The following is a 144,179-nucleotide window of genomic DNA, read 5'->3' on the forward strand; positions in this document are numbered from 1 at the left end:
GAGGGTCATTTGGCAGTGGCTTTGTTTTGTGTTTGACGTTTGTGTGTGCAACCATGTGATGCGCCAATATCTATCGATTTAAGGGGTAAAACTTTGGTCAACAGATCCCCATTGTCTTCCTACTCCGTGAGAAATGAGTATTTCCTCCGGGGGTGGGTGGTAGGTTTGCGCACCGAGTGACCGTGAGGTGGTTATTACTGTCTGGGATATTCACACATTGCCGATTTCTTTTGCATATCACATCAGTTAATCTGGCATAAATGGGTGACCTCGATTGAATGAGGAGTGTTACCCATTCGTGGAGGGAAGTTATTGAGGCCTCATTTCATATCTTTCAGTGTCAACAACTGCCAGTATTGATCGCCGAGAGCCGTGGTTTGTGTCTTCAGCGATGTTTGCAGAAGAGCTAGGGCCTGAAATCCCATTCTCCCGGGCTTGTAAATTGACCAGCTTGGACTTTTGCGGATCAGGATTTGGTAGTAATCTTTTATTAAATGAAGGTATTACCATTATCTACTTTTACCCGTCGAAGCAAAAAATCTTTCTGATTTGCTATCATTCTCCGGTCTTTTTCCTGAATGGCAGCTACTTTTTCTGATAATATGTTTTGAAATTGATTATGCGGCTTATTAAAATACTTTGTCGAGCTATAATGTCCTCTTCAATACACCGGCATCAAGCAAATCAATTTTTACTCATTGCTTGGGCCAATATTTGCTTTATTTCACAGTCGTGGGATAATGAGATACAATTATAACCCTCTTTCTATAGTTTGTGGGTGGAGCGTAACACACCTTATGTGGAACTAGGGAAAAGAATGACCATATGAAGATGGATACGGGTGGTGATTATAGGTAATCATGTGCATTGTTATCGATGTAAACCTACTTTACCGAGCATATTTTTTGAAGTAGCACTGTGCACGGGTAATTAATGGAATAGATAAATAACATTTTTACTTAGAACTCGCTTCACTTGCCCTGTAACTGAACCACACCCCGCAGTAGATTTCTCGCAGGATTTCTCCCTCTCTGCTTTCCCCACCCTCCTTCTCCTCCTCCCTCCCCACAGTAATACTACTCTCCTCTCTCTGCTGTGTTTTGGGGGAGGGAGGGAGAGGGTGAAGATACTGAAGGGTATGTAATAGGGGTTCATCTCTCACTCTCCTCCGCTATAGCCTCTTATTCGTCTTTCCCCTCGATCCCCACAGCTCCCAAATGCTTCTTAATCGCCACTTTCCTCTCTTGCCATTTGAGCCGAAAGATTTTTTTCTGGATCACATTTTTGCCTGTATCTCTCTTTGAGTAATTTTCTCTTTTTTTCCGTTTGGCCACTCACTTATTGGTTCCCTCTCCCATCCTCGTTTGAATATCCACCGCATTCCGCCGGTGCCCGGTCGTTTTATTTGCAGAGACCGACTTCTTGGCCTTCTCTTTATCAAATTAAATTTCTCTCCTCCTATCTTTGGTCTATTATTATCGCTTCATCCACGTTCAGGGTTTGTAAATAAATCCTATTCTTGAATTATATCCAGTAATGTCCTAACTTTATTTCCCTCTTGTCAATATTGTCAGGTGTAATTCGGATTTTTGTGCATTGCAATGCTTCTGTTTTAGTCTTTTTGTTTTTTCATAAATTCCTTGGGATAGATAATCCACTTACATCTCTGAGTTCCAGAAGGAGACAATTATTTAAGTCTTGTTTTCTTTACTAATCTTAATCTGCAACATTTTTCTCTCTATTAGTGCGGATGCTATTGGTCTTCACTTTCCCCAATCCATTGGGAATTGTGTGACGCTTTCTTCAATGCTTTCTCGTCGTGTTACCTGTCGTTATTCTTAGTTAAATAGGCATCCGTGAGCACACCTTGATAAGCGTGGTTGACAATTAGGCGCATGAGCATCTTCGCTGCTGTTTGAGACTTCCGGTATAGTCCTCATTGAAACGAGTTGCTATACGAGAGAATAAAATGGCGAGTTTCGTGGCTTGGACTCTTTGATCGTGTGTCGTCCTTTGCGCTTTCTAGCGTGGGACTCCATGCGCTTGGCTTTATGTCTGTCACCGAACTTACTCCCCTTTGTGTGCGACGTAGCCCTTCCAACTTTCAATTCAGCGGGTTCTCGAGGTTTTCTTCACGCTGCTACTCAGACCTCAGGGTATACGTCCCCTCATCCCCCCATAGTAATGCTACTGATTAGACGTTTACTATGCGTAGGTAAAAAAAACTCTTTCACCTCTTGAAGCATATAGTTTTCCTAAAGTAACATTTTTCCTAGCCTGCTCTATTTTGCTCCATGCCTTAGTCTTTAGATTAGACCTGAGTCTTATTGTGGTCGACATTCTGCCGAACTTTCAAACATTAGTTCCTCATTACTTACTCTGTCAATACATTTTATCTTCATCATTGTTCGGTGGCACACATTTCGAATTCTTCCACTCTTGACTTCTCTGTGCTGCTGTCGACGTCCAAGCTTCGCTTCCATAGAGAAACATATTTCATATGAATCATCTGATGAATTTTTTTCTCTCCCCATAGGAGACTTTGGAAGATTGTTCAATTCAAATGCTCTGAGTGTATTGCTGATGGGTTACGTTTCAGAGCCAACGACAGTGGTGTACAAAAGTGAATTTAAAAAACATTCTGAGTCATGTCTTTAATATTAAATTCTAATAAAGCTTTCCGAGGACAGTTTTTGTGTGCAATGTTAAACGTTCAAGTCCTTGAGTTTTGGTCATTACGGAATAAAACAATAGGATAGTTTCCTTAATCAAATAAAACGGAAGGCATTGATTGCGATTCGTTACCTACCATTAGTGTATTCATTTAATACAAACTATTTTGTTTTAGAAATCCCAGTTTAGAGAAATTGTAATTTTCAATTTTATCCTCATTAGAAAATGGCTAGCTATTATTAACTTTTTATTAGCTTTATTATCAAATATCATGAATATTAAATACTTTTTTATGTATGCCATTTACCGTGATATATTAATTACAATATTTGGAATTGTTGTAGTTAACCAACAGATATTTTTGCAAAAATTCGTTTAGTGAATCTTCAACGGTCTTGACCCTGGTTAACTATAAAATATTGTTCCATATTTTTTAACGTTCGGAATAATATTGCGACTTTAAGGGATATTTTCCGACAGTAAAGTCACCCATATGGATCGCAAATTTTCGGCCGAACTTAGACTTCAATGCACCTTGACCTTAAAAAAGTGTGTAATAAAGAACGTAAAAGAAGTGTAAAAGAACTTATCATTGACCTACCACTCCTCTTGTAACTTCTTTCTCTTCCCAAAACAAAACTTGTTGAGTCCCGGACAAAAGTCGAGAGAAAGATAAAAAGTAACATCGGGTCACTTTGGAAGAAGATATTAAAAAGAGCAGTTTATCAACATTGGAAAAAAACTTATGAAGGAGTAATTGAAAGGCGCAAAATTTATGCAAGGGATAAATTTATCCCAGGGTAAAAACTTTGGACAATCCTTCCTCAATTTTTATGCCATAAAGCTTTCATTTTCGAACTTTTTCTCATGGATAAAGGGTTAAAAATTATGCAAATCAATCTTCTACGCCGATTTTTAAAGGAAAGAGATATATTCTTTGAAAACCAAGGAACTGATGATTTACTGTTATCCTTAATATTTCAATAAATCCTCTTGTATTTGTCGTACACAGTCACAATAGGACGTTGAATAATATGGTATTATGTTTTTACCGAGTTAGAATTGTCTTAAAACTCTAGAGCTTAATATTAATATTTTGGTTTAACATAAAGTCACGACCTTAATCAGTAATTTACATTAAAATCAAATAAATATGATTTCCTTAACAATCAGCGACAAAATTATTTATATTTGTTATTCCCTGCAATTAGTTAGTACGAAAATTTTACCTTTATTTTAAGATGGAACCTAATGATTTTGAAGTAGAAGCAATCATAAGATAAGATTGGGAAATAAGACTACATAATCAATAGATATTCGATGTTTTTTTCCGCTTACAGTCACAGACCATAATGGACCTGGTATAGTCTATCTCTAGGATAGCTTGAGAAAAGACTTATAAATTACAAAGAAAGTAACGGCTACATCGGAATTAACTATTCTTCTTCCAACGTAAGGAGTAAAATACTAATAAAAATTTCATTTCGTAAAAAGTGATAGTAGCAAGAAATCCAATAACTTTTGCTACGGATTAAGTTATTCCAGGCTAAAAACTTTTGACGTAACATTCCTCAATTTCTATGCCCAAAACACTTTCATTGTGGAAATCTTTATCTTCGATAAGAGGTAAGAAAGTTATGCAAGGATAACTTCTGTACCAAACTTATAAAGAGACGAGAAATATTCTCTGGAAATCAAGGAATAGGTATATATATCATGTCAAAAATCCATTGCAATTTAATATCTTTATCATTGTAGTATCGATGGCAAGGAATAGATCAACCTAATTAAATCCTTTATTTAGCCCTTAACTGCTGGCGCGGTTTTTTGAGCGGTTGGCACTGGCTTGGGGACATACCAGATTATTTTTAAATTTCTTAATAACTCTTTGTATTTTGTCAAATTTTGTCGTTTTTGAAAGTTTATATTACTAAAATAAATGTTTCCTGAACAGTAAATATTTTTCTATCTATCTCACTATCCATATTTCTCCATTAAAATCACCATGTTAACCAAAATTCTATTATCATTTGAAATCGACGAAATTTGATTTTCTTTACAAAGGATGAGGATACTATTTACATCTGTATCACGATATCCTAAAGAGTATCCCAAAAATAACCCCACCCAATTTTTAAAAAATCATCATATTCATAAGTCAGCGATATTAAGATTTGTGTGAGGTAGCTCTCCATTTCCCTCTCCTATCCACTTGTCTTTTCATAGCGACGTATCTCTTCTCTATTACACCGTTTATAACTTGTTAACCAATGCACCTCATTCATTTCATCATACCTTATTCATTCATGCATTGTCCTATGTAAATTATTCAAGGCCGTCCCTTGCCCTTCTTCCCTTCCACCTGTCCTTCTACGATTATCTCCATCAGGCCATCATGTCTCATAATGTGGCCAACTAAGTTGTCCCGTCTTCTGCGTAAGGTTCTTTAAAAGACTTCTTTTTTCTCTCCAATTCTTCTTAGCACTTCCTCATTACTTACTCCACGGTCGATCTGTTTTATCTCCATCATTCTTATGTATAGCACCACATTTCGAATGCTTCCACTCTTGACGTCTCTCCTACTGTCAACGTCCAAGCCTCGCTTCCATTGAGAAACATGCTCCATATCCATGGCTAAGTTTAACGACACGTATCTCAAAAATGGCAACTTTTTAGGAGAGCAAAAAAAGGCAATTAATTTCATTTAATTGTACACTCAAATTTAAAACCAAAAGTTCATAAAACTGAAAAACAAGCATTCATTTGCTAACCAAGGGTTGTTTTTTTGTTGTATTGTAATTTTTTAAATGTTATTTCACTTCGTTTAATATACCTACCGCAAACCGGCCGAATTTGAGATTCGTGTTGTTAGAACGTAGCCATCGATTAGTATCATCTGATTAACTGTTTCCTTACTTCTATGATTCTATTCTCAACTGTTGGAAGGTTCTTGTTTTTGTAGAAAGGGTTCTTCAATTTTTGTTTTTTGCGTAACAAACGTCGGGCACCTTTGAAGTACTCTTCGTAGATGCTGACACATCGGTTCCAACTTTTTCTCGACCTTGCGAAACAGGGTTGATACTCGTATGCCTTTCAACGTCACCTTCGATTCTATTTTCTCCAATTGGATTAAGCCAAAAACTCAGACTGCTGTCAAAACTTAAAAGAAAATCTAAGATTTTCGTTGGGAACTGTTTGACTACACACCGTACAGTCTTTATCCTGCACCTAGCGACTACTTCCTCGTCCCCCGATTGAAACAACGGCTCGGTGGACGCCATATCGAAACCGAGGGGGAACTCTATAACGGCGATGTCTATAGGGTGGTTTCCTATTTCTATTTAATAGGGTAGTGCCCTTTAACAAAGAAATCGAAAGCCTTTGATTGCGTTTCGTTACCCACCATTAATGTATTCATAATATTCAAATTATTTGGTTTTAAAAATCCCAGTTTAGACGAATGTTCATGGTGAATTTTTAACCGCATTTGAGAAAGACCAAATTGGCGCCCATAGCTCTCAAAGCCTCGCCTCAAGGTAGCGGAAACCAGAAATACGTCACACGGACTTTTCCCATCATTCCTACTTGGCCACCGCGTTTTCGTGCCCTTGTAAATTTTCACTTTTCATTTAATAGCGAAAAATAGATGTCGTCATTCGAAAATCTAAGAGCGTGAAATTCGTAGTGAAATACATACTCCAGGAGTATAATAACCTTTCGATTTAAGCAATTAAAAATAAAAGGAAACCACCCTGTTGCCTATATGGAAAGGTTATTACTCCTGGAGTACGTATTTCACGGTTTTAGATTTTTAAATTACGACATCTATTTTTAGCGATTAAATGAAAAGTGAAAAATTTCATGCGCGCGAAAATGCGACGGCTATGTAAGAATGCTGGGAAAAGGCCGTGTGACGTCTGGCTAATGCTGTGTGAGGCCAACTGGGGGCGAAGCTATTAACGCCGCTACGATGCAGGCTGCTTGATACCGACCATGGTGGTAGCGTTGAGGACCCTGCTAGCAGGTAGCACTTGGCTTGAATAAGGATTATTAATACCCTATCAAACAAAGGAAACTTTCCGACAGCTGGTTTGGGGGCAAGCCCCCACGGACCCTCCTCCACCCCCCCCCCAAGGATTAAAGTGTTGGCTTGTTTCCTGGGGGCCGCTTTTTCATTGTGTATCTCTTTGCGTTCTTCACACTCTTTGTTTGCCCAAATGACCGCAATCGTTTGCCCAGCTGTACCCTCCTCTACCCGTGGATAGTATCATCGGAATGAGTGTTTCGCTTGTTATTTGAGATGTTAATTTCCAATTCATATTTTCTTTTCAATATTGAACATGCAGTTTCTTTAAACGTAGGCCACATTTCTTTCGTTACCATAGTTCTTTTGCTTAAGGTTAAGTCGTAGCTTTTAATTTTTGTTAGTAATTTTTTTCTCTCATGTCCAAAGGTATTGCACTCAGTTAATACGTACCAATAATCTTCTACTGCTCGTAGGCAGTGTCGGTAGATTTCCGTATCAGTAATGGCGAATTGGTGTAATTTTTGTACAAAATTTCCGTGCCCCGTTAGGAAATGCACGGTATGTTTGTCCAAATCTTTGTATCTCATCTTTAGCCTATCTTTAATATTAGGGAAGTACCGATGAGTTATTCTTCCTTTAGAACTCCTGGTCCATCGGTGTTGCCATTTAGTCAGATTATTTTCTCTGATCTCCTGTCTTTTATTCTTCGTATTCTGGTTCTGGACTTAAAGATGGTGGATCTGCATTTTTTCATTAATGACTAAGTCCAAAGGGAGTGCTCCAGTTTCTACACAAAGGCCATCTGTCGATATGCTTTGCTTATTACCAGTAAGGCAATTCGCTGAGCTCTTATTATCGACATTATGGATTTTTTTCTAAGTTGTAACTCCTTCTCCCATGTCTCGCATCCATATGCAATACTCATCACAGGAAATAGCCGAAAAGAACTTGAAACTACTGGTGAAAACGCAATACGAAAACTATTAAAATGGGGCCAAGAAATGAAACTTATGAGAAGCAGTTATAGGTTTTTTAGCAGTTTAGAAGCAGTTATACGAGTTATTTAACATTGCGATTATTCATTCTGATGGTTGGTTTACGCTTTAGTTTTCCCTTCATAAGCATTATAGTTGTTTTATTTTCGGAGAAGGTAAGTTTCATTTCTTGGCCCCATTTTAATAGTTTTCGTATTGCGTTTTCACCAGTAGTTTCAAGTTCTTTTCGGCTATTTCCCGTGATGAGTATTATACCATCGTCCGCATATGCGGCCGTGGAGGTGTTTTCCCCGTAGTCTATTTCAAGGAACTTGTTGAACAAAATGTTCCATTAGGTAAGACCAAGTATTGAACCCTGGGGGCAACCCATAGTTGCTCTTTTTATTGCTTTTACTCCTTCCATATCCAAGGAGACAATTCTATCTTTGAAGTAGTCTTTACTTTAGTTGAATAGGTAGTTGGAAAAGTTCCTCTCTTGGAGTGTTAATAATATGCCGGGCCACCATGAATTGTCAAATGCACCGGCAATATCCAGATATAATCCAAGTACGGATTTATCTTTCCATTCAAGTATCTTTTGGTTTAAATTTATTAAGGCGTTTGTAGTGCCTTTGCCTTTTACGAAACCGTATTGGTGTTTATTAAGTAGATTATTTGCCTCCAAGTGTAAGGTTATTCAGTCACAAATAATCTTTTCTGAGATATTACCAAGGACCGGTAGTAGAGTTATTGGCTGATACGGCTTGGGATTACAGGGATCCTTCCCTGTTTTTGGAAATACTTTTACTATTCCTCTTTTCCATTCCTTTGGTATTAGGCCCGTTTCTAGAAGTTCGTTTATTTTATTCAATAGCCTATTATTTATTCTGGAATAAGCCCTTTATACCATCTACGATTTAACTCCATCATGTCCCGGCGCTTTTCTATTTTTAAGATTGTGAACGACAGCATCCAGTTCAGATTCGGTTGCATAATTTATTTCTGTCGGCGTCGTTGAATTTTAAATTCTATCTCTGATTTTACCGAGTAAATCCATTTCATAGGTCATACAATCGTCGGGTAGTAGTGTATTAAGAAGTAAGTTAGCCTCTTCTTTGAGACTTGTTGTAAACTCACCATAAGGCAACCTTAGAGTGGCTGGTATGGTAGCTTTTTGTTTATTTGCAATTATTTGATAAGCCCTGCCCCAGGGATCATCTTTGCAATCGTCGATTGTCTCGATCCATATTTTTCTTTCGCTATTTTAATAATTTTATTGTAAATGTTCCGTAGAGTGGCGAATTCTAGTTTTTGTTTTCGGACCATGGCAGTTTCTCCTGATTTTTTAAGTTTCCTACCAGCTTCCATTTTTTTCGCAGTCTTCTTCTCTCGCTGTCAAGGTCTTCGTTCCACCACCTGACCTTTTTTTCTTGTCCCGTTGCTTTCGGAATTGCGGACTTGTAAGCATGAGTTATCAATTCCTCTAAGTTTCTTCTTTCATTATTTTCACTTAAGGTACTTTTCACTTCCAAAAACTTTCATTTTTCATCTTTGTATCGTCTATAAAGTGTAGGAAATATATGCAAAGTGAGTTCTTCCTCCAACTGTTTAAGGGAAGATATATTTTCTTTGGAAAACAACTAATAGATGAGCTTCATTTATCTTTCACATTGATTCACAACTTTTTTGTTAAGTCGTACAGGGTCATAGGTCCAATTTTTATGCATTCGTGTTCAGATTATACCGTTGAAGTTATGTCATAAAGTCAAACTAACGGCATATCAAAACATTAGTTTCCCTTAGTATCACCATATTAGCAGACTAAGTCTCAAATTTACTTTAATACCAGCGAAGTGTGAATTCCTTGATACCCGGTTAATATTAGTGTGTGCGACACCATATCCATCCTAATGGGATGTGTAGATCAGTGTTATGTTTTTATTAAAGTCAACATTATGGATAAAATATCTTAAATTTCCATTGAAATCAATCCCATTCGTTCAAGTCCCTTACATAAAAAGGAGGATTAATTTTATTGAAGTATACCGGAACTAGCCACGGTGATAACTTTTACGGAGTTACCCGCATTGCACAAATTGTGCGAGAAATCCACAGTGGAAAAATCAATCACCATGTGCGGTATAGTCCACAAATTTCCACAGGGAATAATGACGCCTCGGTAGCTTAACTGGCTAAAGCTTTCGGCCGGAAATCGAGGGATCTGGGTTCGTATCCCGGTCAAGGCGAATCATTTTTCCTCTGTAGATTTTTCGCACAATCGAAGGCTTAAAAATATACAGTGGGTCACTTTGAAAGAAGATGCAGAAAATATGAGATTATCAGCTTTAGAAAATAGAATACGTTCGAATGATTCAAAGAATAAATATATAATGCAAGGGATGTATTTTTTCCGGGTTGAAAACTTGGAACATTACCTACCACCATTTCTTATTTAATGATGGTAATTTTTGGGTGTCAGAACTTCCATTTTTTAATCATTTTTGTTAGAAAAATAGAAGAAAATATCAAGCATTACTTTTACAAGTCCAAGTTTAACGCTGAAGGAGCATTTTTTACCTTCTCTGTTTCAACACAAGTATTTGATTATGTCCTGTGGGGTCGTTCTGTCCCCAAAATGAGTTGTTATTCGGTTTTACCCCGTAAGGTTTGTCTGAAAATCGATAGATGTGTACATCAATGTATTTGTTTCCCCTAAATATTGTTACGGAAAATTCGCAATTTTGCTCTGAAATAAACTAAACATTACTTCCTTGACAACCATTGACGATAATATTAACATATGTATCACCATTTACTTTAATTTGAGTTGATTAGGATTAATTGTATAATCATTTCTCTTTATCAGTAAAACAGGAAGATTTCCTATGTACTTACATTAATGTGTGGATGAAAATTGTATAATTGAATTGAGTCCTTTTGGAATGACGTACGAAACAGGACAGTCTGAGAATAACTTCCGATGAATAAATGGAAAGGCGAAGATTTTCTGCAAGAGATAAAGTTCTCCAGAATAAATACTTTTGGATATAACCTATCCCAATTCCTTTTTAATTTCTGCATATTTAATCCTGGTAACTTTCCAATTTAAACATTTTTATTTTCGCAAAGGATGCGAGAAATTGTGAAAGGATAAACTGCCGGCCAAATTTTTTAACAGGTAAACAGGTAACAGGTTTTATCACTTGGGAACTATGTGGTAATTAAATACCATAAATTATTTTCGCCAAAACATTTTAATGACAATTAAAGCCATTCAGCCGCAAAGAAGGCATTACTAATTTGATTGCATTTAATTTTCATGTGGTAAATAGTGGAATTGTTTTCATCCTCATTAAATCCTGCGAGCCACCTCTAGGGTGCTTGGCAGGGAGTGATCAATACCAATATGCAGGATGCAAATAACCACCTCTTGCACACCACATGGTAATAAAAAAGCTAGCCTTAACAACTAAAAAATACGTTCACCTTCACGAAATTGCAAAACTTGTCAACGGAGGAATTCTACATTATATCTATGCAAGGTTATGACAATGGTAAAAGAAAAACTACGCCGTAGCGAGTGACGTAATTAATTTTATTAATAGGGTAGCTTCATTCCATCAATGAAAACTGAAGACCTTGATTGCGATTCTTTACCCAGCATTAGTGTATTCATAAAATGCAAATTATTTTGTTTTAGAAATCCCAGTTTAGACGACTGTTAATGGTGAATTTTTAACCTCATTTGAAAAAGGCTAGATTGACGCCCATGCGATGCCACTCCACGTTTCGTAGAAACGGGGCATAGTTTCTATACGAGTAGATAGGATTTTTACATCGTCTGAGGTTACCAATGCATGCATGAGGCACAGAGCTCAGGGAAACATCTCTAAATAAGCCCCTATTAAAACTGCCTAAGGTCGGAAAGTTTCCTTCGTTTGATAGGGTATTAACAATACTTATTTAATCCAAGCGCTACGTGCTACCAGGGTACTCTTCCACCTCCTAGCAGCCTGCATCAAAGCGGCGCACATATCCTCGCCCCATGGTCACCTCACATGGCGATGCCGGGAACCAAAATGACGTCACACAGGCTTTTGCCATTATTCATTCTTAGCCGTCACGTTATCGTACACTTGAAAATGTTCACTTTTCCTTAAATGGAGAAAAAAAGATAACGTCATGTAAGTATTTAAAAGAAAGAAATAAGTATTCCCGAAGAAATCCTTCGATTTAGGCAGTGAAAAAAATAATAGTAAAGCACCCTGTTGTATAGTTATTTCATGCACAAGAGCAGATGTGGCGTGAACTTTATAATACTCAGAATTTAATCCTTTTTGGCATCAACCTCTTTTAAAACAACTGTTTGATCACCTCACAAAACTAGCTTTCCTCCATTTTTCTAAACGAACGAAAGCTGTTCACAACAATCGGCAGCAACAATAAAATTATCGCATGGATACAGCTGAAACAATGACAGCTGACTATTCAAAAGTGCTGCTTTCTGAAAAAAACAATATTTTTTTATCTGTAGAGTGCATTCTCTAAGAAGTTCTAAGGACTTATTGAACGACGTATTTGTCGAACGAGAATTAAAGATTACGAAATTGCATCTATTCCTTGGCTTACAGAAAATATTTATTTGTCTACCCTTTAAAACTTCTGAGGATAAGTCATTTCTACATAAAATTTTTTTTAACCCTTTATCGATGATAACAGTGCGAAAATGAAAGTATTTGGGCACAAAAATGGAAGGAGGAAGGTTATGTCCAAAGTTTTTACCCTTGCATAAGTTTATCCCTTACATTAATTTTGTATCTTTAAATTACTCATTCTGAAGATTTTTTGCTATAATTCGATGAAGAAGTCACCCTTACGTAACTTTGTTACACATTTTCGAAGATAAAGGTTTCCACAAAGTTTTTTGGCCATGTAAATTAAGGCAGGTTCATCGGCATCATTGGTCAACAATCCTAGGATTGGTTTGACGCAGGTCTCCACTCTATTCTCCTATCAGGTAATCATTTCACACCTACGTATATCTTCTCATTCAAATCTCTCTTTACTTGTTCCACATATTTTGTTCGGGGTCTTCCTTTTCCATTCTTGCCATCCACTTGTCCTTCGACGATTGTCTTCATCATGCCATCATGTCTCAAGATGTGGCCTATAAGGTTGTTCCGTCTTTTTATTAAGGTTTTCATGAGGCTTCTCTTCTCTCCTACTCTTCTCAGGACTTCCTCGTTACTAACTCGGTCGATCCATTTTATTATCATCATTATTCTGTCGCACCACATTTCGAAGGCGTTTATCCTTTCTTCCTCCGCTGCGGTCATTGTCCATTAGGGCGGATCGGAAAAATCGATTTTTTTCAAATCCATCTGGCCCAATGAAAAAAAGTTGTGGGACCGATCAAAAATAAGGCCTGAAAATTTTGAGACCTCTAGGTGAACCCCTGACCCTCGCTCAAATGCAATTTAGGGGGGAAGGTCGAAATTCGAAAAATGTAGTATTTAATGGTCTTTTCCTATAGATTTTGCCGACTTACTGCCCTTCTAGAACAAAAATTTCGTGCATTTTGACGTATCTGCCATTGTTTAGCCACAAAATGCCTAATTTGAGTCCGCGCCCGCGAAGAAAATATTCCAACGCCCACGCAGCGTCGCGGATACAAGAGCCGCAGGCCGATCCCCTCCCCTCCCCGCTCGCTTCTACCCCTCCCACGCCTCCAATACAGCAAAATTCATCCCGCGTATGCTGCTAGGAGGTCGTTTATCTTTGATAATATAAATCGGAAGATGGTAGAAGGTAATAAAGGAAGCTTAGTGAGACGACTTGTCCCTTATTAGGCGCCTCGTCGGGGTTAAACAAATCGATGTTACCAACTTTAGAGTATTCTACCGATTAAGGTAGGTTTCCATGGAGTACGCAAGAAGTGATCTGGGAGCCTCCCTTTCCTTCCAGCACTGCCTTCTTTAACTCACAGTAAGGCCTACTCTCTTTCAATCTATCTAAAAATCCTATTCTTTTCCTTCCCCTCCCTCGTTTCCCTAACATTCTACCCTCTAACACCATTTTCAACATCCCTTCACCGCTAAGCACTAACTCCATCCATACCTTCTGTCTCCTCCGTATCTCATCTAAATGCTGCCTCTCCTCGCCAACAATATCCAGCACTTCGTCGTTCCTTTTCCTCTCCGTCCATTTCACCCTCTCCATTCTTCTCCATACCCACATCTCGAATGCCTCCAATCTTCTCTCGTCTTCTTTCCTCAGTTTCCACGTTTCCGCACCGTAGAGAGCTACACTCCACATCAAACTCTTCACTGACCTTTTCTTTAAACTCTTACCTAACGATCCTCTGATAAGCTCCTTCCTGTTCATGAACGCCTCCTTCGCTAATGCAATTCTCTTCCTGATTTCCTTACTGCTGTATTCGTTTTCCTCTAAAGTACTGCCTAAATAGTTGAATTGCTCAACCTGCTCAAGTTTTTCACCACCCACCTTTATCTTGAGTCTCACATTCCTCGCTCGTGATGCTCTACAAAACCGCATAACCTTAGTTTTCTTGTGATTAATCCTCATCCCATACTCCTCGCAACGCTCGTATAACGCATCCACTAGAGCCTGAAGCCCCCTCGCTGACTGGCTAATCAGCGCCTGATCATCCGCGAATCTCACTGAAGTGATGAAATATTTTTAGATCCAAGAACGCAGGAAAGGAGCCTACGGTCCATGAAAAGCCCTCTCGAGTGGCTATAAAGGTGTGTTAACTTCGGATATGTGCTCCAATTTCGGCTTTGCCGGACAGATGGGATTAAATGGATTTTGGGCGAAAGCCGCTCGCGTCCCCTCCCCGCAAGCTTTTCCCACGCGCCAAATGCACCAAAATTCACACCAAGTGCGTCATACTTCGTTAGTCTAAATATTTAATGTTTCAGTGTCGTCTGTGGAGGAACAATCACGAAAGAATTTTTCAATCACCTGCTTTCCAATTTGTATTTCTTATGTCAGTGTCATTCTTCGTCTTCCGCTCTTGTCAAAAAAGTTTTGGTGAATTTCTCCACGAATCTCTCGTCCGTATGTATAATAAAAAGAAATATTTAACTTCAAATTTGAAAGTTCATCAATAGATTTTTGAAAATCCACAGTACTAAGGTCAGATGTAGCCGGAGGTAATGTGGTCTCTCTCCAATATGTCATCAGCGAGTAGTCCTTAAAGTTGATATTAAAATCCAGCACTTTAAAAAATCTCGGATCGGCCGCCAAACACATACTTGCAACAACGCAAATTTGGTCCTTAAATTGCCCTCCCAATGTTTACGCCACAAATCTAATTGTAATTCAACGTAGTGCAATTAGCAAATAGACCTCTGTAAGGGATGAAATATGATTTGATGCTTTCCCGGCGAATGATGTGGGTAAACTCTTCTCGGGATTCAACAAAATTTATCCCTGATGATGAGCCCCGAGTAAGAGCTTGAAACGTTTGCCATTATGGAAAAATTAACCCGACGGGAATCCCGAGAAGAGTTTACTTACATAGCAAGGGATGTTGGCATTATGCTTGTAGCATAGGGATGATGCCTCCTTTTTGGGCGGTATTCACCATCGCATTGAAATCCTTTTTATTTTTTTGTATCTAATTTTCACTCGGAAAAGAATTGAGAATCGCAGATTTTATAACTTTTGCTAATCCTCCGACGGGGGAGGCAAACCCAAAAGTGGGACCCTGTTTCTTCAACTAACATCGCACATTCCCCTCTAAACTTGGATTGATAAGTGCTCTTGCCTTTTTTCATCAGCCAAAAGTATTGTCTTTCACTCCATAAAAATGTAGCCCTTTGATGACACCCTTTGATACCTCTCTTTTCGTATTCACAATAATTAGCATCTTTTTCTGTCTACGTAAGTAATTCTTGCAATATACCTTGGATGTTTCTTACGAAGTTATGATTTTTGCGTCAACTAAAGTTGCGGGGACGATCATTGCTGTTTCTTGGTTCTTGTATATACCTCTATCACATTTGGCAGACGCATTTTCCACGCAGAAGTTCCAGTTTGAGTTTAGTCCTGAATTTATATTTGAAGAGGAACGTAGAGATAAAAATCGGATGATTTCTCTTCAGTTTAATTTTCTTCGGATGAATTGATGAAGAATATTTTTGATACTATTTTCCCATACAAGAATTGACGATGTCGACTCAACACTCAACGACGATTCTCTTTTTTTCCCTCTGTTGTCGAGTTTCTTTAGGATTCAATCCAGCAGCCATCACCTTTAGTTTCGTCCGCTGGTCTCTCAACATACTTCTTCATTGGGGGGAACATTATGCTCCTTCTTGCACTTACACGCAAAAATATCGCATAATTTCAAATGTTCTTTCAAAAGTGCTTGAGGTTTGTACTTCAGCAAAAACCTTACTTTTGGCCTATTCGCATTTACTGTAAGTTTTAGTACTTCCTGTTGTACCGCTAAATCCCTTTAGTCACACATAATGGAAGGGAAGCGTCACCATAGTTCGCACACCTTTATAGCAACTCGAGAGGCCTTTTCATGGACCGTTGGCTCCTTTCCTGCGTTCTCGGATCTAAAAATATTTCATCACTTCTCTAAAAGTTGGTAACATCGATTTGTTTAACCACGACGAGGCGCCTAATAAGGGACAAGTCGTCTCACTAAGCTTCCTTTATTACCTTCTACCATCTTCCGATTTATATTATCAAAGATAAACGACCTCCTAGCAGCATACGCGGGATGAATTTTGCTGTATTGGAGGCGTGGGAGGGGTAGAAGCGAGCGGGGAGGGGAGGGGATCGGCCTGCGGATCTTGTATCCGCGACGCTGCGTGGGCGTTGGAATATTTTCTTCGCGGGCGCGGACTCAAATTAGGCATTTTGTGGCTAAACAATGGCAGATACGTCAAAATGCACGAAATTTTTGTTCTAGAAGGGCAGTAAGTCGGCAAAATCTATAGGAAATGACCATTAAATACTACATTTTTCGAATTTCGACCTTCCCCCCTAAATTGCATTTGAGCGAGGGTCAGGGGTTCACCTAGAGGTCTCAAAATTTTCAGGCCTTATTTTTGATCGGTCCCACAACTTTTTTTCATTGGGCCAGATGGATTTGAAAAGAATCGATTTTTCCGATCCGCCCTATTGTCCATGCCTCACTTCCGTATAGGAGCATACTCCAGATAATAGGTTCTTATGAATTGTTTCTTTACTTCCATATTTAAGTTTCCCGCTGTAATCAGGTCTCTCTTTTGGTGGAATGCTCTCTTCGCCTGGGCTATTCTGCTGATAATTTCTTTCTTGCTTCTCCCGTCACTAGTTATCTTGCTTCCCAAATAACATAATTCATCCACCTCTATCAGTTTTTGCTTCCCTATTTTAATGTTAGTCTTGACTTCTTCTCTTCTGCTGCATACTAAGATCTTGGTTTTCTTCTTGCTTATTTTCAGTTGATATCTACCCATTACCCTATCCATATTAACCAGAATATTTTTCAAATCCGTCACTGTTTCTGCTATAACGGCTATGTCATCGGCAAATCTTAGCATGCTAATTTTTTCTCCATGAATATTCACTCCCAATGCCTTTTCTTTGATTCCATTAATGGCTTTCTCAATGTAAAGATTGAAAATTACGGGTGACAATGAACAGCCTTGTCGCACTCCTTTCCTAATTCTTGCCTCTTCACAACTGGGCCCTGATTTTATCACCGCTACTTGGTTTTTGTGTATGATTGTGTGTGATTCTTCTGTCATTATAAAGAACCCCAATTTCCTTTAGGATTCCAAGCATTTTGCTCCAATCCACGCTGTCAAAAGCTTTCTCTAAGTCCACAAACGCAACGAACGTTGGCTTGTCCTTTTCAATTCTCTTCTCTATGGGGCATTAGAGCCAATATTGCTTCCCTTGTGCCTTTGTTTTTTCTGAATCCAAATTGGTCCTCATCCAAGAACTCTGCCGCTTTTCGTTCTATTCTTTTATAGATGATCCTTGGCAGTATCTTTGACGCCTGTGTAGTAAGGCTAATGCTGATAAAATCTTCGCACTTCTCCGCTCTTTTCATCTTAGGAATAGGGATTATAATGTTCCTCTCAAAATCCTTTGGTATCTCACCTGTCGAATACATTTCAATAATGATTTTGTATAGCTTGTTCAACGTCTTCTCTCCAAAATATTTAATTACTTCTGCAGGAATGTCATCAATGCCAGACGCTTTATTTATCCTGAGGTCTCTTACCGCCGCATCAAATTCCAATCTTAATATTGGGGCTCCCATGTCATCGGCATCCATTTCCCTCTCGTTTTCGATAGCATTTGTTCTGAGGCTGCTTCCTTTGTACAAATATTCAGATATTCCTTCCATATCCTCCCTTTTCTTCGTTTTCAATCATTATTTCTCCGTTTTTGTCCCTAAGGGTATTACATCTTACGCCCCTTTCCTTAAAGTGGTTCCTCACTATCCTATAGGCGGCCTTTACTTTTCTATGCTTAAGATTGTTTTGCACGTCTTCACAAATACTTTTCATCCACGTTTCTCTAGCCTTCCGCGCTTTACGACATATTTCGTTCCTTATTTTCTTGTAACGATTCTGTCCTTCCTCTGTTTTCGCAGCCTTGTATTTTCTTCTTTTTTCAATGAGGTCTAATACTTCCTACGTGATCCATGGTTTTTTCATAACGACTCTTTTTTTTACCAAGAACTTCCTCAGCTGCTGCCTGCCGACCACTTGTAATAATTTTCCAACTCTCTTCCATTGGTTTGTTGGTCGTATCATCCCCTATTTTATTTTATGCAACCTCTTTTAAAGCCAGTTGATGCTGAACCTCCCTCAATTTTTCAATCGGCCATATGTTTCTCACGGCTTTCTTCAACTTTTAAATTTAAGGTTGCATTTCATCAAAACTAAGTTATGATCACTATCGATATCTACCCCTGGATAACTTTTGCAGTCCTCTACCTGGTTCCTGAATCTTTGTTTCACTAGAATGCAGTCGATTTGGAATCTTTCAAGGTCTCCTGGCATCTTCCACGCATATTTTTTTCGCAGGGGATTTTTGAATGAAGTGTTGGCAACCACTAGCATGTGCTCCGTGCAGAATTCAAGTAGCCTTTCTCCTCTTTAATTTCGGTTACCTAACCCATATTTCCCAGTTATTATTCCGTCTTGACCTTCGCCGACGACGGCGTTTCAGTCGCCTAAAATAATAAGATTTTTTCCCCTCTTACCTGCTTGATAACTTCCGCTATATTTTGGTGGACATCTTCTACTTCTTCATCTTCAGAATTTGTCGTAGGAATTTAAATCTGTACCACTACAGTAGCTACGGGTTTAGTATCTATCTTCCCCATTACTAACCTTTCATTAAACTGTAGGTAGCTTTTATCACGCATCCCGACGCTCCATCTAAGCATTATACCTACTCCAGCATTATCATTTAGCGATCCTGTGTGTATCGTTCTTTAGCTTCCACTCCTAAGGTCTCCTTCCTGGGGCCACTTCATTTCGCTAATGCCTAATACATCGAGGTTCATTCTTCGCATCTCCACCTTCAAGTTCTGTAGTTTACCGCAGGTGCGAGGCTATGAACGCAGCTACAATGCAGGCTGCTTGTGCCGAGGATGGCGGTAGCGTAGAGTACCCTGCCAGCAGGTAGCGCTTGGCTTAAATAAGGATTATTAACACCATATCAAACAAAAAAAAAATTCCGACCATATTCAATTTTAATAGGTGTTTATTAAGAGATTTTTCCCTGATCTCTGAGCATAATGCATGCATTGGTAACCTCAGACTGTAAAAATCCTGACTACTCGTATAAAAACTAGGTCCCTGTGACGTCTCGTGGAGTGGCATCACATGGGCGCCAATCTGGACTTTTTCAAATGAGTCATTCGTCTAAACTGGGAATTCTGAAACCAAACAATTTGTATAATATGTATGCAGGAATGGTGGGTAAAGAATCGCAATCAATGACTTTCGTTTTCTTTTATGAAGAAAACTACACTATTCAGTGCCCTGTGTAAAACGGCCGTAAGAATCGATGTCTCCTTCGAGAATTCGTCGTATAGTATGTGGTTATGGTTGCCGCAGCCGCAAGTGAGGTGACCTTGGGGCAAGGCTTTGAGCGCTGATGCGACACAGGATGCTAGCAGGTAGCAGAGTGCCCTACTAGCTGGTAGCGCTTATCTTAAATAAGGATAATTAATACCTTATTAAAAGAAAAGAACATTCAGACCTTAACCATTTATAATGGATGATTATTAAGAGATGTTTCCCTGAGCTCTGTGCCTCATGCATGCATTGGTAATCTTTTACGATGTGAAACTCCTACCTACTCGTATTGAATCAAAACTGGATCCCTGTGACGTCACGTGGAGTGGCATCGCATTGGCGCCAATCTGGCCTTTTTCAAATGACGATAAAAATTGACCATTGCCATTCGTCTAAACCGGTATTCCTAGAACACATCTAATTTGTATAATATGAATACATGGTGGGTAACGAATTGCAATCAATTTTATCCTCATTTGAAAAAGGCCAGATTGGCCCCCATGCGATGCCACTCCACGTGACGTCACAGGGACCCAGTTTTTATTCAATACGAGTAGGTAGGTGTTTAGCACAAACGTGAAGTATGCGGTAAAGGTAACCGTTAACTTGGATTTGTTAAAAGAATTCTCGGTAAATGCCCAAAAAAGGTGAAAGAAATAAGCTACCTGACTCCGGTGAGGCCTCACTTGGAATATGCTGCTAGCGTGTGGGACCCTTACGAGGTAGGAATAATAGGTGAATCGTTGATAATGGCTTCCGGGTGCAGCTGCGTGTTGCGCTTTGTCGTGCGAGCTTTCGCGACCGTTGCAGGACGCATCATCGGGCGATGAATGAAATTACGGAATTCGGTGGTCAATTAATATACTCGTCCACCTCCCCCATCCACCGGAGTAGTGGGGGGAGGGGGGCGGAGTTGACGTCAGCAGAACTCTCACCCCTGTCCTTGAGCGACGAGCGGACTCTTCTTGTCTAGCGAATAACCTTGCTGGTAACATATTTGTCGTCTTCTCTTTCGGAAAATCGTTTTCCACGTCTGGCTGAGTTTAACGCCGTCCACTCTGTTGAAATTTTGGGGGCATTTTTCAATTTCAATAGCCTCCCGAATTAGTCGTCGATGATAAAATTTTTCTTGGGCTAATACCTGCGTCTCGTCGATTAAAATTCGATGTCCATCTTCTGAGTAGGCATGTTCCGCTATCGCCGATTTCTCCGTGTCACGATGTAATATCGCCCGGCTGTGTTCTTTGAGACGAGAAGTCACGGAGCGCCCTGTCTGCCCGACGTAAGATTTCCCGCATTACGTCGGGCAGACAGGGCGCTCCGTGACTTCTCGTCTCAAAGAACACAGCCGGGCGATATTACATCGTGACACGGAGAAATCGGCGATAGCGGAACATGCCTACTCAGAAGATGGACATCGAATTTTAATCGACGAGACGCAGGTATTAGCCCAAGAAAAATTTTATCATCGACGACTAATTCGGGAGGCTATTGAAATTGAAAAATGCCCCCAAAATTTCAACAGAGTGGACGGCGTTAAACTCAGCCAGACGTGGAAAACGATTTTCCGAAAGAGAAGACGACAAATATGTTACCAGCAAGGTTATTCGCTAGACAAGAAGAGTCCGCTCGTCGCTCAAGGACAGGGGTGAGAGTTCTGCTGACGTCAACTCCGCCCCCTCCCCCCACTACTCCGGTGGATGGGGGAGGTGGACGAGTATATTAATTGACCACCGAATTCCGTAATTTCATTCATCGCCCGATGATGCGTCCTGCAACGGTCGCGAAAGCTCGCACGACAAAGCGCAACACGCAGCTGCACCCGGAAGCCATTATCAACGATGCCCCTCGCTGCGGAAACCTACGTTCAAAAATAATAGGTGAAATCAATCGAGTACAGCGCAGGGCGGCCAGATTTGTGATGAGTTGTTCCGACAAAAAGTGCAGCGTTTCAAGTATGTTACGCGAGTTAGGATGGGAATATTTACAGGAGCGAAGATCGAAGCATAGGCTTAACTTACTTAGGAAACTCGAAGAAGATATTTTCTCATACGACGTGAATCATATCCTTTGTTTACCATCGTACTATAGTAGACGCGATCATGAGAAAAAAATAAAAGAAATAGACTGCAAAACAAAGAGATTTAAAATGTCATTCTTCCCTCGTACTATTAAGGATAGCAACGTTGTCTCAATTGAAAGGATTAATGGCAACGCTCGCTAGGATCACCCATTGCATGTTTTTTCGTAGTTCTAACCTTGCATGTATTTGCTCTAGGAATTACTAACCATTGGAATTTTTTTATGAATAAGCATGTATATTTTTCTAGTGTGCGTAATATTTCTATGACCGTGCGGTGTGCATGTGGCGGTCCTCTTGCATGCTGCATGTTGGTGATTGGTCACCCCCTGCCAAACACCCTATAGGTGGTTCGCAGGGTATCATGTAGATGTATTGCGAGGTATTTTTCGCAATCCATGGCTTTATTTTTGACACCCACGACAGCTTATAAATGGAGTTTATTCAACGTCCTGCGGAGGACATGTACCTCTGATTATTCGCTCATAGTAAGTTCCAGTCCCCAGTTATAGCTAATCATATGAACGTTGTTTTAATCCGATTGTAAAATTTCGAAATAGGTGACAGCGTCGTCAGTGATTGAACATATTTCACTGCAAATTCGGGAGTAGGTAACTCATGAATACATTGGAGAAAAGGGGGCCATTATCTGTAAATAATTTTCCCGAAGGAAAGCCCTCAATTTCCTCCATTGTTAGGGACTTTTTTGAAAACTAGTAAAATGTTTTCAGACGTTAAAAAAAACTTCTAATATAGAAAAAACATTTTGTAAGAGTGTGTGTGATCGTTTATTTTAGAATTTGCCCGAAAATACCCTATTTTCAGCGTGTATAAAAAACATCTGTTCGCAGGAGAATGTTTGAGTTAATCAAACGGATTGAGATGGAAAACTGTTTTGTGTCATTCTTTTCGCATGTTGTTGTGCGCCAACGTTTACGTTTTATATGCTCTTCATTCCTGAAATAAGAAACTCCGAACGAAAGATTCCTACTTTCATAAATGTGTCTCCACTTTTGCGTCAACTTATCAGCGGGTAATATTTAATTGCCTCAATTAACCCTTAGGTGCATGCACCTGCAAGTATAGCGCCAGTGCACGCTAGCGGCTTTTTTGCCGCACTTTTACATTTTTGATTTTTCTAAATATACATTCAAATTTGAGGGTGTTTTAACGTATTTGGGTAACTTTTATTAAATCAAAGCACTTGAAATATTTTTTCCATTCATTTATAAACAAAAGTATGGCATAATTATATGAAAATTTCTTGATAAATACAATAATTTTTTAAAGGAATTGCACACGATAATCTAGACACTATCAAGTCAAAAAACACACAAAAAAAGGAAATTGATATGCCAAATCGTTGATGCAATTATTAAAATTATAAAAATAACAAACTTTAGAAAAAAAATTAATTTTTTCAACCTTATTGACCATCACTGTCTCTGTAATGACATTCATGGCATTTTTTGACGCAGGTGAAATGATTATTGCATATAAATCGAAAACATTCGTATATTTGCTGTTTTATAAACTTTATATTTTCCACGTTTAAAACAATCACCCGCCCTACATTGAGTTTCACCTGTAGAAGCAGATACTTCAGGAATTTTCCCAAGTCTCGTTGCTAGAAAAGCCTTTATGTCTGCTGGAAGATTACCTTTTTACCCTGGACTTCAGACGGTCATCTACAGAGCTTAACGCGAGAGCTTCCTTGAACTCCATTCTTGATCTTCGATGGATTTTTTCAATATTATTAGCTACAAAAATCACGTGTTTGCTAAGAGTAGCCATATAAAATAACCGGAGAAATTGTGATAGAGTCCACCTTCGTGTTCGTCTTGAAGGGGAGTAATTTACACACTTCTGGTCCACGGAATCGACACCTCCCTTGGTTGAGTTGTAGCTCAGGATCATTTCAGGTTTCGCAGTTTCTAGATCGATGTCCACATTGCAGTGCAACATAGAAAGCAGAATTTCACATTTGTTTGGTTTAGTGAAGTACGAAACAAGTGCAGGTATCCTGGAAACTAAGAAATGAAGTTCCAGCCTATAGAATTTTGCAGGGTAGAAACTCTCTGCGGATTTAAGGTTTTTTTTTCCACGGTACCTAAGAAAGTTAGACCATTTTATAGCAAATATATATCTAAATCAAGGCTTGAATAGTAATGTTGTGCTGTTATTTTCCCATTCGAAATCCTGTATTCCCGTTGCTAACCCGAACGCTCTTCTGCAAATAATTGGGCCTGTTCCATCTGTTTTACAGGCTCTTCTCTAGCATCTGTCTAGCAACTTTTATTTACAGAGAGAGTGTTAATTCCAAATAAAGATATTATTTCTACACGGGCAGTATTGATGCAATATCTGATTCTCGAGTACATATGAGATACCAGTTTTCCTTCAATATACAATTTGGTATTCTCGACACTTTTTTCAATCACGTTCAGTGAAATCATTTTCTGCAACAATTCGGTTTCAGTTGCGGCATTCTTAGGAAATGATGTTGGCCCTAGTGAAACACGAAAAATGTCTTTAGCTTTTGTTTTGGTGTTAGCAAATTGTATCTAAGAGTTCAGCCAAAACGTTTAACCGTTTCCGTTGAACTAGATAGACGTTGAAATTATGTGGGTGGCTAACAATATTATTATCATAAGACTGCTAACTATCGCTGAATTGTAATGCATCTTCAAGAAAATTCTTCCTCCCCTTTACTTTCATGTGAGAAATCAAAAAAATATTCTCCATATCGTCGTTGACCTTCCCTTCCCTCCCATCTTCATTATCAAGCTTTTGAAGCACTCGTTTGAACTCATCAGGGTAATAAATACGTTCTAACCTCAGAATATCATATACTCTACATTAGTCACCACCGACTCAATTTGTTCAGAATTCAATAAAATCATAATACAATTTACGCCCATAAGGAGGTTACGATTCCTAAATCTTTTTATAATGCCTTTGCAGCATTATGTTCTTTTCCCGCGGGTAGATACACCAAGTGCCGACTCTCTGCTTTCAAAATCCAATGCATAATACATTATAAATAACGTGCATAACTTATTTTTCGGTCACTAGTAAAGTGTAAATAACGCATTTTTACACAAATGTAATTCATATTTGAGTATGAAGATGAAATTTTTAAATTACGACATGTGGTTTGAGGTTGAGATATGTTATATAAATAATAATAACAGCAAAGTAATACTGCAGATGTTTACAAAAAATATAATAAATACGAGACAACATATTAACATATTATTGAAAAAAGAATTATGCTTCCAAGTTTCCACGGTAGCGACAGATAATCATAATTTCCTTAGTATCGTGTGAACGCCATCTAGCGGCAAATCACCCGAAGTTGTCGTCGTTCTCACTTTGTAAGATTCTAACGCAATAGTTGGTCGTCACACTGACGCAAACATATGTTCTTGTTAGAGGGAAAAGCACAGAAATAGAATACCAAAATGTACCACCAGTGATCCATGCGCAATAAACGCGCTATTTCGAATTTTTGAAAAATGCAGCAAAATCCGCGCTTAGCGTGCACCTAAGGGTTAATGGAACCCAATAAGTTACACAAAGTGGCTTACCTCTTCCGACAAAATACTATAGACGTTATTATCTTTCAAATTTGCCTTTGTGCCAGTACCGTATTGCGGAAGGCTGCGGAACTTCGTCTAAGGACTCATTGAGTCTCACATTGCTGAATATAAAATTCTCTAAACTTGATTGTTTCTGGATTTACTTTGTGAAAATCCATTCTTAATAATAAAACGTTATTGTACTTTTCCACACGATTTAATTAATACGACCGGTTTCGTCGCAGAGGCGACATCATCAGGTACAGAATCCGTTATAATAACAGTTATTTTGTTCTTGTTTATCTGGTTGCTATTACGTTGGTAGGGGAGGGTTGCGTTGGGGTTGGAGCGTCACTCAGCTTCAGGGGAATCTCCAAGAGCGGGGAATAGTTTACAAAAATATTGTTATTATACTGTTATTATAACGGATTCTGTACCTGATGATGTCGCCTCTGCGACGAAACCGGTCGTATTAATTAAATCGTGTGGAAAAGTACAATAACGTTTTATTATTAATAAAATTCTCTGTTAAATGAAATAAAATAACTATGTTTTATTTCATTTAACATGAAGCAATTCCATATAATAACGCCTGAGACCTTGTCTTATATTGAAATCCTCTGAACGTCCATTCGATATTTGTGCGTATCTCCTCCCAAAATTTCATCAAAATCCTTGGAGGTCGAGTGGATACTTCCCTGAAGTTTTCTCACTGATAGCGTATTCGTTTAGTTTATCAATATAGAACAAAATTCCCTGGAGGAATAAGACCCGGAATGGAGAAGCATTCAGAATTTAAGAATTTGTTCTTTCGGACTGATGGATAATATTTTTGCGGACGCGATGATTAATTTAAGGTTAGATTACATAATTTTGAGTTTTCAATAATGAAGGATGCTTCATTTTTCACTTGTAACCATCAAATTGGGGGTCCCGGTGCCATGAAAATTTTTTCTCTCCTGCCATCGGACCACATTCTTTGAACTGTATGAGACTTTTTCAACAGTTATTCACAGCTGCATGTTGTAAAATTGTTTTCAGTAGTAACGGGAAGAGCCAAGCAGAGAGAAGAGGGAAGGATTCGTGGAAGACACAGCTCGCCTGGCGATAAAAAAATCCCTCCTATCCACGCTTCTTTTGTCCCAACAGCTCTCTCCCACACACAGCCCGATCTGATTTCATCTCCCGTCGGACAGAGGTGTCGACGGTGTCGACTGTTTTTGGATGGGAAAGAGGGGAGGGAGAGGACCCAAGGTCAGCTTATGCCCCGTTTACACAACGATCGTCGTGACGTTGATCCGTACGATCGTAACCTCAAAACGTCGTGTAAACGCGCAGAGTTACCATCGTAGGCCTTAGTACCTAACACTGCCGAACTTACGATGGTTAGCGTTAGTGTGCCAAGAAAAAAAGTTAGGAAATGAAGATCGAAGCATATACGATTCTTTCGAGCCGTTGCAATCTTGATACAATAATTGATATTTCATAATTAACTCTAATATATCCAAGATATATGGCAACGATTGAAGACATTATTGAGCAGGTAATGGATGGACGTGTGGGGAAAGTTTTTTCTGCTGTTCTATTTAGCAAATGATATCGGATATTCTATACTATACCAGTTTTATGTATTTCTTTATTTACAGGTTAACCCATAACCATTGACCCTTGCATTATACTTCACAGATGGTGTAAAATAACAAACATACTCAAAATATTAACCGATTGAAATCGATGTATACAGGGTTTCACGATAAAATTCGCCACATATATCTATAACATTTAGACGAAGACATGGAGAAATCAATACATGTGCCGAATTAAGACGAAATCTTAGCCTTTTGTTGTTAAATACTAAGTGCAATGTGTACTGTCTTTAATGCGTGAATATTCTTAAATTTTTTGACGTATTCTCCCGAAGAATCTAGATTCTTATAGGCTTCACGGACTGTTATGACTACTTATAGTTAGTTATAAATCATCATTCTTAATAGCTGGGAGTTGAAGACATAATTTACTCCATGGTAATTAAAAACGAGCAGGTGAGGATTTGTGTACTTATGACGGGATCCATTCAAATTTACTAATAAAGGAGATAAGAACAATCTAAATTGGCATTGATAATTGTATAGAGGAATAAGGCGTTGTAGAATGATCGTATGTCGTGCAAGAGTTTTCACATTAACAACGGATTGAAGATATGAAGTGTTGTAATCAGACAGTGAGATCCCTATATCGTAATTATTTAATTTGAGAAATTTATTTTGGACACGTTTAAGCCGGATTGAGTCGATTTTGTAATAATATGACCAGTTGATATATTCCAATTTGGAACGTAGCAAAGCGACATATCTACTGTCTTTACCGCATGAATATTGTTAAACTTTGGACAGATTCCCATAATGAATCCTACATTCTTTAAATTTTTACCGACAGTTCGGTCTAGCTTTAGTTTTAGCACATTAAAACATTAATATTACGCACTTCTCGTAAAAATTCCGAGAAAAAAGCAATTAAGAAATCGTAAAAAATGAAAGTACGCAATATGACCTGTTTTGAACACGCTCTAAACGAAAGGCGCCAAGGGGACCACGGCTTAACGTCCCACCTGGAACGTATGGAACGTCCCAACGTATGGAATATAAGACCTGTTTTGAACACCTATGTTTACCGAGTGGGCGACAGCCCAGTGGATACGGTATCCGACTGTAGAGGAGAAAGTAGCGAAATCGATGCTCACTCAGGGAACTTTTTTTGCGTTAATTTTTAAGAATTTTACTGTTAAAAATTTTAAAGGTCGTTTTCTTATCTTCTTTGCTACTATGGAATATATTTTTAAAAGAGTTTTTTTAATATTTAAATCAGGAATGGATCAGCTTGGGATTAGGAACTGAGGATGAAGGGTGGATAGAGACCCGGCGACGGAATTAGCCTGCTCTAAACGAAAGGCGCCAAGGGGACCACGGCTTAACGTCCCACCCGACGGACGGAGTACTGCACAACTAGAATAATCCACATTACACGCAGGGATTGAATTTAGGAATGCCCCTTAATTCTTTACCAAGATTTGGATGTGGAAGGCCAGTACACTGCCTCACCACTCCAGTTAATCCTTTATTTGCAATTTTCAGGATGGAACTCAAGCCATGCAAAGCAAAGTGATTTGCGGCACCACGAACAAGCAGAAAAGGCGTTTTTTCCACAACCGCAACGACTCTCCATAATTTTTGAAGGAAAACACACGTCATTTACAGTTACGAAAAATTGTCTCGTGCAAGCGAGCTTCGAAGCAAACTATGCATAGTTTAACATGTTTTGGAAAATCGGAGCATTTAATTGGTTATGAATTAAGGCTCCCGGATACATCGGCCACTTTCGAGTTGTGGATCTTTCCCCCCACCCCTCAAAAACTCGGCCTAGTGGCTAGCGAGCCTAGCCGACTAGCAACTGGCCTTGGACTCGAGGCAGGGAACATAGGGGGCAGTGTTTAGGGAAGGGAGGGGAGGCGATGTGGAGGGGATGGGTTCAGATGACTGAAATTTTGGGAACCTTCTCGCTCGGGTTTGCGACTGTTGAACAGCCGAGTGTCACCGTGCTCAGCCTCTGCGCCGCATGGAAGTAGACGAATCTCAAGGCAACACGGTGGTCTTCGAGATTGGGAAATGGATATTATTTACGGAAGTGTAGAGCACAGAGATTGGTGAAATTTCGTCTCCAAAAACCCGGAAGTATTCAAAAAATTTCTAATAATTGATTTGGTTACTAATTAAAGCAATCTCATGTAGTAGCGAGAAAATCAGGCAAGTAAGAATTGAAAGGTACAGTTTTATTATTCCTTGACATTTTTGAGAATATCGTTTGTTCTTCATGGTGTTTCAACCCGTCAAAATGTTTTAGAGATTTCGTTTTCAATGAAAAACGTAACTCCCGATACATAAAAATATTAATTTCTTAGTTTTTCCAATTTAAGTATTTCTGGAAGAAGGTAAAATGTTTTTAACTTCTCGTCCATGAGGTTTTCCCATAAAGCCTTGTCCATCTAATTTTTTTATTAAATCCACTTGGAGTACAAAAGAAAAATATACAATGCGTTTATATAGATATTATTTCGTATATTTCGTGGAGTATTCTGTTTCCCCTGGATTTCAAAGAAACTTTTGATCTTCGCTTCAGATAAATATTTCCTTATCGGATTTCACAGTAATCATCAAGTGTGGAATCTCGGGAGGAAATTTCTTCTTCCTGAAGGCTGCAACTGGACGTTAGGGATAACGAAGACGCATGCTATGGTATTTTAATCACTTATAAAAATTTCATAACTATAATCCGTACAAAAATATGTGCCAAAATTTATATATAATTACTAAAGTAACCTACCGATTAAGGTAGGTTTGTAATGAGTATTTACTAAACATTCTGGCTGTACTTCCTCCTATCATTTCCTCTTCAATTCACTATGAAATTCCTTTCCATCAAATCTCTTATTTCCTTTCTATCTCTCACTTAACCAACATTCTTTCCTGTAACACAGTTTTCTCTCCTCCCTTACTATGTCCTACACTTCGTCGTTCTTCTTCGTCTACGTCCGCTTCACTTTCTCCGTTCTTGTCCACCTACTTTTATCTTGTGTCTCAATCGTAGCTCGTGACTCTTTACGAACCGCATAAATAATAAGTTGACCAATTTATTTTTATTTATCCGTGGAATCATCATTAAGAGCGCATTTCAAATAAATTAGGATAAAGTAGGAATCCCATTTAGGTCTTGCCTGTAGGATACCTCAAAACAAATGACAATACGAATTGAAAAAATTAGTAAGCTGAGACCAGATACGAAACATAATAAATGCTCGAAAAAATAGCAATTTTTGTTAAATCTCAGCCTGCCGTGCAAAAAAAATATATTGAGCATTAAACGCACTATCAACCAATTAATTTATTTGGATTTTCTACAATAAGTTACCACTTACTTAATCTTTAAAAAATATGTTAACCTATTTGATCCTCTTATAATTTCTGACCATCAAGAAAACAATTTCGTCTTACATAGATAAATGAGCGTTTGAACGGAAAAATTACGCGTCGGCAAAATATAAATTTTTGTAGATCTTAAATTTAATGCATTGTTTTCAGCTTCTTCTTTAGGTTTATATCCTCTTATGGGGTAGAAAATTTTGAATACTTAGAAAAGGTTATGATGACGTAAAGGGAGAACTGTAAATCTACAAATATAGGTAAGGACGGTTCAAATTATATTTGATAGCAATCAAGCTATTGCTTTTTGGAGAATCAGCAACCAATTGCTCGAACTTTAACCCTCATATGGATTAGCTGCGCCTTAGCGGCGCTCCTGGTTTTAAAAGTGGTGTAAAAATTTTCCATTCCAATGGATCATTATGAAATTTTCAGTAGTCTATTTTTTCTGCTTTCGTCGTGTACGTACTAAATTTTGTTTGCATAGTGTTGATAGTTTACATTTTATTGGCCTCTAATGAAAAAAGTTACGTCGTTGGATTTTCGGCGCCGCTGCGGCGCTCAGTTTTTCCTCGTCGCTACGTCGGGGACAGCACTCTCAATGTTAATGTAAGAGCAATTATGTTTCGTATGAAATGCTATAATCTATTTATAATCATATTATTTAATTTTCTCAACTTTATAAACAAAATTTAATCGTTAAACAAAAGGAAAATATAACTATACTAATTTTGCTTTCTATTTTTGCTAAGAATTATAATGTTTGCCTCGATATAATGTTCATTCACAAAACTTCATAATTTTACAAGAATTATTCGTACAAACTCATGGCTAAAGTTGTTTTTTCCTGGGCCTCCGACTTAGTTTTCCTAGGGCCGATTATTTCCTCGTCGCTACGTCAGGGACTGCACTCTGAACGCTAATGTCAAAGCAATTATGTTTCGTATGAAATGCTATAATCTATTTATAATCCTATTATTAATTATTTATAACTTATCAAACAAGTGAAATTGTTTAACAAAAGGAAAATATTACAATACCAATTGTGCTTTTTCTTTTAGCTAAGAATCATTATGCTTGCCTCGTCATAATATTCATTGACAAAACTTCATCGTTTTGCAAGAATTATTCATAGAAACCCATGGCTAAGTTAGGTTGTTTTTTCCATGGCTTCCGTCTTAGTTTTGCCTGGGCACCTTCTCCGCTCCGTGTCCACATACCTGCAGTGGTGATAGTCACCTTTGAGTAAATCCCAGTGTTACTCTGTTTAGAATTACACCAATCAGCAATTCTAAAAAATGTTTAACACAATGCATTATACGAAATCGTAGAATAATGCTTTCTCACCGTTGTGTGAATATTTCTCGTTGAATGAGCGACTGTACTTGCCAGGATATTCAGAGGTTTCACCGACTACCGTGAAGAACACATCGCACGGCTACTGTTATATGTCTTGTACCTCTCATTCGAAAATATTCCTTTGCGGCTACGATGGTCTATACAAAATTGCTGGCGTTTATACAATTACCGATGATGTGACAGTTTACCATTGGGATGAAATCAAGATAACTACCCAACTAATTGTGTGATAGAAAATAATTTATTTTTCCTGACCATTAGTTCAGTATTTACATGGTAAAAATCGTTTCATGATGAATAGGAGATTAGACAATTTCCGTGAAGTGAAAATTTGTGAATATAATTCTCGTTTCTTTTTGTACTCAAATGCACAGATATTTTATTCATAGGGGGTTTTACTAAAGTGAAGGGGTGAGTGAGTAGGAGTAAGGAGAAGGAATGCCAGGTAAGTTGTTTAGAGGAGAAGGGGTGGTAGTGTGTCGACTGCCAAGGATCAGGGAATACCCAGATCGTTAGGCCAGGTAAGAGTAGAAAACCCTTATCGCGAAAAAGGTTGGGAGTGCAAGGAGACAATTAGATACAATAGCCTGCTTTTTCTTTATCCTTCCATCGCTGCATTAGGGACAGGGAACAATAGCCTTGTCAAAACGCCTCGCAGTGGCCCTCCCTTCATTCCAAGAAGGTCCAGCTCGGGTGGGTCATTACGGTGGAGAGAAGTTCAATCAAGTTTTGTGGGATGGGGGAAGAAGGCGGTGAATGTCGAATAAGGAAGCTTAGTGGGAAGGTATGAACAGTCTCAATGTTTGGGTCAGTGAAACTCTACGGAAAGAAAAGATGAGGGAAGTCTTCCCAACTTGAGGGCATTTTTGTCACCTCGGAACATTCTTCCATCCGTCCCTCACGCAGAGCTGGACGAAAGAAAATAGGCGCCTGTTCCTTCTTCCCTACCACCTATAACCCATACTTCTAAGAAGTTATTTTCTTGGATTTTCCACCTATCCAGGAGTAAAACCTCAGCTGGTGCACTCCCACGCATCACATTTACTCGTTCATGTCTAAGGAAACGTCCTCAGTGAGGGAATGGGACTACGCGGTCGGAAAAAAATAACGGCTCTTCTAGCTCCACCTCCAAAGTGGCGTTGGGTTGTTGGACACGTCGCTAATTATCCCCTATTCGTTATATTTCAAAACACATAGGACTTTATTTTTTTAACTGCAGGTTATAAGCTCCCAGAGTATTCGCGAGATTTGCCTTTATCGCCAGAATCCTGTAAAAAATCACGAAAGTAACACTCGTTTCTTCTCACTTCACCTACAGCTGTTTCATTATTAAAGTTTAATAACTTATCCTTCTGTATACACTGCAAAGACAAAACAAATGGGTGGACACAGAGAAGGATAATTATGTCATATAGGCATAAACGAATTTTATTCGGTACTCATTTTTAGTATTTAGATACATAAAAATATAAACAATATAAACATTAAAAAGCGGAGTTTGTCCAGCACAGCATATCAGAAAAAATATTTCAAACAACCATTACACAAGAAATTAAAACTTTCATTCGAAAATAACAGACAAAGGGAACAGAAATAGAGAGCAATACGGCAACAAATGGAAAAGAATGCAGCGTTCAAGATTTTTTGTTATAACTTCCACAAGAATGGGTCAAATCTAGCAAAACAAGGTGAGAAATAAAGCTAATAGATGTATTTACCATTATCAATCAGAAAACTTGTAAATTCACGCTGGCTTTGAAAGATAATAACAAAAAATGACGCGGCGCCGCTGCGGCGCCGAAAATCCAACGACGTAACTAAATTTGTAAATCCATATGAGGGTTAATACCCCTCCCCAGAAGGTTATCAAGTAGTTTAATTATGATTGTACTAACACATTATTAATTGTTTTAATAAATTTTGGGTAACATCATAGAGTAAGTATATATTCTTACTCTATGGTAACATTTACTTCGGAGGGAGTAAAGCGTTGCGTGGATAATTTTATATTTCCTGGAAATTTGGTTAACTTAATTATGACTTTAGTCTTCTTGTGAGTAATCCTCATGCCATATTCATCGCATCTCTTGTCTAATGCATCCACTATACTCATCAGCCCTCTTGCTGACTGGCTAATCAACGCCTGATCGTCCGTGAACCTTACTGATTTTACATCATTCCTCCCACTTTTACTTCAGTTCCCACCTCATCCCACGCTTCTCTTGCCATCACCTCAGCGTATACTCCAGAAAACAATGGAGATAGTGAAAAGTCTTGCCCTACTACTCGGGCAAAGCTTGCCCTCCCAGTTTCTCCGTCCGCTACCTTCACTTGCGCAGTATTGGCCAAATGAAGATTACAAATGAGTCGCCTATCCCTCCAACTGACGCCTATTTTCTTGAGAATATCCATAATTTTGTCCAGTCCACTCTGTGAAATACTTTTTCAAAATCCACGAATAAGGCAAACACAACCTGATTATAGCTTAGGTTCCTCTTCACGAGCGACCTCATAACCGCAATAGCATCTTTACTTACCGAAGAAAGATCTGAGGTTTTCCCGGCAAATGATGTTGTTGAAGTTTATTCGGGATTGCCACCGGATAAGGTTCTCCATCTCCGCCGACGTTTCGATGGCCGAGTCGTCCATCGTCATCAGGGCTTGATGACGATGGCCATCGAAACGTCGGCAGAGATGGAGAACCTTATCCGGTGGCAATCCCGAATAAACTTCAACAACATCTTTACTTACCTTTTCTGAATACAAACTGATCTTCGCCCAAGTAATCGATAGTCCTTTTCTCTATTCTTCTCTTTAATATTCTCATTACCACTTTGCCTTATTTTCCATTGTCGCGAAATCAGGGAGACGAAGGTCATATCAGGGAGAGCTCCCTTGATTTCCATGTCTTAGAAGCGGCCTCTTCCTTGGCTCAAGATTATGCCACACCACTGCTTCTTCTACATGTTAAATCTTTCCTGCCTGTTTCCGATGCCATGCAGATCCTCCTCTTTCCCCATCCATCTACTCTGAACTTCGATTTGCTCAGTTAGCATTCTTCCATTTTTAGCATTAATTTTTGACATGGCTTGTCCTCTTTTGCCGCCAGATAGCGACTTCACCTTGACGTACAACGCATCTACCTCTCGTTACTTCTGAATCTTTTCCATTTCCTCGCAGTCTCTCTCCTTGTTTTCCACCAATTCTTTCTCCCTTCTTAGTTTCTCACCGTAATAGATGATTATGTTTACTTAGAATTTTCCCTGTACTGTGTCTACGTTCTTCCACTTCCTTATCACCGCCATTTCTTTTTTAATTTCCTTCGTTATCCTAGTTTTCTTTGTCATACGAATCTCCAGAGGTTTCTAGTAATCTATCCTCACATTCCCATTAAAGTTTCAACGTTCTATTTCCTCACCTTTATTATTTTACGAGTCTTTTGAATATTTCGTTTCGTTCACCTTAGGGAGAATGGGATATATTTTTCGCCATTCCTTTACATCTGTTTTACTATTATGTGGTCTTTCTGATGTATCTCCGTATCCCTTGGACTCTTCCTGGTGGACTTTTGCACTTTAGGATAATTGGACTAGGTCTTTGTGACGAATAACTTGTTTCTCCTGCAATATTTTTTTGATTTCTCTTCCCGCTCGTTTCGCGTTTCCTAACCCAAAATCTCCTATTTCCCAGCCCTTCCTCCCTCCCCGACTGAGGCGTTATACTTCCCCATCATTACTTGGTTTTTTTAAACCAGGCATTTCACTTATTATTACCTCGTCTACTTCTATCTCCATACGAATGATAGCGGACTTGTAGACTTGAACTGCTACTAAGTCGGTGGGTCGTTCCTCAAACTCTACAACCAGAATCCATACCGCTTACCGGATTAATTAATACCGTTGTCTTACTCAGCTTCCCAATTAATACTGAAGCTACTTTTGAAGTTAACTTTCCTCTCTACCATAACATATATCCACCACAATATTTATGTGGGATGGGAGGTGGCATAAATTCTACCATCACCATATGGGCAATTTCTGCGTCAGATTTTGTTTTGTTGGTTTGCGGAGTATCTTCTAGATCTGTATTTGTAGCATCTCTGGAGTCACTGTTAATATTATCAATTTGTTCATTACCATATATTACAATGATGCTCGCTGTGAGATATATAAAAATGTTGAGTTATCAGTGCCAGCAATAAAATAAGTTTCGGACAAGGGTGCTATACCACTTCACCAATGCTTTCTTCATGAAAAAATATGCTTTCTTTTCTTTGCTTTTCACTTTTATATCATATTTTTTCATATGTTAATGCAATTTGCATGGCGCTACTCTGTAAAGAAAACTTTCAAATCCCTTTTCAAATGCAATTCCCGGCAGAAGTCTTTCTGGTAAAAACTAACGAAGCATAACATATCTATCGCAAAAAATTAATTTTATATTTTTTTTACTATTTTACTTTTATAAAATGCTACAGATAAATTGACAAATAAGTATCGATGCACGACGGACTCAATAATTTTGGCTATTTTCAGGCGGTGTATCGTTGGAGGACGTTGTTGCCAATGTTAGAATGGGCGTGAATGTTCACATAATCTATTCACGCATGAAAAGTAAATTGATAAAATTGTTAAAAAGTTATTTTATTGGTGAATATGTTCCTTTGTTCTTTGGGAGATTCTGGAGACGATTACTTATTCAACCAAAGCTTTCAGTTCGAGACGTGAGTAAAAAAATATATCGTTAAAAAATATGCTTTTTGCGGCGTATTTACTGCAAATATTGGCTTCGCAGGTAAATCGACGAAATTGTGTATGGGAAGGTGCACATGTTTTATTAATAATAATAGCGTATAAATTCTAGAGTAAGGAAGGGCTGCCAGAGGTGGAGGACCAAGTGGCAACATCAATGAACACACAAACATCAAGTCAGTCTTCCGCCGCCTACGACCTAAGGCCCAGTGATGTGAACGAGCGGTTCAATAGTTTCCAAGTAAGCTTCCGCGGAGATTATGATGATATCTGGTGATTTTCCGGGTATTCTTCCGCGTTTATCCATTTTTAGGACAATATTTCCCCTACATTTCAGTTGGCTTCCTCAGGTCCACTGAAAAGATGGTAGTCCCATATGTCGTGTATGAGAGTTTTGTCTATTGTATTTAGTGATTTTTCAAATTTGTCCTTTAGGTTGGTTAGGTGTTGGGAGAGGGGAGGAATGTTTAGGTTATTTGCGATATAGTCATTTCTGAGGAACCATGGTGCATCAACAATTCGTCTGAGTATCTTGTTTTGGCTGACGTATAGTTTGCTTAGATTGGAGTATGAAGTCCCTGCCCATGCTGGGTAGCTGTAAGTGAGAAGAGGGCCTAACATGGCAAGGTACATCTACATCTACATCTACATCTACAATTTACCCTGCGAGCCACCTCTAGGGTGTTTGGCAGGGGGTGATCAATCACCAGCATGCAGCATGCATTTGGACTCCCACATGCACACCACACCGTCCAAGAAACGTCCCGTATAATAACAAACTATACTACTATATGCTGTTAGAAATAGAATATAGAATAGAAATTCAGAAACATGCAGTAAGTTTTACATAGGTTAGTAGGCTACACTACAAGTCATGCAATCTATTTACGCGTTCTATTGCTGCCGTTATAATCTCTTATTGATCGTGGAAAAAATGACATTCGGAATCTGTCTGTTTTGCAATCTATCTCTCTTATTTTATTTATATGATCTGATCTTCCGTAGTACGTTGGCGTCCGCAAGATATGGTTAACCTCGTCAGAAAAGACATTGCTCTTGAATTTATCTAAAAGGTTCAGTCTATTTTTCAATCTACGGTCCGACAGAGATTCCCATCCGAGTTTATCTAAGAGGTCAGTTACACTAACAAGACTATCGTAACGACCTTTCACATACCTGGCAGCTCTTCTTTGCACGCGTTCTAACTCTGTTATTAAGCCTTTTTCATGAGGGTCCCAAACACTGGCAGCGTATTCCAAATGTGGTCTAACGAGGGAAAAGTAGCTAATTTCTCTCACTTTGTCGTCGCACTTACCCAATATTCTTTTAACAAAACCCATTTTACGATTAGCTTGACCGGTTATTTCTCGAATATGTTTATTCCACGATAGATCATTATTGAGTCTAACGCCTAGATATTTTACAGATTCAACTGCCTTTAACTGGGTGCCCCGAATGATATAGTTACACTGTAGGGAGTTATTCTTCTTCCAGAAATTCATTACGACGCATTTTTCCAAATTTAATTCTAACTGCCAAGCATCGCACCAAGCTTGGATAGCAGCAAGGTCATTCGTTAGTTCATCTATATCTTTGCTGGAACGGATTTCTCTGTAAACTACAGCGTCGTCTGCAAATAATCGTAACTTACTCTGCACTACTTCGCCAATGTCGTTTATATAAAGAAGGAATAGGAGTGGGCCTATGACACTACCCTGAGGAACGCCAGAAGTGACTCTAACCTCATTGGAGACTGCACCGTCTAATACTACTCTTTGGACGCGGTCGCTCAAAAATTCTCTAATCCAGGAAATGACATCTTCGTCTAGACCATAAGATTTCAGTTTTATTATTAACTTTCCGTGGGGTACTTTATCAAATGCCTTTTTGAAATCAAGAAAAATCGCGTCTACTGGAATGTTGTCTTCCCCGGAGACTAAAATATCGTGGGCGAAAAGCGCTAACTGAGTTTCGCACGATCTGCTTTTCCTGAATCCATGTTGATTTCCCATTAATAAGTTTTGCGCGTCTAGGTGTTTCATTACCGAGCTGACTACGATGTGTTCTAGGACTTTGCAAGAGATGGACGTTAAAGATATCGGCCTGTAATTAGATGGCTGTTCCTTGTCTCCACTTTTAAATATAGGCGTTACATTAGCGATTTTCCAGTCATTAGGTACTTCGTGTTGTTTGATGGATTTACTGAATATTAACTGCAAGTAGGGGGCAAGTTCAGAGGCTAGTTCTTTATATACGCGAGAAGGGATTTCGTCTGGACCAGGTGATTTATTTGGACTAAGCGATTTCAATATATTTTCTATTCCGAGCGTACTAATGTCAATAGCTGGCATCTTATGTATACAGGGATTGTCATCGGTCTCGGGTGAGTTTTCGGAAGGCTCCGTGAACACGCTCTTAAAGTAGGAATTTAATAAATTGGCTTTATCGTAACTGCTTGTCAACACATCTCCATTGTCGTTTCTCAGCGAACATACGGTAGATCGTTTACCTTGAACTTCCCTAACATATGACCAAAATGCTTTTGGGTTATCCTGTAACTGCTCTACTAGTGTTTTTCTTTTAAAATTCGTGAACGCATTCCTGAACGCTTCCTTCGTGGCGGCTTTAGTCATCCTATATTTTTTAATTATTAGCTCGCGTTCATTAGCGGATAAATCCGTACTGACTTTTTTCATTTTAGCATGACACGCTCTCTGTCGCCTCAATGATTTTCTCACTTCCGCGTCGTACCATCTCGGTTCGCTGCCTTCTTTTACTATTTTACTAGGGTAGATTGTTCTTTTGGTGTCGAGTTTCATTCGGCTTCTCCTGTTGAGCAGAGGGTTGAGGGAATTGTTTGCTGCTTGTGTCTTATTGGTGGCGTAAGCTATATGATTGTTCTAAGAGAGCTTTGGATCCAGCATTATTCCAAGGAATTTTACCTCCTTGGAATCAGGGATTTCTTCAGTTCCATAGTAGGTTTTTGTGGTGTTTTTATATTTCGCTTTTCTGGCGAAAGTTTTGAAGTCCCAGTCGGTATTTTTGCCATTGAGGTCTCCGCCCAGATGCAAGGATGTTGGGCAAGTTTTTCGATAGTTTTGATGTCACTGAAAAGATGCATAAAGTTGTTCATATTATATACACCCCGTTTTCCGCCTTTTTTGTGGAGGTGTGCCTTGATTGGTTGCGATCTTTGAAGACCCGTTTCCTCGCGCTGGAGAGAGTGTAGCCGTCTTCTAGGTTGAAGTTCTTTGTTGTTGTGGCGATTTCAATTGCCTCCCTGATTATTCTCGGGTAGTAGCGGCCTTCTTTGTTCTTCATCGACACTTCAGTGGACCTAGGAAACCAACTGGAACCTTGGCGAAATATCGTCCTAAAAATGGATAAACGCGGAAGAATACCCGGAAAAATCACCAGATATCACGAACAGTTCAAGATAAGCCCATAATAGCTACTCTGTTTTATCACTTGCGTGATTTGAACTTGTATCGTCTCGGAGGAAGCGTCCAGTGCAACCATATATTCCAATGACTTCCGTCCCAGATTAAAAAAATCTTCGGGCAGTTCCAATCCAAGGGAAATATAAGATTATTCCGATAAAAGAAATAAGCATTTGCCATAGTGATTTCATTCTAATTTAACCAGAAGTCCTTCACTCGATACCCATGAAAATGTAACATTATTTGAAACTGATGCCTATTTTTTCGATTTATAAGGCTTACTTGATAATGATGAAACTGCGAGCGAACTTGCAGTAAAAACCAAGGGTCTAAGGATTGACGAGAGACGAATAGGACAGTGGGAAGATGAGAATCAAATTATCTCATTTTTATGCTGCAAAATATCAAAATATGCGGTGTTGCGTGGATTGCGATGACGCGAGTGCGGAATCCTTTCCTCATTCGTGCATCATGTTACCTCTTTAAAAAATTATGGATCCCTGAATCAATTAAATAGTGTGCGATATGATATTCTGTTTAAGTTTAAAATAATGAGAGACACAAAACTAGTCCTAAAATATTTTATCTATTTTTAAGTTTCCAAAAAACGACACTCATTCCACAGAAAAATTAGACCATTACCCTGTATGTAGGAATAACGAATTCGAAAATGCTGCCATATCTTTTGCATTATAACTTACTCATCTAAGTTTCCGGCTCAATTGATCAAATAGACAAAAAAGAAGCCAAGAAAAATTCTATTTTAGGGACCGTAGAGTGCAAGCGTGGGTTGTAAGAGACCGATGTCTTAAATATTTTCCTGTCAATTGACAAATGCATGCACCGAAGAATTAGCATTTTTTATTACAATTGCCAATTTAGAATTAGCAAGTTTTTTATGAATTAAGCAAACATGTTTCCATGCATCATGCATAGTACAAGTTGTCCATGAGTTCTTGACTTGCACGTTATAAAAAACTTCAATTACAAAAAATGGAAAATTTCGGTGATAGAACACACGGATGTAAATCTGCACGCTGGTATACGATGCGTAATCTATGACGTGACTCGAGCTATCAAGAATTATATTTGTTACATAATTTTAGGCATTTAAACTAATGAATTTCTTAAAAAATAAACATTCGAGACTCATAAATATAAAGCTAATCTTTCATTTTTAGCAGAATTAATGTAATTGATCTTATTTTTCGTATAAAATTATGGCAAGGGAGATTGCACCGATGAGAGGAAACTTTTAATCTCGAAATGAACAGATGTATCAGGGTAAAATGCAGTACTGAAGCGGATATAAACTGACCAGGGTCATTTGTAGCAATCCTCCTCGCTGAGAATAAACCGGCATTACCGATAGCAAATGTACGAAGTATATCTCCTCGCATGCAATGTGGGAAATGCATCTTGGTTGTATTGATATGTTTTTTTTTGTAATTACATCGGAACAAAAGAGTCAGGGAAAAATCATCATGGTATGACAGTATTTTGGCAATAAGGCACTGTTAAATAGTACGTGGCGTTCTGCGCTCCTACCGTGAAACAATTCATGTCCTTTAGCGTGTTGTTGGACAAGATTAAAATTCGGCTCCGAAGCACGCATCACACATACAAGAGCGACCCTCACGCGGCAAAGAGCAATGACGCAGCATTCTCTCCCGCCATACCCGGCAGCTCGGCGGCTGCCGGCGAACTGAAGGCAAGAGACTCCATGCAAGCGTTGTCCCCTTCCACTGCCACGATGAGACTCGCTCGGTGGCTGAGAGCGATGTGAACGGGAGAATGTCGCCGCCGTGGAGAGCGCAAAAATAGCGTGCAAAGGTTCGCATAGATTGATTTAGTGCCGCTTCTATGAGGACTACATTAAAATAGTATAAATTAATATGAAGATAAAGGATTAAAGTTTATAAAGACTGTAAAACATTTTGGGTTTCGTCATTATACACGCCGTAGCAGGCAGCCAATTTTACCGGATTTCGTGTTTTTCCGTGGTCAATATTGCAGCGTGAAAAACGAGAAATGAAAAATTACGATAATCTTTTCAAATATCGATCTTTCTTCTTCGTAAATATGCATTCAAATGTTATGTGCATAGAATAACAGAGGCGTCAGACGAATCTGCCCAGACGTCTGCAGCGTAGTTTTTGGACTAGGTATCCGGGAGCCTTAATGCATGAATTTTTATTGCGTCTTTTTTTGACGCCATATCCCGGTTTCCCTCTAATTGAATCGAGGAATTCTGTAAATGTTTTAGAAATATTTTCACCTGCCTGAAAAAACACACGTCGCATGGCTGGCATAATGGAGTACATTTTGGAGGTATCACTTTCAGAGTGCACGATGCCTCTCCCTTGTCATCCGAAAAAATGTTATCGTAAATTGCGGGGTTCGTCTGCCCTCCCCACGAATCTATTAAAAGTAGAAACTTCTCTCCGTTAGCATGTGGTTTCATCACATTTTCTAAAAAGGTTTTCTAAAAAGGTAAATCTTTCGGTCAAATGATCGACATTTCTTTTCACTATTGGTCCAAATTTTCCACCAGGTTCTTCAAGGCACAAAAACACCTTGGGAAATAGCTTTCCTGACAGAATCATGCCATACTGGGCTGTGTACGACTGAGTTAACTTATTCAAGCTTTTCTTCTTCAGCAGAACCGTTTTAACTCCCCTCAGGTCGAGAGACCTATCAAATGAAGACTGATACTGGCAGCCCGTTTGGTCATAATTAATAACCAGGTCAACATCGAAACGGGGGATTAGGGATCTCATCTGCGTCCTGAACGTCTCTGCACTTTGCAGAGTTTCCTCAAGTGTTGGTGCGTCTCTTGCGCTGTTGAATTTTGTTATCTTCCTTTGCCGTATGTTTAATTTTGATTTAAACTTTGCTGCCCAAGAAATACTGGCAGTTAAACGAAAATTTTCAAATTGAAGTGGCGATGCTGCTACCATGGCCCACTGCATTAAAGTTCTCGTCGTCTCTGGCTCGTAATTGTCCCTAGCTTCCTAAAACCTCTCATGTGTCCATGCATTGATGGCAGCGAACTTGTCGTGCCTCGTTCCACCTTTTCTTATGTCTTCCTCCCATTTTCTAATATCACCCTTCCGTTTGAGACGGGATGCCCCCTTCTTCTGCAGAGTTGTTAAACTGCATGATGGATACAGCTTTGCGAGGGCCACCACTTTCTTCTCATATTCATGAGAAATATTTTGGACTGGAGAGGCTTCCTCTCCCTCGGTATCAAAGGAATCCGAGTCTTCTCCGTCTTCAGTCCCGGACTCCACTTCAGAAACACTCGAATACAATTCATTGTCGTCACCAATGTCCCGAACTACCAGTTCATCCTCTTCAACCAATTGATACTCTTCCAGCATCTCCATTATTCTGCGAAATATTTCATTTCCAATAGCGTCTGATCTATCGGAATGTTGAACGCGTGGTTCGCAGTAATATAACTTTATCGATGAGCAGCTCCCAGAATAGTGCCGCGCACACGTTAACTCATCCGTAGGAATATCCAAGGATAGTCTCCTTGTTCAAAAGAAGTGTATACCCCTATCGTATCAAAGCGATTAAACAAAAGGAAAATATCACTTGACACACTGTATCTTATGTACATTCACTCCAAGGCTGCTCTCTGCCTAACAATATACTATTTATCTCTCATCACCATATCATCAAATCAGCAAAAATAAATCAAAACAAAAACAAACATGGTCACAGACAAATAAAACACAACAAATATACTCAAAAACAGAAAACAAACCAAACACATACAAAAGTGATTCCGGTCATTAATACACATACATCACCCCTTTCCGCTCATGCCCGTCGACGCGAAAAAGGGAACAAATTTCCAACACTTTCCCCAAATATTCGATTCTTCTATTAAAAGTTAATCAAGTACCCACATAACATTGTATATTTCCGGGAAAATTATTGAACATGCATGGTTGATTTGAAGCTCGCTGGCACGAGACAATTTTTCGTAATTGTAAATGACGTGTGTTTTCCTTCAAAAATTATGGAGAGTCGTTGCGGTTGTGGAAAAAACGCCTTTTCTGCTTGTTCGTGGTGCCGCAAATCACTTTGCTTTGCATGGCTTGAGTTCCATCCTGAAAATTGCAAATAAAGGATTAACTGGAGTGGTGAGGCAGTGTACTGGCCTTCCACATCCAAATCTTGGTAAAGAATTAAGGGGCATTCCTAAATTCAATCCCTGCGTGTAATGTGGATTATTCTAGTTGTGCAGTACTCCGTCCGTCGGGTGGGACGTTAAGCCGTGGTCCCCTTGGCGCCTTTCGTTTAGAGCAGGCTAATTCCGTCGCCGAGTCTCTATCCACCCTTCATCCTCAGTTCCTAATCCCAAGCTGATCCATTCCTGATTTAAATATTAAAAAAACTCTTTTAAAAATATATTCCATAGTAGTAACGAAGATAAGAAAACGAACTTTAAAAATTTACACGCTAAAATTCTTAAAAATTAACACAAAAAAAAGTTCCTTGAGTGAGCATCGAATTCGCTATCTTCTCCTCCACAGTCGGATACCGTATCCACTGGGCTGTCGCCCACGCGGTAAACATAGGTGTTCAAAAGACGTCTTATATTCCATACGTTGGGACGTTCCATACGTTCCAGGTGGGACGTTAAGCCGTGGTCCCCTTGGCGCCTTTCGTTTAGAGCGTGTTCAAAACAGGTCATATTGCGTACTTTCATTTTTTACGATTTCTTAATTGCTTTTTTCTCGGAATTTTACGAGAAGTGCGTCGTCTCGCTTCGGCATATTACATTTCTACCCATAAACTACCGAATCGCAAAATTTTGAGCTCGATCGGTGACGCGAAGGTCGTGTATTCCCCTTGTGAGTTATGAGTCTTTAAAAATAAATCGTCATCGGCTGCTGGAAAACACGACGTCATCGGAGCGTGACGTCACGGTACGGTATCTACTGAAGACATTAAGGGTGCCTTCATAGCTCGGCGTTGCGTAGCTAACTCATCGCAGCAAGTTGGAGCCCTTCACAGCTCTGCGTTGCGAAAACAAATGAAAGGCAAAAAGCGTCGGCTCCTAAAAAATCAGTCTGTGAGCATATCATCTTATGATTTCGAACTAAACGCACAATACATACGTTGTTTTCTGCATGTTAACACAGTTTCATTTCTTAAAATATTCTTCTTAACTATAAATAGCCGTTGAAGTTAATATGGCGACCATAAAGTCGATAATAATGCATGTAGTGATGGCCCTTGCCTATATGTATTATTATGACCTTTGAATTATACTTCCCAACTCGGACTATTCGAAAAATAGCTAATTACATACACTCAATGAACATGAGTAACGTGGAATGTTATCAGGAATATTTATTAATGATATCTATTGTTCAAACAGATTGTCCTAGTCATGTTATCTAAATAGCTCTAACTGAGTAGATCATGAGGGCACAATTATTGGATATAAAATTGAATTTTAACTACCTCAGCTTCCAAAAAGCACCTCTCACGCTGTATTTAGCTTTTAATACCATTTACGGGTATGAGTTACGCTAATCTATGCTGCTCCGTGATTTTTATCTAATTTAGGGTTAACATTTGTCTTATGTTTAGGAAAGATACGAAATATCTACGCTGAACACTTCAAAATAATAGTAAATAATGAAATAAATAGCATTTGCCTCTCCCATTAGAGCTAATCTTGCATATTTGTATACCCAGAAACAAACACCAATTCGAAATCGTCGGCGTACTGCCGCCTTGACGCAGAGAAAATCCGTCAGGTTCAGTTTTTCTGAGACGACGCAGCGAGCTGGAGACGTGACGTCATTAATTCTCAAAGATGGGCTCTGATTGGCTCGCTAGCCGCGGCGTCAACGCAACGCCGAACTGTGAAGGCCCCCTAAGGAAGTGGATAGAAAATCGGTCTATGCTGAGAATTAAACGCAAATTTGGCGAAAATAATTGCAATTTTTTTTCGACAACTTGCATTCAAGGCTTTACCGCTCTACTCTCTTGGCGAACCCGTGTACCGTCCGATGACGTCAAAGGCGTTTCAGGTTACGTGACTTCAAGCGATGTTCGAGCACTTTGATTTAGAATTTAATGACGTTAGTGGAGTACTAGGATAGTCTTGGCTTATACATTTGAGCTCGTGAGACAATTGTCTATTCAGTGAGACTTACTATTATGATGAACAAATTTCATGCATGTTCCCCATTATACGTGTGACACGAAGTTTCTTCTTTCATTATCCATTACTAATGGAAAGGTTTCACACAGCTAAGGCTGAAGTCATCAGTTAATACTAACACGTTTTGGGAACCACCACATCGTCACTGATTGGTGTATGCAGTGGCCTGGAAAGACAGAAGTCTGTGGTTCCATCCCTTCTTGAGGGGAATTTTTTTCCACTACGTTTTAAGGTCAATTACAACGCCGCGAACGCGGTGTACTTGGCAAAATATGGCATTGCATATACTTGTCATTTGCGTTGGACAACATTTGGATGCAAATTTTAGAAAACTGAGATTCATTTCAGGTGGCGATCTGGTTTTGTCGACAGAAGCCATTTAAGTGATTCAACAGGAGCTTTGTAGTAGATAAAAAGGGGAGCTCTACGGCCTCAAGGTCAACTGGGGAAAGAAATGCTCCAATGGCCGTAACAGGGGGCTCGTCTTACATCCTTACGCCCAACCACAATTCCCCCCCTCTCCTCTTCCACCCTCAACTCCACAACCATTCACCCTCCCTCTCTAGCTATATATTTCAGCGGTATCTATTGTTTTTTTTATCACCCAACTTTGTTGAAGTGAAGCCTAAAACCTCAGTTGAGTTGAGATGGAAATCTTGTATTCCGAAACCGGTATTACCCCTGTTACGGCCATTTGAGTGTTTCATTCCCCAATTGCTTAGTAGTGTTTGCATCTTCAGCTGGCGAAGAATCGAGCGTCTCTCATTAAAAATAATGCTATGCTTATCTAAAAATTTCCAGTGTATTTGACGAAGAGAAATAATTTAGGTACTTTGTAAGAATAAAAAACTTTATCCGTGAATAGTGATTGGGCTTGTTCACCGAGTTCTTGTTTTTGCCGATGGTCGCAGGTTTTGAAAGTCCCGCATTTTTACAATTTTCGATTCATCGCATACTTCTCGAAACATTCACGGGGAATTATGGATTTTGCAAACCCTTTCGCAGGTACGTTGATGTCGTCACCGACTCCCGACGAAGGAGCAACCGTATCTCTTCTACTTCTTGGTATTTTGTATGCAAGCCCAGCGTTTTTTGTTTTTTGTCTTGTGAGTGGTTCCTTCATTCGATAAAATTTCACCGTGAGCGAGTGAATGGGCTATATCCCTAATTAAGTAAGTATGTAATCGACTCGTGAGAAGTCGGTGAATACCCGGAAGAATTGAGTATAATTTATCGTTATCACGCAGCAGACACCTTTTCGTAAATTCATGTTTTGTACTTCGAATGGAAATCTCATTTTGATTGTATTAAAAGCTCTCTAAGAGGGAAAAGTATTTTGATTGCAGTACAGTCTCTATATGGTCATTAAGCAAGGGTGTTTAAAATATCTGGAGGGGGGACCACTGGTTTCGAGCGTGGAGCAAAGTATGGCCGAAATGGGGGTGCTTGGGTAGGATAAGCCACGCCTACTTTGACCAAAACATTGACAACCACATAATGGTTAATATTTGGTGAAATTTTGGGTCATAACATGTCAACACAGGTAAAATAAACTATGTCATGCGCAATGTAAACGTTTTTTTCTTTCTTCATCGATAGACTTTGTGAAGTTATTTCTCAAACAACTTTTCCCATGGAAAATTTATTATCAACCACCACGGTTACGTTTTACAACCGGCTCAGTTGAAAATGAAATTTTAAGAGTGTAAGATAATCATTTCCCTGCGCTTTTACTGGTAACCAATTTTTTTATAGCCGACCGGAATGTAATAAGTACGCCACGCGCCCGGTCGTGTAAAAATATTCGGGATAGGGAAGGAAGGGATGGGACGAGGAATCCCGCACTGCAAAAACGGGCGGGTCCTACCGTCAGCGAATCAAGGAAACCATTTCTGTGCCAGCGATTTTAAAGGATAATTCTATGAGGAAGACCTTAATCGCTAGAATCGTACTATAAACAGTCAGAGTACATTATAAGAATACACGTGGCCGTTCTAAACCAGAATGATATCCTTTGAATCCTGAATGAAAAAACAGTGTTGAAATCCTTTGATTTCGAAGATTGGAGTACTTTATGGTTGATGTTTTACTATTAGCTGTCTGTCAATGTATCATCGAAACTCTTCAAAGGTGGAACTTGTGGCATGCAATCATTGGAGAAACTGTGACGTAGGAACCAGGTGACCCCTTGCTCACTTTTCTTGGGGTGAATGCGTCAAACGGCCTCTCCCGGCAAACATCCGCGTTCTCCTCAGACCACACCAACGCAACGGTCAGTTTCGTCCACCCTCCCCCACACCCATACATCCTACCCCCCCAATTACGCCCCTCATTTCCACCCCCCCCCTCAACCCCTTTCACCCCCAAATGGATGGCCCGAAAAATATTTGACCCCAGGCTCCCGCCCTGGCCCACCTCCAATCACTCTTTCCTCGTCAAAACCAAACGCGTCATCTTCCCCCCTCAATATTTTAATCATTGTCTCACTTTCGAGTCCCTCTACTGAGGTTGACGAGTGTTTTATTCCCCTCAATTTATACTTCGAAATAACCGTCTCCTGCCCAATTCTTTGACATGAATTCTCTCGCCTGCAAAGATCCGTTATCGCTTTGGAAACTACTACGTTGAATATATGATTTAACGCTTTCCCGGCGAATAACTTTTGAAAAATCTTCTCGGGACACCGCGCGGGTAAGATTATATGAGAGCGCTGACGTTTCGGGTACCGACTCGCTACCCATTCTCGCAGCTACTGCAATCCGGAAACTTCGGCGCTCTCATATAATCTTACTCGCACGGTATCCCTAGAAGATTTTTCAAATATTATGTTGAAGTTTCTCATAGTATTTTTATTTCTAAATATTGATTTATAAAAGATGAATTTGACTCTTGCGTCCGTAAATATTTGTTCCTAGCCGCTCGGTTGTGTGTGATGATATTCAATTCATTCAAAGCTAGTGAAAATCAAGGTTGATTTGAGGTTAAGAGCCGTCTTTTCTGTGGTGACCAGCGCGCTTACAAATGGTGAATGGATAAAAATGGGTTACATTATTAATCAAGGCATCATAAGCCACATGAGTTAGAATGTTATGCAATCAGTGTAGGATGGGAATAATTCTGAGAAAATTTTCCTCGTAACATTCTAACTTCCTCAATAATTCCGGCATAGGAATTTAACTCGGTCATAATGAACTATCAAAGTAAGAGCATTTCTACTTCATAGGATGAAAATGTATGAGCAGAACTACTCCTACGTTTTCATCCCTTTCCGTTCTTTTCCCATCCGTTAGATGGCTCGCACACATTTTGAAATATCGTGAACATCCGCGGATGCGTCATCCTACACTTTTATCATTTGACCTCTGTCCTCTTTCTACCCAAACTTTAAGACCCAGTGCGAAAGATCCACAGAGAAAAAATCATTCGCCTTGACCGGGATGATTTTTTCTCTGTGGATCTTTCGCACGATTGTGCATTGCGGGTGACTCCCGTATAAGTTATCACCGTGGCTAGTCCCGGTATACTTTAAACTTTAAGACCCAGGTTAATACTAGTTTTGCTTCCTCTAAAAAATACTATAAAAATATTGGACAGTTAATAAATATTTTGAACAAGGATAGTAAGTGAAACGAAACGGAAATGTCTCGTTTCGAACGAATATACGAGACCTAAGTTTAGTCTCGTTCACGCACGGAATTAAAATCACCAAGGGGTTTAGTTTCGCCCGGGACGAAACTTTACTCTCAGCACGAAACTGAATTAATCAAAGCTCCGCTGCTCATATTTAATTTTCTATCCGTTCCCATTTCCATCCGTTCGGCAAAGGATCTCTCTCAATTTATCGCTTCTGTCGGACCTGGAGACCGAAGACCAAATGGGTGTGGGGCTGAAACCTTCTTCCCCAAAATGAGAAGATACTGATAGAATCTGATCTCTCAAAAAAAAAGTATCCACCTTTCCCGAAATGCCTTAAAGAGAATCCCGAACAGTTTTTCTGATTCAGGTCCTACATAAATACATGTCTTTCACTCATTCCTTGTAGAAATATCTTAGGTTATTTCAACACTGAAATTTTTATGTCTATGAATGCAGTTTATTATGCCTGCTTAACGCACGAGAAAATGAAGAGTAAAATTTAAACTGACCTGGGTCAACATTAGCGAGGTATCCGGAAAATTTAAAGACGAAAGTGTTTGGATTTAAACGTGTAATTTGCGAACTCTTTGCAAAAAATAACGGGTGAAGTGGGTTTGACTTCTCCTGTGAACGCGTGTCTCCTGCCTGGGAATATGCCGAGTTACTTAGGGGTGCATTTTTTAAGCGTTTGCGTCTCATTCCCCACTTATCCGCCCTTAACCCCTCTCTTCCCCTCCTCCCCCGCCCCTCACATCGCAACCCCTCACCTCCTTTCTCTCCCATCATCACCACTATTTCTCTCGCCATTCGGCAGTTCACTCGACCGGCTCCCGCCGCACAGTGGGCTGAAATCGAAAAAAGCTGGCCAAAAATCATATCTTCCATATTTTTATAATTAGCTCGACGAAACTTTTCCCACTATTCATATTTGGGTTATATAACATGAATATAAAGACATTTTGCCGAAAAATTGAACCTGGGAAATTTTTTAAACAAATTCGCGGAGACGGAAAAAAACCAAAAAATCGACTATTTGGACCGCTTCAGTTAAGAGGGAACTTTTAATTGAAATTAATAGTTAGGAATAAAAAAGTAAGTAGTTTAACATGAATTTTAATAATTTAAATAAAAATGTTCATATAAAATACATAAATTATTTTTTTTAAATTATTATTGATTTAGTCAACTAATTTTGCGTTAGCATTTTGTCTGAAAGGACACACATAAGAAATCACCTAGCAAAAAATGTATACCATAAACCAAATAAATTAAATTATTTGGTTTATGGTATATAAATCATAAAATTATTTATGAACCATAATATATTAACATAAATACATAAAAAATAAGAAAACATTAGGGATAAATTTACCAGCCCACTACCAGTTTTCATCGGATTCCCAGCCGTCACTGTCCTCATCAGAAGTTGGCTCTTCTAATACAAGTAAGTTCTTATATCCTTTGAAACATTTCTTTTAGCATTTGTACACACATAACTATTGGATATTAGATAATCCGAAGTAAGGAGGAGCCTTCGGAAAAGATCTCCCATTTCTTCTAAGCGCAAAATTTTTGGCGTGTGGTGCGCTCCGAATCTTCTGATATCTTTGTGGAGAGATTCCAAAGCATCCTAAGAAAATTGGCCAATTGGAAGCACTGCTGCCTTGGCAAGTGATGTTCCATGAAACTGCACTTTGTGCACCGTGGGAGGCGTGTAGTATCACGGATACATATCCACAAAAGGGTTACAGTTTCTGAGCAGTACTCGCTGAAATTGGCGTAATCTATCTCAAGTCCAGATATCAGAGCTTTTAAAATAGAGGCAAACCTCGAGATGAGTTCCTCGCTAATGCCTATTTAAAAAGGAAAAAAAAGTCCTTAACAAATCCTTTTTCCAAAAAATTTTAATCGTTCATAACAAAGTTTGGAATAAATAAATAAAAATCTATATGATATGAATTTTTGATGGTAAACATATCGGTAATTTATGATGTTAGCTTAGGTTCAGAAAAAAACGTCGGGCAGTGTTCCCATCATTAGTCGTGCCTTGACCATGCTTTAACAAGGAGTCTCAAGAAGAGATTCATGCATCTGTTGGGAGCGGTATATCCTTCTCTAAACAACATCGAAATTTTACTACAAACCTGACACTGGTTCTCCTTCATTCTTTCCATATCTGAATATATCCATTGAAAACGTATTTATCTATGACATTCTTCAACATTTCCTTTCTATTCTCGTCTTTCCCCAATTTTAACTTATCTTAAAGATATTGAAGGGCCAATTCACGTTTTGACGACAGCGAATTTCCACTTTCACTAACAATAACGTCATGTATTTCTTTGCGGGTTACTTTCGAGCGCTCCATTTTATCTCGTCGGAAATATTAACAATATAAATCACTGCGTAAAGAAAGCGAAATTAGAACATATTTTCCTCAATAATTAACACAGTCACAGAGATATTTTACTTGGAACACGTACCTTTTTATCGTTCTGAGATATCCTTCACTAATGGTAGTTCAGCCTCAACGCTGAAATTTCACGATATAGGGAAAGAAATCCTCGTTCTTTGCTTCCATAGCACAAGCACGCACATCCTTTCGCACTCACGAAGACAAACTGACTAATTTTCTCGGTAAAATTGTGGAAGAGAATAGTTTTCAACCAATTGGAGAGAAGGATTTGTGGAAAACCCCGTGCGAAGGGATGCGATCCTCAACAGTGCAATAACCCTTTCATAGATCGAGGCAATAAAGCAATAAGCGGCATTTCTACAAAGGGACAGTTATGAAACGAGTACAGAACTTCTTTAGCGCCAGATAAGAATCATAACACTGTGGTTGGGTTTTCGGGTACAATGGGGATTAACGCGGTCGGCAGGGTAGTACCCGCCGCCACTGCGCGGGCGGCGCTCCGCCACACGTGTGCCCTTTCCAGTGTTTGAGCTGATGGGAGTTATAAAAGGCCTAGAAGAGTACGGATAGCAGAATATGCGAATTTATAGTGTTAAGAATTAGGCTTTCCAAGAATTAATGTATAATTCTTTGTAGCCGCCCGCTTCCCGGGAGAATAATCTGACTTGCCGGCGCAATCGTTGAGTCCATTATATGACTTATGAAGGAAATCGTAATATGCCCTTGGAAAAATTGGAACAATAAGACTAATATGGCATGCTAAATGTATACAAAGTATATAAGTGTAGACAACTGTAATTTCAAGTCACTGTTGGCGAATTATCGTCGACTACAGCTAAGTCTGAACAAAGGTTAGTATCTAACCACCGCGTCGGGCGGTTGGACATTCATGCACGTAACTTGATGGGAGAGGCGGGGTGGCAAATTGGGGCAGGATTTTTCAATTGATAACTAAAGTTGACACTTTGTTTTATAATGTGGTGCTAAATACTTCGTGAAGCAAAGTGAAAAACATCAAGTTTTTCTCTGCATTATGTTAAAAATACATGAAAAATAGGACATTTTAATTATTTAAATAAAACTTATAAATATTATCGCTAGAATTAAAAATTTCACTACAATGGATTTTAAAAATGTTAATTTCTAATATGTAATGATTTAAATTTAGGCATTTTTAAACATAACGCAACAGTAGAAAAAAAACTTCAGTCAATTATTTCAAAAAATGGGGAAAAAATTTTGCGATCATTTTTCATTAAATTGACAGATGTCTCCTGCTTAAAAAAAATTGGTGATAAATAAAATTATTTCAGTAATGTGGTCACTGATCATTCTATAATTTGAAAATGTAATAGTTTTTTCCTAATTAAAAAGAGAAAAAAAATCATTTTTGGCCAGCGTTTTTCGATTTCAGCCCACTGTGCGGCGTGCGTTACCACTCGCTCCCCCCCCTCCCCCAACCCTCTGAAGTCGGACTCACACGTGTCTCCCGATTCCCCGCCGAGGGAGATGCATTCGCGATGACGAGCGACCCTCCGCCGCCGTAATACCGGAAGCCACTCGCCGGCCGGCCGTTGGACGCGCCCGCATAACCGATTCCTCTGCCGCTGCCTTGCTCTCACCACCAACCTTCCAGCAATAGAAAACCCCATCACCCTAGATTCCTCTGCCTCCGATCACCTTCCACTCCTTTACTGCATAAACTGTTCCCCTTCCTCCCGCATTCCGATCCCGAAAACTGGCATAAACTTAAATAAATTCAGCCGCTTGGTAGCTGACAACGTCCATAAACTTGAAAGACTTCCGATACTCACCCGTTCTGATGCCGACGCTTGCGTGTAACACCTCACGGCTACGATCAGAGACTGCGCCAATGCCTCCAAGTTCACCGTTCCTGGTACCAACGACCCAGACACTCTACCGCTCGAAATTCTTCGAGCTATCAAAGACCGAAACAAAGCTAGAAAACATTGGCAATTACTCCGCACCAAAGATAACCACGACCATTTCAAAATTCAACGTAACAAAGTAAACCGACTTCTCAAAAACCACCGTCAAGGCCGATGGGACAAAAAAGTCGCTTCCTTATCCACGGAAGATAATTTCATCTGGAAGATGGCAAGAGCCTTAAAAGCACCCTTCAACCAAACACCGCCTCTAAAATCCGACGATAAAACCGCCTCAACTGACGATGAAAAGGCAAACCTCTTCTCAGAAATTCTTGAAGCACGATTCACCAACACCCTTGAATCTGACCTGGAAGAAGAAGCGGAAGAACATTGGTTGAGCCTCAACTTCTGTCCGAATGATGAACCAGCCCTCACCTGCGACACAGAAATCATCGAAATCGTCAAAGGTCTCAAGAGGAAATCTGCGCCTGGCCCTGATGCTATATCAAATAAATTGCTTAAAAACCTTCCCTCCTCTGCTATTTCTTTCCTTGTCACTTTCTACAACTTCCTACTTCACATTTCATATTTCCCCACAGCTTGGAAACGTGCTAAAGTGATCATGCTCCCAAAACCGCTAAAACCTGCAACGAACCCTGCCTCCTACAGACCTATTTCTCTCCTCTGCACCCTATCCAAGCTATTTGAAACCATAATCCACAACCGCCTCAAATACCACCTATCCGTACAACGTAGCATCAGGCCAGAGCAAACCGGATTCCAAGCGAAAACGTCCACCACGCACCAGATCCTGCGACTGACTGAGAAGATAGCCACTGGCTTTAACGCCAGATTCGTCACCCAGACAGTTTTCCTGGATTTAGAAGCAGCGTTCGACAGGGTTTGGACCTTGGGCCTTATCCTGAAAATTTCCTCCTTTCCCATCCCTTTCTACTTACAAAAGATAATCAAATCCTTCACCGCAGACAGAACCTTCTTTGTTAAATTGAATAGGAAGGAAAGACGAAGTGCTGGATGTGTTGGCGAGGAGAGGCAGCTTTTACGTGAGACACGGAGGAGTCAGAATGTATGGATGGAGCGAGTACTTAGCGGGGAGGGGATGTTGAAAATGGTGTTAGAGGGTACAATGTTCGAGAAACGAGAGAGGGAAAGGAAAAGAATGGGATTCTTAGATAGATTGAAGGGGAGCCTTACAGTGAATTAAAGATGGTAGCGCTGGACGGAAAGTGAGGCTCCCAAATCACTTATTTAGTACTCCATGAAAACCTACCTCAATCGGTAAAATACTATAATAATATATGATAAATTCAAAAGCAGTCATATGATAAATTCAAAAGCAGTCTATTTTCCGACGAACTTAGTCATATTACGAGCGCCAACGTACTACAGAAGATCAGATTATATAAATAAATTAAGTGATATAGGCTGGAGGACAGACTCATTCATAATTTCTTCTTTTCCACGATCAAAAAGAGACTATAACGGCAGTGTTAGGACTCACTAATACGTTAGATGACTTGAATTGTAGCTTACTAACTTATGCAGAGCGATGGCTAAGTTCTAAAAACAAGTATCTAAAAAAACTACTTTTCGGGAGAGCAAAATAAACTATTCATATTTTTAATTGTACACTGGAATTCAAAACCAAAAATTCATATATTTAATAATACATTCAACAACGACGTCAGCAGGGAACTTTGGAAGCAGAGAAAACTATACAACGCGTACAGTCCATTACGTCATGTAATAAATTGAAGGCACTTGAAGCTAAAGAAAATTACGCTGTAACGTTCAATAATTAAGAAATCAATGCGAAAGTTCAAGAAAAGTACTTCTAAGTAACGTTCAAGTTAAGTAAATTTCAAGTAAAAGTACAAGAAGAAATACTCGAAGAAAATCCTCAATCCTTTTGGTCATACTCGAGAAAGCTTCAGGAATAACACTCAACCGTTGATTCGTTATTTGATAAAGATGGTGAACTTGTCACCGAAAATGTTGACAAAGCTAGCACATTAAGCTCCCACTTCGAGTGTGTCTACACTTCTGACGATTTAATTTAGAAATCCCTTGTACAGAGGAATCGATGGAAGAAACATCTTTACAGCGTGATGGGATAACTAAACAACTACAATCGATTTAGAATAGTTAATCCCCGGGCCCGGAGAGAATACCCGCGTCTTTTTCAAGGTGTAAGCTCCACAAATCACACCTTACTTAGAGATTATATTCAAGAAGTCACTATCAGAAGGAGAGTTACCGCTAGACTGGAACATTGCAAGCGTTACACCCATATTTAAAAAGGGAAACAGACATGACCCAGGCAACTACCGTCCAATTTCATTAACATCGATCATAAGCAAGATACTTGAGCATATCGTCGTTAGCAAAATAATAAAAATTAAAAAAATATAATATTTTCACTGAATTTATTTTCTCTGAACGCGTTTTGTTGTCACAGCTTCATTTTCTAGAGCCTACGTGAAAATGTCGCTGAAACAACGAATTGCGTCTTGGTCTCTTGAAAATGTTGCTGTAACATTTATAAGCAACAGCCATAGAGCCACAAGAGCCATAGTATTTGCAAGCTGTACGATTTTTTGTTACATCAACATTTTCAAGAGCGCACATGAGCATCACTTATTGATTATAAAATGTAGATAAGCTATTCTGGGGAACTGGGAAAACCTGGACCAATCTGAGACCTTCAATCTACTGGAAAAACTTAGTGAAACTTCCAGGAATTCGGCGAGTACCCTGGACAAATGGACCGTTCTCCTCTTATTAACCATTCTTCATTTTTTTCTGTATTAACTTTTTTTCCTGTCGTGCCACATTCCCCTCCAATGCCTACATCATCAATTTCTTATTTCACCCCTCCTTTATAAATGCCCCGCCCATATTTTCCGCCATATTTTTATTGTCTTCATCAGCCCTGTTTCTTCCAACAATATGGTCAATCATCTTAATTTTTTAATCCGGCTACCCGGCTAACATCCAGCATTCTTCTCTCCAGGCTCATCCAAATCACCATATGCACTTCCTGGTGGGTAGATTAAACGTTTCGCTTTATTCATTGAGAAATTGCGAGCATTTATATTTATATGCGCAAAAAAAAACGTATAAACATCATTTCGATTTTTTAAACACCAAAATATTTCGTAGGGAACATTATTTAAACTAATAGGTCAGCTATAGGAATGATTTTCATTTATTAAAACATAAAAAGCTGCAATAAAAGAACTGATATTAGATATGAAAGTAAAATTTATTATAATATGATCCACCAAAATTAATTGCAACAATGTACGTGGAGCGTTTTTATATGTGAGTATGTCAAATCGGTCGACAATTTTCTTTGACGACGGTATACGAAAGGTTGTTGTTCGATATGATTAGTGTCTTTATATTAACGGAAATTATGTGGAAAAGTAGATTAAGGTGTGGGGTTTAATGTAAAAATACAATTATTGCAAAATGTTTACTGTTTCATTTTATACTTAAAAATGGTACTTACGTAAAAAAAATCCCCTCGCAACATAGCAGCAAACAACAAATAACTCTACCAAATTACAATTAAAGTACGAGCACCTTTAGGACTGAAAATGGCTGCTGAGGCATCAACAGGTGAAGGCTGAATTCCGTTATGAATTCCCAATGCATAATTGTTCCTTCGGAAGGTAAGAGTGCATTGATCACTTGTCTCGTGTATGTGCTTGGTGTTCGAAGTGAAGCACAATTATGTGTGCGGCATCGTGAGGGTCATGGGCCTCCTTTTCCTTCGCGAATCCTTCGCATTTGTGTGCAAATCTTCTGGTGACGGCGCGGATTCCGAGCGAGACATTTCGCGTGGTTGTCAGGATGTGTAGCGGGAGGTTCGATGCGGCCGCGGCCGATGTTAAATCCGTCTGGCGGCGCCTACGCGCGTCCCACCCCCTGTTCGCCCAACACACACACACACCCGTGCGGATGGATCGCCTCCCGACATCGGCTGACAAACGCCTACTTGCCACATCATTTGCTCATCCTCTACTTTGGCGTGCTTATTTCCGTCTCCGATTGAAAGGAAAGGGTACCACCATTAATACAATGCGGGCAAATGTTCTTAATCACCATCAGTCGACAATCCGAAGATCGGTTTGACGGAGCTCCACTCCACTCCTCTCTCCTATCCGCTAACCTTTTCATAGCGACGAATTTCTTCTCTTTAACATCCCTTATAACTTGTTGCATTTAACTCATTTGTGACCACCCCTTGCCATTCTTCCATTCCACCTATTTTCATCAGGCTATCATATCTCATGAAGTAGCCAACTGAGTTTTCCCGTTTTTTTCCTTCAGGTTTTAAGAAGACTTCTTTTTTCTCTCACTCTTCTCAGTATTTCCTCACTACATACTCGATAGATACATTTAATCTTCATAATTGTTCGGTAGCACCACATTTGGAATGCTTCTACTCTTGACTTCACTGCTGCTGTCAAAAGGCAATATTGCCCCTATAAAATTAATTTACCAACTTACTTTTACCTAGGAATTTATCACATCATAAAAGTTCACCATCTCCTTTAACTTTGGATGCTTGTTTCCCGTTCAAATTGAACCAAAAGGGTGCCTTATGTTCTCACAATAGGCTCGCCCTAAGATTTATCGGTTTTCGCTTCTCTGCTTCTCGCGATAGTCGATGTGGCAAACGAACAGCCTTTACCCCTTCACCGAGTGGATGACGTCACGTGCTTCTGCCGAGAGGGTCGCTGCTTCTCAACTTCTCCTCTTCCTTGAGCATGTTCTTTGTGTGTTCAGGTATTGTTCAACCTCTTAGTAACATTTCCTTCTCGAAATGAAAGGCATTCCTTAATCGAGCCGTAGAAGCAAAGTACTACTGTCAAAATCTTCTATTCGCCCTTCTGTTTACCTCCACAGTCTCTGTCTTGTCCTCATCCTTTCTCAAACGTTTTGTCTCGTTACTCCAATTTTGAGCTCATGCCCGTCATATTATACATAACCGCCCCACCTCCGTTTTTCCTCCACAGCTAAACCTGAAGCACATTTGAAGCTTTTTATGGATTTTTTATGTTTAATTTTCTGTTTTGGATACAATTAATAAACTTTTTAATAGTTCCACATACCTTGAGGACTTGGACTCTCAAGATTGGGTTTAGCCTGACATAATAGATTGGTTATATCGCACGTGAGTGTTAGAAACGCAGTACTGAGCGATTTTAATGGTTCCATGAGCGATATTACTGTGACGTTACGTCGTAAATCTAGTTGATTTTTCACGTAGGCCCAGACAAGGGAAATACTACAACCGTCGGACTCAAGCTGGATCAGGGAAAGACTCCACAAACAAGAAAAACAGCTCACAAGAATAAGGTAGCCAAAAATAATTTACGAGTTATTACCGTTCGCTATCTCTTCAAAGTAGAGTATTCAAAAAAATCAGAAGTATTACAGAAAACAATGATAGTAATTCATGATGCCAAAGGAAACATTACCAGCTAAAAACCAGCAGAATAATTGCACTAAATTTGCCATGTCTCACTAGACATGTGTCAACGACCAGGCCACGAGCACAAGAGAGCTTGCCTATGCAGGACAAGACGAGACAGGATTTGAGGGGAGGGGTTTTTCCAAGCGGCGGAGGGGGTATTCCAGGCGAATTCACTACTGCGCCACTGCTCCTGTTGACCGGCTGTTCCGCAAAACAATATCCCTGGGTGTGAGTGAACAGCATACCAGCCAGAATTCTCCCCTCAAACTTCTGGGGGGGGGGGGGGACACTAAAAAATGCCACATTACTATCGATCGCTTGTTCAAGTCAGTGAATAAATTAGCTAAATTTTTTGTCCATAGATGCCATATATCACACGCTCTCGAACAGTCTTTTTACGTGACGCATCACTTGTTTAGAACTTATTTAACTGTGAATATTTAGTTTAGGCTCCTGTTAACATGTGCTTTTGTGTGTAATGGGATTATTTTGCCCCAGCATTTTTAAAGGTGAAAATTTTTTTATACTTGAGGTTGATAAATTGTTTCTCTAAATTTGATAAAGAATTCAGTATTATAACACCTAAACTGATAATTGCAATTTGCGACTTACTTTCCTTTCTGAAATGGAATTACATTCACTTGCTTTTTCTTCCTTAAAAATTGATTAGATCTGCTTCTGGTCTGTGAAGTCAGCTAACATGTTATTGAACATTTTTATAATTACGCTCGTTGCCATGTGAGGGTGATGAATTTATAACTTTTATATTGTTTTTAAACTTATCTAGACTACGCACGATTGAATACCAGTGGAAATGAAGTCAGAGGCTTGTGTGTTTTCACTTTCATCCTAGGATTAAAAAACCCATGACGAAGTTTCTCTCAAATTTGTGGATATTCAGAGGGACGTTGCGGCCACCTTAATCGCTGTCAATGGGTGCGCAGGAATGGGATCGACATTTCATTCACCCGTTCCTCCCCCCCCCCCCCCCCCCGGAGTGGGTCCTACGCTCAGGTGAAGATCTGGGTTAGCGGCTTCGTGGACCGTCCTCCACTAACGCCTCGATGAAGGAGCAGAAGCGACGCCCACGGTCGAGCAATCGAGTGTGACGTCGCCGGGGCGAGGTCCTTTGGAGCACCGGGGATGGGCGGAGCAGGTGGTTGCCAGGCAATGCGAGAGGTTTTTTTTTTAAAGACCCGAGAATCCCTTATTTCTGGCCTCCCTCCGTCGACCACGAATTATTGCCTCGACGCTTGAGCTACGAAGTATTCGGGAAGCTCTTCTCTTCACTCTCGTAAAGCTCCGTCTCGATCGCAAGGGGCGGTGTCCACTGACGACCTAATCCAGCCTGCTTGCTCTCCCAACTCTCTTTCCCGCCCCTATTTATTTTTTCTTCGGCTCACTTTTTTTAGAAGGCTTTTGGTATCTCATTCCCCTTTAAAAACATTCCCCTTAACATCAAATAGCTTCAGGATTTGCTTTGTAGAAAATAATAGCTTTAACTTTCTGATAAATCATTTCATTTCTACAAAGTTTTATTTTTAAATAAAAGTTTGTACACAATAACGTAACACTCCAAAAGAGGAATCTGAGAATCCTATTCAAAACCAATTTATTTGGCAAAGATTAATGAAAGAAATCAAGATGCATTGCTACAGATTTAACATCTTGAATGGTGTGGCTTGGAAATTAATTTGAATTCGTTAAAATCAGGTTTTTTACTATCATGACATAAGTTCGCTTCTGTTTATGTTAAGGGTTTTTAACAGGGATCTTTGAAGTAAAGGCATTAAAGAGAGTAATGCCAAGTGACCCATAGCCCCCGATGGCTAGAAATAATCCAAAAACCATAGAGATCTCTAGCAATGTAGCATGATAGCCAGTAAGATCATAGCAGAAGTATTGTAAAGAGAAAGGTTACTATAAAAGAAAGATAGTCAGGACTGTTGAATGGTGGCTAATGGAATAATCTAGTTTGGTGGTGTTATGTTCCTCCAGGATTTTTAAGGCATATAATAGTAATGTTAACTTCTCGAGGTCAAGAGCCTTTCTGCGAGAGAGAGAAATAATTAGTGAGACCATTGTTAACGAAACTCTCAGCGAGTCTTTAGTTCCCTGTTAGTTTCATCTCGATTTGGATGGGGGGTGTCCACTGACGACGCGTGGCGAAGCAGGTTGGGATATCGCTGGATAGCTTTTTTAAGTTCGTCTGAGCTTAGTTCTTGCAAAGACCGAGACAAAGGCATTAAATGGAGTCCTTTTGAGTAATCTCAGGGATATGTTTGGATTTCCTACCAAAGCCAGAGCATTCTGTTGAAATGGTATAGGAAAGAATACAACCGTTAGCAAGTGCCGATATGAAACTCCCATAATGGCTGATACTTAGTTTCTTTTGTTGAATATGATTTGCATTTAGAATTGAAGCAGTTTAATCAAGCATCGATAATATAATTATTTTTTTTTCTGGTATTATAAATTGGAACAAGTATTAAAAAGGATGTTATAAAAAGAGAACTCATTATACCATTGGGAAGGTGATTAACAATATAAATAAATCAGTTTTTATACTTGTATTTTATTTAGTTGATTATTGTGAATCCATTTGTTACGGGGCAGATATTTTTACTGGGTGAATCATTTTTTTGTTCCTTTTTAACAAAGTGTTGGTGATGTTCTCTTTGAGTTACATCTCCAATAGAGCTGATCAGTGTTGACTGTCGATGTAATCCTTTATCTACCGATTTGATCGCTGGATTATTCTTCCTCATAGAATAATCCTCCAAGGTCGCTAGAACATTAATTGCGTACGCTTGGTTTCGATGTTCGTAGGCCCCGCCCGCCTTTGTGACGGTGCGGGATTCCTCGTCCCTTCCCTTCCTTCCCTATCCCCTCCCAGGAGGCGTCGTCGGGCTCCTATCGCGGCGGGGCCTCCTTCTTTGTTCCTTCCCGTCCTTCCCCTCCCGCCCGAGGTGTCTCGTTTCCACTGTCGATGTAATCCAGGTTGGGTGCCTTGGCTGCTTATTTAGTAGGCTCCTCTGAGCTTACTATAGCTATATACTTTAACAAATACTTGGAAGTGACTGTTACCGGTTTGGAAATAGCAAGGAAAAATTAAAAAAATTGGAAGAAGTAAGGAAGACATTAAGATCCGTAGCTAGAGGCATAAATTCGTTGATTAATGTACCAATACTTCTTTTTGTACTCATGCACACTTAAAAGAGTCTTAATTTGGTATTTTTTATGGGTGATCAAATAACTATAGGGACTTGCACATACTTCTGTTGATGTATTTAAACTCTAAAAAGTTTCATTTTAAAAAAAATTCATCGGTTACTCCACTTGGTCTCAGAAATTAGTCAATGGTTGGCAATGTGAAGAGTCGATAGTGTTGAGCCCTATGCGTTCTTTGATTTTCTTTAATAGGTTGATTTTTCCAACCCCGTTTATCACAGGGGAACCAATTTATCACACCTAATATATTTTTTTAATTAAATTAAGCTGAAGCCAATCAAAGTCCAGAAAATGACCGTTTAGCTTACAGCGGAACGCGATTTCTATGATAAATTATTTTTTACTCCACCCTGGCTTCTCTTCCGATCTCTGAATGCTCGTCTTCCACTGAAAAGTGGTTGTGTCGCTTTCGTTTTATCCTTACGAAGATAATATTATATATACATGCTCTTCCTCATAATGTTGTTCCCTGCAGTGGGCTCTTGCTTTGAGCTAACTTGTACCAAGAGCACTTTCCTGATCCGTGTTTCCCACTCCCCATTGCCTTGCCTCGTCATTTTTTCCGTCTTGTATTCCCTTCACTAAGACACTTCATATCCGTGACGAGTTTAAAATGTGGCGCTACTTCTCTATGACGCGTATGGTTTCCTGGGACATTATTCCAGTATGGCCATCCGAGAATGATCCTCACGTTTTTAGCTGCAGCGCAAACATTTGATGGTTATTATGGAGGACATTATTCACTCGGCGCTTTTTTATATCATCGACTGGGAAACAGGGAATAAGATGAAATCTATGATAATGCGCTATTTCTGATGCTATTATTAAATTTTTTCTTAGTTTTCTATCGTGCGACAGCCTTATATTTATAAAATATAAAATAAATAAATAAACGAATTTATTATTATTATTATATTTTACCCTTTAATGCTACCCTTTCATCATTAAGTTCTATGCTTTAATACCCGTGATTCTTCAATAAAATCATCCCTCAGTACCTACAACCTATGCTTCCTTCATCCAGTATCAAGTTCCATCAATATCTGGGCAGTAGTATTGCTGAATTCGGGTTAAAAAGAGTACTCAAGTATGGCCCAATTAGAAATTTATTACCATATAATTTTATTTTTAAAATTGTTTTTAACACACTGATTTCTCATCCTTAGAATGCCCTTTTAATTATTCAGTGTGACTCCTTTAATTGGATATACGTTGGTATTTTAATTGAAATTCATGATGAAGTTCGAAGTATCCATCTGGAAGTTAAATAATTCATAGATCCCATCTATTATGGAAATCGAGCAATCTACATCCATTAAATTATCTTGACACACTAATTCGAAGCCTAAGCAGTGGGCGCTCCTAGTCCATTCCAAATGATTGTTTTTTAAGGTTTACCTGAGAATCACGATTGAATTTTCTAGCCATTGTGAGCTAGTCTGAATCCAAATTATCTTACATACCTTGGCGCCCTACATTCAGTTTACTTAAACTTGGGTCGGATCAATCTTCTGTATAATTTCAAGGAAAAAATCGCGGACCGAAGGAATTTCTATGAATTTATTTTACATGTATATATCTTTAGCAATTCAATTTGAAGCTTTTTCAACTTATAATTTATTCACCTATGTGTATTAGGACTATAGCAATATCTATGCGACAAATTACTACATTTTTCACGAGGGATGGTTTAATTTTTGCTTGGAAAGAAATATCAATGTATGAGTATATGTTAGTTGCTCGCAAACTGCTTTTGAACATAATGAGTTCGACATTCTTACGCCAAGTTAGGAAATTATTCATGCTTAGGGACCGTATATCTCGGAAATTTGGAGTATTTGCGACAATGTGATACCTATAATTGGTGGTTCTCCTCAGTGTTCGTGAAGGAATGTGAGGCTTTGAAATTTCATCTCCATGCTTTGATGCACCATGTCACTTAGGTGATTTTTACAGCTGTCAAAGGGGGCTGATTGTTGTGTGTGTCGGATAACTCCCCAAGGAAAGAGAATCTACATTTACTACATTTACATTTACATTTACAAGACGTGTGATTTCTCGTCGCGGTTTCCTCCTTCACGGGCACCGCTCGACGAAAGAAAGAAACGACAGTTGCATTTAGCACTGCTTCCATTCACTAGACTTGCCCATGGCTTAGGTGTCGCGTACTCGTTTTTTGGTAATTAGGATTGTGACGAGTCACTAACTTACCGAAGGAAACTTCAACAATCTACCATGAGTAAGCAAACGTTTCCTTGCAAAATTGCAAATTTATGATTTTCTTCTCTTTGATTTAGTGAATATTTCCCACTTAACGATGATATTTCATCGTTATTTCTCGCTATCGATATAGGAGGACTTGAGGAAAATTTGAATAGTCGAATCATCGAAAGGTCGAATACAAGTAATTATGTAGTCATAAGGTTCGAGTAGAAATTGAGCGTTTTCCTCAATTATTATAAAACTATGGGGAGGATTATTCTTTATCAGTATGTTTGCAAACTGCCTCAACGACGTGTAATCTGATGTCCAATTTTAATGAATTTGTGTGAATTTTTTATCTAAAGAATGTGCTAAATTGTTCAAATATTCCATACATCCACATCACTTTCAATTAATTCTGGAATATCATAGTTTGAATGCATCGGGCGTTCTGCAGCGTTTCATTTGATGCTTTTCATTAAGAGGTGATGAATACTTGCACTGGGTTTCTCTCATTTCCTCCATGCATTTATTATCCTTCAGTCATGAATATTACCCTGTTTTCTCATACGTAACACACCAAAAAAACTAATCTATACTATTTCTGCCACCTCAAACTTTCTGACGTAATATTAAACCCCCACCTCATTTCCACTCCAAATAAGCTGTTGACTGGAGTCTTATTGAAAAGCAGGAGGTGCCGGTGTTCGAGGAAAAATAGTGAATTTTGTAGAAACATTTTATGAAATAATGCGACTACTGTTGATTTGAAATTATTTTGTTTTATCGGGCATTATGCTTTTATAAATAAGCTCCCTTTCCAGTAAAGTGATCATGACATGGTCAAAACACTGTTGATTACCTATATTATGTAAAGCAACGTCAGGATTTCTTAAATAACAATTTTTTGCAATCGTTCTCTACCATGAAAAAAGTTTTCGTTTACAGAACTATTCTTTCCGTGAAGGAAAGGATGTAAATTTTTTGAGAAACTGAAATTTGCTGTTCTTTTTCCATTTTATATAAAGTTTTATTGCACTTCCTTTATCTTGTCACAGCCATAAATTCTGCGTTTTTTAGTCGGTAACACCATCACAGGAAAATTTTACTTTTCTTGCTTTTGTCTGTTGTTTGATTATTTTTTTGTTATTATGAGAAAAAAGCCGTCAGTTCTCGTCTATGTCAGTGCTTATGGTGATAGATTTATTGCATCTTCAGTTTGCTTTTTTTTGAGGATTCAATTTTTAGATAGTTCGCAGTTCTCAAACTTCTTTAATCGTCCGTTCCACTGGGGCCAACCCTTCGTCCTCATTCCCGCCGCTCGACGCCAGGCGTGGCCAGAATCGTCCCCTACAACCGTCTCCCTGCTGGCAGCCATGATCACCCAACCACCCGAGCAGAAGTAGTCAACCCGCTCCAACTCGAGGAAATGTGCCCACGGCCTGCGTCCCTTAGTGTTCATCTCTCAATCTTAAAGTTGGGGACCAATTAAACATTTCATTAATTCACAGTGTTTTCAATGAAATTTTGAGATGTGGTAACTTGAGCGACATCTGGGGAGCGGCATCCCATGCAGTTCGCAAAGCGGCGAGCTTTCCACCGTGAAAAATTATAAAGATGCTTTTCATATCATGATTTACTATTTACTTTTGGTATTAATTTTTTCGCTAAATTATTTATTTTTATTAATTTATTTTAATAAAGAAGCACACATGCAGCGAGACTGCCAATTTAAAGTGCAAATATTAAATGATTAAATAATATTTTTTTATTACAAAATTGAATTATATAATGTTATAGTATATAATAGTGTTTGAATGACAAATATTTTGGTAAAATATTCTAGCTCGTGTATTATTGATAGTGATTTTGTAATTATTAAGCATTGTGTGCGATAATTAGTTTTTCACCTTCGATAATTCATTATAGTTGTTCTTAATATTCCTTAAAATAATAACTACCATTGGTACAATTTACTTCTATGAGTATATCCTTCGAGGTTTTACCTACGTAAAATGTGATGATTCGGTATTCATATCTTTGAAATCAGTCTCTTTTAAGAGCCGTGATTAATATTCACGATTTATGGAAAATGAAATAATAAAATTTGCTCTTAATTTTTTATTTTCTTTACGGGATAGTTTTCAAATTGTTCAGCCTGAAATCATCAGTTATATGCACGATTTAGGTTTTTCCGGGCCCGAAAAGTATGGAAATATAGCAAAATATGACATTGGATCATATCAACCTCTGATTTCATGCCTCAGGGACCGAAGTTAAAAGTTACCCTGACTTCATCTAAGGATTTTTTAAGATAAAAATAACTCTTTAGATGGAGGCGTTAAGCCCTCTTATGATTCTTCTCTGTGGCTCTGAAGATGGAAATCATTAGATTCCGAAACGTTGGCCAAGAATGATTTTTCAACCACCCAAACTGGTGACCTATCATTACTACTATTATTATCATCATCATCAAAGTATTCCACCGATTTAGGTAGGTTTCCATGGAATACAGAAGGAGCAATTCTGGGCGTCTCCGTTTCCATCATGAACTTCCCTCTTCAATTCACTGTAAGACCTTATCCCTTTCATTAGATCGAAATATCATACTCTATCTCTCTCCCTCGTTTACCTAACATTCTACCCTCTAACACTTTTTTCAACATCCCCTCCTTGCTAAGTACCAGCTCCTTCCATACCTTATGTCTCCTCCGTATCTCTTTTAAAAGCTGCCCCTTCTCACTACCACATCCAGCACTTCGTCGTTTCTCTTCCTTCTCCATTCTTCGCCACACCCGCATCTCGAATGCCTTCAGTTTTCTCTCGGCCTCCTTAACCCATTAGTGCCCGTCGGCAACTTTAGTTGCCATGCTACTACATTTTGTCTCATACAAAGTTTACTAAGTAGTCAATTCATATGATTCTTCGTGTGTGCTTTTACTAGACCTTACATTGTTGGCCAGCGCTGCTCGTTCCTCGTCAGTTCGATTGTGTTTCGCGTACTGGTCGGATTACTGCAGCTCCTCCAGGTGTACAGCCGACGACTGGTGACTATCTTCTTTATCATGTTAGCTGAGGACTTTTTCCGTATTATATTCACTAATATTTATTTTTCAACTTATAGTGAAAGCTTTAATGAATTACTATCCAAATTATTACGTAGAAATATGGTTTTGTTTTTTTTCTATGCCAATGTAAAAAGTGATGGCAACTTAAGTTGCCGACGGGCACTAGCGTAGTCAAAAATTGCAAATATTCGTATTTTTTTGATTTAATTCAGTTTCAAAGTAGTATAAGTACTTAAACAGTAGCTATTAAAACTTTATTGAGTACTTTTGAACTTTTCATGCATTATTCGGTGTTTTGTTCTTCTAATCTTCCTAAAATATCGATATATTTTTGATTAAATAGCAGGTTGCCCATTTTTTTGGCATTGGGAAAAAGCACTATTATTTGCAAATTCTATCGAAATAAGGTCGGTTTCATTTGCTATGTTACACACCATTGTTTATTAATTCGCTTTTAGGGCCCATAGGAATTGTATTAAACGAGGCTTGCGCCTGAATGAAATTCTAGATGCCCTATTGGAGGACGATGTTTCCCCGGAAAGCATTGCCATTTGCCCTCCCGTTGAAGAGAAGGGAATGATAAGCGATCAGGATTCCGATCTTTCTGACGAGGAGGTGGAAGGAGACTTCAGCCATCTTCCGGCTCGTATTCTGCAGTCAGAGGTTCATGCTGACTTCTCCGAGGAGGCTGAGGAGAGATTGGTCCAGAATGGACGGGGTAATTTCAGTGAAATGTGTGAAACCTCGGTAACGCTAACCGTGAAGAAGCCCAAGAAGCGAAAGCGTTGTTACCCCGTGCGATGTTGGGAGGAAAACTGTCAGGACTTTGCTTCCAAAATTGAAAATGTATCGCCAAAATATCTCCCCAATGCGGAAGACCATTTGCGCGAAACTGTAAACTCCCCATTTGATGCCTTCAAAGCAATTTTTTCGGAATGTTTAGTGAATCGTATAGTCATAGAAAGCAACCGGTATGCCGCCCAACATCTTGTTCATGGTTTAGAGGCAACAAGTGACGAAATACATTCATTAATAGGGGTAATGCTTTTGTCAGGATACCACCGCCTCTCTCAAAAGAGAATGTATTGGAAGGTGGACCCGGATTGCCACGTGAAAATAGTTGCGGATGCAATAAGGCGAAACAAGTTTGAAAATTTACTTCGCTACCTTCACCTGGCAGATAATGATGCTAACAATGGGAGTGACCGAATGTACAAGGTACGTCCTTTGTTTGATTTCCTCAACCAGGCATTCAAACAAATAGAACCGGGGAACAGTTTGAGCATCGATGAGAGCATGATTCTCTATTACGGCCGGCATGGGAGCAAACAGTTTATTAGAGGAAAACCCATTCGCTTTGGATTCAAGCTGTGGGTTGCTGCTGATCCAACAGGCTACATACATCATGCTGAGCCTTACTGCGGTTCATCCACTCGTCTTCCTGACACTGGGTTGGGCCAAGGGGGGGGGGACGTTGTGTTAGGTTTAGCAGAGGATTTCGACAACCTATTTACGTCAGTTGAACTTTTAACTGAGTTGACCAAAAAGAGATTGGGAGGAACAGGGACATTGCGAGAAAACAGAGTCGGATCAAATATGAAGCTACCTGACAAGAGGGCTTGGAAAAAGACGAACAGGGGTTCTACCGGTTTTTCCGCTTCTTCTTATCTAATTGCGGTACGGTGGAATGATAACGCCGTTGTCACCGTTCTCTCAAATTGTGAACCCATGGAGCCTATGAAAAAATCAACTCGGTATTCCAGGGCAGAAAAAAAGATTCAGTTTGTTGATGTTCCAGGTACAAATATGGGCGGGGTGGATATTTGCGACCAATTTGTTGCAACCTATCGCACAGCAATTAGGACAAAGAAATGGTGGTGGCCATTCTTTGCCTGGGCGGTAGACATTTCAGTGGTCCAAGGATGGCTTCTTTATAGAAGATTATTTGGTAATGAAATGCCCCAACTTGAATTCAGGCGCCAGTGTGCAATTTTTCTCCTTAAATCTTTTGCTGTTGCCCCGTTGTCACCAGGAGTGCGGTCACCATTTTCGTCTTCTCCGAGAAATAATTTTCGCCGAGATCACAAAGATCACATAATTGGGAGGGGGAATTCAAAGTATCGGCGATGTCGTGTTTGTAAAAAAAGAACACAGTATCTTTGCACAAAATGTGATGCACCACTGCATGCTAACAAATGTTTCGGAGATTTTCATTCGTAGTGTGTAAAATGTGTTTCTTTAATTTCCTATTGTTCCTTTGTGCGCATTGTTGTGAAAGAAATGAAAGTAATACATTTTGTTCAAATTTTCAATATATTCATTCTATAATCTATTGCACAAACTACATCTTAAAATTACTGTGCTTCATTTTTTTTCTGAAAATGTATATGATCTTGAGTTTTTTCTGCCAGTCCGTGTTAATAAGTTTTATTTGTTTGTAAAAATGAAACATATCAAGTGTTGTCATTTTTGTAAATGCGATTTATTTGAAAAATATATGTGCAATATTAACAATTGTTTTAAGCTAATAAAGTTCAAAAGAACATTTTAAAAGTGTCGCGATAGGTTATCGAATTCACAGAAAATCATTACCCATCTTGCCAGAATAACATCCCATTCTTGTGTGAGGAAATGGTAAGAATATTATAAAATAGCAGTGCCCGAATGCAAATATTTCATAATCTCCTCTATTGCATTGCAATAGGAGCACAGCATTTATTTTGAAGAAGTTAACCTCAAAAAACCACTGGTAAACTGAAAAATAGCGAAGATGGAATGAAGTTTGCATATTTTGACTATGCTAGTGCCCGTCGGCAACTAAAGTTGCCACTTCAGAAAACAATGAAAAAATTATTATTGAGTGCTAAATTTAATATATGTTGTTTCAAAAACTCCTAAGACCATTTTTTGAAGATATTGTTCAAATATAACAACTAGGGAATTATGGGCACTAATGGGTTAATTGTCTACGTTTCTGCAACGTAAAGCGCTACACTCCAGATCAGACTCTTCACTAACCTTTTCTTTAAACTCTTACATACCTAGCGAACCTTTCGAAATTCTTTCCGGTTCACGAACGCCTTCTTTGCTATCGCAATTCTCTTCCTGATGCCGTAACTACTGTATCCATTTTCCTCTATCGTGATACTCTCAGTATTTTTAATGGATGCATTAATCAAAAGGACGACCATGAAGATAGTCATTATTATATATTTTTATTCGGACTTGGATGTTTACCTTGATTGAACAAGGCATCAACTGAAATCCCATTGCATTTCATCTGAGGGCTTTTGACGCCCTAAGCCCCCTGGTAATGGCACTGCCACAATTCGGCCCCACTCGGCATCAGTTCATTTTCCTCGCACCTCTGAAGAAGCGTCACTCGTGTCTTTTTCTATGCCGTTGAATTTGTTAGAAAAAAACTAACGCCATCTCATTGCAATTTGTAAGTTTATAGATTAGACATTTGATAAAATTCGCCTGTAACTCATGTGCGAAATTATTTTATTTGAGAAAATGCTAAATTAAAATTTTAAAATATACTGTCGAATATCAGCAAGGGTCTGTTGCACGTGTGTACCCTTATATTCTTACGTTCATAGCTAAGTTGTAAACTCGTAATACGCCGCGAAAAAATGCAGTTGTGAAAACGCTTCAGTTTTACTCGATCAATCGACATTTTATCATTTTTTTTGTGTATTACTTGTTTAAAACTAACGCTCTCATATTGACATATTCAGAGAACGTAGTGTGGACCGTTTTCGAATTTGACTGGATCTCAAACATAAAAGAATGCCGCCGATAAAATTGGGAATTGGAGGTAAAGATACACGTGAGTTTAGAGAAAGGTTTACTCTGCAAACCCAGGTATTTTCTGCTAGGTGCCAGCTTAGGTAATGAAGAAGAAAAGCGTCTCGGAGGAATAAGAAACGGAGGCAGTAGATGCGTCGCCTGGGTGAGTGAGGGTCCCGTTCAAAATTGCCTGTCCAGGGGACGATGCTCCGACGCGCCCTCTGTTACCGGAAGGACTCGTGCGCGCCCATGGTTTTGATCACAGGAATGACCGCGCCGTAGGCTCGCGAACTTGTCAGCTGTACCGGTGAGCGTTTGCTCACCCTAACCAACCAGTTAACATAGAAAATTACTAAATGGCGTGCTTGTGTCGTTGTCAGTTTAGTGTTATGTTTGTGAGAAAGTTAAACTTAAAAACTGAACTTAATTTTAAGATTACTAGCTAAACAGTAAACATTGCATTGAAATTTGAAATAAATGATGAATACACAGAAGAATATTTGTGTATTTGTGATAGCCCGAAACCGAGATATGTAAATAACAATTCAAAAATCAATTTATGATAAACATACAAAAATAGTGCATAATATATGGGAATAATAATTTTTCCCTTGCAGTAGTTTTTATTAATATGTATATTTTTTTCAATTTTTTTTACAATTTTGTACTATCATTTGTCATTTTTTTGTTATATTTTTTATATATTATTTTGTCATTTTTGATGGTAATTTTTTAGTTATTATACGTGCCCATGGTGAGGTGACGTGTATTTATGTATGTTTGTTGGGGGGGGGTCCCTGCCCCCACCGCTGTTCCCCTTTGGTTCAAGTCGTCCCCCCTGCCTCTCCAATCCCTCGCCTCATCTGCTTTAGAAGTCCTTGCATTCTAATTTTCACTCCGCCGGACTCATAGAGTGCATGCTATTCCCCAGGATTTCGGCTGGACGATATTTTTCTTTGGAGATTTGCGGAAATGGCCCAGAATAACCGTGTACAAAGGACATTTTCATTTTTTAAGTTGGAGCACCTGTTAAATGATTATTTTCAGAAAAACCGAGGTTAAAAAATACATCTCTACCTTTAATTTTATCTATAAATTACAATCGAATTATTATTATTCTTCCCAATCTTCTGAGCGAATTTTCATAGTAAATAATCTCCAGCTGTGTAATAAAGAAGCTCCTTTTTTCACCTCCAAAAGGAATTTTCCCGTTCATACTATATTAATTCTTGTATTACGTACCTCAATTTCACTAGCATCAGTATTTCGCGTAAATATATCCTTGGGTTCAAATGGTAGTGAAAGCCTGCGTGTAGACACTAACATTACAATGCGGGTGCAAATATAGTTCAGCATAAAACATATATATCACCTGTATGTATATGAGGCATACTTTGGAGCGCAGTTATGTTTTCGCAGACATTTTACAGGGAGCATTTCTTTGAAAAGCGATAAATTTTAAACTTCTATGAAAACTTTTATGCCTAAATGTAATTATAATGATATTTATTGTTTACAGTGCGTAGAAAGTTTTTTAATGCACTATATTTTAAGTTTCCATCTTGTAGTATTCATGGTAATGTTTAGGCCTCCATCTACTTTGCTAAGCTACGCTACCTTGGCTGATTAGCAACAATATCAGCTTTGTTTTATTTTCCTTTTTCCTCGTAGCTTCTAGAAAATCATCGTCGCATCGCAATGTAATTTACTTTTGAGTATAATTAATGGAATTGTAATTCGCAAAACAGTAGGGTATTTTTTGTTCATTCTATGAAAAATACCATGGAAAATTAAACTATATTATCTGATAATTTAATAAGGTGGCTTCTTCTTTTGTTAATCTCACAGCTTTTTACGAAAAAATATGTGAGAAAAGGCGGATAAATGTTTGTGTGTCTGTACTGTTTAGTGGTCCTTTGATCTGCTGCGTATTTATGTATAGGCATTTCTTAACCCTCATATGGATTTACAAAATTAGTTACGTCGTTGGATTCACGGCGCCGCAGCGGCGCTGCGTCATTTTTTGTTATTATCTTCCAAAGTTAGCCTGAATTTACAATTTTTCTTAATAATAATGGTAAATGCATCTATTATCTTTATTTCTCACCCTATTTTTCTAGATTTTACCCAATATTATGGAAGTTATAAAAACAAATCTGGAACGCTGCATTCTTCTCTATTTTTTGACGTAATGCTCCCTATTTCTGTTTCCTTTGTCAGGTTCTTTGAAATGAAATTTTTAATTTCGTGTGTAATGGTTGTTTGAAATATTTTTCCTGATATGCAGTGCTGGAAAAACTCCGCTTTTTAATGTTTATATTGTTATTATTTTTAGCCATCTAAATACTAAAAATGAGGACCGAGTAAAATTCTTTTATGCCCCGTATGACATAATTTTGCTTCGCTGCGTTCACCCATATGTTATATCTTGGCAGTGTTTATAGAAGGATAAGCTATTAAACTTAAATAATCGAACAGTTGTAGGTGAAGAGAGAAGAGACTAGTGGTACTTTCGTGATTTTTACAGGATTGTGGCGATCAAGACAAATCTTACGATTATTCGGCGAGCTTATATCCTGCAATTAAAAAAATCAAGTCTTATGGGTTTTGAAATATAAAAGGTATGGGATAATAAGTGACGTGTCAAAGAACCCAACCCCGCTTTGAAGGTGGAGCGAGAAGAGCCGGTATTTTTTTTCCTACCGCGGAACCCAATTCCCTCACTGAGGACGTTTCCTTAGAGATGGGCGGTTAGATGTGATGCGTGGGAGTGCATCAGATCTAGCTTGAGCACCAGATGAGGCTTAACTCCTGGATTGGTGGGAAATCCAAAAAAATAACTTCTTAGAAGTATGGGTTATAGGTGGTAGGGAAGAAGGAAAAGGCGCCTATTTTAAAGCCTATCAACAGTTGCAAACTCGAGCATTTCAAAAGGAAATTATATGTATTTAAATAAACTAGACGCAATGACAGATTAAGTAAGCAACCGGTTGAATACAATTGTTATAATATTCTACTCTTTATAAATCTCATTTACGACAGAAACCATGCGTTAAACTAGGAAAAAAAAGCGTTTAAACTTCAAAATTGGCAATTGGTGATTTGACGAAGTTATTTTAAATTAAACGTAGACAGGTTGTAATTTTATGCAAAAAATATTTTATTTGCAAAATTCATTTCTTCATCTTGCGGTGTCTTCAGTTTTACACCCACAAATATACCTTTGTATTCTCCTGCAGGAAGTAGGATTTTATTAAAGTTGTTGTTATTGCCAAAGGAAGTAGTTTCTTTTTCCTCCAATTTCGATCTTAAGGTTGGCAAAAGTCTTTCCCCCTTTAATCTAAAAAAATATCTTGTCTCTGACTTAATTAAAAGGAAGAAATTCGTAATCATAAATCTTTCGTATGGTTTTGGTAACATTCGCATCATTCTGAGCGTACGTCACGAACAGTAATGCTCTTAACATTCTTTCTCGCAGTGCCTCAATCCGAAAGTTGGTTTAGATAGGTGAGGGTAAAGCTCACGCAATACTAAGCCACAGGTGTATGGATTTCATTCATTCAAGATAGGAAGCCCAAAGCTTTCCCCTACGGCTCCTTGAATTTCAAGAATAAAAAAAATACCATTCATGAATATTAAAAGCTGAAAATTTCGTGAGTAATTTGGCGTATGTTTGATCCCTCACCAACCTAATTTCCCGAGGCGCTACGAATATTTTATGCGTATATTTTTATGTAATACTCGCAGCTTGCTGTTCATTTACGGTTATCTAACGATCTGATCGTTGGATTATTCTTCCTCATAGAAAAATCCTCCAAGGTTGTTAGAAAATAATGGCTTTTCCTGGTTTCGCTAATAGTAGGACCCGCCTGCCTTTGTGACGGAGCGGGATTCCTCGTCCCATCCCTTCCTTCCCTATCCCCTCCCAGGAGGCGTCATCGTGCTCCTATCGCGGCGGCGCCTCCTTCCTTGTTCCTTCCCGTCCTTCCCCTCCTGGGTGCAGAGGAGAAAAGCAAGCTCTTACAGTTCCTGCCCCAGGAGTGTAACCTTGCGAGCCCGCCCTGGAGTCTCGTTTCCACTGTTCATTTACGGTTATCTAAGATATGCTTGAGGCCGGGTTCTTAAGTATAGTGGAACCGTATTATTGCCATTAGTTAGTTATGCCCTGTTCTTCGCTCCACAATGTGGATTTGTTCTTGGTCTTAACTCTCAATACATCTTTTCCCGATAAAAGAAATGTAGTGCTAGTGTATGCTGACGGAGGTGTTCTACTTTGCATGTTTACATAACTTGTCCTCAAACATTGACCGTGCTTTCTCTGGTTCACGTAGAAATCGCTAATCATGGATAAATATCGATCTTCTTAGATCGCATATTCCTTATTTATTGTCATAACACCTCCATTATTAAGAGATGTGTCAGTTATAATCCTTGATAGCGCTTTCTCGTATTTTTCATCTTATAGATGAATCATCTTCGACCCTATTTAACATCCGTTATTTCCTCAATAAGGCATCTGTGTCTAATGTATGTTTGACATATTCTCAGCATTCCCACCCCAGTTCAGCGTCAAATTGTGATGAAGATACATTTATTTTTCAACCGATGGTAGTTTTTCCTTCTCGCGACAAATTTCTGGTTTAAAACTTACTTGATCTCTGTTTCAGATTTTGAGGGTATGTAGAGTGAAACTTGGTCAATATTTTCTCGTGTCGGAATAGTAAAATACATATCTGAAATAATACTGAGGAAAAATTTTCATTTTTGTAGTAGAAGTTTGAGAGGGGGCACTCTAGTTTTAGCTTGAGGGAAGCTATCAGTCATGGAAAAAATCAATCGATTCAAATAATAAAATATCGTCTTATATTTTTAATGCAGCTATTATTTTGCTATTACAGCTTTCTCAATCCTTTTATGAATGTTTTTTTTGATATGTCTGAAAATGTTTTCAGTTAGGTCGTAAAGAAACGTGACCATAAGCCCTCATTCTCTTCATTATTGAAATTAGAGACGAAAATATGATCATGTATGATCATCTATGATCATTAAACATTCTACTCCGGAGAGCTATCGATTTGGATAAGACGAATCAAGTAAGTGGGCTATGGGGTAGCCAGGACTTTCGTTCGGGCGAGGAAGGGGTCGAAAACCACGGTGAAAATATTTGAAAAACAGGGTAGTACCATGGAGTAAGTATATATAGAGGGCTCACCGCACGTACAAAAATCGTATACGTTTTTGGTGTAGTTCTAGAGCAGTTAACCAGACGTCACTAGAAGAATTTAGGCAATTTTTTAAATTTGCTCGTTCCACAAGTCTAAAAATATATTCTGAAGCAGAAAGGGTTGATACGTTTAGTGGACACATTAATTATTCGATTTTGTTTGTAACAATTGTTATAAAAAATATTTTCTCGAATTTCGGCTAGTTACTTGACTTTTCCGAGTTTATATTCCTAATCCATTTTCCGGCAGACTGTTCTTAGTATAAAGTTGAAACTTGCAGGAAATGTTTATAGCAGATTTTTTTCCGTACTGGTAAACTTTTATTTGTTCATAACTCAGTTTCAACGTTGTTATGTGTGTTTATATATCTTTCGGACGAAAAATCTGGAATTTTGCAGGGTAAAAATCAATCGCCTGCTAACTTTCGTATCTTACGATATAGGTCCGCGTATTAAATTTGGAAAAAAACTATAAATTTATTTTTGGTGAAAGAATTGTAACTTTATCTCGATTACAACGGGAGTTATGAATTTTTAATGAACGCACCTCGTCAGGCTTTCCTTACTGGCCTGGGTCCACGCTGAAAGCTCCCGCCTCCCAAGGATATCGTTTTGCCATCAGATAGGTTGGCGAGGTGAGGGTTTTGTTTTGACGAGGAAGAGATTTTCCGTGAGGGAAGATCTTTTCGTTTCAAGAGACAATATAAATCTTATTGATGGTCATCGCATCGTTGAACGATCAACATATCGAATGAAATACATTTCACGTAGTGTGCTTCAGAACTTCAGTTAGGAAATACCTCACTTTGGTGAAGCGTAAATGCTATTTACAACTCCAAGTGCCGGAATATTACAATAAAAAGGGAATGCGAGATTGGATCTCTACACTGAACAACAAATGCACTGTTTGCCTTTCGCTAACGGTCATAGCCTCTTCACCACAGTTGGTAACTAAAGCTTAAAAGTATTTTGTAATGAATTCTTAGCCGCGCAGCTGCAAACGAACACAAAGAGGCATGGATCAGCAGAAGAATTTTTAGGAATAGGGGTGGTCGGTGTCCTTGATTTGTTTGCTCGCTAGCGGGATGAGTAATGCCCCATTCTATTACCACGTCGAAAATCGAAAGGTTTCTTTTGGCTCTACCAAATTTCTACTTCGGGTCTTACGTATGGGGCCAGGGACCATCTAATGCATGTTTTTGTTTTTCCTTGAGACTTAATTCTGATCATAGTTGTGATAATCGTCGTCTCGTCAATAACAAGATGCATTGTCGTTTGAGGAAAGTTTTGTTTTAATATTGTGTCGGTTTACTTTTAGTTGAGGTTCTGAAAAGTAAAACAAATAGCGGCTGCTCCACGCCCGGGTTTACTCATTGCTTTAATTCTTGCAGTCGGGAAATAAATCCCTTCTGCCAGGGGCCGAAAAACGAAATATCCAAAGATACATTTTACGCGGTGATCATTTACACATCAATATCAAATGGAGTATTTTTAGTATGTTCAGAATGTAAGTTGTTGCGGCACTAAAAAAATATGGCTGCCCGATCTCTGCTTCAATGTAGTGTGGAGGATATTGCAAGCGAAATACTCCGTCCGTCGGATGAGACGCTAAGCCGTGGTCCCCTTGGCTCGTTCTTGGTTTGGCTTGGTTCGTTGAGAGAAGGCTAATGCCGACGTTCGGTTCCTCTCCACCCTTCCTTCCATACCCCTCCCTCATGGCGCAAATGACCTCAGCTGCCGGTCGCCTCCTCCAAATACCATGCCATACCAATATTACATTTACATCATGTTCATTGAAATTAATTCTTTGGAGTTTATAGAAAATTTAGCGGCAATACATCGCGTATGAATATAGCAATGTAGGCCATGAATAGCTGAAATAGAACACACCTTAGATCGACACGTTTAATCCTTTGATTTATTGATTGCCATGAGCTCCTCATACTTACTTTACGCTATTTCATCCAGCAGCTGAGATTCTCTTCCTTTTGTCATCATCAGTTAATTACTGAGTAAATACTGGGGTTAGGGCTTGTTTGTATCGAAATTCAGAAATGAATTGATAGTTTAAATAATTCTTTTACTCTGCTTTATTTACTTAGTCACGTATTAAGATTCTGCTGCACATATTTACTATAAATTTGACAATATGTTTATTTTTTGTTTCACCTGTGAAGCAGATGGGGTCAGCCACTAACAATTCCTTTTTATCATACATTGAAAAAGTAAATTTATAGTGAACATTAAATGTTCATTACATTCCTCAGGCTCAATTTTCATCTTTAAATTAAGGAATCGCTCTGCTTTTGAAAGCATCGACTTTCTCAATTTTCTTTTATGAGGTTCATCACGGAATTGATTTCTGAAAATTAACAGAGCTTTTTTACAGATTTTGATGAACCTCTTTGAAGGACAAAGCAAACCCTCAGCGTCCTTAGGTATTCCGGGAAATGTTCTTTCCAGGATTGATATTTGACTCCTGTCCTCAATTGTTTTCTTCCCAGAAATTTTGTTTTGCAGTAAATGCATTCACTTTTGAGCAGGAGCCTCTTAAGGAGATATCCAGCAAAGTAAACGATTGAGCAATGCTCCAAAGCATCTTCGTTAATTTCCACTGTGTTATCTGAGACAAATGACGAACCACTTGACCTGTCATCTTCCTCCTTCACTGTCTCTTGATCTGCTGATGGCATGATACTACTATTGGTTCAGTGCTAGCATCCAGGTGCAACATTGCGTCATCATCATCTTCATAGCTTGATGTTTTTGGTGGTTTTAAAATATTTTTCACGGACAGAATCCTGTATGATGTTCTAAAAACTTTCACAGTGGGGTTTCTGTTGAATCCACCCCTCTGTCTAATAGATGAAAAAAAGTTTTCCAGTGCATCTTGATTAAGACGTGCTGTTAAAATATATCGAGAGTTAATATTAGCATATGAAGCTAAAATGGCATTTATTGTTAACAGAAACCATCTAAGCAAGGTGGACGTGTTGCACCTTTTTTCTTTAAATTCTCGAATGTCTTTAGTCCCCTTTCCAAAATGAGGAAAATATTAGCATAAAGGCACCTCTTATTTGGGTTTTCTGAATAAAGAAATTTACAATTTAGAGCATCAAATAAGTCATTAATAAAATGAATAAAATCAGCTGTTGGAAGTGCAGATGCCAACTTTAAATTACCCAATGCCACACTTGAACGGATATCTGCAGCCACAGAAAAGCTTAGTACTTGCGTTGCTAGCCGCACAACCATTTTTTGGAATTGATTAAGCCATATGTGAGCAGGTGAGAGTTACCATAATGCTCTTGTTGAGGAACTAGAGGAATCTAATTTGTACACCTGGCGAACATTTTCAAACGAGAGAATTTCATTGTCTAGTATAAAATCATTTGTCAAGAAATCATTTCTTAGGGATTTTACAAGATGTGGAACATCATGCATACAAAATATCTTCCTTTTACCCTCTTCAAAATAAGGTTTCTCAGGCGAAACACCCAACTGGGACATGGCCTTACGGTTTGTACTTGCCTGGTCACAAACAAATGCTCTAGGCTCCAATTTAATGGACACCAGTTGTAATATTACTTCACTTAGCAGCTTCTTTATTGTAGCACCACGAAGTCCATGCTCGGATATGAAATATCCTATTGGCAGTTTCCACTGGTGAATAAGTCCCCTCACCAAAAACACTCCCGCAAACTTCCCCAATTTCTTAGTTCTCCCAAGATGTCCCATATCCTCAAACCCCTCTATTATGTCCATTGCAGATGAATATTCTAAATGTGACTTTATCGACATTTCATCAAAAAGAATAACACATTCACGACACATATCGGTCATTGTGGCAACCTTAAGTTTCAGCTGCTGAATGAAAAACTCATCCCTGGCATGCATTTTGTGGAGCCCCCAATCCAGCGCCTAAGTGTTTGGATAGCTGAAAGCTCCAACCTTTCGAGAAGGAATCTGTAGGTGGAAGGTGACTTGAAATACAAGGATATAGCCAAATCTTTCTCTTCTTTCTTCCAAGGTTGCCTTTTGCCATGACGAAACTGCATTCGCACAAACAACTGCGCCTCTTTCGTTTTGAAGTTTTCTCGCACAAGAAGGTGATGTAAATTTTCTGAAGATCTCACTTTCTTTTTCATTTCGCGTTTATATTTCCTCAGCCTAGAAATTGACGCATGCATGCGAGCTATCTTCTTTTTGTACTTTGCTATATCACTTCGAAGTTTCTTTTTCCTGGGTGTTTCTTTTTTGAATGTAAGTTGGTCGGATGCCTGAAATGTGTTTTCAAGTGTGATATTTTCATTTGATGCTTTTGGTGAATCAGTGATGTTCCACATAGAATTTATGCTTGTAATTATGGACGGAGAATATTTTGGTGAATTACTGGTAGCCCACAACGATTTTCGTGATTTGCGCATTGAATCTGGTCGCAAAGAGGTTGAATGGCTTGTTGTAGGTGTAACATAATGAATCATTGTGTCTGTATCTCTTGTGAATTTTGGTGTTGCAGGTTCTGTGGGCTCATTGAATGTTCATAGTGGTTGTTTCTCAATAGCAGTGGAATTTGGGGAAGCGATAATGTTCTCTGCACATGGCACAGTGGGACTTCCTCCAACTTCATATTTCTCTGCAATTACCGTATGACCCTGATCACAGGGAAGGGGAATCGCTCCTTTCACCAGTCAGCCGCTAGGCAGTACATCCCTACTGGAGAAGTGCTTCCCACAAACATTCTTCTTATGCAGACTCTTGGGTGACAAATTAAGCAGATCTGGATTTCCTGCGGAAAAATCAGGAATTATAAGCAAAAGTTATCTCATGCAAACCTTTGGTAGAAAACATTGAAACTTAACATGATAAATGAATGGAAGATGTTTTATTCAGTCATTACGCAATGAGTTTTTGATTCCCAGTGAAGACATAATTAAATATATATGCTTTTGTTATGGATGAGGAAGGGCAAAGGCAGATGACGCTTCAACCAAGTAAGCTATAATTTTACTATCATCTCTTAAAATTTTCATCGTCAACTTGCATTGCCAAAAGGATATCAGTAACTGGAATGGAATTTTTTCTGACATGGATTACTGTACTTTAATACAATTCTACTATTCTAAATCACAAACTATGATAATTCATGAATTGCAATTATTCGTACAATAAAGAAATAGGTAGTGAAATAGCCGGCTAGGATAGCAAACTTACCAGAATGTACGATCCATTTGCTTCTTCTTTCATTATCAGTCAATGGAAATTTGTAGAATCGAACGTCAGGGTTACTGTAGCGTTTGGAACTGCAGGCATAGTAATGCCACTTTTAACCAGCCATTGTTGATCGCCAGAGAAAGGGAAAAGTTGTTCAAGCACAAGAATGACCGGGTTTGGTAAGTCCGGTAAGACTTTCCCTGCTACTGCTGGATTCTAAAAAGGAGAATACATTATATAACATCATTTCAGCACAATTCTACAATTTATGTTGATAATATCGCTGGTTTGCAAAACTTTTTTCTGTAGATCTTTCCTCCGTTCTATACTTCTCCTTCTAGATGCAATTTCCTCACCTACCTAGCTTTCATAAGTCTTTTAAATATCACTTGCATCAGTGGCGGATGCATATGGGGGCGCAGGGGAGGCGCGCCCCTCCTTGCGGGGCTGACCGCATTGCCTATCATTGCAGAACCATAATTGTAACTTTTTTACATCATAAGATAGCATTGTCTTCTATAAGCGTATAATCAGTTTTAATTAAACTTTAAATAAATGTTTAACAGTGCATGTAACTTGATTATTTTTCATTATGATAAAAGTATTGATAGCTCAAAATATCTTTTGCGCCCTCCCCCCTCGAGTTTTTTCTGTATTCGTTAATCTGTGGCATTTCACGAGCACTAAATTGTGGTCTGAATTTGCATCCACCACAGGGTATTTCCGCGAGTTTTTCACTCTTCCAGTATATATGATACCGAGATGTAGTCTATCTGATCTCACCAGGACTCTTCCATGTAAACCTCCACCCGTTATGATGATTTAACCACGTGTTTGTCATGAATGACTTGCTTCTCCTGCAAAACTCTGCTGCTTTCTTTCCCCTGTCGTTCCGCCTTCCTAGTCCCAAATCTCCTATTTTGTATCCATCCCTCCCTTCCCCGTCTGAGGCGTGTCAGTCCCCCGCCACTACTACACTTTTCTTACCCGGGGTTTCTCTAATTATTTCCTCGAGCTGTTCATACATATCATCTACTTTTTCTACTCTATGATTGCTAGTGGTTAAGTAAACTTGAATCATCACAAGGTTCGTGAGTCGCGCCTCAATTTCCACAACCAGAACCCTATCGCTTACCTGATGTATGCCTATAATCGTCGATGTCCTGCCTACCAATTTATATAGCCCTAAATATATAGATTTTACAAATAACAATTAATATCAATCGGAGCAAACTTATTCGCATATAAAATAAACTTAATGACAGACTGTAGTTCGTAACAATCTATCGTCTACCAAGAATGTGTGCGTCGCCAACAATAAGCTTGCTAATATGGTATCGTTCAAGCGACGGGAAGGGGGAGGGACAACCAAAAATGTGGCCACAGGTTCATCAGGAAACACTAAAGAGTAGCCACAAATCACGACCTCTGTCAAATAATTGATTACGTCGAATCCATTTATTTCGTTTACCGTAACTTCAAAGCCGAAAATATCAAGAAAGATACCGAAAGAATTAAGGAAAAATCTGGTTTTTGATGGAAGTGACGGAGAATTAGATGGTATTGATGGCCAAGGTTACTTGGAGGACTGAAGTATTGAATTTATTGAAGTTTTATGAGTTTAAATCCACCTTCTTCATATTGTAGTCACTCTTTTTATCATTCTTTCTTTTGATTTAAAATTGAAAAAGGATTATCTTTGAATAATTTGTGCTCTGATGGGATAGAAAATGTTAAAAATTTCATTAGCAAATTTAAATTTACCTGTCATAATGTCCACTTTATTATAAAATACGAAAGATATATATTTTGAAAAACTATTATCCTTTACCCTTTATCCTTACATTTCATTATCTTTCTCCAAAAATTATTAAAGTATTTACTAAAAGTTTGTTGCGATAATATGGCATGGTAAAAAGGAAAGAGAGTGGAAAAATAACTTCGTAAATACCCGTTGAATAACGACAAAGGCTGCGCGGTGTCATGAAATATCCTTTTTCGCACTCTCCTCCTCGATGAGGGTAAAAAGGAAAACAAATAGCAGAAGAATCCCGTCTGTTTCCTTTCCTTATAACTGTACATGGAAAGCTTTGTAAGAAAACTTAAATCCTTTTCTTAGTATGAGTGTTCCTAATATGCGCCAAATCATGTTCACTAGAGTTACGCGTTCAGTAGCCAAGTAGATCGGTGCAATATTCTTGTAATATCTTCTATTAAGTACTTTGAGTCATTGAAAACTATGTAGTATGCTTATAACGAGGATATTAAATGATTAAGTTCCAAAGAACGTGAAACACACGTGAAACAACGTGTGCACAACTGTGCACAGTGGGCTGAAATCGAAAAAAGCTGTCCAAAAATCAAAATTTCGACTTTATCATTTCGCACTGGCAATAGTATATCATCATTTCAGAATGCCCAGCGCATGTAAAACTGAAGTTAATTTTTTTTCAAAATAATTTTTTTAACTTTTATAGCAGGCCACCTTTCCCTTGGGCTACAACCTTGTCGCGGTGGAAAGGCTTGCGCGTTCCTATGACCCCTAGAGCTGCACTGGCGGGATTAATTCTAAATTATTCCCGGTAGGGCCACCCATGCCAGATAGGTCGAAGGGTAGGAGCCAGACGAAAGGTAGTCCACGTGATGGTGTCACGTAAAAAACACTGTTGGAATGGAAGTGGGAAACCCTACCAACTATCTCTTCCCTGAACACATGGAGTACAACCAAATGAGCCTCGGAATCTCATCGCCCGGGACCCGTCCGCAAAGGGCGGGTGTCGGGCACGGCAGCGAGGTCGGCAAGGTCCTCGGGGTCGCCAACATGCGCAATCCTTGCTGAGACTTCTCATCATCATCATCATCATCAGCTGCAGCAGCAATGGAGAAGGAAGAAAAGAAGACCGAGAAGATGGAGAAGAAGAAGTCGGCTATAAATGTGGGGACGTGGAATGTGAGGACTATGATGAGGGCGGGAAAGTTAGAAAATATCAAAAGGAAAATGGATGAAGGGAGGATAGATATCTTAGGATTATGCGAGGTGAGGTGGAGGGATGGCGGGGACTATTGGAGTGATGGGTATAGGGTTATATATAGTGGAGGGGAAGAGAGCCAGCGAGGGGTAGCTTTAGTATTAAACGGGAAGATGGGTAAGCGTGTGGTAGGTATAGACCATGTAAGCGATAGGATTCTGGTGGTAGAAATTGAGGCGCGGCCCACCAACCTGGTGGTGGTCCAAGTTTACATGCCCACTAGCAATCATAGGGAAGAAGAAGTAGATGAGGTGTATGAACAGCTCGAGGAAATAATTAGAGACACACCGGGTAAGAAAAATCTGGTAGTGATGGGGGACTGGAATGCCTCAGTGGGGGAAGGGAGGGATGGGCACGAAATAGGAGATTTTGGTCTAGGAATACGAAACGACAGGGGAGAGAAAGCAGCAGAATTTTGTAGGAGAAACAAATTATTCATCACTAACACGTGGTTCAATCATCACAAAGGGCGAAGGTACACGTGGAAAAGTCCAGGGGATGTGGGGAGATATCAAATAGACTACATTATGGTAAGACAGAGGTTTAGGAATAGTGTGAAAAACTCGCGCAGCTTCCCCGCAGCGGATGCGGATTCGGACCACAATCTAGTGCTCATGAAATGCAACGTAAGATTCAAAAGACTTATGAAAGTTAGGAAGGCGAAGAAATGGAACGTAGAAGCCCTGAAGGGGAGTATGAGGAGAGAATATCAGGAACTAGTGGACATTAGAATACGGGAGATTGAAAGTACTAAGACTGTTGAGGAAAGATGGGATAATATTAAAACGGGAATAGTCAAAGCGGCGGAGAAGTCAATTGGTTACGTTGACAGTAGAAGGATAAGGAAGCCGTAGATAACAGAGGCAATGGTAAATGAAATGGAGGAGAGGAGGAAGTGGAAGAACGTGGACACGGAACAGGGAAAAAGAATGTATAGGGAACTGAATAATCGATTACGACGTGAAACTAAGAGGGCAAGGGAGGCTTGGTGGAAAAGACAGTGTGAGGAAATGGAAAAGTTCCAGAAGGATGGAGAAATAGGCGCGTTGTACGCCAAAGTTAAGTCGCTATCGGGCGGCAAAAGAGGACAAGCCATGTCTAAAATTAAGGCGAAAGATGGGAGGATGCTAACCGAGCGAGAAGAGGTACAGAGTAGATGGAAGGAATACGTGGAGGACCTGTATGACGGAACGAACAGACCAGAGAGATTGACTCTAGAGGAGGAAAGTGCAGTGGAGGAGGATAATCTTGGGCCGGGGATATTAGATTCGGAAATAGAGAGAGCACTTCGTGATATGAAGGCTAGGAAAGCAGTAGGCGTGGACAATATCCCGTGTGAGCTGCTGAAGAATCTAGGGAAGGAAGGTAAGAATAGGTTTTTCGAACTAGTGCGCAGGATCTATGAGGAGGGATGCTGGCCGGAAGATTTCGTGAAGACGGTTTTAATTCCGCTTCCGAAAAAGAAGAAAGCTGTGGAATGCGGAGACTATAGGACTATCAGCTTAATATCGCATGCGGCGAAAGTGGTGCTGAGGATATTGAACAGACGAATGGAGGCGAGGGCAAACGAGTATTTGGGCGAAGATCAATATGGTTTCAGAAAGGGGAAGTCAACTCGTGATGCAATAGCAATAATGAGGTCCCTCGTGGAGAGGAACCTAGAATACGACCAGGACGTATATGCGTGTTTCGTGGATTTTGAAAAAGCGTTTGATAGAGTGAACTGGGTAAAGTTAATGGATATTCTGAAGAGAATAGGTGTAGATTGGAGGGATAGACTACTGATTCGTAATCTGTATATGGCCCAGACTGCGCAAGTGAGGGTAGCGGACGGAGAATCCGGGTGGGCAAGCATTGGCCGAGGTGTGAGGCAAGGCTGTCCTCTATCGCCGCTGCTCTTTAACGTGTACGCTGAAGAGATGGTAAGGGAAGCATGGGATGAGTTAGAAGCTGGAATAAAAGTGGGAGGAATGATGTTCAAATCAGTGAGATTCGCGGATGATCAGGCGCTGATTAGCCAGTCAGCAAGGGGGCTTCAGGCTCTAGTGGATGCGTTATACGAGCGTTGCGAGGAATATGGGATGAGGATTAATCACAAGAAAACTAAGGTAATGTGGTTTTGTAAAGCATCACGAGCGAGGAATGTGAGACTTAAGATAAAGATGGGTGGTGAAAAACTTGAGCAGGTTGAGCAATTCAACTACTTAGGCAGTACGTTAGAGGAAAACGGATACAGTAGTAAGGACATTAGGAAGAGAATTGCATTAGCGAAGGAGGCGTTCATGAACCGGAAGGAGCTTCTAAGAGGATCGTTATGTAAGAGTTTAAAGAAAAGGTTAGTGAAGAGTTTGATGTGGAGTGTAGCTCTCTACGGTGCGGAAACGTGGACACGCAGGAAAGAAGACGAGAGAAGATTGGAGGCATTCGAGATGTGGGTATGGAGAAGAATGGAGAGGGTGAAATGGACGGAGAGGAAAAGGAACGACGAAGTGCTGGATATGGTTGGCGAGGAGAGGCAGCTTTTAGATGAGATACGGAGGAGACAGAAGGTATGGATGGAGTTAGTGCTTAGTGGTGAGGGGATGTTGAAAATGGTGCTAGAGGCTAGAATGTTAGGGAAACGAGGGAGGGGAAGGAGAAGAATAGGATTTTTAGATAGATTGAAAGAGAGTAGGCCTTACTGTGAGTTAAAGAAGGCAGTGCTGGAAGGAATGGGAGGCTCCCAGATCACTTCTTGCGTACTCCATGGAAACCTACCTTAATCGGTAGAATACTATAATAATAATAATAATAGCAGGCCAAAATCTATAAAAATCCACGAAAACTTAAATATGTGATTTGTACGCTAAAGTTCGATATTTGATCCCCAAACAATGAATTACAATTAATAATTCCGAATTTTTGTGGATTTTTATAGATAGTACCATAGAGTAAGAATATACTTACTCTATGATAGTACTATTTTTAAATCAATTAAAATCAAAATTTTGTTAGACCCCTTTATACACCCAGATTTGTTATTTTAATATGAACACGTGCAAATGTTTCCATTCTAAAAATTTTGTTTTCTCAAAAAATTATGTCTATGCCATTGGATCGCTCATTTGTATACGAAAGGTCAACGTTAGTCTCTCTTTAGTATTCCTTGATTGAAGTGTGTGCCAAAGGACGTTCAATGAGAAGTTGCCAAGTTATGAATATAACGGATGTGACTCATTAAGATTTACTCGAAGCAACGGTAAATACAGGGGTAGAAGTCCATGAAGTAGAAGAAATCATTCGAATTGGAGTTTTGACGCAAAAAAACTTATTTTGGAAGGAGATGAGAAAATGAAAACGTTTCTTGCGACCTTCGTTAAAAATGTTTTAATCAATATTTTCGAAAGTGGGGTGTGTCTCCAGAATGCATGGTAGATTTCTGTCAACTTTTCAACTCAGTGGGTATTCTTAACCCATTAATGCCCAGTCATTAGTTATTATCATGAGTTTGGATGTTATTATTGCGAGATTTGGTAAACTATTAGTAATCGACAATCCTATTATAGTGCCATAAATAGTCCTAATCCAGGAATGTCGGAGGATCTAATTACCCGCTTCTCAGTAATGTTGAGAGGTGCATCGATTGGACGTCGAGTAAATCATACGGTTTCCTCAGCTTACTGCCTTAGAACTACTAAAATATATGTAAAACTTTATCCATGGTAACAAATGCCATCAACTATGTACTAAATTTTAATACATAAGGCGGAAATTGTGAAAAATGCCATACTTCCTATTGGGAAGCTTTATGAAGAGGAATGGGAAGCCCACCACAAGGATATAAGAAGATATTGTATAAAATACATCAGGGAAGTTTCTAGGATTTCCGCGAGCCATGACCTTTTCCATACGCTTCTGCTTACATCAGATCCTTCGATTTCTTCCTCTGTGGGGGTTCCCCGTAAAGTAAAAAAAATACCAGAGAAGGTGAAAAATCTTGGAATTAATAGCGAAAATATTTTAGAACATGAGAAGTCTTCATTATCAGACTCAGAATGGGATATATATTGGCACGCATTTGTTTTTGATCAAGTAGGAATAAAAATATTTGTAAATGGTGTTCTTCCTTATTATATAAGCTTCAATTACCAAAATCTATTGTTTAAAAGACTCTATAGCAAGTTTCAATCATCACTTGCCTTATGAAAATCTATTAGATCATTAAATCGCTGTTAACAATAGAAGAAATTCTATCTTTCCCTTGATACTACCGCATCAAATTTTCGAGTTGCTCCTGGAAACTGCATAACTTTTACCTATTATTAATTTTTATTGTCCTCCTGAAACTATTATTGACTACATAATCCTAAATAAGTCTCATTGTATCCTTAAAATACACAATTCACCAACGGTTTCATTAATTTAGCAATACTAAAGACTGGAGCAATTTTTGACCAGCTTTTTTCGATTTCAGCCCACTCTATGGTGTCACTGAGTCTCTAATCCCCTAGTCTCTGAGTCGGGACGTGAAGCGTGATCGAAAAATTGCGTACATTTTTGCAGCCGAAAAGTTTTGTCCAAGATTTTTCCTCAGCACTCTTAAAATATCTCTGGTAAATACTGTGATGAAAAATGGAATAGCATTTATTTCTCAAACTAAAGATACTGTCTACTTTATGCCAGATTTTACTTGAAAAAGGGCCCGCTATTTTGCGTCATTAAACCACACCAATATTAAACTCAATTCTAAAAAAAATACTGGAAAATAAAAAAAACTACAGTACATAATTGGAATCTTTCTTGTAAACATGTGATATAAAGCAACTCTTAATAAAATATTTCTATTTAGTTATTTGAATCCAAGGCCAAATTAATTCCCTGATTTATTTTAACACTACGCGTCTTCATAAATACAATTCTAATTGTCGATAGAAAATAATTAAATACATAGAGATATGAAATAAATATGGTGGAATTTGATTAAAATGGTAATCGGACATCTTACTATAATTGAAAGGTCAAAGTGCAATAGCTAAAATTAAAAATAAATATTAAATTACGTTTTTTGGCATCTTGTATATTGTCGCATCCCGACGCCTTCGCCGGGACGTAGCGACAATCGCGAGTCGCAAGAGTCGAGTGGCTGCCTCCTGACTCGCGGGTGTGGTCGAGAATCGGGGAAAATATGAATAAAATTCCCGCTGGATACTAGTGAGGGTATTTATTGAGAGTAAAATACAGGTCCCCTCTAATTACTCCAGCTCGTCGAGACGCCGGAGGGATCCAGCCCGGCCGCTTCCTCTCTCTGGAGAGGACTGCCGACACATCCTCCTCTTGCGTAGATAAAAGGCCAAAGGGCTCTGCTCTTCATCATGATGTTGATAACAGCCCACCGCCCCCCAAAGGCAGGCATGACCAGAAGCAGGGCCATGTGGGGGTGCATGCAACACCTCCCCCTTTTACCAGAGAGAATCTTCCACACGATTCTCTCGACAAACTGCACACATGCCAAGCAGATATACATACATGTTACACACAAAAAAAAACATGAATGCTGGAGTCACTGATACAAAAGTGAAAAAAAAATACACACAGTTAAAGCACTAACGTTTTCCCGATTGTGGCGTATTGCTACCACCCGTTCTCGATACTAATTGCTGGCTTGAACCCGGAAGGGGTACCAGCGGTAGATTTACCGTATCAGATGGTGGACTTTGATGCATTTGTTCCGTAGGTGTATGCACCTTACTAACAATTTTTGGCTTAAAGATTATACATAAATCTTTACATTCACGGCGTCCCCTGTCATCTGAATACGGGATCAACCTTTTTAAACAACATTTACAACAACAACAATAAATCATTACAAGTAATATGAGAATCAAAGATACATAAGTAAATGTAGAAATTTTCTTGTGCTCATAGATGTGAGCTTGGTCCCAACTCTCTTTTTCAATCAATTGCTCCACCTCCGAGACCTTTACACTAGCATATTTTAAGTCATCCAAATGCCGAATCAAAGGCGAAAACGGCAAGTTTAATTTTAATCTCGCAAAAGATACTAAATCCTCCTCCGATAAACAGCAATCAAAGGTCAATGAAAGAGGAGGTATTACATCATCCTTGGAATTATTATATTTAAGGTTTATATCACCCTGGAGAATAGCACCAGTGCTATAACCTTTGCAATAGTCATTAAACATTAATTTTCCTGTGCCACTTATGGTAACGTCGTAAGGGTCATCACCCTTACATAGCACGGTGACCTTTTCAGGTCCTGGAGAAACAAATAACCACTCCCTCGATCCTAAACGAGTCCAGAATGTTTTTTCTAACGACACAATTCTTCGATCACAATTTAATGGTATTGAGGAAGCTGATAGAAGCAACTGAGTTTCACAATCATCAAGCACGTGCACAAGTCTTAGTGGGCATGTTTGCTTACACAATCGTGCATTTGCACTCACCAATTTACAATCAGCAAAATCTTCTCTGGAAAGTTTTGTTACATATCTCCCACTTTTATCTAGCAGCAGATACTCTCTCTCCGGCTGGATAAAAATAAACTTCATTGACGTGCCGTTAATCTTAATAGGTAATGGTATTACATGGTACACATTAAATCTTACTAAGTTACTCAAAGGAATTGAAATAACATATCCCAATACGTGATTAGATAGAAATACATCCAGCTCTAGCATTTTGAGAAGTTTACTTCGGTAAGCCACGCTTTGAGGGAAAGGTAGGGTTAGGTCTTTAGGAATGTCTGCCTTGTGCTTGTCAAACATAGTCATTATTTCTTCTGGGCTAATAATTTGTGGCTGCAGCACTCCCTTTTGCGCGTTTATTAGTGAGTCTATCACAGTATTATACTGATAGGAGAGTTCTCCGATGGCTTGACTTAACTGTTGGACATGTTCGTTCCCTGATAAGACCAAAATAATATACTTTGTATGATCAATCAGCTCTCCCGTTGTTTTATCAATATAATTTTCTAACCTTCTCAATCCTTCAGAAAGTATTTTCTCATTTCCCGCGACGTCTATTAATGACTGATTGACAGCTGAAATAGTGGATTTCATGAGAGTTACTTGTTTCTTCACAATAGTTAGAAGGTCCTTATTTTCAGCTTCCAGGTTACCTATTTGCCCTGTATAGTACAATGCATCTGCGTCATCCAGGGTCCCAAAAAGAACTTTGCTTACTTCCCCTATAAAATTAAAAAGGCCTCTTCTTCGCCTATCAGGAGATCTCGAACGGGAAGTTAACTGCTCCATTATGTCCTTTAGTTTATAAATTCTATTCAAATCATTTCTCAGTCCATGAAACGTAGTTCGGCACCCAGTCAGATGAATCCACGAAGCATTCTGATATTTCCTGCAGAAGTCTTCAGTTAACGAAGCATAAGTATTTACTACGGCCAAGTTTCCTTCCAGTTGAGTGACATTTACGTAGGTGACTAATTTCCATTCACTACTATACATTTCCGCCTCTCCTTGTGAATCGTAATACAGCCCAGGTGATTGTTTGTACTCTTCTATTCTGTGGTCTTCCCCCTTTCCGATAGTCGCGAGACTCAAACAGAGGAAGATGCAGGCTCCCCTCTCCATTTTTAGGATCCTGCGAAAGATTAGAAGAATATCTTTAGCCGGTTGGCATGGACTTTCACCTCCGACCCCCTTCTCCTCCTTATCGTAACATTCACTCCGTCCACCCCTGTGACATCATACGGACCGATCCACTGAGAAGATAATTTCTTTGAACGCCCCCTTCTAACGGCTTCGTCATGCAACAGGACCCTATCGCCCACTTTAAATATCTCCAAGTGAGTAGTCCTGTCGTAAATTTCCTTACTTCTTTGTTTTGCTTTTAGTAAGACTTCTCGGGCCCTCATGTGACTACTTTGCATCCTATCCCGCAATTCCTTCACGTAGTCGTCATACGTGTACGAGGGAACTGAGGGGTCCTTTTGCAATATTCCTGGGAGGTTAGCCTTTCTCCCGAACATCAACTCATGCGGAGAGAATCCCGTTGCGCAATGCGGTGTAGTGTTATACACAAAAATGGCGTACTTCACCCACTCTGTCCAATTTGTCTGGTCATCCGAGATGAAATGACGTAAAAACTCTATCAGAGTTCTGTGACTTCGCTCTAGGGCTCCGTTCGATTCTGGATGATACGCTGAGGTCTTCAACTTTTTTATTCCTAGTAATCGGCATGTATTACTGAATATTTCACTTAGAAAATTAGTGCCTTGGTCAGTTAAAATTGTTTGAGGAACACCGTACTTCAAGATGATATTATCCACAAACGCTCTTGCCACTGTGGTTGCATCCTGTTCTTTTACTGGGATTGCTTCCATAAACTTTGACAGCTCGTCTTGAAAAGTGAGCAAATACCTACTTCCGTCATCTGTAACGGGTAGGGGTCCCACGATGTCGAGGCTACATTTTTCAAACACGCATTCAGGCGTAGTGGTTATCTCCAACGGCATCTTAGTTTTCCTCCTAGTGATTTTATTTTTTTGGCAACTCTCGCATCTTTGAATGTATTCTTCTATGTCCTTTTTCATTCCTTTCCAAGCATGATACTGCTTGATTCGTTTGTACGTCTTATTCATTCCTGTGTGTCCCCCAAGAGGTGAGTCATGATATTGCTTCAATATTTCTCTTTTTCTTTCCTCGCATGGATTGGCAACACCATCCGTCTTCTCTTCAGCATCCAAAGAGTAAATTCTACTTAACGCGTCAGCATTAGCATTCTCCGATCCCTTCTTGTATACCACATCGAAATCGTATTCCGCCAATTTGATTCTCCATTTCATCAACCGAGAGCTCGGGTCCTTTACATTGAATACCCAAGTCAGCGGCTTATGATCTGTGACTACGGTGAATCTTTTGCCGTAAAGATAAGGACGGAAGTACTTAACTCCCCATACGATGGCTAGCATTTCCTTCTCCGTCGCGGAGTAATTTACCTCAGCTTTACCGAGCGTACGGCTTGCATAAGCCACGGGCGGATCCTGCCCAATGATGCCTTGAGATAATATAGCCCCCAACGCGTAATTGCTCGCGTCGGTCGTGAGAATGAATGGGCGTGAAAAATCTGGGTATTGAAGAACTGGCTCCGTAATCAAAAGATTTTTCAGTTTTTTAAAAGCATCTTCTTGCTCGTCCTTCCATTCATACTCTGCATCCTTTTTCAATAAATCATGTAGAGGTTTAGCTATCAGTCCAAACCCCGGTATGAAGCGGCGATAATACCCCGCCAATCCAAGAAATTCCTTCAGCCTTTTTACTTTATCCGGCCTGGGGAAATTTTTCACCTTCTCCACAGTCGAGGGATTTGGTTTGACCCCCGTCTCTGAAATCACATGCCCCAAGTAGTTCACTTCCTTGCGAAGAAACTCACATTTTTCCGGCTGCAATTTCAAGTTGTGTTCCCTTAGCCTTTGGAACACTTCTCTCAAGCGCTGATTGTGCGTAACTAGACTATCTCCATGCACAACTATATCATCAAGGTAAACATAACAGTGTAACCCTTGTAAACCACTCAATACCGTATTCATAAGGCGCTGAAAAGTAGAAGGAGCTCCTTTAAGACCCATCGGCACTCTTTGAAACTCATAGTGAGCTCCTAAGGCACTAAACGCCGTTTTAAATTGGTCCTTCCGATCCAACGGGATTTGGTAGAACCCACTTGCCAAATCTAATGTGCTAAAATATCGTGCCTTTCCCAATTGATCCAAAATGTCTGTAATATTTGGCAATGGATAGGCATCGCCCACCGATTCTTCATTTAATTTTCTGAAATCCACCACTATTCTCCACTTTTTATCTCCCGTAACGTCAGCTTTCTTCGGTATAACGAGTATTGGGGAGTTCCATGCACTTTTACTGGGAGCAATTATCCCCTCTTCTAGCATTTTCTCCATCTGCCTTTTTACCTCTTCCTTTTGAGATTCAGGGAGTCGGTAGGGTCGAGTATTAATGGCTCCTCTTAAATTGGGAGTGGGAATCTCGTGACTCAACGTCTTAGTGTGCGATAACTTGTCTCCAGGCAAATAAAACAAATCTGCGAATTCTTCGCACAATTCAGTGATCACTCTCTTTTCTAGATCACACAGATGCTCTTGCCTTAAGCAACTCCGTAAAACTTCTTTCCTTGACAAATTATTTTCAACATTGCATTGAATTTCTTTCATATCAGTATCCACAGATTCCAACTCAACAGGGGAAATCTCTACCTCTTGTTCCTCATCGCTGATATTCAAAATGCTTCCAATGCACTCTCCCATCTTCCCCTCCGTCAAAGCTGATGCTAAGAAGACACCCTCTTTTATCTCTTTCTTGTTTATCACTCCCACCCCCGTGGATGCAGTAGGAATTTTTACTCGCACTTCACTTCGGGAGGGTATAGATATTTTTCTAATCTCCTTAGTTACGTCTTCCATGGATTCTTTTGAGTCAAAGTCCATGAGTAGGCCTCTCATGTAGACCCTTTTTTGTGTACAATAAATCACTGCGCCAAGATCATTCAGGAAGTCCCTACCGAGAATTCCATCTACTTCAAGACGAACATCGGCTCCCTCTATCAAATGAAAACCATGTTGCATCTCCTTCCCTTTCGCCTCCAATAATATAGCCGCTTTCCCTTTTGTCTTGATGGGCTTATCAGTAATGCCTCTTAATAGCAAGTAGTCCTCCGGCCAACACCTGGTTTCCCCTTTCAAGGACTCCATTTTAATAATACTCACATCTGCACCGGTATCAATTAGAAGACGCAAGATGCCTCGTTTGCTCTCTCGACTCTGGAAGGTTATCGTATCGGCTACGTCACAGCGACTCGGCCCTTTCGACAATTTTCTTACTTCCGACAGACGAAAGCTCTTATCTCCTTTCCCATTCAGCGACCGCGAGTTATCATCCATAATTTGACGCGGCTGTGGCGATCCATTTTCGGAGGATTTGGCTCTTGGTCTGCGACAGTCTCTTGAAAAATGGCCTAATCGCCCGCAGTTAAAACATTTCACACTTTCTACCTTTTTTATCTCCTTCTCTTTCATGTTTACCTTCCCTTTAAGGTAGCATTTTTGCGCTGAATGCCCAGGCTTGCCGCAATTTTCACATTTAAAATATCCTTTCATATTCCCTCTTTCTTTCAGTGACAATATGGCACTCTCCTCTTCTAGGGCGACTTCTACCGCAGCAGGCAATAGTATAACTTCTCCCTTACTCCTCACAATTGTTTGTATGCGCTCATTAGCCAGCCCTTGAACAAAGCAAGCTTTCGCGAGATGGTTAACTAAGGCTAAAGCGCCGGCGATCTCTTCCTCTTGAGATACTCGTCTGGCCGCTTCCCTCAATTCCGTTTGCATAGAATCTATGCGATTACCCCAACTTGCAATGCTCTCCGTCGGACCTTGCTTGGAGTTAAACATTGCGCATGCGTAATAGTCTAGGGTACGTCTTGTAGCATAGTTTTCTTCTAAAATAGCTCTCACCTGGGGCCACGTGTGGGCGTGATCTCTGACGAGAATTTTTGAACGAGCATCCCCCGTTATCCGAGCCTTCACGAACTTTAATAATTTGTCATGATCGATCGGATTTACTAACTCGAACACAACGTCCACGTTTTCTAAAAACTCCCGGAGTTCTTTCTTGTTCCCGTCGAATGGCTTATTAACAATCTTTATGGCTTCCGAAATACTGCAGAACGTTCCGCGGCTATCAAGGCCTTCTGAGCTAGTCATCGTTGTGACGGACATTATGACAATTAGCAGACAAACTTAGTAAGGGCGATACAAAGGGCAGAGGAAAGGAATCAGGGTGGCTTACTTACAGTAAAGCCGACTTCTCCTTTGTACTCTCTCTCAGCGCAGCTTCCTCTCTAGACGAACCGCTGCGATGAGGTGATGCCGAAATCTCAGGGGTGGCGGCGACTAGTCGGTAGAGCCTCCCCTCTCAGCGCCTGATGTCCTCTGCTTCTCAGTGAGGCTCTTCGGTGGCCTTCTCAGGTCTCCCTCAGCGCCTGATGTCCTCTGCTTCTCAGTGAGGCTCTTCGGTGGCCTTCTCAGGTCTCCACACTGCGGCCACGACGACGATTCTCGAAAAACCCCACACCTGACACCAGTTTTAATGTCGCATCCCGACGCCTTCGCCGGGACGTAGCGACAATCGCGAGTCGCAAGAGTCGAGTGGCTGCCTCCTGACTCGCGGGTGTGGTCGAGAATCGGGGAAAATATGAATAAAATTCCCGCTGGATACTAGTGAGGGTATTTATTGAGAGTAAAATACAGGTCCCCTCTAATCACTCCAGCTCGTCGAGACGCCGGAGGGATCCAGCCCGGCCGCTTCCTCTCTCTGGAGAGGACTGCCGACACATCCTCCTCTTGCGTAGATAAAAGGCCAAAGGGCTCTGCTCTTCATCATGATGTTGATAACAGCCCACCGCCCCCCAAAGGCAGGCATGACCAGAAGCAGGGCCATGTGGGGGTGTACCAAACACTAATCGTCGGAAAAAGCCTAAGTTTCTATTATAATTAAAGACGAAAGAAACTCATGCGAAAAGGTGCATAGAATCATACAATAATCGCTTATTGAAATGTCATCAGAATTCTTTCCAAGTTCACTTTATAAGTAAAATAAGAATAGTGATGAAATGACTTACCTTCCATCCGCCACTTCCGTGGTGATTCAACGGGGGAAGCTTCAGCCTTTTCTTCAGGTGTAGCACAGCATTTCTTCTCTTGGGGAATGTATTCCAATCAAATCTTCTTAGTAGATATTATTACTAGACGTGGATATCGGGTCACCGATGTCTAATAGAGTACTTCCGCCTTAGCGCGTTAATAGTATGGCTATGCTCTGTGGAAATCGCAAGTGCACTGGTTTTCTCGAGCTCCAACTCACACGATGCCGACGAACAGAATGTCTGCAAACTCTGGAGAGACTACCAAAGGAGTTGTGAGGTGGTTTCGACGGTCCACCCCTTACTTCACTTTAGTCAACCCCATCGGAGGACTTCTGTTGACAAGTACCTACAAGCACCAATCAGAAATTAGGTGGCGTGTTTTCCGGTGCTGGTGTTTGGTGGTGTTTCTCATCCAGCTGCATGAGTGGCCACACATCGAGCTTTCCCGAGAAAAACCCTTTCCTTGGGTGAGAACATTTACTGCTTCTCCCTTTTGAAATAGACGTGTTTAAGCTGTAGCTTTGAGCGATGTCTCTCTCCGCGGGAGAAATTGGGTGGTCTCGGAATTCCTAGCGAAACTTGGTATCTGGGAATCACCCTAGGTGTTGCCGCTCAGAGTTGGGGCGGGGGTTCTCATCCCGTTTTTTTCGCCTCTCCTCCGAAACCAAACAAACTTTCAAAAACCGACAACCGATGCAATTTCACCATGTATTGAAGCATTAGCTCACCCAAGAGAATAAATGTATTTCATTATTTTTTTTACATTATATAGTTAATTACATTGCACAATGAAATAACATTACTCACTCGGGAAATAACATTTTCTTATCTCTTGCATGCAGACAATCACTGATTGAAGGCTTTTTTTTTAATTTTAGAATTATAAAAATTTGATAGCAAGAACTCAAAGATCATGTCTTCCCCCTGAGGTAACCGCAATAACATATATATTTACATATTTGTAAGGCCAGAAATGTTAGCTTGATAATATCATGAACCGTTCCGGCTAATTATCAAGTACAAATAGTAGTATAAACAAAGATATTTAAGGTAAATTTGCCGTTAATTATATCATTGAAATGACGATTCAAAAAGTACCTAATTATTGCCTTAATAATCGATTAGCCCAAGCCAAAAGATATTACAAAACAAATAAAAAGAAGAAAAAGGATTTCATTCATACTGAATTCTGCCAGAAAACTGTGGGAATCCAGCATAAAACCATGTATAGCGCTGAAAGATCCTGCTGTAACAGCATGTAACTAGTTTTCATACCAAAGGCATTGCAATCAATAACCTTTAAAATTTCTCTGTTTCAACCTTTACAACCGTTATTTGGAAATAAAATGTTTTTAATTTTATTATCAGTTTCTGCAAAAAAGAAAAAAAATTGCGATCGATTCAGTACTCCTATTTGTTACGTAGGACAACGAAACTATTCGCACGATTTCTAATGTAAATCTAGTTACCTTTGATTGTGCATTTTAAAATGTGAGGCTTTATTACTGAAAACTAGGGTATAATATCGGAAATTTTAGGAAAGCGAGAAATAATATTTTTAATAACAATTTTAACGCGGCCGATTGCTTGCTAACCTTACTACTCTATCTTCCACATTCTTTCTCAATTAAATCTTGATCCCTTTGTGTAGCTACACTCACTTATGTACCCCGCCTCCTCAACACCTGTTTCTTTTCTTCTATAAACTAACCCTTCCCTATGTCACCCTCGTAGTAAGAAACGGCACTCTCTCCCACCGTTTGGATTTCCCGTTCTGTTTTCAATTCCTCTCCTCCTACTCCCTGTTAAGCTCCACCTACCGCGTGGTTTTCTTTTGTAAATTCCCAACCCATCCTTCACCACCGACACTTGCTAATCCCTCAAAGGGACACCGAAACTCTCTAAGCTATTAATGCTCTCTCTCCATTTTTTCTTTTCCAAATTCGTTAGATATTTGCCTACCTTTCCTTACCCTCGCCCTCATCTTTGAACTCTCCTCCCATACCTTTTTCGGAATTAAACCTCCTATCATGCAGTTTTGTTAATGGAAACTGCAAACAAAATTTGCATCACACGCCTCATGGGAAATCCTAGTTCGTATGCTAATAATAAAAAAATGCATCGTAGGCCATCGCGTTAGAATATGGAGTTATCCATTTATTAATTGTTATCAATTAATAAATTCAATCAATGTCATTACAATATTGATTTTCAACACTAATTCGAGATTTGTTTCAAGTATGCAACATAAAGTTTTAAGCACAAACTTCGAACTGCAACCGACCTGTTGACGAGCCTTTCCGAAGACACTTCCACTGAGTGGCTGTAACGTCATCTATTAATGATTTTCCCGAGGTTTAGCCGTAATTTTTCCCCAACGTTAGGGACTTATTTCCCCACGAGTAAACACTAATGATGTGTTTTCTGAAGGTTGAAAATCTTCCACCAAATGCAAAAAAATTTCAACATAGTCGACGTACAAGTAGCCCTCCAGCGCGATAATGTAGGCATCAAACAACTGTGCAGATATAATTAGTTCCATTTTTTGCTAATCCAAGTGGATCCCATCGCATGAAAGTTAATCACAACCAAGTTAATTTTGATCAATCAATGACAAGTTAAACAAAGATTTGATTATTTCCAAGGCAGAAAAAAGGAACTGTGTGGTAATCCGTAATAAGGTCTCATACATCGCCAAATGTGATAATGATTGGAGGATACCTCATTTGTGATTCTCCCCCGTGATCCAACAGATAGATTCCAATAAAAAGTGTTAAAAAAGCTTCATCTTCCTGCTCTAATTTATTCAGTGACAGTGGGAAAAAGCAGTTACTTCAGATGAATACTCAACCACCAAGATTTTATGGTCTTCCGAAGATCCATAAAGATAACGCCTGTTCGCCCAGTGATTTCTTGCATAGTCTTACCCTCCTATAAGTTAGCTTCTAAATTAAATATCATATTTAGGCAATTGCCTGTTTTTTGAACAAAATATAGTATTAAGACCCCCATTATCTTGTCACAGAAACTTAGTTACCATCCAACTCCAAGCTAGTTTCCTTTGGTGTAAAAAATCTATTTACTTCTGTACCTGTACAAAAAAACCTTGTTACTTACGAGAGACATACTGAGAGACGGCAACATTGATAACAGTGTGCTTGTGAACTTCATCGCCTATAGAAATGGATGCTAACCAAAACTATTTATGGTACAATAATAATGTTTATCGCCCAACAGACCGCCTTACCATGAGGTCCCCACACTTGAACATGAACTTTCCACAGTAAAATCAATTGCAATTTCAAATGGCTGCAGCTTAACCCCTTGCGCTGTAATGACGAGTCTACCTCGTCATGAACTTTCGACGCCAAACCGCACAATGGCGAGTGAATCTTGTTATCGAATTTTCATTAGTTTAGCACTATTTTGAGGAACAATATAATTATTTTGAAAGATTATGAATCTTAAAACGTACATAGTATACATAAATAAATCGCATTTCATGAAACATGGTGCGCTGGAAGGATTAAAATGATTAATTCGGGGAGCGATAGCTGTGTTCTCCATGTTTAATAATCATATTTTAATTCATGGTTCTACGTTGATTACAAATTACAAAATATCATTTCATTACCCACCATTTAAAAGAGAACCACAGAAATAATAAGTGAAGAATAGGAGCACGATATTCAAAACACTAATCGAAGTGGAAGGGGTTTAGTACTATAACTAAAATCCTTCAGAGAAAGTTGATAACGCGAGCCATTTCACAGCTTTGCTCCCTTCCCCCATCACAGAAAATTCTAAATAATATTGACGGTCATTGTTTGTGGGAGACCTTTCCAAAAGGCTCGCTCGCAAATTCCCCAAAAATATATTCAATGTTTCGTTCTACAACCCCTGTAAAGTTCCGTGTAGTATCAAAGACAAAATAGAACCATCCATCAATCCGGCATTTACAAAGTTAATTGTGAATCATGCAACATTTGTTATATTGGTCATACAGAAGTTTCATTACCAGAATGAAAGGACGTAAGTGCAGGAAAAATGGGGATGAAACGTTACTTCTCGCCAAACACTTGCTACTGACTTTTCATTCTGGTCATTTTCAACCAGAAGTTCTCCACTTCGAAAGAAAGGGCACAAGGCTTGATGTTTTTGAGCAATTTGAAATAGTACAAAGTGACATAAATATGCTCATGAATGAACGAGTGTTTGTCATCCACTCTCCTCTCCTTAACATCCCCCGAAAACAAATGGTCAAAGTCTTTCTTCACCCACGCCTTGACCGACCCCAACCTCCACAGGGTTTTTCCTTCCGCCCACCCCCTCTCCTCATTGTGATGAGCATTTTCTTCAACTGGCTATCCCTTCCATGTACCCCTACTAATTCTCTCTCCTTTCTCAACTACTCTGCGGGGACTCCTCTCCCCCGCCTCTTTCCTGCTTCGCTCTCCATTTCTAAAGACACGCCGCTTCTCTTTTTACCCTACCCCCTTTTTACTCCTCTCAACCCCTCGGCCTTCCCATTTTCTGTGGTTCTTCCCACGTGTCGTTATTCTACAGTTATGACTAGAGTCTTTCTTCCACCTTGGGTTTCCCGTTCGTCTTCACTTGTATCTTTCCTCACTATCTCCACTGAGTACGCCTGTTTCCCACCCCTTCTTGACACATGTCAAATCCTCCCCACCCCTTTCTCAAAGGTATAATGGTGATGTTTATATGAGATACAGTGTTTTGTATTTTATGGAAACAGCCGTATTCCACGCAGCAACACAACCAAATTTCTGGGCGTTATCTTGGATGAAAAGTTGACATGGAGCGCAAACACCAAAGCAGCAGTGCAAAAGGCAAAGAGTGCGTCTGCAGCCATCTTCCCACTCCTCAAAAGTCCCCACCTGGGTCTACACACCAAGAAAATACTCTACACGGCCATGATCAGACCGATACTCACGTATGGCTATCCAGCGTGGGGATCCATAGCCAAAACACATTCACATAAACTCACAGTAACACAAAACAAAACATTAAGAACAATCACGGGAGCTCCCTGGTTCGTTCGAAACTCTTACATACACGAAAACCTAAAAATTAAAACAATGACACAATACCTAAACGACATAGCAAAATCATTCGAACAATCACTCAATAAAACACAAAACAACCTACTGACTCCTCTATGGAACTACACAGACAATCCACACTTCAAACACCAACGATCTAAAACAGCACTTACACACCCGATGCAATAATCTCATAAAAGCCACTTAACACAAAACCGCCAACTTCAAAAATAACGCCAAAACGACGATTACCAGCAACGGCTGAACATCGAAAACATAACTGCAATGCAGTTACCAACACAGCGTAGCGTAGCGAGGATGGCTCGGTGAACCGAAACGCGTCGTACGTATTAATAGATTGAGGAAAAGTGCAACCAGCTTTAATTTAGATAAATGTCAATTCTTTTGTATATTTTTGCATGCTGTTATTCACAAATGTTTACGTTTCATACGCTCTTTATTCCTCAAATAAGAAACTCCAAACCAAAAACTCCCACTATCTTAAATGTGTCTCCACTTTCGCATCAAATGTTCATCGTGGAACTAATTCACGGATTATAATTCATTACCTTATTTAATGGATTCCAGAAGGTTTCACAAAGTGGCTCAGTATCATGCTTCCTGCCAAAATACCAATATCTCTCACATTTGTTTATCTTCCAGTACCGCATCGCGGAAGGCTGCAGTACTTCGTCAAAGGAATCATTCTGTCTCGCAAGGTATTAAACTGCTGAATGTAAAACCCCTCCTACGTCCATTCCATATTCGAGCCTATCTCCTCTCACAATTTCATCAAAATCCGTGGGGTCCAGAATACTTCCGTGACCCTATCGAACTGATAGCCTATTCGTTTACTTTATGAAGGGTTTACAGGGCCCCGGCCCCCCAAAAACTTCCCTCTCTCTTCTGTTTGGCTTTCGGACGGCAATATTTGAAGTGCATGAGACCGTTTCAACACTTACTCACAGCTGCATGTTGTAAAACTGTTTTCAGTAGTAATAGAGAAAGCCAAGAGGAAGAGAAGAGGGAATGATTCGTGGAAGACACAGCTCGCCAAGCGAGTAAGAAATCCCTGAATAGGACACTGCCGCCTTCAGTCCTGATTCAGCGTGCTGGGAGGAAAGAGACTATTATTTCAGCTCGTGGCGACGATCGCCTTCACTCGACCTGGGGCGATGCTTGCGGGACTGACCGAGAGTTAAGGAGAGGGGAGGGCCGAAAGGAAGGGGAAGATGGCAGGCAGCAAGAACGACCTTGACTACGTCTCTCTCGCCTTTCGGTCGAACCTCCGGAGCCATCTCTCCGTTCCTTGAGAATTAAAACTGTGGATACGACTTCCGCCTATGCCGTGAGCCCTCTAGAATATACTTACTCTATGGTAGTACTAAGTGGAGGGTTTTAACATTTTACACAATCGAAGAAAACTTCATTCTTCAAAGAAATATTTTGTGAATTCATGGTTTTTTCAATATTTTGTTATATTTTCCTAAACAAAGGATTTATGTTTTTATTTTTCGGGGGTCCGGACCTCGCCACTGGCGGTGGGTAAGTGACCACTGGGTATTTACCCTGCCTACACCCTTCCACTACCATGCAAACATCATTGGAGCGTTCTCAAGGAATCAATCGTATACGCAGCGGAATACCCGTGATCCGGTGGCGATAGATTGACACGATGGCGATAGATGACGTCGTAGTCACGCATGGCCACGTACATATATATATTGTTGGCGATTAGGGGGGGATGAAAGCCGAGCAGAGTCGCTCGACGGCGAATTTTATATGCACACCAACGTTCATGCTGTGATTGATGGCGTGTCTTCATCAAGGGATCACTCGGGTAACGACATTTAAGTGCAATCTATTTTTACTAGAGTATCTAGGAAACGACTGCCATGCCACGGTTCACATCCCAATGTATCGAAAGCTTATCTATTGTGATAAAAACGCTTGAATAGAGGTTTATTGAAAATACTCCAACTCGTGAAAAATATACTTGTTAAATAATATATATACCTTTAGGTAATATTTATTTGGTAATCAAGGTTTTTGGTGTTGTGGCAATGATCACTGAAAAAATATATATATATATATATATATATATATATATATATATATATATATAAAGTCTTGAGGAAAGCGCACTACGCGATAGTATAAATAACGAACAAAAGAGTTCACCTTCAGCACTGACGATAGCGGGTCAACCCGCTGAAACGTTTGCAAGCTTCTTTGTGAGTGTCCTTTTCTATGTGTCCCTATGTTTTTTATTAGTGTTTATTTTGTTCGTTATTTATATATATATATATATATATATATATATATATATATATATATATATATATATATATATATATATATATAAATAACGAACAAAATAAACACTAATAAAAAACATAGGAACACATAGAAAAGGACACTCACAAAGAAGCTTGCAAACGTTTCAGCGGGTTGACCCGCTATCGTCAGTGCTGAAGGTGAACTGCTGCAGGCGGATCCTCCAGAAGCTCTCCTTGGTGGAGTAGTGGGGGTGGAAGAAGGGGAAGGGTAGAAGGGGGGAAGGGGGGGTAGGGTTTGCTTTGACTATTAGTGGGCAATGTTTAGCCCGGGCGTTTCAAACGCCTTTTCAACCCAAATATGTGCCATTTCCCTCGTTCTCACCTCGATGATGGTTGCGTTTTCTGGCAGAATTTCAATGATGGTTAGGGAAAAACATTTATCGAAGGAACTATTGTGTGAGGCGGTGTGAATGGGGACGGGTTCATGAAAGGGGGGGGGTTTGCAGGAGTGTCTGTGGTTGTTCATTCGGATGGATATGGGTGTGGTGCATTCTCCTATGTAGTACGAGGGGCAAAAATTACAAAGTAGCTTGTAGACAGCGTTGAAGGAAGTACAAGACGGTATAGAGGAGGATCTATTGATGACAGGTGAAGTGGTGGGGCGTAGCAGAGGGCAGCACTTGCACCGAGGGCGTTTGCATGGAGTAAGGGAGGAGAGTGGGGGGAGTGTGTGTCGGAGGAGGGGGCGGGTGGATTTTAAAATATTACCTAAGTTAGGTGCTCTTCTGTAGGCAATGGAGGGGCAGGATGGAAGAAGAGCAGCTGTGGTTTTGTTTTTGCTGATGATGGGGTACAGATCTTTTAATATTTTTTTAATTTTTTGAGAGCCAGGGAAGAATGTGGTGGTGAGATTGAGTTTTCTGGTTTGTTCTTTTTTGGTGCGTGGGGTGTACTGTTCAGAGGGAGAGAGTATTTTCTTTTTAAGCAGGGATTCTGGATACTCTCGTTTGAGGAGAGCATGGTGGAGGTTCTGTGTGGCTCTTTGAAGAGATGGTGAATTGTTGCAGATGCGATGGGCGCGGACTGAGAGGGAGTAGGGGATTGCGTGTTTGGTGTGAGGTGGATGGCAACTGGTGTAGTGTAGGTATTGTTCATGGTTGGTGGGTTTTTTGTGGATGGAGGTGCTGAAGGTATTGTTTTCAAGGTGGATGTTTATGTCAAGGAAGGTAAGGGAGGAGGCAGAAATTGATGAAGTGAAAGAAACGGATGAGGTGGAGTTGAGGGATGCAATGAAAGTGTCAAGCGAATCACGCCCATGGGCCCATAATAAGAAAATGTCGTCGATGAATCGGACCCACAGGAGAGGCTTGAGGGTTTGGGAATTTAGAAAGGAGCTTTCCAGGTGGCCCATGTAGAGGTTTGCATAGGCTGGGGCCATTCTGGTTCCCATCGGGACTCCTCGTTTTTGTAGGTAAATGGTGTCGTTGAAATTGAAGGCGTTTTTGTTAAGAATTAGTTCGGTTAATTGGATGATGAAGTTGGTGGAGGGAGAGTGAGGCTGAGGGCGTTGGGCAAGAAAATGGTTGAGGGCATTGAGGCCTTCGTGGTGGGGAATAGAAGTATAGAGTGAAACGACGTCAATTGTCGCCATTAGGAGATTGGTACCGGTAGGGATAGGGGTTGAGTTAAGTATGCTTAGGAAATGATAGGAGTCTTTTATGAAGGATGGAAGGGTGGTGACAAGAGGTTGCAAGTAGTGATCTAGAAGGGCTGATATTCTTTCGGTTGGGGAATTGCGGCTAGACACAATGGGGCGGCCTGGGTTATTGGGTTTGTGTATTTTGGGGAGAAGATAGAATTGTGGAGTGTTGAAATCAGCAGGTGAGAGAAGATTAATGTCGGAGGGGCTGAGTCCTTCTGCGGGGCCAAAATTTTTTAGAAAGGAGAGGATTTCTTTCTGAAATTGCGGGTTGGGATCATTAGGGAGGGGAGAGTAGGAAGTCGGGTCGTTCAGTTGTCTTAAACCTTCCTCCACATATTTATCATTGTCAAGAACGACTACCGTTGAGCCCTTATCCGCTGAGGTTATGATGATGTCTTTGTTGGTGGAGAGATTTCTTAAGGCCTGGAATTCCAGGCGTGTGAGATTTTTAGGTGGGGTGAGAGAATGGAGGAAATTGGGATCACTGATTCTGTTGAGAAAAAGTTTAATGAATATCTCTACGGGATGGTTTGCATGAAGTGGTTTAGGTTCTCGTACAGACGGTGGGGCGAATTGGGCCAGTGGGTGAAGAGTGTCGTGGTTGGAAGATGTGTTTTGTTGGGACTGCCAGAATGCTTTCCAACGCAGGTTCCGGCAAAAATTCAGGGCGTCCGTCACAAGGCTCACGTGGTTAACTTTCGGCGTGGGTGAAAAAGATAATCCTTTACTGAGGACTGCCCGCTCGTTGGCGTCGAGGACATGCGAAGAAAGATTCACTACATTGTCTTGGGGGGAAGGGTTCGTTGCATTGTCTGCCTCGTTTTCGCACTGCGTGTATGGAGGCGGTCGCGATGGGGGGCGGGGCTTTAGTGGACGAATGTTGCGACATTAATTGCTAAAATCCACATTGCTGTGGTGGAAGCGACGAAAAAGATGACCCCTGGAGTTTCCAGAGTGCATTGCACTTGAATGGCGTGATAGTTATGCCTTCCTCATCAAGCCAACCATTCACCTCGAACGCATTCGGACCAGTCTTGCTTCCGAGAATGGGCCACCGACTTAACGCATCTGAGTACCATCTATTGACATCTATGGCGCTATATATGTCGAAACGAGCGCGGCCAAATGTATATATATATTTTTCCTCGCCCGTCTGACCCAGGAAAAGATTCTGAATTTTATGCAAAACTCCCGTGGACAGCGGAGGCATGCAAAGATAAGTCATCTGCTGTGAGAAATATTTGCAGGGAATTACTCAAGATCGGAAGCCATGCAATCGAGGCGTCCGATCTGAAAACATTATTTTCATTCTCAAGCCCAAAGCATCTACGAGAATAGTTGAATATGGCCAACATTGGCCAACTAGGCTGCGATTTTCTTCCATTTTTTGATTGCCGAGGCTGTAAAATGAGTAAAAATAACTGTTTTTTTTCGCAACTTTTTCTTGGAATATTTTATACCTAATGGTAATTCCGAACAACAAAGGGGCATGATGGGACTCGACCCAAAATTTGGAAAAAAATATGTTGTTTATTAAAATGAGACATCGCCATATTTCCACAGGATTTATTTGAAAACGACGTTTTATATTGTTACAAGAACATAACTTGTAACAACGAAACGCGTCGTGTTCCAATGAATCCTGTGGAAATATTACAACCTCTTATTTAACTACTTTCAAATGTTTCTTCCACATCATGCCGTACATCGTACAAGATTGAAATATTTATTGAAGCCCACATAAAACATATTTTGTTACTTATTGTGACATATGATGTGCAGACGGTTTTTATTGCTCATATTTTTTAAATTTTAAAACGATACAAAAATCGCTGTCGTAATATTTATTGTTACATTATTCAGCCCAACTCATGCTCGCGGGGAACACACATAAAAATATTGGCTAATATATTTCCTGAGTCCCGACGTATGTTTAAGCACCTTTGACGTCACACCTCGCTTCGGCAGAGCTCGGGTGTCTTCGCGCAGTGGTCGGCTCAGGTAAATTTAGCTCGGTTTTTTAAGTAATTTCTTTGTATTTTTTAACGATAAACGGAGAAACATTAGGTATTTTTGCGATCTAATATATCCGTTTTACCTGTCCAAAATAGTTTTTATTGCAATTGAAGACCCATGCAAGTTCGTCATTAGTGATCACTCTGACTATGAAATTCTATCATCTGACCTAAATAACGTTCATTTGTGGAACCAAGAGTGTGGACACGAACTTAATCTGAAAAAATGCATGGCGGTACATTTCTTGCGGAATTCGTCCAACTCGAACCATGTTTATGCAGTGGTATTAACATAAAGGCAACAGATGAAGTGAAGTACCTGGGAGTTACGTTTACGTATCTCGAACCTCACGTGGGGAACACACGTAAAGAATATTTGCGGCATAGCCCTGAAGAAATTAGGATTCGTCAAGCGTATTGTGGAAGATTTTCGGATGAGAAAGTAAAAGAAAGTTGCTATTTTGCTCTCGTCCGACCGCACCTTGAATATGCAGCGACCGTATGGAATACGGTGCAAATAGACTTAATCCGCGAACTGAATAAAATACAAAGGAAGGCTGCGCGGTTCGTCAAAAACTGCTAAAGGCGTACAGGCAGAGTCACCCAGATGTTAAGCGAATTATGTTGGGAGCCATTGAAGACTCGGAGGCTGCGCGCTAGGCTTAGATTGCTTGAACAATTGAGAATGGATATCTTTAAGAGCGTCACAGAGAACATAATATTCGAGCCACACTATATTTCCAGGTCGGATAGAAGCGATAAATTAAGAGAGATGTTTTGCCGAACGGATAGATATGGGAATTCGTTTCTCCCCCGAACCATAAAGGACTTTAATAAACGCTAGTACCAACCTAGTTAGAGTTCATTTTTTCTACTTCGTTACTTCATTTTTTTTAGCTGCAAACAGCTAGGGGTCTATTCTGGGTCTTTCTGGCTATAGCAACCGCGATTTGTCGAAAAAATTGGTGAACGGTGACTGAATTCGTATTCTCGTTTTCATTCGCTAGCCATTTCGCCAGAAAAGCTTCGCTTCGTTCCTTTGGCGACGAAAAGGTTATTCTCGTTCTGTCTGGCGAGCAATTTTCGAATGTAAACATTCGCCAAGAGCGAATTTTGCTAGCGACGACAATGAACTCGCTCTAGCGACTTGGCGAAAGAATTGGTGAGAGAACGACTGGTGAATTAATTACAGCCATACACCATTATTATGTAATATTTTTTATCGCAATTAGTTTAATTGTTATTCAAATGCTTGGCATACAACCTGTGTGTTGTTTAATCCGTCTTGTCGTTCTACGTAATTCAATAGATGGGATCTTAAGTGGGTTATACCGTATCGGTGGCTACGGTTATACGCTACTAGATACTTACAAGCCTCTCAACTTTGATAATAATCACCATCCAATAAATAATTGCCTATTTTGTGAACTGCATTCGGAGATCGTGTGTTCAACCCCAGAAAATGTTGAAGTTATGCAATATTTGTGCCGAAGTAGGCGTTTGTTATGCTTTGTGCCAGCCGGGAGGAAAGATAGGAGGTGAAACAGGAGTGTTGGTTTATAAATCTAATATCACTTGGTTTTGCCTACTTCATCAACGGTTTCAAAATGTGATGGTGTTTACGAAGACAGTTTGAATTAGAAGAACAGCCAAGTTTCGTATTGGCAATCGAAAGTGAGAAAAAGATCGTACCTACTATTTGCATTATGATTTACTAGCATGAGATGTAACTATAGAATTCATAATTAATTGTGAGGATATATTTTATGAAGTGAAAGGGTGTAAGCTGTTAAAATGTTTTCGTAATGCCTTTTCGGAAGGATATGTTTGTCAAAGTACTTAAATAAAAATTGTAGGTTACTCCAATAACAATATGTGGCGTACGGCTTGGTATTTCTTGATGATAAATATATGGGAATAAGTGGGGCTAGTGAAAGATTGCGTGAAAAAGAAAGGAATTAGCACATTTCGTACGTAGTTTATTGTAGATGCTGTTTGAGTTTTCCTTAGAAGTTGAGGAACGCAAATTGATGCAGTCAATACAGCTCGTGTGGGTAAAAAAAGTGAGAATGTTTGATTTGCTCATAAGATGGTTTGACATATTAATTATAAATGAACTGGTTTGGAAAATGAGCATTTAGAGTGTGGACGTTTACTAATTATTGTATTTTTTGTGACTAAAGTAATGACCTCTCATCCTTTTGATGGAAAAAAACTTGGAAAGGCACCTTAAGCAAGAAAATCTTCCCTTCTATGCAAATTTTCTGTTCTAATGTATTGCCTTTAATAAGTTTCAAAAGGATAAGTGAAGACATATTCCTTTAACAGTCATTTTACTTCACATATCTGGTACACATGTTAGTTTCTTGGGGATTTCAATCCCATACATAGCTTTTATTAATTTTTTCATTTACCATCCATTGGACTATCACTATTGAGTTCAAAAGTTCAAAAATCCATTAGGTATAATATCTTCAACACTTATAACAATGGGCGGGATGACAAGTTTTGACAAGTAGAGAATTTGGACCCTTACACCTGAAGAATCATAAAACATCAAAGCCAGATTAATCAAAGAAATATTATTTATTATGGTTCTCAATCCTTGTTCGCTAATGGAATATTTGAAATAATCAGAGTCAGTTGTATTTTTTATAATATTGAGCCAGCTGGGCTACTCTGCCTATTGGGGAAAGCTGTTGTCTGTATACCTATGTATTTGCTAATGAGGCTGAATTTACAGGAAATGACTGCATTCACCACCCATTATTTTCCATGCTCATCAGTGACCACTGAAGTTTTTTTTAAGCTCTTTCAAAGTGTGTTGTATGATGTTGGGCAAGATATGGTGTAAGTTCTTCATATTAGTAAAATTAGACTTTGCAATATTTCTACTGAGTTTCATCATAATATACTCTGTGGAAATATTGCAATGTCTAATTTTACTAATAACTCTCTCAAATTCTTGAATGTAATTCTTAGCGTGGTTTCTTCCTAAAATATTAACCTTTACTACTACTTGTCGACATTTAACTAATATGTTTAATAAATTTCAAAAGGATAAGTGAAGACATATTCCTATAACAGTCATTTTACATCACATATATGGTACACATGTTAGTTTCTTGGGGATTTCAATCCCATACATAGCTTTTATAAATTTTTTCATTTGCCATCCATTGGACTATCACTATTGAGTGTAAAAGTTCAAAAATCCATTAGGTATAATATCTTCAACACTTACAACAATGGGCGGGATGAATAAAAGTTGAGCAAATGCTCATGAGCATAAGCTTGGAGCATGAGCATTTGCTTTGAGCAAAAGGTAAGAGCATAAGCATTTGCTCCATTTGGTATGAATAACCTCTACCTTATACTCCGGAGCAAATGCCTCAGTTTAAATACCTTTTGCGCAACATTTTGCACACGGCGTGCTCGCTGAAGACAGACTTCCCCTGCTACTGCTGCAGTACTACAACAGCCTCGTCTACAAACGGCACTTTGGTATACATTAAACAACTCATTTCTACTATTTACGCTCAACAATAGCCCTTCCGTTCACACAGGGGTACTTAATTATGAGTCGAACTCTATAGTCAACTATTTTAGTCCTCTGTTATTTGCGTATATATTTGTGGTAACGTCTATATTTTATGGCAGTAATTCTAAATCGATGGAGGATTTAGATGAGTAGAATAAATTAGCAGAGTTTCATGAGTTTTTTGGGTAAAAAAGATAAAATTGGGAATTTTAAAGAATTAGTTTTTGTTTTTTTTGTAAACATTGGAATTATTTTACCCTATTTTCGATCTTAATGCTACAACAGGTCATTTCATGCGGTACACACATTGGTCACACACAATTATTTATTATCGCTACTGGTGCAATCTTATGCATTCGTGCTTATTTGAAGAAAACTATGCCGCGTGCAATAGCAAATCAATAGACAAAAGAGTCTGCCACTTTCAAATAAGAATAAAAATTGATAATTTGCTCACAAAAAAACTTACTTGTGGCATTGGAGTATTCCTGTTTTTCAATCGATTCAATTTTTTATTTTCAATGTCTGGAGCAGGGAACCGCAATATTCATATTTCATTAACTAGCAAATGTATTTGTAGTTTTCTGAACTCCGTGAAGGTAGATGGTCGAAGGTTATTTTAATTTATATTTATTACGTACAAATTAGAAATTACTTGTAGTGAGCTTAGTGATTATTACGCTGTGTACAAAAACTCGCACGCGCATACTCTACTCACAGGCTGTTGGCTTAGGTTGGTATGGCAATATGGGATGCAATTAACAGCCTTATCAGGTCACTTTTATTAGTAAAATATTGGTGTACTTAGTTTAAGGAATCCATGCTCTTACTGAGCAATATCTATAAAGTAACATTAACTGCTTTTAATCGTTTTGCGGGCCATTTCGAAATGGCGTCAAGGGACATATACGGGCCGTGGATTACAAACGCCTGGTCTTCAAAAATGAAGGTTGTATTGTAGGAGATGAAGCCTAGGCTATTGAAGGGTCACGTAGCTTCTGCTAAAGTGGGGGAAATTGCCGGTTCGGTTATACGAAAACGTAAATTATTTCATTTTTTTTATTGTTCTAATATGTGGTGGAGGACAATTTAAGATCCACCAATCCCATTTCTAAAATATTCACTGAAGAGTTCTTAAAGCGAGGCCTTCGTAATGGAACATGTACTAGAAAATCAAAATCAAAAGGCACATGTGCTAGTTGCATAAACTATGTTATTGCGGTAGAAAGCTATGCATAAATATATCTCATAAATACAGAAGTAAAGAAAATGTCGTCAAGTACTAAATTCTGGGGTACACTAAGACCATTATGGATTTCGTTTCTAATTTTTTCAAACTATGAAATTTCATAAAAATTATTTTGAGAACCAACTACTGAAAGAAATGAACGTGTCCTAATGGAATTTTGGATCTCGATGTATGTAGCGAAGCTCTATCATAAACACATACCTATCACTAACCAGGCCATTGGCGTCCACAATGCTGAGAGAAATTTTCAATCGAAAGTAACACCAACTGAAGCTTTTGATAGTTTTAAAAATGTCAGTGGGAGTAACCCACTGCCATTTGAATGCAACAACAAGAACAACAACAACAACATTTTCAACAACAACAAAATTTTCAACAACAACAACATTTTCAACAACAACAACAACAACAACATTTTCAACCAAAACAACATTTTCAACCAAAACAACATTTCAACAACAACAACATTTTCAACTACAATATTTTCAGCAACAATAACATTTTCAACAACAGCAACAACAACATTTTCAACAACAACAACAATAACAACAACATTTTCAACAACAACAACAATAACAACAACAACATTTTCAACAACAACAACAACAACAACATTTTCAACAACAACAACAACAACATTTTCAACAACATTTTCAACAACATTTTCAACAACATTTTCAACAACATTTCCAACAACATTTCCAACAACATTTCCAACAACATTTCCTACAACATTTTCAACAATATTTTCAACAACATTTTCAATAACATTTTCAGCAACATTTTCAGCAACATTTTCAACAGCATTTTCGACAACATTTTCGACAACATTTTCAACAACATTGTCAACAACATTTTCAACAACATTTTCAACAACATTTTCAACAAAATTTTCAACAACATTGTCAACTACATTTTCAACAACATTTTTAACCACATTTTCAACAACATTTTCAACAATATTTTCAACAACATTTTCAACAACATTTCCAACAACATTTCCAACAACATTTCCTACAACATTTTCAACAACATTTTCAACAACAACAACATTTTCAACAACAGTCCTTTGTCCTCTCACGCCGCACCTTTTTATGCCGTCCCTAGGGACGGCGGCTTGCGAAAACCAGCCATGCTATCGAATCATCCGATTCGATAGCCCGCGAGTCTAAAACAAAGATTACAACATAAAAAGAAAATGGTTGGTGGCTAACCGTTACATGGCCCCCAGTGAACAGTAATCGAAACAGAAAAACAGAACAGTAACAGAAAAAGGAGTGCAACGATGTTGTAGTGAGTGGTGAGTGAAATAATTGAAACCAAGGAAAGGAAGTTCGACACTGCGGAGCCATACGGACGCAGTAACGTCAAGGACAGAACGTAAAGTATCTGCACTCCATTCCCCCCCCCCCAGTGAAGACCCCCCCTCCTCATATACAGTGAACACTGTTCGTGTGTGGGAAAAGGGATATTTTTTTTCTCTTTGGTTGTTATAACTTGGTCCTTTCATTGTTCAACGATTTTTTTTCTCTTTGGTTGTTATAACTTGGTCCTTTCATTGTTCAACAATTTTTTTTGATGTTATAATAAGTTGTTATTTCTGTATTGTAAGGTGGCTAACCGTCATTTCCATCCGAATCATCAGCGTATTTTACTCGTGGGCGAACCCCAACACCCATCTGGGATTTCAAAATTTTCCATTTTTTTTTATTTCTTGCAAATAACCACTTCCTTGGGACGTAGGCATCAGGGGAAGGGAGGACCCATTGAACGGGCTGGTTACATTGGCAAAAGCAAAAACTTCCATCCACAAAAATGAGACTCATCAGATATAATAAATGCACAAGAAGAAAACAACAGAATTCCCAATTTGAAAATAAACAGGGAAACTCTTACAGAACATTGGGCAATAACAAACAGAAGAAATCTATTTCTTGTGAAAATAAAAAACTGAGTAATTCTTACTCTCAGGAAGTGGAGAAATTTTGGTCAAGTATATGGTCGAATGATACATCCCATAATGGAAATGCGACCTGGATGAGAAATGAAAGAACAGCAGCGGAAAACATAGAAACTATGCTTCCCCCCATTATTACAATGGAAATTCTTAAAAAAATTCTTAGCCGAACCCGTAACTGGAAAAGCCCAGGAAAGGATAATATACACAACTTTTGGTACAAAAAATTCACCAGCTGCCATAAGCATCTACTGAAATATACAAACGAATTTTTGAAGTTTCCAGAAAATATTCCAGTTTTTTTAATGGAAGGTAAAACATATTTATTGCTAAAAGAAGTCGCATGTAACGATCCATCAAAATATAGACCGATAACTTGTCTACTAACATTTTATAAAATTTTCACCTCTTGCACAACAGAAGTAATCAACAACCATATAGATGAGAACCACATTTTTACGGGAAAGCAAAAGGGGTGTCGCAGAGGAAGCAAAGGTTGCAAGGAACAGTTGATAATTGATTCAATTATTCTTAAACAAATACAATAAAAGAATAGGAACCTACTCAGTTGCTATATAGGCTACAAAAAAGCTTTTGACTCTGTTCCCCATTCCTGGCTTATTGAAGTACTAAACATCTATAAAATTCACCCAGAAGTTATTGAATGTCTCCATACTGTGTTGAAAAAATGGAGCACCATCTTGCACATAAAAACTGATGAGGGTCTTTTGCAGACAAATAATATCAAAATCAAACGGGGAATATTTCAAAGTGACTCTTTGAGTGCATTATGGTTCTGCCTTGCGCTAAACCCTCTATCAAACCTGAGTAATACTCAATATGGAGTGAAAATAAAAGGAAAAGAACTAAGATGCCACACTCTACCGCATCTTTTCTATATGGACGATCTCAAGCTATATGCAGGATCTAATAACAATCTAAATCAATTAGTCCGTTTAACTGAAATTTTTCTAAGGATATAAAAATGGAATTTGGAATAGATGAATGTAAAACTATCACAATAGTCCGAGGTAAAATACAAAGGAATGATATTTCACTACAGGATGGGCAAATAATAGAGGCCATGGATGAGGGAGATACCTATAAATACCTAGGGTTCCAACAAGCAAGACGACTAGACCACTCTACGATAAAGCAAAAACTTTTGACTGAATTCCAAAATAGAATCAAGAAACTTGTTCGCACGGAATTGAACAGCAAAAACCTCACTAAATCAATTAATACCTTTGCCATCCCTCTCCTGACAAACTTCTTCGGTATAATCAAATGGTCACAAACAGATCTAGACCACCTACAAAGAAAAATTCGATCCCAAATGACAGAGAAAAATATGCTCCATAAAAACTCGAATATAGAGAGGAGCATGTTGCCTAGAAAATTTGGTGGAAGGGGTATCGTAGACATCAAGAATCAGCACAACTCACAACTTTCTCAGTTATGGAAATATTTTTTCAGCAAGAAATCTACCTCGGATCTCCTGAGAACTATCTGTGACGCAGACAATAAATACACACCGTTAAACCTATCTGACGAAAGTATGCAAGTTAGTGAAACCACTGTTACTATAGACAGTAAAATGTCAATATGGAAAGCTAAATCCCTTCACGGAAGACACTCTCATGCCCTGGAGGCCCCTGAAATCGATAAAGACGCATCGCACGCATGGTTCAGGCATGGGCAACTCTTCCCAGAAACAGAAGGATTTATGATCGCAATACCAGACCAGGTGGTGAAAACAAAAAATTATGAAAAATATATAATTAAAAACCCAAATTTATTGGATGACAGATGCAGAAAATGTGGTAATACCTCTGACACGATACAGCACATCACAAGTGGATGCAGTAACTTATCTCAAAAAGACTACCTGCACGGTCACAATCAAATATGTAACATCATACACCAGAAATTAGCCCTGAAGTATAAACTCATAGAAAATGGAGTTTCTTATTATAAGTACACACCTAAAACCATCCTTGAAAACGACCACTGTAAGATTTATTATGACCGTTCAATTATTACCGATAAAACAGTCCATAGCAATAGACCTGATCTAGTAGTACAAGATAAAACTCACAATGAAACATACTTGATAGACATTGCTGTACCTAATTCACATAATACAACTATAGCCTACATCAGCAAAATGGAAAAGTACGAAGAACTTAAAAATGAAATTAAGAGATTGTGGAAATCAGATAAAGTACACGTAATACCTATCATTATCTCCGCCACAGGAGTAGTGCCTCATTCACTCCATCAAGGTCTTCAAACTATTGGACTGCCGAAAAACTTGTTTATTACAAAACAAAAAGCAGCAATTTTAAATACTTGCCGGATTGTCAGAAAATTTTTCAAAACAGAGTAAAAAGACGAGAGTACTTGGTGATACCCGTACCTTGCCTAAAACCAGCAAAAATGCTGTGAAAATGTATTAAAATAATAATAATATCCTCTATAATACAAGGTTATCATAAAAGCCGAATATCGAACAATGCCCTTTATCACGAAAAACTTCCTTGATGCATCTAGTCCGGAGGAGATGCATTCATTTCTGAGCATTTGCTCACTCTCTGAAGCAATTGCTCCACTTTATTCATACTAAATGCTTGAAAATTGAGCATTGGCTTATTCTCCGCCTTGAGTGGCCTGAGTGATTCCATTTTCATAAATGCGATAATATGAATTCCTCACCTTGTTCTATTTATGAAGTGATTATAGAATCAAGCAGGTGCTTTCACCTGATGATAACATTAGATGCTGGAACCCAGGTTGTGCCATTTAAAATATAGTGTGGAATAAAACAAAGTTATTTAATTTATTCTGTAATGAAGCAATTCCACAAAATAATACCAGAGATCGTGTCTTATATTTAATATTTCTGCACCCCATCTCTTTTCCTTAAATCTTTCATAGAATACAAGCCTTTGCTGTTGATTATTATATATAAAGTCTAGTTACGATAGCACTTATAACATATTCCAACACAAGGTTTGTAAAAATACTAGCAATATTTTGTTACAGATGCATATTGTTGTAACAACATGCAACCTACTTGTAAAGTATGAAAGGTTTGCTGCAAAATTTACATTTATTTAATAATTGGATGGCAAGTTTACTAGGCCATGAGCCCTTGAAGTAACTGTTGTAGGGTTTTGCATAAGTATTCAAACTTTAATTTTTTCATTCTTCTTTAATTTAATATTAGACAGTGAAGTTATGTTCTCAATAAGTGATTTCTGAACATCAATTCAATTTTATGATGAAAATGAATACATTCTCACCTTTAAGACTCACAGTCCTCCCTATTACTATATCAACTACACTTTCGACAGCCAGTATCAAAATGTGTTTCACCTTATATTTCAATGGTAAGGGCTAATTGGTGTCATGCAATAGGTTTTTGTCTCTCTAATGAAGAAATTTAAACTTAGTTCTGTCCCTAATTGAAATTTTATTTGCCAGAGATTATGGATTTCATGAAACATATTGCTTCTCAACAGTATATCAATATTCCTAAATAAGATGAGATAATAAAGTTATCAAATATCTGCTACTCGCTGACAATTATATGACTCAATTCTTTTCGTGTCTGTTACATGAGTGGCATATGGCAGAAGATACCTCCTTATTGTGAACATTTTAATAAAACTGAACATACTTCTATAAAAACACAAAAATCATTAAAGGTATTACCATGAATTATTTATGAATTAATTGTTCATAGCTTAATCTAATCTAATTGTGTCTTAATGCACTACCTAAATCTATGTTACCACCCGACTTCATGGTCGACTTGTAACTAAATATTTTAATAATAATAATAATAAATAACAATGACATCTTCAGTGTGACAAAAGTCATTCTGCACGTTATCGTTTATAATGAACCCTGATGAATTTGTCCATTAAACGGTGGTTGGTTATAAATTCTGTCATTGAAATTATGGCCATGGTGAGTACTTTGAAAACATGAAAGGCTTTGATTATTCACAATTTGCAAATTATTCCTAATTCCGTAAGGAACACAGAGATGATGATATACTAGCGTACTTATACTGGCTATTACTCGTATTACTCGTACTTATACTGGCCATAATAACACTAAGAAGATATATCTTACTGCAAAAATATGATTAAAATTTATCGTCATAATGATTATAGCCACAAAATGTTCCTAAAATCGCTCTGGTGGTCTACTCAATAGAAAACCATTTCAATTGGTTTCACAATACAAATGAGAATCTTCGATCCAGTGTAATACGCACAAACAGGGTTAACATACCACTATTTCTTGCAAAGGGACTCCACTTTGATTCGATCCATTCACAAATAGTCATTCATTATCACCGTGTAATTTATGGTTTACTAGTATCGCAGTACTCATACAATTAACACATGTACTTGCCAAATATTCACAAATCGACGTGAGCACTTTTATTTTGACGAGACACAGATGATTGACCATATTAATAGTCAACGATTAAAACCAAAAGTATTGGCTTCACCTTCGTTTTCAAGGCAAATCATCACTTCAAAACAAACGTAAATAATCCTTTCCCCATACTCAACACTCGATTTTCCAATTTCGGCTTTCGTTTGTTTCACTTTTCGCGTTCAATTGCTGGTATGAGAATTATTGACCTAACGGTATTCTTTATTACCTTCGTCACAGTATTTAGCCAAGAGTACGAAGTTACCCGAACTGTAGCGATAGACTGGGCGAAAAGAACGAGAAAATCGCGGAGAAAATTTTCGCTTCACTTCGAGTTGCCGTAGCGAAGCGAAGACCCGGGCGAAAGGAGAACGAGAATCACCGCCCTGGTGTACTAACACCCCATGCCACACGCCTTTTAGGCGGCTTGTGGGGTAATATGTAGATATAGATGCTTTTATGTTACCCTAGCGACATTTGATTTCTCCGCACTCTGCGGTAAAAAAGAAAACTCTTAAAATCTACAGACTCATTTGCTGTATATATTATCGCGACCAACGACATTTGTATGGCATCTAACTATCCGAATTTGTAAAATAGTGCATTTGCATGGCAATTTTTATTTGCTTCCTAAATACTTACGTAGTGTGTGAGTTCCTGTTTTAACACTGCAACGTTTGGCGTACTTTTAAAAAAAGCTGGTTGTCATTCAAGTGTTTTGTTTTCCTTGCCGTTTATAATATGAATCGCGTTTTAGTCAGCAGTTATGAAAATGGGGTATGGCCGTTATTCAATGTTTTATTATATTTATAAGACTGGCTCGTTGTCCACTGCTTCTATTTTGATTCAGTTTACATCTTATCGAGAGCATCTTCGAATTATGGGATGAAGTGCAATTGTTGATTTACCCTGTATCTGTTTTGGAATTTCGGATGAAAATGGTGGCTCACTTCAAAGCAAAATTATTTCACACTGTCTGTCTGTTGAGTGAGTAAGGTTCCCCTTTTTAGTGCTAGGCTATCCCATTATAATTATCAAATCTAACCTGCAGTTGTTGATTTGTATTGAGCATTTTTCGAGCTATCCCGGCATATCTCCTCTCCCAAATTGGAATACTAATGTCATATTAACGCATCCAATGCTGGTAACTTGAATTCAAGGCTACATTGGAGATAATTTTTGGCCAACCTTCCTCCTTAGTAATCGCTGCAACACCTGCGAATTTTTACAACTTGAATTCAACCAAAAATAACTATGGAAGCAGGTCATAATTTCCTTTACATTTGGAGTCCTTTTAACCCATATGTGGTACAACAGATGGTTCTCTGCCTTAATTGTATCATTATGTCTTCAGCAGGATGAGTGGAAAGTTTTAATTTCCGTATGAAATCTTTTTACAGATATCACTACTGTTTTATTCTGCAAACTTTTTCTGATCTTGCCTATTTAGTGCTTGGATTATTAAAAACATTTTGCCTCGTCCAGTTAATTACTTTTATAATTGTTTTTGGCATTGAGTGAGTCAAAAAATAGAATACGTCTCATTATTTCATTTTTAAATGCCATAATCTTACTACCTACACCAAGAGTTTTAAAAACTATTTTCTCTGATATGATTTTTAACTTTTTCAGTATTCATTCCGTCCAATCTTCCAAATTATCCGCTGTATCTTATGTAGGAATTATCAATAGAAATTAATCAATCGTGTAAGTAGTGAGGAAGTGCTTAGAAGAGTGGGAGGAGAGGAGAGTGTTATCTCAAGCAGAAGAATTTACTTGCCCACATCATGAGACATGATGGCCTGATGAAAACAATCGCAGATGGACAGGTGGAAGGGAAGAAGGGTGAGGGACGGCCCGGAATGAGTTACTTAGGACAGGTTGTAGAAGACAAAATGTAGAAGGGAAGAAATACTTCGATATAATAAGGCTAGAGAATAGCAGAGAAGAATGGAGAACTCCGTGAAACCAATCCTGAGTCACGCGATCATTTTCTTTCGTTGCGAAAAGTGATCACTAAAGCGATGGCTTTTCGCGACGGGAATTGAAATGATCGCTCTAGTGATCATTTTTCTGAATCACAAGGTCCCTCCCGCCGTCGCCTTTCGCATCATTTCCAATATCACAGCTCGTTGTCATAGGACCCGAATACTAGGACGAAAATATATGGCGTGCTTGTTTATCTATGTCGTTCCCACGATTGTCAAACGTTGCGCTGCAATCGCTACATACGGAGCGATTGCAGCGTTCTGATTGGCTGATATGAGGTTTTAGTGACGGTTTCAGTGACGGAACCAGCGACCAGACAAGTGGTGAAAAAAGTAATTGGAATCCTTATCATTAGAGTGGCCGCGAAAAACAATTGCCGGTGAAGATCAATTGAGATTGAACACTCTAATGATCGCGATAGTGAACAATCGGGAATGACGGATAAAATTATCGTGTGATTTAGGCTTTCTCATTGTTGACCAATGGTGATGATGACTTTATGTAGAAAATAATGTCGCCAGAACCAGTCACAGTTACCTTTTCGCGTACGGAGACCACCGAAATCAAATCGGGTTTAATGTGAGGTACTTGCCGTAATGCGCTCCTTGCGGGTGTCAATATGTTCTCATCTCGTTTCCTCTTTCAACTGTTCTCTCCTTTCACGAGCGTGCGGACCGAATCCGGCGTAACCAATCGTAACGCTAACCAGTCTCTTTCACACCGCTGCCTTTGGTGAGGCCGACGCGGGCTGCCCCGGAGGTGGCCAACCCTGTATGTTGTAAGCCCTATCTCGCGTTTAAGAAATTCGGGTGTGATAAATAGCCTCACAGCTGTCCCTCTCGCCCCTCATTATGGCAAATGAACTACTACCGCTCCCAAATTCCCCGTGACCACATGGGAAGGGAGGCCCCCCGCGGCTAAGTTATCTTATTCCGAAAGTACTAGATATGTTTTGTGAATCTTTTATAAATCGAAATTTATGTTATTTTTGGCATTGTTTTACGCCGGATAGCGCACGCCGCACCCACCTTCTCCAGCACATTCCTCGGAACGGTTTGCCGTTCCTCGTAGCTAAGGACATAAAGTTCTAGGTGTCGGCTTCGGCGGCCGTTGGGTAAGGGTAGCAACCGCAACGTCCGTCGTCGCCAGCGAACTCCTCGTAACGGCTTCGCCGTTCTTAGAAGGTCCGCTCCCAAATTCCCCGTGACCAGATGGGAAGGGAGGCCCCCCGCGGCTAAGTTATCTTATTCCGAACTGTAATACATAATTTCATATAAGTGCAAACTTCATAAGAAAGCGGTCGTAAGATCAGCGTCAATTTTTAACTTAGAATCTCCTGGTTTGGCTTCGCTGTCTTAGTTTGTGGTTGTCCGAAGAATTTCTATTCGAAAATTCTGACCCGAAAGTGATAGGGGCCGGCTTTGCCGACCAGGGGGGAGAGAAGCGGACCCTTGGCTGCTCCACCCCCGGCATCGTCGGCAAAGTCTTCAACACGTCATCGCCCATCTTCCTACCTCTGTCCACAAAGTCCTCCGGGGCAATAGGGCTCAAACCCCTAGAAGCCGTTTTGCGACCAGCTTGGTCGGCCGCCTCCCTGGACCGCTTCGCCGTTCCCTACCGCGGACGGTCGGAGGGAAGAGTCACTAACCGCGGCTACGCCGATCCTCGATTCAGGGATAGCATCGCCGCCCAGGGGCAAGGGAGTCCCCCGAAGCTGCGCTACTCAGACCTCTGGACTTCTTCGCCATTCCTCGTAGGGGGCACCACGCCGCCCGGAGATAAAGGAGTTTTATCGCGGCTGCCACGCTCATTCCTCGGGACGGTTTCGCAGTTCCTCGTTGAGAGGTGGTTTTGTTGCCCAGGGGCTGAGTGCGCCCCCCCGGGGTTCCCTGCTTAGTCCTCGTAACTGTGTCGCCGCTATTCGTTAAGGAGCGGTTTCGCCGCCCAGGGGAGGTAGAAGCCCCCAGCGGCTGCGCCGCTTATTCTTAGGGACGGCTTCGCAGTTTCTAGTAAAGGGCGGCCCGCCCGAGGGTTACTGACGCCCCCGCACCTAGGCCAGTTAGTCCTCGATACGGCCGTCGCCGTCTAATCTTGTGGGTGTTTATAGAATTTTTATACGAGTAATCTGACCGCAAAGTGCTAGTACAGAGGGGAGGGAAGCGGACCCTTGGATGCGTCACGAACGCCATTGCCGGTTTACTCCTCGTAACAGCTTTGCTGTTCCTCGAACGTCTGTCCACTAAGTCCTCGGGGGCTATAGGGCTCGAACCCACTTCGCGGCCAGCTTGGTCGGCCACCTCCCCGAACCGTTTCGCCGTTCCCTGCCACGGTCGGTCGGAGGGGAGAGTCGCTACCCGCGATTGCGCCGCGGCTTGCCTGCAGATGCCTGCAGACGGATTTGTTTTTGCATATTAAAATTAGTGGAAATGGTTACATTAAGTTAAGACACATATCATTTGAAAGAAAACAAATTGCACTTTCTTATTCCTGCAGTTTCATTTCGTTTTATTTCTGATTTACACTAAATTTAGAAATTATTATTATTATAGTATTCTACCGATTAAGGTAGGTTTCCATGGAGTACGCAAGAAGTGATCTGGGAGCCTCCCTTTCCTTCCAGCACTGCCTTCTTTAACTCACAACAAGGCCTACTCTCTTTCAATCTATCTAAAAATCCTATTCTTCTCCTTCCCCTCCCTCGTTTCCCTAACATTCTACCCTATAGCACCATTTTCAACATCCCCTCACCACTAAGCACTAACTCCATCCATACCTTCTGTCTCCTCCGTATCTCATCTAAAAGCTGCCTCTCCTCGCCAACCATATCCAGCACTTCGTCGTTCCTTTTCCTCTCCGTCCATTTCACCCTCTCCATTCTTCTCCATACCCACATCTCGAATGCCTCCAATCTTCTCTCGTCTTCTTTCCTCAGTGTCCACGTTTCCGCACCGTAGAGAGCTACACTCCAGATCAAACTCTTCACTAACCTTTTCTTTAAACTCTTACATAACGATCCTCTTAGAAGCTCCTTCCTGTTCATGAACGCCTCCTTCGCTAATGCAATTCTCTTCCTGATGTCCTTACTACTGTATCCATTTTCCTCTAACGTACTGCCTAAATAGTTGAATTGCTCAACCTGCTCAAGTTTTTCACCACCCATCTTTATCTTAAGTCTCACATTCCTCGCTCGTGATGCTTTACAAAACCGCATTACCTTAGTTTTCTTGTGATTAATCCTCATCCCATATTCCTCGCAACGCTCGTATAACGCATCCACTAGAGCCTGAAGCCCCCTTGCTGACTGGCTAATCAGCGCCTGATCATCCGCGAATCTCACTGATTTGAACATCATTCCTCCCACTTTTATTCCAGCTTCTAACTCATCCCATGCTTCCCTTACCATGCATTCAGCGTACACGTTAAAGAGCAGCGGTGATAGAGGACAGCCTTGCCTCACACCTCGGCCAATGCTTGCCCACCCGGATTCTCCGTCCGCTACCCTCACTTGCGCAGTCTGGGCCATATACAGATTACGAATCAGTCGTCTATCCCTCCAATCTACACCTATTCTCTTCAGAATATCCATTAACTTTACCCAGTTCACTCTATCAAACGCTTTTTCAAAATCCACGAAACACGCATATACGTCCTGGTCGTATTCTAGGTTCCTCTCCACGAGGGATCTCATTATTGCTATTGCATCACGAGTTGACTTCCCCTTTCTGAAACCAAATTGATCTTCGCCCAAATCCTCGTTTGCCCTCGCCTCCATTCGTCTGTTCAATATCCTCAGCACCACTTTCGCCGCATGCGATATTGAGCTGATAGTCCTATAATCTCCGCATTCCACAGATTTCTTCTTTTTCGGAAGCGGAATTAAAACCGTCTTCGCGAAATCTTCCGGCCAGCATCCCTCCTCATAGATCCTGCGCACTAGTTCGAAAAACCTATTCTTACCTTCCTTCCCTAGATTCTTCAGAAGCTCACACGGGATATTGTCCACGCCTACTGCTTTCCTAGCCTTCATATCACGAAGTGCTCTCTCTATTTCCGAATCTAATATCCCCGGCCCAAGATTATCCTCCTCCACTGCACTTTCCTCCTCTAGAGTCAATCTCTCTGGTCTGTTCATTCCGTCGTACAGGTCCTCCACGTATTCCTTCCATCTACTCTGTACCTCTTCTCGCTCGGTTAGCATCCTCCCATCTTTAGCCTTAATTTTAGACATGGCTTGTCCTCTTTTGCCGCCCGATAGTGACTTAACTTTGGCGTACAACGCGCCTATTTCTCCATCCTTCTGGAACTTTTCCATTTCCTCACACTGTCTTTTCCACTAAGCCTCCCTTGCCCTCTTAGTTTCACGTCGTAATCGATTATTCAGTTCCCTATACATTCTTTTTCCCTGTTCCGTGTCCATGTTCTTCCCCTTCCTCCTCTCCTCCATTTCCCTTATCATGTTCTCCGTTACCCACGGCTTCCTTATCCTTCTACTGTCAACGTAACCAATTGACTTCTCCGCCGCTTTGACTATTCCCGTTTTAATATTATCCCATCTTTCCTCAACAGTCTTAGTACTTTCAATCTCCCGTATTCTAATGTCCACTAGTTCCTGATATTCTCTCCTCATACTCCCCTTCAGGGCTTCTACGTTCCATTTCTTCGCCTTCCTAACTTTCATAAGTCTTTTGAATCTTACGTTGCATTTCATGAGCACTAGATTGTGGTCCGAATCCGCATCCGCTGCGGGGAAGCTGCGCGAGTTTTTCACACTATTCCTAAACCTCTGTCTTACCATAATGTAGTCTATTTGATATCTCCCCACATCCCCTGGACTTTTCCACGTGTACCTTCGCCCTTTGTGATGATTGAACCACGTGTTAGTGATGAATAATTTGTTTCTCCTACAAAATTCTGCTGCTTTCTCTCCCCTGTCGTTTCGTATTCCTAGACCAAAATCTCCTATTTCGTGCCCATCCCTCCCTTCCCCCACTGAGGCATTCCAGTCCCCCATCACTACCAGATTTTTCTTACCCGGTGTGTCTCTAATTATTTCCTCGAGCTGTTCATACACCTCATCTACTTCTTCTTCCCTATGATTGCTAGTGGGCATGTAAACTTGGACCACCACCAGGTTGGTGGGCCGCGCCTCAATTTCTACCACCAGAATCCTATCGCTTACATGGTCTATACCTACCACACGCTTACCCATCTTCCCGTTTAATACTAAAGCTACCCCTCGCTGGCTCTCTTCCCCTCCACTATATATAACCCTATACCCATCACTCCAATAGTCCCCGCCATCCCTCCACCTCACCTCGCATAATCCTAAGATATCTATCCTCCCTTCATCCATTTTCCTTTTGATATTTTCTAACTTTCCCGCCCTCATCATAGTCCTCACATTCCACGTCCCCACATTTATAGCCGACTTCTTCTTCTCCATCTTCTCGGTCTTCTTTTCTTCCTTCTCCATTGCTGCTGCAGCTGATGATGATGATGATGATGAGAAGTCTCAGCAAGGATTGCGCATGTTGGCGACCCCGAGGACCTTGCCGACCTCGCTGCCGTGCCCGACACCCGCCCTTTGCGGACGGGTCCCGGGCGATGAGATTCCGAGGCTCATTTGGTTGTACTCCATGTGTTCAGGGAAGAGATAGTTGGTAGGGTTTCCCACTTCCATTCCAACAGTGTTTTTTACGTGACACCATCACGTGGACTACCTTTCGTCTGGCTCCTACCCTTCGACCTATCTGGCATGGGTGGCCCTACCGGGAATAATTTAGAATTAATCCCGCCAGTGCAGCTCTAGGGGTTATAGGAACGCGGAAGCCTTTCCACCGCGACAAGGTTGTAGCCCAAGGGAAAGGAAATTTAGAAATAAACATCCAAAAAAGGTTCAAGTTTAGCGTGTTTCGCTTACTGTCCCCATGACGACCGTCAATATTGTTTATGACGTTTGAAATATCTTTCCATCACACTAAGTTATAAATGGCATTTTCCAAGATGTATTACTACCACAAATCCCTATTATTCCGACTGATGTGCCAATTGAATACATACGGGTTCAATTTCTAATTAGATTGGCAATAGCAATGATAATGAATAAGACCAAAGTATGTCTGTTTGTGGCTTAGATATTAGAAAACTTTGTTTTTTACACTGACACAATTTTACGTGGCATGTTTTATCGCGTGCGTACACCATCCAGTTTATTTGTGTTTGCAAGAGATTGAAATTAATGTAAATATCGTACATTTCATTGCACCAATAGACAAAAATTTCGGGCAGGTACGGTTTATAGGGAAAATGACACTTACTGATATAACTTCATATCGATACACCTTGATAAAAGGATTTAGTTCAGCAAAATACTTAATATGTATGAATACTACCTTGCCTTCTATCATACACATGCCACAGTGATTTGGGAGTCCTTTTTGACTCCAAGCTTACCTTCACCCCTCACCTTAAGCACATATCTACCAAAGCGATGGCTCTAGTTGGACTTTTGTACAGATTTACAAAAATACGGAGTCCTTTAGCTCTGAAATCTGTCTTTTCCGGATGTGTTCTTCCACTTATTGATTATTGTTCGCCCATATGGTCTTCAGCCTGTCCCTTAAATCTCAAAATTCTTAATAGACCTGTTAGTTTCTTCGTAAATAACGTGAAAAACCGTAACCCTTCCCTCCGTAATCTCACTGCTGATGATCTCCTCTCTCAACTTGACATAGTGCCCTTAGGGCGAAGACGTATTCTTAGCGACCTCAGGTTTTTCCACCGAATCACGAATGGCCACTTCAGGTCTAACGACATTCTTTCAATGTTCTCCCTCCGTGTCCCTTCCCGTAAAACACGGAACTCATCCTTTTTCCATCTACCTCTCCACCGTTTATCAGTGACCCAGAGATCCCTTACCTACCGGCTACCTCTTACCTACAATTTCATCAAAGCTCCTTCTGTTGACATAACATCATTAATTTCATCATTTACGACTGCCATCAGGAAACTTCTTCTTTAAATCCCTCTTTCTTTGTCCACCCTTCCCAAATAGCATATGAGCGGATGAGGCGTTCATAGAAGTGAAGTATTATGTATATCCGAGTGTATTTAATCAGGTTTTATTTTTTTGTCGTTGTTTCTTGTTCCACTTTATTATTTATCCATTTGTTTAAAAATACAGTGTAAAAGGTCTCATGTATTGTTTTTGGGTTTATTGCAAATAAATAAATAAATACCGTGAAAAGCCTAATCGCAGCAACTACAGTGACAGGTCTGCAAAAGCGATATATAAGATGCTCAATTTTTTCGATCAAAACTTCAACTGTAACTACAACATTAGTTTTCTTTACCTTTTATCTTATTTTGCACCTTATTTTTATCTACCAATTAGAGTTTAAGTCCCTAACGAAAATAAATAAAATAGATCTAAGGGAGAAATACTTGCAGTGTATGTATTAATCTTTGTATTTTATGTTGTTCATGTTTTTTTCTTTCATAGCACTGATGATGATTTAAAATAATTCGAAACGTTGGCTATAACTTGGTGACATAAATAGGCAGTTATTCTGGTCGGAACGACAATAGAGTGCACATTACATTTAAATCAGTGTGTTATTTAACTACTTTATTTGAATTGAGATAATAAACCTCCCCTCGAAGAGTAATATCGTTGCTTCTAAGTCACTTTCACTTCCACTCCATGGTAAAGATCGAACGCTTGCCTGAGCGTAGAGGTAGCGTCAACGGAGATCTCCACACATTTCGTGTGGTTTCATTGACAATCGGTTCACTCTCCGAGATTCCTGCACCCCAAACACGCTTCCCTAACTTCTACGCGTGAGTGCATGGAGGGTAGCTTTCAGTACCGCTAACGTTTTCCAGATTGCTAGTTTTGCATTGTTGCTATGAAGTAATATATATAAACAGCTATTCGGGACGGAACAACAATAGAGTGCACATTGCATTGAATTCAGTGTGTTATTCAACTCTTGTATTTTAATTGAGTGATTAAAACTCCCATAAGAACCATGAAGTATATGTTAGGAGAATGTATTAAAAAACAGTACTTAGTTGCATTCACAGGGGCGGATGCAGGATTTCTTTCTGGGGGGAGGGACAAGCAAGGTCGTATCCAAGATTTTGTTCCGGGGGTCCTGAGGATACCTCGTAAAACAAAACGAATGCAACGATATTCGGACCGTATAAAAAATCTTGCATATTTTTTAAGAGTCTGGGGGGGGGGGGGGGGACGTGCCCCTATGGCCCCTAGATCCACCTATGTGCATTAATATCTTTCCTTGTACAGTATAGCTTTCGGTCTTGTCTTTCCTTTGCCGAGATTCGCCATATTCATTAACCGCATAATTGTTGGTACTCCTTGGCAGTGGTATAATACACAAAATCTGCGTACATTAGTAAGGAAACTGAAGAGGACAGGGTTATTTCCCTCTCAGTAGGTGTCTTTGGGGAGGAAGACGCAAAAAAGTTGAAGGTGTACCCCAGGAAAGAAAGGAAAGAGGGTTGATTCATGTTACATTGACCTTCCTCACAGTTGCCAAAGGTATTTATCCGTGAAATTAACCTCAACTTCAACACGTGATAATGTATTTACTTAGGTCTCAATATTGGCTATCATATTCAACTGTCAATGGAATGCTTATTATAAAAATTAATAAGAAGCCGAATGGAACAGCGAAGTCGGCTAAGGGTTGGAGGTAAGGAATTTATATTATTCCGACAAATGTGTCAATTGAATACTATCGGGTTGAGTTTTCAATTACATTGGCATTCGCAATGACAATAAATGAGACCAAAGTATCTCTGTTCGTGGCTTAGATATAGGAAAACCATGTTTTTTTTTACAACGAAACAATATTACGTGACATCTTTTATCGCGTGGATAAACCATCCAGTTTGTTTGTGTTGGCTGAAGATGGACTTATTGTAAATACCGTGCACTTCATCGCACTAAAAGACAAACATTTCGGGCAGGTATGGTTAATGTGGTAGGAGAAAATGACACCTATCGATATAATTTCATATCGACATATCTTGATAAGGGGATGTTGTTCTGCAAAATATTTTATATGTATGAATACTAATTTACCTTTTAGCATACCGTTAAAAGTCTTATCCCAGCAACTATTGTAAAAGTTATGCAAAAGGGATCTCTAACGTACACATTTTTATCGATCATAACTTCAACTATAACAACCGAATTAGTTTATTGCAACTTTTAGCTTGTTTTGTACATTTCTTTATCTACTGGTAAGAGTTTAAGTCCCTTACCTAATTAAATAAAAAAAGATATAAGGGAAAAATCGAATTCCAACATTTTCGATTTGATTTTTCTTGTTAGAAAATGGGTCAAGGGGGATGTTCATCATTGCTAAATGTGACCTATATGGTAAGTATCATGTCCTAAAGCGATTTTGATATATCCCCATTTACTTTACATTGAAAGCGTATTTCGGCATAAAGTTAAAACTATGCCATGGAAACCAAAAGATAACAGAAATCTTATATCACCAATCACGTACTATCCTAAAAATTTCGGTCAGGTACGATCAATAACAAAGGAGAAAATTAGACCTATCGATATTATTTCATTTCGATATATCTTCATTAGGAATCATTACTCATCAAAATAATTTACATGTGCGTATAGTACGTTGCTGTCTAAGCAAATATTAAAAAATTATATCCCCGTAACTATGTAAATAAGCCTGAAAAAGACATGTATCGAATGCACACTTGGATCGATAATAACTTCGCCTCTAATTATTCGATCCGCTTGATTATACTTTTGCCTGATTTAACACGTTAGCAGTAGTAAACGTTTTGAATTGCGTATTCATAACTAGAATAACAAAAAGTTATTAGCGAATAAAGCGTATCCAAGGAGATTGGTATCGATATAACTCTGACATGAATCGATACAGTGGAATGGTTATCATTGCAAAAGTTGTCCTTTTTGATATTAGTATTACCTTGAAAATTTCATTCATATAACTTCAACGGTTGTCACGTTATTCAAGATCGTGAGCTTCACAAAATAATGGCGACAATAATTTTTCATGTGCAGGATATTTTTCGGAATTTTATTATTCATTAACCAAGAGGGTTACGGGGAACGTAGCCGAAAACGTTAGGGTGCGAAGCACCTTAAACGGTTTTTCTCGAAAATTCCGAATTTTCATATGGCACATGTCTCATGTCCGAAATCCAAGTTTGAAAATTCGTCATCTCAACAATGCAAAATCGAAAATCGTTTATTCCTCGGAAGTCCTTCACTTTATGAATATTCCAAGATAGCCAAAAAATGAAGCAAAAAATCCTGTATTTTACGTTTCAAGGAATTTGTCCTACAATTATTGCAAGTTGGTCAAAAAAATTCCAAAGATAGGCCAGCAAGAAAAGCATAGGGAATTTTCAAAAAAATCATAAAAAGTACTACTTATCAATATATCGCAATGACAATCAACTCAAAAAATTGACAAAAAAATCTAGTATTCGTCACAGGAATCTCATCTTCCTAAATTATTAACAAATTCGCAATAATTGGAAAAAGGTTTTAGTCCCATAAGGCTCCCATGTTAATTCAAGTCGATATATCTCGAAAACTAATCAATTTTTTTGAGTTTTCGGAATTTTTCTCCCAATCAATATTTTTTTTCCGCCTGTGCAACAAATTTCATCTCTCCAGCTTTTCTGAAAGTGGTCGGGAATTAGTATACATGAGGGGTGCCCAGGGTGATTCGGGGGTTTTAATGTGTTACTCGCTTTGCTCGCTGGGGGGCTCTGAAGGCCCCCCGAAAAGGACCGGCGGCCTGTTATGCTCACTGTGGGGGGTCTTACACTTTTTGTTTGCTACTTGTTACTTAAGGATCGTTTACTTTTGAGCAGGCTAGCTTAGGTATAAGCAATATTTCCACTTTCACGTAAAACGAGCGCATGGTACGTAGGCTACAATATGAATGTAAATATTTATAAAGAGAAACGTTTTTCTGAGGGGCTTAAAAAGTAAAATAAATTTCTTCGAGTATCTCTAACTTATTCAATTCAAATACAAAAAACGTTGAGACCACGTTCCACTGTAACACCCAATGCATACGTAATATCATAACGTAACGACTTTACGAATTACAATTAAAAACACGTTTATTAATTATTTTCCACAAAACTCAACCAAATTCTTGATATACGAATAAGATGTAACAGCTGTTCCCCTTCGTAAGCGAATTACGTTGGGACTGAATATCAATATCTAGAAACAAATGTACCTTAGCATGAATTGGGGCTAGTATAACGAATTTTATCGAAATATTATTTATCGTGATCGCGAATGATTTCACTTCAGAAGTACCTCTATTTAAAGTTTTAATGAATCGGGATACGCAAATATCTCAGCTTTAATATCCAACGCAATGCGCAATAAATCTGGTGAGTAACGGATCACAGCCTTTGGTGTACAAGACATTGTGAATGTCAAGCTTTCGATAATTTACACAGTTGAATAACTTAGTCACTCAAGGAAACGTGATTTTCGCAAGACAAATAATTGAATAAGAAATTCATTTGCACGTATCTTACATATTGTACATTAAAAAGGACATTAACGGAAAAAAGAACGTAAACAAAAATAAAAAGTTATCACCATCACAAAAAATGAAAATAAAATCATTTTTACCTACCTATATTATGTAAGACTTGTTTGAAAGTCTTTCTACTACAATCGTGTATCTCCAACAAGATACGAACTATAGTCAACAGCACGAATCATATTTCTAAAATGGCATTTAGTGCACTTGTTAACTTTGATATTAATAACCACCACACTTTCGATGTAACATATCAAAAACAACAATAATTTCCTACCTTATATTTCTCCGCTTTTCATTTGAATGCGCTTTGATTTAAACAGATGTTGGTTCTTGCGGAAAGAAGACGCAAAGAAATAGACACTTCAAATATTATTTTCCTTATTTCCTTCCATATATTTATCAGTTTTTCGTTTTAATTCCTTTATCTTCTTTCCCAATTTAGCTCCTCTTGTTTGCATAAACAAATATGCTGCTATGACTGTTCGTTTGTATGACTGCCGCGCCGCCATTGGAATTTGGTGGCCATTTTTTGAACTAATCCCCATACTCAATTTCAGATGAATAGACAGATAAATAATTGTAAATTTAGTGTTTTCATAATTTTTCCTGGGGTTTCAGACAATTTTAGAGGGGGTCTTCATTAGACTTTTTGCCGTATCTCGTCTCGTTCACCCCAAACATTTGTATAGGTGAGTGAATTAATGAGTGGTCGTAACTGGGCTTCATGTTATATAGATACATGCGGTCACTAATCCTCCACAGTGATCACGTAGCAATGATTGTAAAGAAGAGTGCAATGCGGAGTAATAGTGGCGACAAGTACCCATAAAAGGAGACTAATGGCAAGTTTTCCATCTTTTTGCGGGAGTTTCCAACAGAATATCGGGGGTTTTATACTTGTGTTAAACCAGTGGTCACAAATCGTTCTCATGAATTCCGTGCCGATAAGTCCTAGGGGTCAGGACTAGTGGTCTGACGACTTCTTTTACCTGGAGAGGCGATTTATTAGAAATTTTTTGGGAGGTTTCACGGGGTTATCGGGGGTTTTAATAAGTGGTAGGGGCACCGGTTAAATTCTGACGAAAACTATTCGGAAAGGCGACTTTAAATTTTTTTAAATTTTTTTTTCGGCGATGTTCCAGGAGGTGATCGGGGGTTTTCGGGTATTTTTTCCCGTATGGTTTACGGTGGCTCGCCCTCACCAAATATTCCGGATCTAGAGCTCAGAGGGGACGGGTTGTGCGGCGTAATGTTTGCGAGAAGTTCCCGAATAGGGGATTAAATGACACATTTTACATTTGGGGGGATTTCAGGGGGATACCGGGGTTTAAATGTGTGTACTCCTGGCGGTCACCATCCAATCACATAATTTCCGTGGGGATGAGTCGTTGGGGGTGGTGGAATAGTCAAGAATAGTACCCAAAGAGTAGACTTATATGAAAATTTTAATTTTTGGGGGTTTTTTGAGGGTTTACCGGGGGTGGCTGACACATTAATTGCCATCTGATTCTGAGTATTACTGAAAATTTCAGCACTATTGCTAATCATTAAGTGAAAAACGTTATAATTCAATAGAAAATGAGTTGGCTTTGATTGAAAAACTTCATTTCTGGAGCCCTATTCAGTAACTAAGTCTCCTCGTTTCCGTGATTTCGGAATCGAACTTTCCGTTTCCGTGTCCGATTCCGTTTCCGTCACTCGGAAGCGTTGTTACGCTATCCACTATGCTTCGCGGAATATATTCCGTGCCCTCCCCCCTTCTTGGGCAGAAGAGGCGGAGATTGCCGAAGTTACTGATGACGTATCCTCACGGAGCCAATGGCTGATTATCGTCCAGCAATTGTTTATCATACCTTTGAAAATGGAACGCGGAGGAGGTAAGTGAAAATATGCTAATAATATGCTAATATGAGAAGAAATATTAATTTAGTATGGTATATTCAAAGTTTATGCAATTTCTTGCTGATCAAACCATTTTCCCATCAAATAAAATATTTTGATGTGGTTTGTTAACCGAGGAAGAATTAATATGCCTTAATTAATTGGTATAGCATATTTTTAATTGACAATAGTAGATTTAAATATGTTGACTTATTGAATAAGAAACACATTTTATCAATGTTCAAATCTAGCAGGTCGAAATCCAAACACAACGTCAAATTCGAAACAACTGACTCCAAAACAAATTGATTAAGTAACTTAATTAATGCATTGTTGAAAAGCGTCAATGCCTTTAAAGGCATTTATTTATTTATTTATTTCAACGTATAACACCATTTCCCAAATTGGAACTTATTAAGAAAGTAACTACAACTTGAACAAAAACAGGCATTGACTTCTTCGGTTCAACTGCAACTTTATTTAATTCCAAACTTCGTTCATAATCATCTATTTACCATTGTATTTAGTACACATACCGTGCCAGTATTGCAAATGATTTGAGATTTCTTACCAGCTTCTACAGCATCACTTTACTGGTAAAAATATGCCATAACTTACCAGCTGGCATATCACTTTCCGTTTCCGAGAAACGGAAAGTCACTTTCCGACACCCTCCGTCATTTCGGCCGCTCTCGGACGAGTTCCCGTGACGGAAAGTTCGGATAGACCTTAGTGAATAGCTCATTCCGTAATGATGACGTCTTTCCGAGAACCAACCACGAACTATCCGAGAGATTGTCTTAGTGGATAGGGCCCCTGGACTAAGCCCCCTTATATGTACGCCAATTACGACATCTTCTGTCGAGGAGTCCCTGAAGGCCATAGCTTTTTTGATGATATTGCGCTGCATTTTATGGAGAGCAAAAAGGGTCCTTGAATGAGTTATTTCGAGATCAAGAAGGTCTCAGCCTCAACCGGTTCCTTTTTTCCGTTCGTTTGTTGAACTGTTTTTAGCGAAGCCGCACTTGAAAAGCTCTCTGACTCGCTCTCTTCCCTTGTGAGTGCGGTAAATGGGAGCAAAAGTGCCTCGGCGATATCAAATGCACACCATATCAAATGGCGAAAGTTTTCGAATTAAAACGGAAGAAACCTTTACGGCTCCGATGTTGGGTTCGCCTCGGCAGCAGGACTTAAGTCCAAAGGAAGAAAGGTTCTCTCTCCACGGAGATCTCCAACACACTCTCTCTCACTCTCTCTCTCTCTCAGCTAATGAATATGGATACTGCGAAAAACAATGGACTAGGTGAATGAGCTCCTAACTCAATTACAAATACAGCCAAAAGACGACTTTTTGAGGTTTTTGCAGGATTCTTCCACCAAAATGAATACGCTGAAATGGAATGTTATTCTCTCAACCGATCGAATATAACAAAAATTTAAAATGAAAAATTTAACCCTGTGCACATCAATCGATTCTCATTCCATATGTTAATCAGTCCTTTTGTCTCTTTACCTTAAATTTAATTCAAAACGAAATAGAAACGAAGGAAAAATATTTTAACTAAACATTGAACATGTTCTGATGAAGGCATCTACATCTACGTAATACCCTGCGAGCCACCTCTAGGGTGTTTGGCAGGGGATGATCAATCACCAGCATGCAGCATGCATTTGAAGTCCCACATGCACCCCACACCGTCCAAAAAACGTCCCGTATACTAACAAATTATACTACTCTATGCTATTAGAAATAATAATTGAATTATGCATTAATTTTTACATAGGCTAGTAGGCTACACTACAAGTCATGCAATCTATTTACGAGTTCTATTGCTGCCGTTATAATCATTTATAGATCGTGGAAAAAATGACATTCGGAATCTGTCTGTTCTGCAGTCTATCTCTCTTATTTTATTTATATGATCTGATCTTCCGTAGTACGTTGGCGTCCGCAAGATATGGTTAACTTCGTCATAAAAGACACTGCTCTTGAATTTATCTAAAAGGTTTAGTCTATTTTTCAATCTACGGTCCGACAGAGATTCCCATCCGAGTTTATCTAAGAGGTCAGTTACACTAACAAGACTATCGTAACGACCTTTCACATACCTGGCAGCTCTTCTTTGCACGCGTTCTAACTCTGTTATTAAGCCTTTTTCATCGGTTATTTCTCGAATATGTTTATTCCACGATAGATCATTATTGAGTCTAACCCCTAGATGTTTCATGGATTCAACTGCCTTTAGTTGGGTGCCCCGAATGATTAAGTTACGCTGTAGGGAGTTATTCTTATTCCAGAAATGCATTACGACGCATTTTCCCAAATTTAATTCTAACTGCCAAGCATCGCACAAAGCTTGGATAGCTGCAAGGTCATTAGTTAGTTCGTCTATATCTTTGCTGGAACGGATTTCTCTGTAAACTACAGCGTCGTCTGCAAATAGTCGTAACTTACTGTGCACTACTTCGCCAATGTCGTTTATATAAAGAAGGAATAGGAGTGGGCCAATGACACTATCCTGAGGAATGTCAGAAGTGACTCCAACCTCATTGGAGACTGCACCGTCTAATACTACTCTTTGGACGCGGTCGCTCAAAAATTCTCTAATCCAAAAAATTACATCTTCGTCTAGACCATACGATTTCAGTTTTATTATTAACTTTCCGTGGGGTACTTTATCAAATGCCTTTTTGAAATCAAGAAAAATCGCGTCTACTGGAATGGTGCCTTCCCCGGAGACCAAAATATCGTGGGCGAAAAGCGCTGAGGTTCGCACGATCTGCTTTTCCTGAATCCATGTTGAGTTCATATGAATAAGTTTTGCGCGTCTAGGTGTTTCATTACCGAACTGACTACGATGTGTTCAAGGACCTTGCATGATATGGACGTTAAAGATATCGGCCTGTAATTTGATGGCTGTTCCTTTTCTCCACTTTTAAATATTGGCGTTACATTAGCGATTTTCCATTCATTAGGTACTTCTAGTTGCTTGATAGATTTACTGAATATTACCTGCAAGTAGGGGGCAATTTCTGAGGCTTGTTCTTTATATACGCGAGAAGGGATTTCGTCCGGACCAGGTGATTTATTTGGACTAAGCGATTTCAATATATTTTCTATTCCGAGTTCTTTATATACGCGAGAAGGGATTTCGTCCGGACCAGGTGATTTATTTGGACTAAGCGATTTCAATATATTTTCTATTCCGAGCGTACTAATGTCAATGTATACAGGGATTGTCATCGGTCTCGGGTGAGTTCTCGGAAGGCTCGGTGAACACGCTCTTGAAGTAGGAATTTAATAAAATTGGCTTTATCGTAACTGCTTGTCAACTCATCTCCATTGTCGTTTGTTTCTCAGCGAACATACGGTAGATCGTTTACCTTGAACTTCCCTAACATATGGCCAAAATGCTTTTTGGTTATCCCGTAACTGCTTTACTAGTGTTTTTCTTTTAAAATTAGTGATTGCATTCCTGAACGCTTCCTTCGTGGCGGCTTTAGTCATCCTATATTTTTTAATTATTAGCTCGCGTTCAATAGCGGATAAATCCGTGCTGACTTTTTTTCATTTTAGCATGACACGCTCTGTCGCCTGAATGATTTTCTCACTTCCGCGTCGTACCATCTCGGTTCGCTGCCTTCTTTTACTGTTTTACTAGGGATGTAGCTATTTATTCCCGAAGTTACGAGAAAAAGAAAGTCATTCCAAGTAACACTCCAATGGCCGTAACAAGGGACCTCGTCACAGGTATAAACAAAACACTGTGTGGTATGCTGGAACGGGAGGATTCGCAGCAGTGACCAACCCCAGCCTCTCAACCGGAAACCCTTCACTAACACACGATCAACAGTATAGAAACCTTCGCGAGGGGTTTGGGGGGACCTCGCTAAGGCTGCTCACGTTGAAACCAATCACTCGCTTAACTATGGAGGAACCTTCGCGAGAATTTTGGGGGGCCTCGCTAAGGTTACACAAGTTAAGACCCACACACACACACACTATCACACAAACAACACTTACTCCGTGGGTTATGCTCCGGGAGAATGTGCTCAAAACTGAGCGATGGAACTGCCACCTGGACGGGAAAAGCCTACCGGTTTCGGAATCCAAGATTCCCTTCTCAACGCAACTGAGGTTAAAGCTTCACTTCAACAAGGTTGAGTGATGAAAAAACAATGGACACCGCTGAAATGTACGAAGAAGAGAGTGAGGGGGAGGGGAATAGTTGTGGTGTAGAGGATGGAAGAGGAGAGGGGGAAAATTGTGGTTGGACGTAAGTTGGTATGGGGGGGCGGAATAGGAGGGGAAGAGTTAACGGACGGAGAAGGGGGGGGGGGGAAAGGGAAGGTTTAACTTGGAAGGAGGGTGAGGGAACGTGACGTAAGGATGACCGTTACGGAGTGGAAAATAACTGAGGGCGTAACGTTCTTAGTGCAATAGAGAAAATAGAGAAGAATACGGGATGGGACCTTCGTCACTATTAAGGAGTTTCCCTTTGTTTCTATAAATGTAAATGCTCTCGTATGCGTCAAGTAGGTGTTTTGATGTTTGTTTCAATAGAGTAAGGTTGTCTAGGGTAATTTCGTGGTCTGTGTCAGTAAGGTGTTGTGCAATGCTGGATTTCTCCGGTTTGTTGTTTTTGTAATATGAGAGGTGTTCTTTGTATCTGGTAAGAATGTTGCGTCTTGTTTGACCTATGTAGGAAGCTGGGCATGAATTACAATTAATCTGATATAAGCCGGATTTTTCTTGAAGTGGTATTTTATCTTTACTGGTGCTTAAAAGTTGTCCAAAGTCCACAAGGCCAATTGCCCAATGAGCCCAATTATTTATTAGGTCGTGTAATATTTGTGTCACAATTGAAATAACAGGCGTTAGCACTGTAACTTAAACTTTCAATGTGGTCTCAAAGCGTTAGATATTCGTCTCACGAATACCTGGGCGTTTGCCAGTATTGTGACTCTTATGTTATGCAATGTTTTTTAGTAATTCTGGTGACTTCGAAATTGCTTGCAGTAAGATGGAGAGTTGACTGGGTTTTGATTGTTTTTTATTATAAATACACCGTCATTTCAATATTACAGCTGCCGGCCGTTTTCTGTCACTTCTTTCTGACCTCTGCATACAAATGGAATCGTATTAATCCCGAATTCATATTTTGCTTTAATCAATGCCCTTCAATACGCTAAATTTTACCAAGAAACATTATATGAAATTTTATAATTGGTTGAAAAATCAAATTTGCTCAATTTGATATTTTAGTGACTAAAAATTATTTTTTATCAGTTTTTCAATTAATTTATTTCAATCAAGTTTGTTACGAAAAGGATTTTGATGGAATTTTTTAGGTTGCGATGAAATTCTGTTTGATTTTTTTTATGTCAAACTTTTTCTCTATTCTTATCATCCGTATTCACGCGATTGATGTCACGACTCAACACCCATGCACTTACTAATGCTCTTTCGAGTTTTACATCGGAACTGTTGATATAATTAATGTTTTTCACATGTTCCTAGTGACTCAGTCATTGTAACTTTTTTTAGGTCCTTCGGCAGCAATCTACTCGCGCGATAAACGTTGAGTTTTCTTTCGAAGAAGGTGTGAGGATTAAGCCTAGAATTTGATCCTGAAGGCTTCCGGATACATCGGCCACTTTCGAGTTGTGGATCTTTCCCCCCAACCCTCAAAAAACCCTAGTGGCCAGCGAGCCTAGCCGATTAGCAAGTGGCCTTGGACTCGAGGCAGGGAACATAGGGGGGCAGTGTTTAGGGAAGGGAGGGAAGGCGATGTGTAGGGGATGGGGTTTAGATGACTGAAATTTTGGGAACCTTCTCGCTCGGGTTTGCGACTGTTGAACAGCCGAGTGTCACCGTGCTCAGCCTCTGCGCCGCATGGAAGTATACGTACCTTAAGGCAACACGGTGGTCTTCGAGATTGGTAAATGGATATTATTTACGGAAGAGTAGAGCACAGAGATTGGTGAGATTTCGTCTCCAAAAAACCGGAAGTATTAAAAAAAAATTAATAATTCATTTGGTTACTAATTAAAGCTATCTCATGTAGTAGCGTGAAAATCCGGTAAGTAAGAATTGAAAGGTACAGTTTTATTATTCCTTGACATTTTTGAGAATATCGTTTGTTCTTCATGGTGTTTCAACCCGTCAAAATGTTTCAGAGATTTCGTTTTCAATGAAAATCGTAACTCCCGATGCATAAAAATATTAATTTCTTAGTTTTCCAATTTAAGTATTTCTGGAAGAAGGTAAAATGTTTTTAACTTCTCGTCCATGAGGTCTTCCCATAAAGCCTTGTCCATCTAATTTTTTTCTTAATTCCACGTGGAGTACGAAAGAAAAATATACAATGCGTTTATATATTATTTCGTATATTTCGTGGAGTATTCTGTTTCCCCTGGATTTCAAATAACTTTTGATCTTCGCTTCAGATAAATATTTCCTTATCGCATTTCTCAGTAATCATCAATTGGAGAATCTCAGGAGGAAATTTCTTCTTCCTAAAGGCTGCAACTGGACGTTAGGGATGACGAAGACGCATGCTATGGTATTTTAGGCACTTATAAAATTTTCATAAATATAATCCGTACAAAAATATGTGTCAAAATTTATATATAATTACTAAAGTTATAATTACTAAACTACCGATTAAGGTAGGTTTGTAATGAGTATTTACTAAACATTCTGGCTGTACTTCCTCCTATCATGGATTTCCTCTTCAATTCACTATGAAATTCCTTTCCATCTAATCTCTTATTTCCTTTCTATCTCTCACTTACCCAACATTCTTTCCTGTAACACAGTTTTCTCTCCTCCCTTGCTATGTCCTACACTTCGTCGTTCTTCTTAGTCTCCGTCCGCTTCACTTTCTCCGTTCTTGTCCATTTACTTTTATCTTGTGTCTCAATCGTAGCTCGTGAATCTTTACGAACCGCATAAATAATAAATTGGCCAATTTATTTTTATTTATCCGTGGAATCATCATTAAAAGCACATTTAAATAAATTAGGATAAAGTAGGAATCCCATTTAGGCCTTGCCTGTAGGATACCTCAAGACAAATGACAATACGAATTGCAAAAATTAGTAAGCTGAGACCAGATACGAAACATAATAAATGCTCGAAAAAATAGCAATTTTTGTTTAATCTCAGCCTGCCGTGCAAAAAAAAATATATTGAGCATTAAACGCACTATCAACAAATTAATTTATTTGGATTTTCTACAATAAGTTACCACTTTCATAATCTTTAAAAAATATGTTAAACTATTTGATCCTCTTATAATTTCTGACCATCAAGAAAACAATTTCGTCTTACATAGATAAATGAGCGTTTGAACGGAAAAATTACGCGTCGGAAAAATATAAATTTTGGTAGATCTTAAATTGAATGCATTGGTTTCAGCTTCTTCTTTACGTTTATATCCTCTTATGGGGTTGAAAATTTTGAATACTTAGAAAAGGTTATGGTGACGTAAAGGGAGAACTGTAAATCTACAAATATAGGGAAGGACGGTTCAAATTATATTTTATAGCAATCAGTCAATTGCTTTTTGGAGAATTAGCAACCAATTGCTCGAACTTTAATACCCCTCCCCAGAATGTTCTCAAGTAGTTAAATTATGATTGTACTGACACTTTATTAATTGTTTTAATAAATTTTGGGTAACATCATAGAGTAAGTTTATATTCTTACTCAATGGTAACATTTACTTCGGAGGGAGTAAAGCGTTGCGTGGATAATTTTTTATTTCCTGGAAATTTGGTTAACTTAATTATGACTTTAGTCTTCTTGTGAGTAATCCTCATGCCATATTCATCACATCTCTTGTCTAATGCATCCACTATACTCTTCAGCCCTCTCGCTGACTGGCTAATCAACGCCTGATCGTCCGTGAACCTTACTGATTTTACATCATTCCTCCCACTTTGACTCCAGTTCCCACCTCATCCCACGCTTCTCTTGCCATCACCTCAGCATATACTCCAGAAAACAATGAGGATAGTGAACAGTCTTGCCTTACTTCTCGGGCAAAGCTTGCCCTCCCAGTTTCTCCGTCCGCTACCTTCACTTGCGCAGTATTGACCAAATGAAGATTACAAATGAGTCGCCTATCCCTCCAATTGACGCCTATTTTCTTGAGAATATCCATAATTATGTCCAGTCCACTCTATGAAATACTTTTCCTCAAATACTTACATATACTTCAGCAGAATTCACGGTGAAAGATGGTACATCATCCTTCTCTACTTCACCACCAGCAAGGTTGACATTGACATCCACCTCTTCCAGATCGTTAACATCTTGCCCACAAACCTAAATAAAATTCGATCAAATAATTATTAGAAATATTAACCTCGATTTTTTTATAGATGAAACTTCAAAATCATGCAACCATTTTCCGTTTTCAACAGATGAA

This window comes from Ischnura elegans, chromosome 10 (genome assembly GCF_921293095.1).
Source record: "Ischnura elegans chromosome 10, ioIscEleg1.1, whole genome shotgun sequence".
In the NCBI taxonomy this organism is placed as follows: domain Eukaryota; kingdom Metazoa; phylum Arthropoda; class Insecta; order Odonata; family Coenagrionidae; genus Ischnura; species Ischnura elegans.